Source organism: Babylonia areolata, chromosome 26 (assembly GCF_041734735.1).
Source record: "Babylonia areolata isolate BAREFJ2019XMU chromosome 26, ASM4173473v1, whole genome shotgun sequence".
NCBI classification, from domain to species: domain Eukaryota; kingdom Metazoa; phylum Mollusca; class Gastropoda; order Neogastropoda; family Buccinidae; genus Babylonia; species Babylonia areolata.
The window spans coordinates 32,326,534-32,453,818 of NC_134901.1; the positions used below are offsets into that span (position 1 = coordinate 32,326,534).

A 127,285-nucleotide genomic window follows, 5' to 3' on the forward strand; every position below is an offset into this window, starting at 1 on the left:
GGTTTTAAACGTACTTAGAGTGTTCTGTGATGATTTTACAATTGTTTTCCTCATGAAGCCACACGATTTAGCATCTTAAAGGTAATTGTGAGGCGATTGTGGGGCCAACCTGATGCTTATAAATGTAACAAGATTTTGTCTAACTCTACCGTGCTCAAACAGCAAACAAATCTTCTTTGCTTCCTTCTATCTATCCATGTTGGGTACTGCCTTGTGTCTTCTCAGATTTTTTCAGCTAAAAATTGTTAACCTTAGGAAAGAACTGGATTCAGTCAGTGTGTTGAAAAAGTCTGATCCAAAAACATGTGACTTGGACCCCTTTCCCACACTACTACTGTATGAGTGTTTGGATGTTGCTTTGCCTGCACTAACAAAAAAAATAATTATTCTTTAATTTCTGGTGTCTTCCCTGATGTATACAAAACTTTAACTCTCTCCATACGAACGGCGAAAGAGACGACGTTAACAGCGTTTCACCCCAATTACCACCATCAAAATATTACAAGTGGAAGGCTCTTACACTGAAGAGGTGAATGTTGACAAAGAATACCACAATTCTGACGACGGAAGCTAAAGGTTGGGTCATTCAGACACCCACTGGACATCCGAGGGGTCTGTGTAGAGGAGAAGAGAGGACTGGCCGTACTGAGTGAGTTAAGCCCATGCTAGCGAAGGCCACTCTGGATCACATTGACTTCAAAAGTTTTCGCCTTGTATCAAGCCTTGCTTTTGTGACCACAGTTATTGAAACAAATATTGTCTCCTAACTTTCAGACCATTTAACATTTTCTTCTTTTCAGTCAGCATATAGCTCTGCCCATAACACTGAAACTGCTTTGTTGAAAGTAGTCAATGACTTGTTACTGTCTGTTGATGAAGGCAACGTGTTTGTGTTAACTTTGCTTGATCTGTCGGCTGCGTTTGACACAGTAGTTCACAGTTTACTCCTTTCCAGACTTGAACATGTTTTTTTGGATTCATTCTACAGCTATGAATTGGTTTTCTTCATACCTATCCAACCGCTTCCAGTTTGTCTCTGTTAACAACTTTTAAGTCTGATCCAACCCTGATCTCCTGTGTGCCACAAGGCTCTATCCACAGCCCGTTCTGTTCGTTCTGTACAGGGGCGTGGGGGAGGGAGGGGTTTTGAGAGTTCTCATGAATGATTTATGAAAATTGTATTTTTTCTTTCATGTGAGGTGCCTTGAACTCTTAGAGAGAAAGGGTGCCATATAAATGAACATTCTTCTTCTTATTATTACTATTATTATAACTATCAATCATGTATTGTTTCATATTGTGATGTCAGTACTGCTAAAATTTTAAGTGACTCTCATTTCTACCAGCCTCATAGTTACAGTATGCCTAATCCTGCCTAATACTGTGTGCAGTATTCTTTATTGTGATAGCAAGTTAACATTGAATTAACATCAGTTATTGGTTAACTCACTCAGTACGGCCAGCCCTCTCTTCTCCTCTACACAGACCCCTCGGATGTCCAGTGGGTGTCTCAATGACCCAACCTTTAGCTTCTGTCGTCAGAATTGTGGTATTCTTTGTCAACATTCACCTCTTCAGTATAAGAGCCTTCCGCTTGCAATATTTTGATGGTGGTAATTGGGTTGAAACGCTGTTAACGTCGTCTCTTTCGCCGTTCGTATGGAGAGAGTTAAAACCATCTGATAAATACCAGTCTGGTAATTGTAGTACTGTTATCATTGTTTTTTTCCTATATGGCTTACTCCAGTATAGTGCCACATGGTAACTGATTTATCCGAGTTGCATTTGGATAGAGGATACGCTTTACATCATCTATTCCAGTTGTTAATGAGTGTTCTTTCATTGTTTAAACGTATCAGGAATATCATTTCATGTCAGTGTTTCGTCTTCACACACGCGCTTTATCTGTTATGTTGTTACAAATACCAAACCTAGGACAATCCTTGCATTATGCATGTTCATACACTATCCTGACATGGTGCTTATGACATCTACTTGTTTGTGTCTTTTGAGGCACTGTCTTCTTTTCTCCTTCCTTACCACCTGGTTGGTCACACACACACACACACACACACACACACACACACACACACACACACACACACACTATATATATATATATATATATATATATATAGTGTCAAGGTTACACGCCTCACATGCTGAGTGTTCTGCTCCCCAGTTTATGTCCCGTTTTACCCGTTTTACCCTGTATCTGAGTGTAATTTTTAGTGTACAGATTTAGTGGATCGATCTTTCCAAAGAGGTGTTTATTGTACTCCGCCGATCGTCAGACTTTTCACACTTTGGATTTTTATCTTTCTCCGCTCAACGACAGTGTCAGCATGTGGGCGTTGCCCGGTCACCAGGTGAGCGTGATGGACAGCTTTTTTACTCTCGACGACAACTTTTATCAACGAACGCCGCTTCCTTGACCACCGACCTCGTGTGCTGCCTCGGAGAACCTGGCATTGGTCGGTTTTACCACGAAGGTGCACACGGCGAGGTGGCACAAGAAAGCGGGAAAATATTCCTGTTGTTGCCGAAGATCGTATGTCTATTGCCCACATGTATGGCAGTGAAAGCGACACAGCTGTGTTTCTGGAAACTGGGTCATAGACTGTTGATGTGTGCGTGCCGCACTGCAGGCCTCATGGCGCGACTCTCAAGTAACCTCATACACATTTCCTGCACTCAGCCCACTAAACTTGCAAAGAAATTCATGACCGCTTGATTCAACGCACAGTCACTCGACCCTCATGGCCAAGACAAACGTTTAGCAGTGAATGAATTCATTACTGACAACCTGATTGGACTGACATTTTATTTATATCAGGAAACCTGCTTCAAAGAAAAGGGTGATGAGGGAATGAGCGCTGAACTGGCCCAATCAGGTTTTACTGCCAGGTCATTCCCTCGCTCCCGTCACGATGGGGTCCTTACCGTGGTTTTCAGTAACACTTTGACCAGTTTTATTACTTTTAACACTAACTTCTCCTTTCCCCTTTACGTCTTTTGAAGTAGTGCAAGTAACTGTCACATCACAACACCGTAGAGTCGACTTTTGGAACATCTACCGCGGCGCCAATCCCAGTGATAAAAATAAACTTACTGACAGTGTGTGTTCTTTGGGGAATTCCCTGAATTGCTCGACCTGTGCAGTACAGTCATTCTGGGTGACACAAACTTTCACTTTGATGTTCCAACTCGTTCCAGTATCATGAAAATGAATGACATGCTTGAAATATTTGGTTTTGGTCAGTCTGTTTCTCAGGCAACTCACACACGTGGTCATATTTTAGATTGGGTTATTTTTAGGCCTCATGACAACATCATCAAGTCTACTTTAGTGACTCAGGAGCTTTGTTCTGATAATTTGTGTGTAGTATGTGACCTTTTCATAGACGCTTCTTCACCGGCCATCACCTGTGTACAAAGAGGCCCGTAACTTTCGTTCCATGGACAGAGAGGCCTTTAGGCAGGACTTGTGCGCCAGTGTATCCCCTACTGTCTGCTCTGCTGTAGACAAGCTGGACAGTACTTTGCATGGCCTTGACAGGCATGCCCCCGTCACCCCCTGCAAGGTGACGGCTGGTCGGTCAGCTCCTTGGTACGACAATGTAAAAATGAATTAAAGGAAGCAAAAAGATGCATCGCTGAGAAGAAATGGGTGTCAACTGGCCTTACTGTTCTTAAAGAGATTTTTATCAATACTAAGAAACATGTCACTCGCATTGTCCAGCTTACTATAACTCTCAGATCAGTGGTTGTATATCAGCTAGAAATTTGTTTTATGTTTGTGGAAAGTTCACTGGTAATGTCAAATCATCTCCTCTTCCCGCTTTGTACCCCGTTCATCAGCTTTCTCAAGTGTTTTCAGACTATTTTTCAAAGAAAGTCACTGACATCAGACAAGAACTTCATCATATGACTACTGTTGCATTATCTGTGATCAGTTCAAATCAAGCCACTAATTCAGTTTCTTCTGTTTTTGACTGCTTCCATCCTGTCACAGAACATGAACTAAAAAAAGATAAACTTATAGTCAAAACCAATCACCTGCCAACTAGATCCCATCCCTACCTCTTTGTTAGTTGAAAACAATGACACTCTCTTGCCCACTTTGACACAAACAGTAAATGAGTCTTCTGTCAGGTTCTTTCCCCTCTAATTATAAAACTACAGTTGTAAAACTACTACTTAGAAACCCTTTATGGATCAGAATGTTCTACAAAATTATCGACCAGTCTCAAACTTATCTTTTATGTCGAAGGTCATAGAAAAATTTGTTATGAGTCAGCTATTTGAATACTTAAACTCACATTTCCTGCTGTCACCCAACCAATCAGCATACATACCCTCATATAGTACAGAAACTGCACTTCTCAAGGTCACTAACGATATACTTCTGGCACTAGGTCAAGGTCATGTTTCTGTTCTTGCTTTGTTAGATCTCAGCGCAGCGTTTGACACCATGGACCATACACTTTTCTTGCACATCCTTCATGACTACTATGGAGTTTCAGGATTAGCTCTTTCTTGGGTCAAAAGCTATCTTTCAAGTCGCATACAGACAGTCATAATCAATAATCACTCATCGCAGCCAGCACCTGTTTTGTTATGAGTTCCACAGGGTTCTGTCTTAGGTCCTTTACTCTTCATCATGTGCACCAAACCTCTTCATACACTCATCCAAAATCACTTTGTTTCCAATCAATCTTTTGCAGATGACATACAGCTTTCTAGAACATGTCACCCTACAGAAATAAGCCAAACCATACACTGTTCCAGAAATCAATGGAGGAAGGAAAGCTCCCAGAAGAATGGAAAGAAGCATTTGTGACTCCAATTTTTAAGAAGGGAAGTAAGATCTTGGCAAACAACTACAGACCTGTGAGTCTCACATGCATTCTTTGCAAAGTCCTTGAGACATTGGTAAGGGACCAGCTCATGGACCATCTCAGGACCAACAACCTGATCAACATAGAACAACATGGCTTTGTTCAGGGACGCTCGTGTGCTACGCAATTGTTGGACGTATTGGACAGCTGGACAAGAGCTCTAGATAGAGGTGGCTCCATTGATGCTATTTATATGGATTACCAGAAAGCGTTTGACAGTGTCCCACATCGCAGACTTGTCTCTAAGATCCACGCACATGGAGTATCAGGCAGGGCATTACTCTGGATCCAGGACTTTCTGTCTCAAAGGAAGCAGAGAGTGGTTGTGAATGGGGCAACACAGCAGGCAGACGTCACAAGCGGTATTCCACAAGGTAGTGTTCTAGGACCCCTGCTGTTCCTGTTGTACATCAGCGACCTTCCTAGTAGAGTGAAGAGTAATGTGAAATTGTTTGCCGACGAACCAAAGTTGTTCACACAGAGTGACCAAGTAGGTGCTTCACAAGTCCTCCAAGATGACCTAGACAACCTGCATCAGTGGTCTAGAGAGTGGCTCCTACACTTCCATCCAGAAAAATGCAGTGTAATGAAGCTAGGAAACTGCAAATCGGAAGCGATCTACTACATGAAAGGGAAAGACAACAACGGGACGGAATATAACCTGGCACTTGCTGAGAGTGACGTGGTGAAAGACTTGGGAGTGTACATTGACAACAAGCTGAACTTTAAGACGCATGTGGCAACAGTTACTGCAAAGTCTAACAAGATGGTTGGTATAATCAGGCGTTCCTTCGATTACCTATCTGAAGAGCTGTTTATACAGTTGTTCAAATCCCTGGTGAGACCCATTTTGGAGTATGGGCATTCGGTCTGGAACCCGCAGTCAAAAACATTGTGCAGAGAGGTGGAGGACGTCCAGCGCCGGGCAACGAAACTGATTGGTCATCTGAAGAACAAGCGTATCACGAAAGACTCGCTTTGCTTAAGCTACCCAGTCTAGAGCACAGGAGGCAGTGGGGTGATATGATCGATTGCTACAAATACATACATGGAATCTACAAGACCAACAATCCCGAACTATCACCTGCAGTAAGTAGAGACAGAAGAGGCAACAGCTTAATGTTAAGTAAATCACATTGCAGGTTGTCAGTGCGCAGCTCCTTCTTTACAGAGCGAGTCGTTAATATATGGAATGGTTTGCCAGATAGTGTTGTGACTGCCCCAACCATGTTATCCTTCAATACTAGGTTAGACGCTCAGTGGGCCAACTCTCCAAGCATAATTATATGATCCAGTATGCTATCATTAGGCCACGCATGCTGGTATACTGTATCCAGTTGAACGACGAACAGGCCTTCCAGGCCTAAAACGTCTGATCCAGTTCAAGTTCAAGTTCAAGTTCAAGAGTTTACAGTCATGCATCACAGATGTCAAATCATGGATGGCAGATCACAAACTCAAACTAATTGATAATAAAAGAGAGGCACTTCTCATACACTCAAAGAGCTCATTTTCTGACTTGTCTAAGCCTTCATCTATCCTGGTAGGGACCTAAGACATCCCTTTCTTAGCATTTGCACGCAATTTAGGTTACATGCTTTCTGACGACATGGCACTTGACATACACATCAACCACATTTATAGGTCAGCATATGCAGCACTCCAACAAATCAGTTCCATTCGGCAATACCTAACCACAGAAACCACAAAGACTTTGGTTTGTTATTTTGTTCTATCTAGATTAGATTATGGAAATGCTCTTCTTGCTGGCTGCCCCAAACACTGTGTTGACAAACTTTTAAAAAAAACCCGGTTCACTTTCAAAGCTAAGAAACGTCAGCAAATCACTCCCCTACTCGCTTCCCTTCATTGGCTCCCCATTCAAGCACGAATACAATACAAACTCTCAGTCCATTGTCACAGTTTCTTCACTGATTCTTGTTCTGTCTATCTTTCAGATTTACTTTCTGTGTATTCACCAACCAGACAATCCGTTCTTCAAATGACAAGTGCACAAATGACATTATTCGTACTAAAACTTACGATGAACGTTCCCTTTCTTTTGTTGCACCAAAACAATGGAATTCACTACCCTCACACATCCGTTACACCCCAACACAAGCATTCAAGACAGCACTCAAATCATATCTTTTCAAACGGTACTTTTCTTATTGAAAATTTTCCATCTTCATATGTTTTCTGTGATTTTTGTAGCTGGATATGCTCTTTGTGTTGATCTGTATGCATTTGTGATGTTTTGGTGTGTTTTTCGTGATATCTGGTTCCCTGGGGTTTATCTTTGATAATGGTGAATGTGATGTGCTTTGTTTTGCTGTGATTTGCTCGATGTTCCCTTTTTCTACAGCTTTATCTTTCGCTGTCTCTCTGTCTGTCTATGGCCCACGTGGCGACAAGTTTATTATATTTATGTTAAAAAACATATTCGCTTCAACTTCTCAAAAGCTGACACCGACGGAATAATAGATGAACTGATACCAGTCAACTGGGAATTAGAACTCATAGACAAGACAGCAGAAGAGACTTGGAACCACATTAAGAACATATTGAATGCTATGATAGAGAATCACGTTTCCAATATCACGAGTACAGCTACACAGTTCAAAAAGTGTATGGAAAGGAGAACTCTGGAAAGTGTTTTAAAGAAACACCAACTGTATTGGAAGTGGACTGAAAGAAAAACAACCAGGCAGACAAGAGGATAATCAAAAAGATGATTTGAGATTTGTGATTTGAGACTGTGATGGCGCCTGTGTCGATGTACATATTTTTGTTACTTAGTCTTACATATGTATATTTTAGCCGATGTCATTTGAAACTGTGTTGACTTTGTACATATTTTACGACACCTTGTCTTAAATTTGAATATTTTATTATAAACTGTACGGTGAGCCCAATCAGAGATGAGGGTACATAAGCCTGCATTTTATTCTCTCTCTCTCCGGTTCTCTCTCTCTCTCTCTCCACTATATATATATATATATATATATATATATATATATATTCTCCGATATATATATATATATATATATATATATATATATATATATATATATATATATGTGTGTGTGTGTGTGTGTGTGTGTGTGTGTGTGTAAGAAATGCAAAAGTAACTAATAAGTAGCCCATAAATGATTCATCTTTACAGCTTTGTTGGCTTAGGGAACCAACGCTGATGACTTTTTTTTAGTTTAGTCGATGTTTTCTTTTCCATTCTTTTCCATCGTTTCTACCCTTGTGTTCTGAAATGCGTCGTTGTATTTCACACACACACACACACACACACACACACGCTTTCAACTGTTGCAAACTCAGTCCCATGATGTAGACTAGTCTCTTTCTTTCAATTTTTTGCAAAATAATTATTCTCTTCCTTCCACATGCTGTTGTGTTCTTCAGGTATTACCAACTGTTTCCGAAGGACGAACAACATAATCAGCAAATACCATGCTCATGTTTAACGTCTTCCACTTTAAGTGATATTAGGCCATGCTCTCTCTTTGTCGAGCTGTTTCACGCACGTGAACACACACAGTGTATTTCTTTGACTGTTTTGAAATTAATTGGTGCTTTTGTTCTGGCTGTTTGTCTGTGCCTCTATCTTTCAGACAGTCTGTATGTCTGTCTGTCCCTCCGAGTCTCTTCTGTCCACTTTGTCCGGATGTTTGGCTATATCTGTAAGTCCCGTCTTTGTCTCCCCACACACACCACTGAACGCGATGTATACACAGACAGAGCGTCGAAGGGTAAAGTGGGAGGGGGTGAAACAGCAGCTCACGCAAAACGTGAAAGAGTTTTTTTGGATAACAGGATCAAAACAGCCTGCGTTCAAAATTGCGGATACACACACACCTGCGGCCTGGAGGCCACGAACTGAGTGTGGTTTCGAAAGCAGGCAGCCGGATGTGACCACTCCCTGGCTGTCAATGGTTGATTCGTTCAGCTCTCTTCCTCCTGCACTCGTCGCTCGGCTTTCATGGATCGTAAATGTGAGTGAGTTTTGTTTCTCAGTCTTTCTGTTCTGCATGCTTTTCGTGTAACCTTCCTGTGAGTTACTGGCAAATGTGACCACACTTATCTCACACACGCGGTCGATGGTGAAGGGTGGTGGTGGTACACAGAACACACACACACACACACGGCACACACAAGTTCAACAAAATTACGCTGAAATACGGATACTCCATTTTGCCGCACAATATCTTTACAATTTGATTCTTGTGTGGAGGAATCAGTTTTGAAAACATCCAGGTATTGACACATCTCTGTGAAGCATACAGTCATTACAGTCATGGGATTCGTGGCAAGTTATTTTGGCAACGTTTCGCATCACTTCCTTTCCGCACACGCTTGTGCTTTGGGGGATGTGTGTGTGTGCAGTGCGTGGGCTTGCGCAGGCGCGCGCTGGCGTGAGCCATGTTTATTTAATGGATTATAAGAGTGAAGAAAAGTGTACTAAAACGTATTTGCACACAACACATCGAACACCGTCAACAGGATGTGGGTCAACAGACGGAAGCCTGTAGGCCACGTCACGGGCCTAACACTATCACTGGGCCCGATGGCCCATTAACACTGACGGATGCTGCGCGGTGTTCCCTTTTTCTACAGCTTCATCCTTCACTGTCTCTCTGTCTATGGCCCACGTGGCGACACTTTGATCATATTCATGTTAAATTTTTAAAAAAATAAAAGAAAGATTCCCTACAACTTCTCAAAATATGACACCGACGGAATAATAGATGAACTGATACCAGTCAACTGGGAATTAGAACTCATAGACAAGACAGCAGAAGAGACTTGGAACCACATTAAGAACATATTGAATGCTATGATAGAGAATCACGTTTCCAATATCACGAGTACAGCTACACAGTTCAAAAAGTGTATGGAAAGGAGAACTCTGGAAAGTGTTTTAAAGAAACACCAACTGTATTGGAAGTGGACTGAAAGAAAAACAGACAACCAGGCAGACAAGAGGATAACCAAAAAGGCAGAGACAGCCAGGAGTACCGTGACTATTCTAGATCCCGCAACCAAGCAAAAAGTAACTAGAAAAACCAAGGAAAAAACAACAAAAAACAACAACAAAAACTGTTGCAGCCAAGGCAAAGAAGAATCCCAGATCCTTCTGGCCTTGTGTCAAAAGCAAGACAACTATGAGCGGCCTTGCAGATTTAAGAAAGGATGGTGGCTCACAGACTTCAACTGAACGGCTTTGTTGACACTGTGGAAAAAGATGGCGGCCTGCCTAAACCACCCACTACACCTACTACTCCGGCCGGCCAAGCAAAGGACATTGACATATCAGTTGAAAAGGTTCAGAAACTTCACACAGTTAAATCACCAGGTCCGGACGGGATACACCCTCTGATCTTGGCAAAGGCAGCAGATGAGTTGGCATCTTTTGTCACTCTCCTTCTCCCACCCCTGCAACATTGCCGCCGGCGACGATATGTGCAGACCCTGACTGCATATATTGTCGCCATGCACATATTGTCGCCGGCTTGTGTATGTTGATATGTTGTGGGGAGGGGGGAGGAGGGTGTGACTGCTTTTAAATTCTGCATTTCAAGATGTAGCTTTTCATTGTATTGTGACTTGTGTTACCGGTGCTAAGAGTTGGAAGTGAATGTTCAGTTATCGTGATATGGATTTTGTTTATTGTGATATCGGGAATATTTCTTAGTATTGTGATTGGGTTTTTAAGTATTGTGATATGATATTGCATAAAAAAAGAAGATAATAATAATGTAATAATAGTCTATTTCTATTGCGCCTTTTCTTAAAATACAGTAATGCTCAAGGCAAATTACACGAGTAAAATATAACAAAAATAAAAACTCTACACAAAAATGACGACCACATATAAAAAATCTCCAAAAAACCTAAAAAAAAGAAAAAAAGAGAAAAAACAAACAAACAACAACAAAAAACACATTCCGTGTGAACAAAATAGTCGCCCTAAATCAGCGAACTGGACCAAATATCTCCTACGTGATTAAAAAACAAGCATTAAAGCATATACAGACGAAATGCACACACACCCACACCCACGCACACCCATTCACCCACCCACCCACACACGCACATGCACACAGATGCGCGCGTGTGCGCTCGGTAAGATTCATACTGTAATAGCATGCATGAATTTAAAAGTTTTAAGAGAAAATCAGGGATAAAAAGCACATAATACATATTCATCATAATTGATAAAACAACAACAACAACAACAAAAAACAACCCCAAAACAAACAAACAAACCAACAACAACAACAACAAAAAACCAACAACAACAAAAAAACACTTTCAAATTCACTGTAAAACACCTGGATGGAAACAGAAAAAAGTGGGTAAAAAGACCAGTCGCCGTGGCGAAGTGGTTAGCGTCGCGGACTGACGGCTGGAAGGACGCGGGTTCGATTCCCAGCGGAGGTGGGTTTTTCGGCCCGTGGCCGGCTCCTACCCAGAGTTGAGTGTGCTGTGGGCTTAAATAGGGAGACTTGGACCACACAGTCGAGTGTCATCCACTTCAAGGATGCGTCTTTGGGTGTGTTGCTCTAATTACCTGACCAACACTGCAAGTGTCTGTATCTCTCGGGCCTGGTTAACGCCGGGATATCATGACAGGAAGCGTAGAGTACAACCTTGTCACGCAGTCCCAAACCAAAATGGACCTCCATAGCAACATCGTCATCATCATCGTCATCCTCCTCCTCCTTCATCGTCATCAATATAAACAAACTAGTCTTAAAGTTTGTGGCCTTTCATGTTCTGCTCTCATGGTGACCTTAGTTTCGATGCCCCTCCACTTCCGTGCTTGGAGTGAGTCCTGTCAATGTTGTCAGTGTCGGCAGATTAATGGGGGGCTGTTGTTTGAGGGACGTGGTGGCGGTCTCCACTCTGGGAAGGACGCTCACTCTGTCTGGCTCCACGACTAAGCCATTATTGTCGTTAGTAGGGGGCTTAGTAGGTGGTGTCCTAAGTACGTTAAAACAGAACAGGCACCACTGAACACCACCGAAGTGACTCAGTAGCAGTGCAGGGTCTCCTCTGGTGTGTGGCCTCCTGGCGACCTAACATCGATGGCTCCCTGTGGACTGCTGACGCTGGAACTGCGTCGGACGAACCCGGGTGTGGCCGTGTATGGGGGAATCTAAATGAGCGGCGTGGCAGTAATGCCACTGAAACGGTGCAGATGATGGGGTAGCAAAAAAAAGAAAAAAAAAGGGGGGGTAAAAAGGGAGGGGATTCAGTTATTATGCTGGAACAGATAGGTTTTTATAGCTTTTTTAAAGGCAGGGGCAGTTTCTATATGATGGAATCTCCCGTCGGACCTACGGATGAGTAGGTAGGCAGTTTTATCTGTCAGTGTGTGACCTCACATGGGAGAAGAGGCCGATTTTGGATGTGCAGCACTTCCTACAAGTCTTGCAAGAGAAAACGCCTCCAGAAGTTGAGTCCTGCTTCCTTCGCTCACGCTTCTCCTTAATGGCCAGCGTACTCTTGTTTTCAAACGTCTTTATGCCACCTGACCACAGCATCCTCCAGCGAGAGCGGTCAAGTGCATCAGTTTCCCAAGATGCGATGTCTGTGTCACAGGTTTTGGGGTTTGTCTTCAAGGTGTCCTTGAAGCGCTTGCAGGGTCTTCCAAGTTCGCGGTGGCCTTCCTTCAGCTGGCCATACAGTAGCATCTTCGGGATCCTGCAACGTGTCCTGTCTTGCCACTTTATGCCGAGGATCTTTCATAGGCATCTCTGGTAGAACTGCTCACGTTGTTGAATGTGACGGCAATACGTCGTCCATCTTTCACAGCAGTACAACAAGGTAGTCAGCACAACAGCTCTGTAAGTTTTGATTTTGGTGCTGAGCCTGATGCCTTTGTTGTTCCACAGCCTGTTGTTGAGTTTGCCAGAGGTGGAGTTGTCCATGGCGATGCGCAGCGTCACTTCTTCAAGGGCTCCGTTGCTGCATAGGGTGCTGCCCAGGTAGCAAAACTTGTCGACTGACTTGATCTCTGTGTCATCGATCTTGGTTGCAAGTGGGGGGGAGGGACTGGCGTTCTGTGAGGTAGCTGGTTGGTACATGGACTCGGTCTTGCTGAGGCTGATGGTGAGTCCAAAGCGCCTGCAGGAGGTTGAGAACCTGTCCATAATGAACTGCATGTTCTCATGGCTGTGTGCAGCAAGTGCGCAGTCATCAGTGAAGAGGAACTCTCTCAACAGTGCCTCAAACACCCTGGACCTAGCGTGGAGTCACTGCAAGTTGAAAAGTTTGCCATCTGTGTGAAACTGACTGTAGATGCCCAGGTCACAGTCTTGGAAGGCGTCAATCAGCATGGCAGAGAAAAGAATGGAGAAGAGTGTGGGTGCCAGGATGCAGCCCTGCTTCACTCCATTTACCACAGGGAACGGATCCGACATGTCAGTATTTTCCTGTACTCTCGCCTGCATGCCATCATGGAATGACGCAATCAGCTGGATTAGGCTCTCTGGGCAGCCGAACTTTAGGAAGATCTTTCACAGACCACGGCGGTTCACCATGTCGAAGGCCTTAGTCAGGTCTACAAAGACCACATGGAGCTCCTTGTTCTGCTCACGGCACTTCTCTTGCATCTGGTGTATGGCAAACACCATGTCACCAGTCTGTTCAGTATGATGCGGGTGAAGATCTTGCCGGCGATGCAGAGGAGAGGGATTCCACGGTGGTTATCACAGGATGTTTTGTCTCCCTTCCGTTTGTAAATGTGGACAATTGAAGCATCCTTGAAATCCTGGGGGACCTCCCCTCTCTCCCAGATAGACTGGAACAGGGCGGTCAGCTTGTCTGTCAGCACCTCGCCTCCATACTTGTAGATGTCAGCCTGGATTCCATTCGCTCCTGGTGTTTTACCTGACGTTGTCAGCTTCAGGGCCTTACGGGTCTTGGCCTTGGTGGGAGGGGCAGCTAGCAAGTCATTGACTGGTAGCTGTGGGAGGGCTGCAATTACTTCGTCAGATACAGATGAGTCCCTGTTGAGGAGGGTGGTGAAGTGCTCTGCCCAGCGGGCATGGACGTCATTCTTGTCAGGAGGGTGGTCTGATCCAAGGCTCGGACAGGGGTTGATCCTGTGACTCGGCCCATACACAGCTTGGAGACCATCGTGGAAGGTCTTCATGTCGTGAGTATCAGCAGCGGACTGAAGCTCTTCGGACTTTCTCTCCCACCAGGTGTTCTTCATCTCACGCAGCCTCTTCTGTACGAGTTGCTTGGTTTGCAAGTACTGGCTTTTCTTCCTCTGGCAGTCTTTATCGGAAATGTGATCTTGATGCCGTATATACAGTGTGCCCAGGAGCTTGGAGATTCCAGAGTCGTTCTCGTCAAACCAGTTTTTGTGGCTCCTCTGTACAAAGCCGAGTGTGTCAGCTACTGCTGTGTACACAGCATCTCTAAAGGTGCTCCATACCTCTTCTACGTCAGTCGATGCAGGAATTTCTTGGAGGGCTGCTTTGATTTGCTGCTGCAGCACGTCCTTGGTGATAGGGAGGTGGTGGATGTTCAGCTTCCTAGGGGGTTTCTGCCTGGCTGGTTGGAGCTTGCATGCAAGACTGATGTTCATCTTGCTGCATACCAGGCGATGGTCCGAGCAACAGACTGCTCCTCTCATGCAGCGTGTAATGGAAACATCACCTCTGTCCCTCTGCCGGACAATCACATAGTCCAGCATGTGCCACTGCTTGGAGTGGGGGTGCATCCATGTGTTCTTGTACTTGTCTGCTTGTTGAAAGAAGGTGTTGGTGATGGTCAGTCCATACTACATGCAGAGCGAGAGTAAAGCAGTCCATTGGAGCTGCACTTGCCAGTGCCATGCTGTCCTAGACTTTTGGCCACGAGGATAAGTCCACACCGACGTGGGCATTGAAATCCCCAAGGATGATCAGCCTGTCCTTTCTGTCTACCGCTGAAATGGTGCGGCTGAGCTCCTCCTAGAACGCTTCTTTGATGTCATCAGGGTTGATCATCGTCGGGGCATAGCAGCTGACTGTGGAGAAGTGATCCTCGGACAGCTTCAGACGCAGGGTCATCAGCCTATCGTTTATCCCACGTGGAAGGCTGTCAAGATGTCATGCAAGTTTGGTTTGTATGGCAAAGCCCACGCCTGAGGTTCTTGGGGTGCCATCTGGCTTCCCAATGCAGTAGAAGGTGTAGCGTCCTCCAGCTTCCTCCATCTGGGTTTCACCAGCAAACCTGGTTTCGCTCAGGGCTGCTATGTCCACCTGGTAGCGATCAATCATCCTAGCAATGAGTACCTTTCTGGTCTGTCGTCTCTGTCCAAAAGGGTGCGAGCATTCCAGGCACCCAGAGTCATGGCATGACTCCTGGTTCTTTTCTTCTGCTGTTTTCGACCACTAGTGTTGGATGTCCAAGTAGGTGCGGTTTCCTACTAGGTACTAGGCGGGGCAGGCTTTGTTTAGGGATCCTTTTATCCCCCCTTCCCCGTGTGGGGAGAGCAGTGCTGTCCCTAAAAAGGGCTGCTCTGACGCTGTGGGAGGATACGGGCGCCCATCACCCCACAGCCGCCTGCGTGCAGAGTCGTGACTAGGAACTGCCAGCAGCACCCTCTGTCTGTCCCCGTTACCACTTCTCCATCGCCGCAGGGCTTGGGAAAGCTCGTCGTTCCAACATCAGCCTGGTTGCCTGACCAGCACAGATGACTTTTTTTAGTGAAGAGGAGTTGTGCAGTCCCTTCCCCACTCTCTCTCCTACCGACGCTCAGAGTGCCACAGGTGCAGATACTGCCACGTGTAGAACGGCATCGGCAGGTGTAGGTTTTTCTGAGTTCCGTTGGGAAAGGTTTCTTCCTCCACCTGGTCCGTCGTTGGGAGACTTCACATGCGGCAGGTAGTACTGGGTTACATGGTACCAGTTTCTATATGACGAATAGTCAAAGGGAGAGATTTCCACACTTTTGGAGCATTGTAAGAGAAAGCTTTTTTCATGTGATATGCATGAGTATGATGATTGTGTGTGTGTGTGTGTGTGTGTGTGTGTGTGTGAATCAGAATCAGAATCAGAATCAGAATCAGAACCATATTTATTTGTCATAAAAACCGGAAAGGAAAGGTTTATAGACACAACAATAAAGGGGAAAAAAACCCAACCAAACAAAAAACCCAAACAAGAGAGGCAAGGCCTTCAAGACTCACTTGTGTTACACTAAAAAAAAAAATTTTTTAATCTAATCATTAAATTGTGTTCTGTATTTGTTATTATAATGCTTTGGGTAAAAAAATAAAATAAAATTATAAAAAAGAGAAAAAAAATGTCCTGATGGCAGATTCGAACCCATCGTGTTCGGGTGAGAAGATACGGTCTTACCCAATACACGCCTTAACTGAAGTTAAAAAAATTAACATTTAAACATGATTTTTAAAGGGCAATAAATCGATTGCAGTATTCGCAGTGAGAACGCTGTTTAAATCATATTATTCTGGTGTGTGTTGGGCTTGCAAAAAATCTTTAAGGGCAATTAAAAATTGCTTTTAAGTCCGCGGTAAAGGAGACGTGGCTATCGCCGCAATCACACTGCAACATTAGGCCTTTTTCTCTGGATCTAGATAGATGTACAAGTTTAGGTACACCCGGTAGACACGGTCGATTCATTTTCTCTTTTATGTTCATTCTAGTTTTATAGTTTTAAAGTTGATATGGACATTGCGTATTTTGTTAAACTAATAACATGTAGAGCCAAGTACAAATACTTCTAAACGTCGTATGAAGTGAAAAGGACTTCATTTTGAGAAAAGTCAAGACTGGAAATTTTTACGTTTCATCAAGATATTAACTCTCATGGTTTATTATTTTTTACTGTAAATCTGACTGATTTTGTTGATATTTTTATGGCAGTTTGGGGCATAATCCAGTAAGTGATGCGTTCACAAATCTTTCTCTGAATAAATATTTAATGGTCTCCTTCACCAACTTTTCATCACATGTTATCCTGTATTTTCAGTTGAATATAGGATTCAATGGGCAGGGCAACAACTTGAAACAAAATGGCGTCCTTCGCGCTCACGAAGAATATGAGCACACGCTTTGAATATGTATAAATATGTGTACGCAATTGATTTTTGCCCATGACCTTCAGGGCTCAGCCAATAGACCTATAAAGTCCACTCATAGTATTGGTTTTAGGTGTTTTTTTCGAAAAAGACCACTTGGGTGAATGAACATAGTGAAAGCTCTGTACACTGAGAGTAAAACACACAAGCTTTTTATGTATTGAGTACCATTTCAAAATGTAATGTTTAAGATGAGAAAGATCAGTTTAAAGCAAATTAACCCCCCTAGCATTAATTACAGATTAATTTCCCTTCTTTACTATCTGCAGCAAAGACATGCACCAGAAATATAGCTTCCATGCTTAGCAAAAGAAGTTCCTGTTTGAACAAAAAATGATAAAAATGACTGCTCTTGTTGTTGTGTCAGAATATCAGATCAAAGTGCCAAGTTTAGAGAATTAAAAAACAAAAACAAAAAAACAGTAAATGCAGTTTCCATATCATTTGGCTTCTTTTTTTTATTTTTTTAAATTTTTTTTGGTGCCCATCCCAGAGGTGGAATATTGCTTTAATCAGGATGACTGGAAAGAACTGAATTTTTCCTATTTTTATGCCAAATTTGGTGTCAACTGACAAAGTATTTGCAGAGAAAATGGCAATGTTAAAGTTTACCACGGACACACAGACACACAGAGACAACCGAACACTGGGTTAAAACATAGACTCACTTTGTTTACACAAGTGAGTCAAAAACCACAACTATACTAAATGTAAGGTGTTCTGATTAAAATGTGATGTGTTCTTTGAAACATTTATGTGTGTGTAGCCAAGCGCTCAGCTGACAACAGATGACCGTGTCTCAAATCACAGCACAAGCTGAAAGCTGAGCTATAGCAAACACCTTTTTCAAAACTAACCGCCGGTCTCCAACGGCTCACACAGAATGTCTGTCCTGGTCTGAATGCAAAGCCCATTCTAAACCTATTCTCTAAACATCTGTTAAATCAAGTCTCTGTATCGTTATCTGCAATATTTGTTGTGCTTACGCATACACTTAAATCAGTTAGAAGCATATTTGATTTTAGTTTAATTGTTCGTCAGTGTAAAGATTTCAACTGATGCTAAGCTTACGTCATTTTGTCCTTCTCGTCACACCTAATGCTAAGTTACATTTTTGTATGTGACTGCTGTTGGAAACTAAAACCACACCATTATAGTGTTTGGATGAGAATAGATCAGGTATTTAGAAGATACAAAGCCAATTTTCATTGTCGACACTTAACGACAATCACTCCACAACTAGTGTCGCTCAATGGTATTGGGTGAGTTGAAAACTGTGTTTCTGACACACTGTATTTGATTAAATATCCCCTTTGTAAGATCAGTAGACTACAAGTATTATATACCGGCAGAATTGTCACAATCCCATCTTTAAATCTATTCCATTTGTGTTTGCCTACGTTAAATTGATTTAACGCAGTTTGTAAATTTCTGCATTGAGCTCGCTTAAACTGATCAGTTCATGTGACTTGAATTAAGATGATCAATTCATCTTAAATAATCAACACTTCATTTTATACTCATTAGAAAGTAGGTGTTGGGCTGTTTCTTTTGTGACCTATCCAACGTAAATCAGTTCAGGAATCATTTAGAAATCTATCACTGAACACCTTGTAACAAACACAATTCTAATGAGATTTAGCCTGATTGGGGACCTTTTGTTTCACATGCCATGTGAGCGTCATTGCAGTTTGCTTAACTTGCATAAGTAGCCACAGCAGGTGACCACTGGTCACTTTCAACTGAGCCCGTTTGCAGTGATAGCCAGCTAGCTGACCACTGACTGTGTGTCACCCAAAGTGTGTGTCACAGCCCCAATGGACAGTGTCTCACTACGTATTACTGTAGGTACCCATTGTGCTAGGATGTTTATCTCGCCATTTGATCATGATTACCTTCGAACTTATATGTATTATGGTGATGTGTTAGACTGTGTGTTTCTGATTTAGGTTGTTGCTTCCTCAGTCACAGAATGATGTGGGTATATTAAAGGATTTCTGTTTGACTTGAAGTGCTATCTACTGTTCCATGATATGTTTGCACACAGATTTCATTTTTTTCGAACGTCGGTCAGTGACGTCTTTGCCCACTGATAGTTTATTTGACTATTCCAGAATGTTCTAGTGAATGACGTGTTCTTTCTCATTTGCTGTCACTGGTGGTTAGGTTACTTATCCTGCTTCGGTGGAGGAGATTTAAATGTTGAGCACAAGCATAGCTATGTTGCTTTTTGTCTTTGATGCAATGGATTACTTGTGTAAGTTCAATCACCATTTAATGGTTAAGCCATGACAGTTCTTCCCATCTTTGTGTTGTGCACTGACTTGGTATTTGGTCTCTCAGCGTGCCAGTATTTAATATCAAAGCCACTGATTCCATCTTTTTCTACATGCTGATATCAGTTGTACTGCTACAGCGTGCTTAGTCAGGACTCTAAGATGTGTGTAGTATTTTGTTGTGGTGATTACAAGATAGTGTTGGATTAATGTCAATTATTGGTTAAAACCATCTGATATGTATCAGTCTGTTAATGGAATTCGGTTATCATGTTCTCTCCGGTAGGTTGCTACATAATAACTGATTCATTTGAGTCGCTTTGAAACAGTATGAGCTTTACTTAAATCTATACTGTCGGTGTACTTTCACTAAATCAGCTTAGCTTTAACCATTTTATCTACACTATTCAAATGTATTAGAAATGTCATTTGATGTCAGTGTTTGGTCTTCACACATATGCATGATCTTATCTTATGTTGTTGCTTATCCCAAACTGAGTGGTAGTCTTTCCATGTAATATGTATGCATGTGCTTTACTGTTCACATACATTCCTGACATGTTGTATTTAATGACATTTGTTTGTTGTGTCTTATTCAGTGCATTGTCTTCTCATCTTCTTTATTCTTCTTATCTCTTCTTCTTCTTTACTTACTTAACTATTGTAAATAAAACAATAGAAAAACCCTTTTGTGACTGGCCTGCTATATGTCCCTGGGCCAGTGCATGCATCTTTTCTATTCTTTAATACAGTAAATCATCAGTAATTCTTTTGTACCGTCCACTTTATATAAATATACCACTCGGGACCACGGCTACATATGAATTAAGTGTGTGTGTGTGTGTGTAAATTTTGTGCTTGAGTGTTTGGTTGGCTGACTGTAAAGGGCTATGCTCGTAAGTTTTTCTTTTTTTCATTTTAGTGTTCAAATACATATTTTAAACGTCAGTATTTACATTGTACAGCGCAGTTGAGTATATTCTACATGGAAAGGCATTGATGAGTTAAACTAGATCTTCAGACAACCCCGAATGGCTGCATATAAAAGAGACAAGAACCTTGGAGACCACTTCGTAGGATCTGCCTTCCACCCAACATACCCTTCAACCCCACCAGGCAACACCATATATAATCAACCCAAATGCAAAACTTGTACATTCATCAACCCAACCACAGTAGTTCAGGTCCGTTCGGGTAATAAATTCCACATCAAATCACACTTAAATTGCCAAACCCCAAATGTTGTTTATGCCCTATTCTTCAGCCGCTGCCTCAAAATATACATAGGTGAGACTTTCAGAACACCCAACGACCACTTCAAAGAACACAAGGACAACATATTTGCTAGAACAGACACACCAGTAGGAAACCACTTTAACTCCAGGCAACACAACCTTTCGCATATATCAGTGGCAGCACTTTGATGCAACAGCCGTGGTGACTGCCTACACAGGAAATTTATGGAAAGCCAGATCATCTCCCGCCTTGGCACAGTGCAACCTCATGGAATCAATGTCAGAGAGTGACACTAGTTATCGTCCCTTCTTTTCCCTTCCATTCCCCTTCCCTTCCCTCCCATTCCCCCCTCCCCACAGACAACCCCCCCCCTCGCCCCCCCACTCCCTCTCTCCTCCTTCCCATCCACCCTCCTCTCCTGTCGCTCCACCCTCATCTTCCTCCCACCACCCCCTCTCCTCCAACAACACAGTGAGCAGAGCAGAAGTTTCCAGCCATTGAGATGTACTCATCTGTTCAATATAGGCTGCTGATACCTGTCAACACTTCTTCACCTCTTCACTTGACAAAGAGTTTATGACTCGAAACGTCGTTTTTATCTTCATCTTAAGGTACCTTTGATTTGAAACCATTTTTTACCATTCTAACTTCGTTTTAAGAGGTCCAGCAGACACCATTTGTTCATCTGTGATACTTTTTTTTAGATGCAGATGCCGCCATGGGGTGGGGACTGTCTTCGATGCCTCCGTCTTCAAAGAGAAATATATCAGGGTTCTCAGTGAAGACTTTCTTCTCATTCCGTCCACGGTAAAGAAGAAGTCCTGTTTGGTTTTGACCTACAAGACAGGACATACACGCTTGAATCATTAAAAATGATAATGCTAAAGCCAGAAATGGAAGTTATGTTGGAAAACTTCCCACTTTGGTTTTGCCATTCCTACAAGTGTGTTTGTTACTCTTGACTGTATAATGCTGGTTTTTCTGCTTGACTTTTGCATTTTGTCAGTGTTTTCAAGAAGATTAGGCACAACACATTGGCATCTTTCTCTATGTGTAAGTTTGCTGTTATCCACCCGAATAAAAAATGTTTTGTGCTTATGGATTGCGACAATATATAATGCAGTGTGTGTCTGCGCATTAATGTCACCGGCGACAGTATGTGCAGCGAGGGTCTACACATATTCAACAAGATTCCCGGACGACTGGTGTCATGCAATTTCCTGAAACTTGCATATCAGAAGCAATTACTTTGCAGAACGTGTCATCAACACCTGGAATAACCTTCCAGACCAGGTAGTTCACCAACTGAAAACAATTTCAAGTCCAAACTCGATGCCCACTGAGCTTATAGACGTTGTATAATCTCGTTTGCCATTAATGGGTAGGAAAATAAGACTTGAGCCACCATGCATGTAGAAATTAAGAAGTCCTGAAGGACGGTGAACAGGCCTTAAACTGCAAGCATCACAAGTAATTGGAAAGGTAATTTTCTCCCGTTATTGTTATGTGTATCTCTGTCAGTATATTTGAGCGTAGGGTTATTCACAGTACTCAGTTGATTAATGATATATACATTATGTCCGTTTTATACAAAAATATATAATTTTTGACTCACTTGTGTAAACAAAGTGAGTCTATGTTTTAACCCGGTGTTCGGTTGTCTGTGTGTGTGTGTGTGTGTGTGTGTGTCCGTGTGTCTGTGTGTCCGTGGTAAACTTTAACATTGACATTTTCTCTGCAAATACTTTGTCAGTTGACACCAAATTTGGCATAAAAATAGGAAAAATTCAGTTCTTTCCAGTCATCTTGTTTAAAACAATATTGCTGGGATGGGCACAAATTAAAAAAAGAAGCCTAATTATATGCAAACTGCATTTACTGTTATATTTATATTTTTTGTATTCTCTAAACTTGGCACTTTGACCTCTTATTCTGACACAACAACAAGAGGAGACAGTATTGTCATTTTTTTGTTCAAACAGGAACTTCTTTTGCTAAGCATGGATTTCTTTCAAACGTTTTGGTGCAGATAGTAAAAAAAGGGAAATTACTCTGTAATTAATGCTAGGGGACTTAATTTATCACAAGTGAGTCTTGAAGGCCTTGCCTCTCTTGTTACACATGTTCTAATAGTATATTTACATATGCTCCTTCCGTCTTTCTTTCCATCCCTTTGTTCTCTCCAGCCTTTCTTATTGCATTCCTACCTAAGACCACAACATTCTTATATTATGATGTGTTCAGACACACACACACACACACACACAATATATATATATATATGTAGAGAGAGAGAGAGAGAGAGAGAGAGAGATCAACCTGTCAGTTATTTCAAATTTTCGAAACGATCACGTTTCTTCCTCAAGGGATAAGTTGTTTACATGTTACCAGGGTCACTCAGAGAGAGAGAGAGAGAGTCAGGTCCCTACTGTGTGTGTGTTTGTGTGTGTGTTCGACATTGTAATGCCCACTGACTACCCCTCAGCCACCAAACAGACCACCGCAAAAGACTACCCTTCTGCCACCTGAAGAAAGACGATCGTCGGACACATGTCCGGAACAACGTGACCAGAAGAGCGCAATGCCAATATGTTTTCTCAACACTACCACCACAAGGCATACTCTGCCAAAGAATATTAAAAGTAAAAGCAGTATATTCGAAACTCCAAATCAGTTTACAAAACGGTTCTATTTCGGGCACTAAAATCTTCTGTGAACACAATTATATGTAGTGGGGGTAAGAGGGAGAAGGTTGTTGAGGGGGAAGATAAATCAAGTCATCATGTATTCACAATGACGATAGCCCTGACGAATCCCTTTTGCCATTTGCAGGAGGCCCCTTCAGCAGTTGTGCCGATTTGTCTTCACTCCTTTACGTACGAGAATGACGTGGTATGCAGTTCCAGTTGTCGGAATTTGTCTCCTCGCCTCTATTACCTGCCACTCCACTTCAGTATCAAACGCATCCTCCACTGCATCCAACAGTTTTGACCTGCTCACGTACCTTCCTTCTGCATGGAACAGATTTTGCAGCGTTCAGTATGACGTTGATCCTGACGTCAACGCTACCGTCAGCTGTCGCGTTACTCCCCAGTTTCCTGTACTTTGGCGATTGGCGGATCTAAGAAACTCTCTGAACGTGACATTTGTAGAGTCTGCAAAATTGGAGGTAAGTTTTGACTGTCGTATAATGCATTGCGCAAAATACACGTGTGCGTGTATTTCGCTTTGAGCGTGTGTTTAAAGTGTGCATGGAGGGAAGTTATAAGTAAGGAGGTAGGCGGTGAAGGGGGCGGGGTTACGGAGTGGGAGGCTGGGGGGCGAAGGATGGCACGCATGCCCTCATGTAGATTACGTTCCGACAACTTCATTCGTGTCGGCAGCTGACAATTGGGATCTGAACTGCAATGTGCGAAGTACGTGTTGTGCGATTGGAATACGTATTATTATTGGGGAAGGATTCCTTCACTGGGCACATTTTTCAGATTTTTTAAGTTAGGTGCATGAAGAGATTAAGCAGATTTGCTGATTTTATTTTTTCTCAATAAAATAGCGAAGGATCGACGTTTCCTTTGTTAGTCTGTTGTAAATGTCCAGTGATAGTAATAGGTGTAACGCTTTCAAACAAATCAAAGCCCTTTACAATTACGAAACATACTACAGTCAGACATAAACCACACAAAAACATTTACCTAGACACACGCCCCCCCCCCCCCCACACACACACACACCCACACACACACTCATACGCACGCATGCATGCACGCAAAACACTTGAGCAAGCAAGTTTTCCAAGCAATTCACTGGCTACTTCAGGCATTACTGGCGTTAAAGGTGTTGGCCATTGCTCCAGCATCCTCATCAAGCGCTAGCAGTGGTGCAAACTTTCCGCGATTTGTTGCTTTGAAGGATTCACAGATGGCAGGATCTTTCAGTTTGACTAGGATAATTTCAGTCTGGTGTTTCTGGGTTTGTGGATCTTCTTAAGCTTACTCTGAAGTTCATGATAACAAGATCATGATCACTTCCAGTGTCTGCACCACGGAACGTCCTGGTCTTTGCTCTGTTAGTGCCTGACTGGTATCGGTTTTGTACCAGGATGTAGCCGATTTGGGGCCTGTCATGTCAAGCACTGTGAAGCCGTGTATTCCCCAAAAGTGTTGGCCAATATCATGTTGTTATAGCTGGCGGAGTCGCAATCTTCGCTCCTTGATGGTGTTACAGGAGCGGCCACAGAGCTCCTTCAGTGCCGACCTTTGCATTAAGAGTCTTCTTCTGTCAATAACGTCTTGGAGCTGTGTGTAGAATTCTTCCACTTGTTCGTCATCATAGTCTTCGGTTCGAGCAGTCTTGTGTAATGGTGATGTTGAAGGGTGCTGCCCGCAGTCTGATGGTAATAATCCTGCTGGATGGTGGGCAGCATCCGAGGGCAGAATTATTGATGTTCTTGTTGAAAAGGAAGCCTTCTCCATTGATGTGTTTGTTCAGGTCTATCTATCTGACTTAACAGAGTCTACAATGTGTCAGGTATACTGCTTGACTTTATGTAAACGTTCTTGCACTTTTCCGTTTTTGACCAGTGTTCTTAAGTTCCAGGAAGCCATCATGATCTTATCTCTTCCACGGATCTTCCTTCTAGATTTTCCACCAGTCACACACTTGTCATCTCCGCCCTGGTGGCTGACGGTGGACGCGTTCCTTGTTAGTCTGGGCGACAACCGAGCCAGCTTGGTTATTGGTGTTTTGTTCTTCATGTACTGTGTCTTGGGCAGATCGGATTTTCTTGTTGGATTTACAAACCATATACGGCAGGTAGTACTGGGTTTCATGGTTTACTAGTAGCAGAAGAGATCCACTGACTTGACTCTCAGTGTTATTCACCTCCGTTAAAATCAGTTTGACAGAAGAATTTGTTTTAACATTGAAAGTTTTGAAGAGTTTCATAACCCTCTTTGTGTGTATACACACACAGAATAACAAGTACGCACATTAATAAAGATCAGGCAATCCATTTCAGCGTTCTGTGGGTTATAGAGACAATAATAATGATAACAGAAAATTGTATAGCGCCTTCCAACGCTGAAGGCGCTTTACAGTAACATAAATAAGTAATACAAAAGAAACAGTATTATGGTATGGTGTATAACACAAAAAGGTAGCAAGTAACAACGCATCATATACATACACACACACACATACACACACAAATGGGCGCATGCACGCACTTACACACATACATAACACATACACGCACATGCACACACATAACACGCACACACACGTACGCACACGCACGCACACACACATACGATATATGTCGTCCAAATGCAAAGCCTAGTGAATTGATCCTTCTAACAGAAATACAGCCAAGGCTGGCGAAATTTGTTCATGAATGTTTCTCTTCTTAATATGCTCATGTTTATGTTTCATTGTGTCTTATAAACTTTTAAGGTTTTATGACAATACAAAGTATTCTGTTCTATTCTATTCACATGCACATGGTGGCAACCGCACCCACACTCCCTTCTCTGTCCTCATGCACATACATCAGAATCAAGTAATCAGTCTGGATGGAGAAAGCACGTTCTTAAATAGTATGGAAGGATAAGCCGTATTCATAGTAATGGGTAACGGACTCCAGGGGCTGACTGCATTGGAAAGAGTGGGTTCCAGAGCTTAGCTGCTGAGTATGTGGATTACCAGCAAGAAGAAAATTGTAGTAATCTAATCTTGTAGAAAATGGTTTCTTTGTTGCATTTTGTGTGAGATTCCGCTGTATGAGGGCTGTTTGAGTTGTCAGGTCAGATAGATATATCTGCTACTGGTAACCATGATCCCAGTACTACCTGTCACAGGGTCGAATTGCTGGCGACTAAACCAGCACCCCCACCAGTCTTCTCAGGAGGATGGTGAGGAGGGCGGCCAGACACCCTGGTGGAAATAAATGACCCATCAAAGGGCGCCAGCTCTGGAGAGCTGCCCGCGGCCACATAGCTAAGGGAGTAAACCCTGACAGAAAATCCAGTGTGGGGCCTCAAAAGCGGTTGGATGGCAAACTTTGTCACTTTCCGGCAGCTCCTGCGGCCGCGTGGGCACCAAAACGTAACAGCCTTGCTGTTCCTTTGGATCTGTCAGCAAGGTGGAGAGGGGGGACAAGCTGCATGGGCAACAGCCTGTCTTCCATATTACATTGCCCAGGCTTATATTTGTCCATCCATCCACAATTACCTTGCACCTACAACCTGGAGAGGACACTCCAGTTGGCTACTTGCACTAGCGTCGGAACAACACATGAAGCAAGGGTTACCAGTTATAAGTTAGCGCTCAGTTGGCGTAGAGCTGACGCCAGGGGTTGCTTTTGACGGTGGGAGGGACCCGCGCGTCCCACTGGACAGCTACCGCCCGCCCAAGCTGGGCAGCCCGCAGCCAATTAGGTGCTGTCCCGCCACGACCTGCCTTCTTCTATGGGTGTATGAAGATTTGGAGAATATCCGATAAGCAGGTCGTTAATTTCTGCACCAGGCAAAAAGAAAACTTCAAGAAACGGATCAACAATGAAACTGACCTGTTGAAATGTCCAGACAATGATGCCTGGGCTCTCCCAAGATCTGCAAGACATTAGTGACGCCAGAAAGACGGCCGTCATAAACAGCGAGCTGAAGACGCTAAATGTGGACATTGCCACTCTGCAGGAAACACGGCTGGCTGACTCAGAAACAGTAAAGGAGAGGGACTACACCTTCTTCTGGCAAGGGAGAGCTCTGATGCCCCAAGAGAGTACGGAGTAGGCTTTGCAGTCAGGAACAGCCTGCTGAACATGATCGAGCCAGACAGCAGCAGATTCCTGCCTCAACACCTCCGAAGGCTATGTCACTCTCGTCAGCGCATATGCTCCTACTCTGTCTGCCTCTCCAGACGCCAAGGATGAGTTTTATGATGTTCTCGCATCAACCATAAGGAACATCCCCGGGACAGAACAACTTGTTCTCCTGGGCGACTCCAATGCCAGAGTGGGTGCAGACAACGATTCGTGGCCTTCCTGTCTTGGTTCCTTTGGAGTGGGGAAAATGAATGAGAATGGACAGCGACTACTTGAGTTTTGTACCTGCCATGAACTGTGCGTTGCCAACTCCTTCTTCAAGACGAAGCCCCAACACAGTCTCCTGAAGGCACCCGCGCTCAAAACATTGGCACCAACTGGATCTGATCCTAGTAAGAGGAGCTGCCATCAAAAACCTTCTCCACACTCGCTCTTACCACAGTGCAGACTGCGACACAGACCACTCTCTGGTATGCTGTAAGATCAGACTGCAACCAAAGAAGTTCCACTGCTCAAAGAAACAAGGGAACTCTCACATTGACGTCATCAAGATCTCTCAGCCAGACCTTGTAGAACAGTTTGCAGAGGCATTTGAGAGAGAATTCGATGCATTGCAGCCCAGAGACTCTGCCACAGAAAGATGGGAAACGCTACGAGACACCATGTACCGCATTGCTGTGGCCACCTTTGGGAAGAAAACCACGAAGTCCCACGGGACTGGTTTGAGGCCAAATCATCAGAGATGACTCCCAGTATTGAGGCCAAGTGCGCTACACTCACTGAGTACAAATGGTCACCCAGTGAGAAGAACCTGCAAATCCTCAGGGCCGCCAGGAGTAAGGTTCAGCTTAACGCCAGGCGATGTGCAAATGCGTACTGGACAGAGCTCAGCGAAGAGATACAGAATGCTGCTGAAAGAGGCAACATCCGAGGGATGTATGATGGCATCAAGAAAGCACTGGGACCAACACAGAGCAAGACTGCCCCCCTCAAATCCTCTACTGGGGAAGTAATCAACGATCCTAAACAGCAGATAGAGAGATGGGCGGAACACTACTCCGACCTCTACTCCACAGAAAACATGGCAGAGCCAACGGAGGACGAACTCAGCAAGGCCATTAACAGCCTGACATCAGGCAAGGCACCAGGCAGTGACGGAATTCCCCCAGACCTCATTAAACACTGCAAGATTACTCTTCTGCATCCTCTGCACACAGTTCTCCATCAGTGCTGGAATGAGGGAGCTGTACCGCAGGACATGAGGGATGCCAAGATCATCATCCTGTACAAAAACAAGGGCGAAAGGAGCGACTGCAACAACTACCGAGGCATCTCGCTTCTCAGCATTGTAGGCAAAGTCTACGCTCGGGTCCTCTTAATTTGCCTGCAGAAACTGGCCGAACGCGTTTATCCGGACTCACAGTGCGGTTTCCGAGCAGAGAGATCCACGGTAGACATGATCTTCTTCCTTCGCCAAAGCCAGAAGTGCAGAGAGCAGAGGGTGCCCCTGTATGTCGCATTCATTGACCTCACCAAGGCCTTTGACCTAGTCAGCAGAGACGGCCTTTTCAGGGCTCTTCGAAAGATCGGCTGTCCCCCCAAACTGCGCAGCTTGATTCAGTCCTTGAACTCCAACATGAAAGGGATGGTGCAGTTTAATGGTAGCCTCTCCAAGCCCTTCGACGTATGCAGCGGTGTCATACAAGGCTGTGTCCTCGCCCCCACCCTATTTGGAATCTTATTTGCTCTTCTCCTGAGGCATGCGTTCAGCACAGCGCGAGAAGGGATCTACCTGCGGACCAGATCAGATGGCAGGCTCTTCAATCTGGCCCGCCTCAGAACAAGGACTAAAGTCCGCGAAGCCCTCATCAGAGACATGCTCGTTGCCGACAATGCCACAGTTGTGACCCACACCCAGTGGGACTTGCGGTCACTAATGGACCACTTCTCCCAGGCGTGCGAAGGTTTCGGTCTGACCATCAGTCTCAAGAAGAGGAACGTCCTAGGCCAAGACACGCCATCTCCACCAGCCATCACCATTGATGACAACGAGCTTGAAGTCATCCATCCATTCACTTACCTTGGGTCCACCATCACCGACAACCTCTCCCTTGACACCGAGATCGACAAGAGGATCGGGAAGGCAGCCACAACGCTAGCCCGCCTCACACAAAGAGTGTGGACAAATCCCAAGCTGACCATGAAGACAAAGATGGCTTTATACAACGCCTGCGTCCTCAGCACCTTGCTGTATGGCAGTGAGGCGTGGACCACACATGCTCGTCAGGAGAAAAGGCTCAATACCTTCCACCTGAGAAGCCTACAGCGCATACTTGGCGTCTCCTGGCAAGACAAGGTGACAAACACCGAAGTCTTGACTCGCGCTGGCCTCCCGACCATGTATACCATGCTGAGACAATGTTGGCTCCACTGGCTGGGCCACGTTCGCCACATGGAAGATGGTCGCATCCCAAAAGACATCCTTTATGGAGAGCTCGCCACGGGGCAGAGAAGCATCGGCCACCCACAGCTGAGATACAAAGACGTTTGCAAACGTGACATGAAGGCACTTGAGATCAACACTGAGTCCTGGGAGGACCTTGCAGATGACCACAACAGATGGAGAAGCACCCTCAAGAATCAGCTACGGATTGGTGAGGACAAACTGTTAGCTGATGGCAGCCAACAGACCAGCATCAGCTTACACATGTGACCGCTGCGTCAGAGACTGCCTCTCTTGCATCGGTCTCTACAGTCACAGGCGACGCTGCATGGTCCAAGCACACAGCCCAATTAGACATTAGGTCGGATATACTCTATCCATGGTCAGCCATTAGGTCGGATATACTCTATCCATGGTCAGCCATGACCGAAGGAGGCCTACCTATGTCCGCTGTATGGAGCTAAAGTTTCTGAGTTCAGGGTATGCGACCTTGATTGTTTTTATTATATGTTGGTTCACATCTTACATCTATTTCACATCTATTTGAGAATTTCACAGTCTTTCAAAGGAATGAAGGAAGAGGAGTAGCAATCATACTGAACAAAAACCTAAAAAACAAAGTTTCCACCATAAATCTAGAGAAATGGTGTAGCAACTCATGTGAACTAGTGGGGGTGCGTCTCGAAAAACCTGACGGAATTCACAAAAGCATCGTGCTCATCAATGCCTATGTTCACCCAGGAACCTGCACAACAAAAGAGGATTGGGCCTTTTTAGAGGAAATAGAGAACGAACTTGGAGACTCAGTCATTATCTGTGGAGACCACAATGCAAGACCGAAGCTATGGGACCAGCTGAACACCAACCCACAAGGACTCGCACTTGAAGGAATGATAGGGGAAATTCTTCTTAGCCCATTAACAACCACATCCCCAACTGGCCTTGAACAAGACAAGAGGACAGTGACAGTGTGATCGACATCGCTCTAACATCTCCAAAATTCAGAGCAGAAATGAATGCAGAGACGCTTCCACACCAAGGCAGTGACCACCTCCCGGTAGTGTTCAGTCTACAGAAACTGTCAGATAAACCCTGTTTGAAACCACGTGATCCATTTCAGTATGAAACCAAAGAGACAACCGTCATCGAAAAATTAAGACGCAGAAGAAACAAAAGAACGGCACCGAACAGGATGCAAACTATTCAGCCCCCATGGTGGAATACCGACACAGAGAGAGCCTGGATAGAAAAACATGCGGCTGTCAAACTTTGGCAAAAAGAAAGAACAAAACCATCTCCGGACAAAGACATTGAAACAAAAATGAAAGAAAAAACTAAACAGTTTGAAATCATTGCTCAAGAGGCCAAAAATGACAAGTGGAAACAGTTTTGCGAGGCACTCAGTTATGACTCAACATTGACAGAGTTCTGGCAATTTTATCGTCGCATGGAAGGGAAAACGTGCACAACAACAACCCCAGACATGGTAGACACTGACGGAACCAAGCTTAAGACAAACGAAGAAAAAGGATCCGCCCTGCTCAAACGTTTCATACAACAGAGTGATCAAAGAAACTTAGATGAGAAAAAGAAATATGTTGAGGAGTTAAACCAAACCCTTATGCAGACTGGAACTGATGATGACTTGACAATAGATGATCTAAACGAAGCAGTAGCTAAATGCAAGAAAGAATCGGCTCCTGGCCCAGACAAAGTTCGCTACTCGGACATCAAGGAACTATCGGAAGAAGACAGAAGCAACCTTTTCAATCTATATCAAAACAGTTTCCACAACGGACATGTGCCGGAGGACTGGAAACACAGCTTCTTAAAACCCATACCAAAACCAGGAAAGGACCATCATCAGGTAAGCGGCTACCGGATCCTAACCATGCAAAACATTGCCGGAAAGCTCATGGAACGCATGATAGCCAGGAAACTTGCAAGGGATCTTGAACACAGGCACATTCTCCCTTCAAATCAAGGTGGTTACAGAACAGGCAAGTCCACATGGGAAAACGCAGGTGCTTTTGCATATGAGGTGTATGAAGGATTTCAAAGAAAAGAAGAAACACTAGCAGTAGCAATTGATCTTGAAGATGCCTACAATAAAGTCCAGTTTGCGCACCTCATGGAGCTGCTACTAAGGTATGGAGTAAGTTTGACACTGACAAGATGAATAGCAGCAGCGCTTCAGGAAAGAACCGTCGTCCTACGCCTCAGAGATTGGATGTCTGCACCTTCTAAACTATCCATGGGACTGCCACAAGGGTCTCCGCTTTCTCCTGTCCTCTACAATGTCTACACGAAGGGCCTTGCAGACTTAAACAACAATGGAATAGCTCGGGTGCTTACTCTTGCGGATGATGGCCTGGTCTTCAAAACTTCGAAAGATGCTCAGGAAAGAACTAAAGCCGTCCAGAAACAACTAAACAATATTGCTCAGTGGTGCAAAGACACAGGATCTTCCATCAATCCAGCGAAAGCCCAAACGTTGCTGTGCACCCTCAACAACAGAACCGCGAGCAAATCACCACCTTCTGTGTCACTCGATGGGATTCAGATCGAGAAAACTGAATGCCTACGCTACCTAGGAATACACTTCGACAGGATGCTGACCTTCAGAAAACATACGGAAAATACTGTTCTCAAATGCAAAAAGGGCCTTTCAGTCTTAAAAGCAATGGCAACCAAAGGTATTGAACAACGCCGTCTCTTCCTGCTATACCAATCACTCGTCCTCAGTGTGATCGACTACGGATTTGGGCTAACAACACCGTCTCAAAGCAACCTCCTAAAATTAGAAAGAGTTCAAAATGAAGCTATGAGGCTGATCCTTGGAACAGCAAAAGACACGCCCACAGAAACCATGCGATACCTGCTTGACCTTCCTTCAGTGCAGGCCAGAAACAAGTCAGAACAGGTCAAGATCTACTTCAAAGCATTAGAAAACCCTCAAAACCCACTGCATGACGCAGTCAAAGAACCAAAAGGCAGCCGTCTTGGACGAGGAAGAGCATGGATGGGGCAAGCAGAAGACACAATCCAGCTAGTATGCCGACTACAAGACCTGAAAGAAACAAAAGAATGGGAGAAAAACCCCGAAAACCTCAACCATCTATTCAACACAGCCATTTCACCCACTCTAGGAAGACATTGTCGGGAATGGCCAGAGGGCAAAACTGATGCGGAAGTGAAGCTACTCATAGAAGAAAACAGTAAAGAAGAGGACATCATCATATACACGGATGGCTCAGTCACCAAAGACCAATCCGGTTGGGGATTCACTGCGAAACAAAATGGAAAAACAGTTAGGGAAGAGAATGCTGCCTACAAAGTCACAACCTCCAGCCTTACGATAGAAGTTGAAGCTGTGACACATGTCCTCCAGTGGCTATCGTCCATCCATACGCCCGGAAACCAGCATGCCATGATTCTAACAGACTCAATGAACCTCATACAGAAAATTGAAAACGGAATGGGAAGCCCAGAGTGGCATAAGGCAATGCGCAACTTTCAGATTAAAAAACTCACATGGTCATACTGCCCGGGATATGCAGGTGTTAAGGGAAATGAGCGAGCTGACAGACTTGCTGGTAACGCAACACCAACGAGCGGCCTACCTCTAGGAAAATCGGAAATCCTCAGAAAAGTCAAAGAATATAAAAAAGAACAGGTACAAGGCCATCACACCATCGATCGCCTCAAAGAAATAAAAGCAGAGAGAGGGAGTGGCCATAAGTCTAACATGAAGGTAGAGCACGATGCTTTGCAAATCAAACAAATATCGGCATCATTTCCAAACCAACATTGCGCAAATTTCTTCAAAACGGAACAGAGTCTCTGTGGGCTTTTCCAAATACAATAGACTGAGCAACACACTAGACGCCACGCTCTTGGCATCAGAGATCTTTTCCCATCCCACTTGCGGCCAATCAGTGGCAGCCTCTGTGCGTGTGTGTATGTGTGTGTTTGTGTTCATGTGTGGGTCTGTATTTTTGAGTGCGTTTGTGCATGCGCGAGAGTGTAAGTGTACACAAGTGTCAGTAGAGTTCTGCGCACGCGCACGCGCGCGCGCGCGCGTGTGTGTGTGTGTGTGTGTGTGAGGGGGAAGTGGGGGTGCGGGGGGAGATGGGGTAGAGGATGAGGTATGTGAGTGTATGCATGCCTACACTGTGGGAGCAACAGGATATCGGAACGTATATATATATATATATATATATATATATATATATATATATATATATATATATATCTTTGTATATATGTGTGTGGAGATATGGGCATATGTGTGTGTGCTTGTACAAGTAAGTGTTATCTCTGTGTGTGTGTGTGTGTGTGTGTGTGCCGTGGAAGCTGCGATAAGTAGACTAGAAATGAGTGTGTGGAGGAGGGGGGTAGAGGAGGTGCAGGGTAATGTGTGTGGTGTGTATGTGTGTTGGAGCTCATGTACGTTTACATGTATTTAACTGTGCTTTCATATCTGTGAAACTGCATGTTCGGTGCATATCTGTTATATGTTACACACACACACACACACACACACACACACACACACAAAAGATAGGAAATAAAGTTAAGTTACATGTATAAATATGTACAATGTAACTGAACTTTTTTTTATACTATTAAGTAATGCATTATAAGCTTAATAAAGAAAAAATAATAATACAGTGTGAAAACCTCAATATGGGTATCAACAATGTGCCTGTCTGCTTTATGATTACAATTAGTATTAGAAAAAAATGACATTCACAATACATTTTCATCATATTACAGATTTTTGTGATAACCTTGATTCAGTAAGTCCCAACATATATACATAATGACTTCATAATTTAGACTTTTATTTATTTATTTATTTTTTTAAGTCACTCTTTTTCTAGTGTAAACTTCAAAGTCATACATACATCTATTTGAGAAGACAGCCAATACTCAGTTTCATACCCTATCTGAGTAGGTTTATCTGTTAAAATTGATTGAAAGCGAATCAAGCATGATAATGATTGCTAATGATAAACTTCCTTCTTATGTGAAAAAAAAAGTAATCAAGAAGCAGCACACTTCAATTCATCTGTGATGGTATTTTGCTCCTGCATTACATGCTCACACATGAAAGTGAAATTCAAATGATGAATACAGTTTAGTTACATTTAATAAATGTATTTATATAAATACATAAGCTGTAGCAGAACAGTGAGCTTTTTACTATGTATGAAAAACAAAAACTGTTAATTACTGAATTATAAACTTAATTGTTGAGAAACATTTTAATACAGTGGGAAAAAATAAATATAGATATTAACAATGTGCATGCCAATTTCATATAATAAAATAATGTTTCAAATAATTTTTCAAACTCACATTTGCTTTTTGTTTAAGTGAAAAAGGATTCAGTTTCATATAAGAAATAAAGTACAGTTACATTCCATACACAATATGGTTCAACCCCCAGGAGTGGATCAGTCAGGCCAGGGTCTGTTTCCCAGCAGTCTGAAATCAGTTACATAGACTGCTATTAGTATCAGACATACTATATTATTGTTACAGAACCTAACACACACATACAGACACACACAGATACTCACACATATGAACACAACAAACAACTCTTTCATTTAATAAATATCTATGTATCCTCATGTATAAAGATTTTTTTCTTGTAATCTCTCTCTCTCTCTCTCACTCTCTCTCTCTCTCTCTCTCTCTCTCTCTCTCACACACACACACACACACACACACACACACACACACACACACACACACACACACACGCACGCACATACACCTCTAATTTAGTGAATATATTCCACATTGGAGACTATTTTGTGTTCAAAACATGTGTACAGAAATACATAATATTACAAATTGTATTACTGTAATGTCACTATACTGGAACAAATCCCACTTCTCACCCACCTCACACTAGCACGTACACCAACGTATTTTGCAATACTTTGGAAAATGATGTGATTTTTGTTCGGTTGAAAAAGATACGGTTGATCACTACCTTTGGTTCTGTCAGTGCTCACAGAGTTTCTGGGATGACTTTGAAAAAATGTTAAGGAAAAATGTCAACACTGTGCTGAACTGAAGTTAAATCCAGAACTTGTGCTGTTTGCCACAGACACAAAAACAAAAACAGACGACATATTTGATCTTGTATTGCTCTTTGCTAAGTTTTATATCTATAAATGTAGATTCATTAAATCCAAACCTACTATTAAAGCATACCATGAGGAACTTAAGAAACAATATAAACTGGAAAAGTATGCACATTGTTTAGAATTAAGACTAAATAACTTTGAAAGGAAGTCGATTAATTATTTGTCATTGGTCGAATGATCTAAACAAAAACAAATGTGTGTGTGTGAGCATGTGTACATGCATATACATGCACATGCATGTGTGTATATATACATGCAAAAAATTATAAGTGTACATGTGCGTATGTATATGTATGTTTATGATTGTTGATGTTTATTCATGAGTCCTGGACTCAACATTCTGCATGTATCAACGCCTTTTTCTTTTTGTATCATCCTCCAACCAAAAACTTAATGTGCTCTTCTCTTCCTTTCACGTCTGTGTCACGTCTTTTTTCTTTCTTTTTTTTTTCTTTCTCCTTTCTTCATCTTCTTCAGTTCTCATCAATATTATAAGTTTAATATTTCTGGGGTTTGAACCATCTCATGTTTGAAATGTAGCTGAACTTCACTTATGTGAATTTGACTCCTCTTTCATTTAAGCAAAAGCAATTATGAGTTTGAAACCTTATTTCAAGCTGTTCAGGCCTTTCTGTGAGCATGTAATGCGGACACAGACACACATTTAAGACACTAATTACTAACATTGTCTTTAATTACTGCATTATACTTTATAGATTTTCCCCGCAATTTAAACAATCACTTATAGTTCTACTTGTTGGCAATAATATTAATTGCCGTTAAAAAAAGTTCAGTATTGTGCAAAATATTTTTTTGGGGGGTGGGGGTGAATTTTTTCCTATTTTTATGCCAAATTTGGTGTCAATTGACAAAGTATTTGCAGAGAAAATGACAGTGTTAAAGTTTACCATGGACACACACAGACAACTGAACACCAGGTTATAACATAGACACTTTGTTTACACAAGTGAGTAAAAAATGACAGGTCATTGCACTACTGGTAAAGCGTGTGAACGACCTGGACAAAACAATCACTAATCTCATGGATGTTTTTCAGATTGCTGTGCGGATAGAATGTGAAGCAGAAGGGGCCATCAGTTTACCCTTTCCTTACAGATCACCAGGACTGGTCAAACTGACCATCCTCAACTGTCGTCTCCTGGACAAATGGGCAGACATAAACACAACAGCTGAACACTTAGGGGACTGGCTAAGAGTGATGGACATTCAGAGCTGTATATGGCTGAATGATCCAACCAAACTGCAGCATCTACTGAGAAACATTAAAACCATATCCAGTCATTATGACTGTGCACAAGACAGTACCTTGGTCTCCCACATCTACAGGAACATCAGCAACGCAGATCTTTGTGAAACAGTGTATCCTCCCATATTTCAGCTCCTTAATCTCACTTACCCCATGGACATTGGTCGTCTTTTGGGCAGCGAAGAACTCTTTGACATGTTTCTGGAACATTCCAAAGAGAAAGGAGGCTTTTCTGAAGAGTGTGCTCTGCAACTGGAGCCCTTAAGATCCATTCATTTTGATTTAAGTGAATCGGTACCAGATCCACCCACGTCCATTCCAGCTGACAGTTCATCTGACAAGCCTGGCAGGGATGTCCTGGATACGTTTATTCAGCTCATCAGGGTGCACTCAGAATGTCGGTTTGAGCGTCTTCAGGTAATCCATACGTCATCATCCATAAATAATATCGTAGTTTTGTGCAGCTTGGTCAAGGTGGACACATTTTCATTTTGTGTAGATATCAGTGCAATTTTTTAACATGTAATAGAAATTATACTTATCATAGAATTAAGGACACTTTGCTTAGCTAATGTACTGTGAAAAGAACACAATCCATATATTGTTTTCTGGAGAAAAACAAACAAACAAACAAACATGTGGAGTATCTTGTATATGAACACATTTCCTCTAATTTTCCATTGATGAATACATAAAATACCCATTATATAGTCATAACATTATTACTACAGACACATAAGTGGACATAAATACACATGCACATTTACATACGTGCATATGTACACACTAACATATATCTGCACTTCAAGTATAATAGTATATCATTGAGCCATCATTATTGTGCATTTTGATCTTTCATCATGTTTTGTTATGGGTTATTGTTTTCAAGAAGTTTTATATATGGACACAATTTTCTCGTAAATACCATGCTTAACATTTCCATTGAAGGCATATATCTTTCTAATTTATAACTATTTCTTAAATCATTCAGAAAGTGCTTTATACATGGTTTAATTTTATTTATTCTGCATTTATAAACAAAATATTTTGCAAAAAGAATAATATAGTTTCATCTGTTTTTTGCAATTTCATTAATTCTATGTTTATCTTAACGTTTTGGCAATTATCACATCTTTCCTTAAAAAAAATTATCTAGTTCTTTCCAAAACATTTGAGAGAACTTGCAAAACCATAGATGATGTTGTACTGAATCTATTTAATTTTTACAGAAATTGCACATGTCACTGTTTGTAATGCCCATTTTCTTCAGAATTTTGTTTGTAACTATAATGTTGTGACAAATTCTAATTTGAAACCATTTCAGTTTGATCTCTTTTACTTTTTTTTATTTGCTTCATGGTGGTTTCCCAATTAACGATAATATATAATTTTTGCTCACACTTAACAAAGGAATTCATATTGCAAATAAAGAGTGTAGTGGCTCAAGAAGTATAGCATGATATATTTGCAAACCTTTCTTAGTGGAGGATATTAAGTACAGCGCTTTCGGTTGTTCATTGCAGGTTTTATCACTAAGATAAATATTGTGCGTAATTAAATAACTTTATCGAACATATCAATCACATGTGCACGAAATGATTTACAGTAATTTTTTTTTCTGTAAAGCATGTGTAACTGAGAAAGCACCCATTCTCATCGACATCTCCAACCAGAAATATATTTTTGTTTGTCCAGTATTTGTAGTGAATTGTGTTGTTGCCAATTCTTGTCCTTGTAAAAGAGGGGCTCTGCAAGTACCTTGTACCTTGTGTGGCTCTTTTAATTCTTCTTGTTTCGTAAAAATCGTGTATGCCTGATATACATCTTTCCAAAATTTGTTACATTTGGTATTTAGAAACTTTCTTGGACCATACAGATGTAGTGAGTTAATTTCGTGGCATTCCACAAGTAGGATTCTCTTCCGCTTTGGTGTTCCTGTGTTTAATTTTCTAATCCATAACATCTTCAGAGCATGTATAACCTTTTCTGTCTTGTATACATATTCCTCCATTTGCAACATTATTTATCGAGTATTTTATTTCAATAAAATCTGGTTTCTTATCCCATACGAATTCCTAGCATAGTCTCTGTAATTTTTTTACTTTTTTGTCTGGAGGGTTTGGAAGAAGGATCCATAAGTATATAAGCTTTGAAAGTATGAGAGATTTGAGAATAGCAATTCTACCAAGGGTTGTGCATATATGCTTTGACCAAATCTTTGATAAGTTAGTTTCTTCTGTTAATTTGTCCCTTCACTTCAGTTATTTTTGATCGTCTGAAAAACATACCTAATTTTTTTTTAATTTGGTGGGGTTCCATTTCGTACTCTTTTCTGGCAGATATTGCCTTCTCGAATTTTTTATACACCCTAACCAAACATTTAGCGTTTTGTCGTAATTTAACTTTAGACCCGAGAATTCTTCAGATATATTTAATGTTTTGAACATTTTTTCATACGATTCTTTATCTCCATCTAACGTAAATGTTGTATCGTCAGCAAACTGACTAATTTTGAATACAGTGTTCAGTATGCTAATGTCTTTAATACCCTCATCTTCCATAATCTTGCATGCCAGAATTTCAGACCACAATACAAATAAGTATGGTGAAATCGGGTCTCTGTGATGGCACCCCCTTTGTATTTCAAAACTTTGGGATACCTTCCGTTTACTATAACATATGATTTTATATTTCTGTAAAAAGTGCATACCCATTTACATATATCTTCTCGAAATCGAAAAGCATTGAAGACATTGTTCATATGCACCCAACTTACCGATTCGAATGCCTTTTCAAAGTCTGTTGAAACTAGTGGAGTGTTGGCCTAGAGGTAACGCGTCCACCTCGGAAGGAAGAGAATCTGATTGCGCTGGTTGGAATCATAGTTCAGCCACTGATATTTTTTCCCCCTCCACTATACCTGTAGTGGTGGTTTGGACGCTAGTCATTCGGATGAGACGATAAACCGAGGTCCCATGTGCAGCATGCACTTAGCGCACGTAAAAGAACCCAACAAAAGGGGTGTTCCTGGCAAAATTCTGTCGAAAAATCCACTTCGATTGGAAAAGCAAATAAAACTGCACACAGGAAAAAATACAACCAAAAAAAAAAAAAGAAAAAAAAAAAAGGGTGGCGCTGTAGTGCAGCGACGTGCTCTCCCTGGGGAGAGCAGCCCGAATTTCACACAGAGAAATCTGTTGTGATAAAAAGAAATATAAATACAAATACAAATATAAGCCTGAAAGGTCTTCATTTTCTTAAGTAATGCATATTATTGTATAGTACTATTAAGTTATCACCAATGTATCTAGAATAAAACCGGTCTGATCTTTATTTATCAACCAAGGCAGGACTGACTTAATTTTACTAGCAAAACATGCTGATCCTATCTTATAAATAACGTTTTACAAGGATACAGGCCTCAGTTTTGTAAGTATTCTCTTGGTTTATCCCCTTTTGGCAGACATGTAATTAATCTTTTTTTCTGCGTTATTGACATTTCTTCCCTTAAAAACCCTTCAATCATGTCTCATCAAGTCTTGGTGAGTTGTTTACATAATCACTAATATCAATATATTTTAAATTCTGTTCTTTGTATAGGTTTTCATGATAATGTCTTGTCACCTCTAGTATTTCGTCTCTTTTTGTCAGTGTGTTTCCTTGATCTGTAACTAATTTTAACATGTGTCTACTGATAAAGTGACGTTTTTCAAGATTACAAAAATATTTACTTACTTTTTCACCCAAAGATGCCCATCTTCCTTTAGATCTTAACGCTATCCCTTCAATTTTCAAATTTCCTTAATTGTATGAGCTCTTCTGTTTTCTCATGCAGTTCTCTAGTTATACGACCGAAATTCTTTTTCAAGTTGTTGTGTTTCTTTTTCTAACATTTCCTCTTTTTTCTGTCTGTTGTTTTTTCTTGCTTTTCCAAACGTTATTGTTTTTGTTCTTATCTCCATTATTAACACATCTAAAAAGAGCTGGTTGTATATAGTGAACTCACTTTCATCATTCAGAATATTACGTATGTTTTTACGTGCATAAGGTAACGCTGCATACTGTTCCTTTATTTTCTCCATCGTTTCCTTCACTAATTTAATATAATCACTGTCTCAACGTAAAGATGAGTTAAATTTCCAAAAAGTATTTCTTTTGGGTTCTGTATTAAATACCAGGTCAACTCTGACTAAAGACTGGTCACTTCTGTAGCCATACCAAATATCAGCGTCTTTAACATTAGTAACCAGGTTATCTGAAATCAAGAAGTCAAGACAGCTTTGTTGTACGGGGGTTGGTTTCCTCGAAGTGTATCTTAAAACTTCAATATTGAGTTCTCACCATACGTCTACCAACTGTAAATCATCTTTCATCTTTAAAACTGTTTCTTGTGTTCCCTGATTATTTACATGCTTGTAATTATGATCGTCTTAGTTGTGATTCGTTACTAAAATCCAAACCCATCCCATTATTACGTTAGAAATTTCTTACTCTTCAACCTTTTTCTGAATTTCTTCAAAAAGATATAGGGTCATGTCTGTTAGGGACACACACACACACACACACACACACACACACACACACACACACACACACGCAAAGCAACCCAACAAAAATCCGAGACGAATGGCATATGTTTTTGGATACATTATTTCAGCCTTTGGCGTACAATTTCAAATGTATTATAATTTCCATACGCAAACAGTGTATAGTGGGGAGGGGGGGGGAGTCTTGGGTGAAAAAAAAAGATTAAAAATTTATATATATATATATATAAAAGGGCCGGGATCAAAACAGGCAAACACAAAGAAAAACTCCAAAGGGGTTACAAATCAGGGATGGTAAGGGCACATAATAATGACGCTGGCATACTTTTAATTTATGTCTGAAGATGAAAGGGTGAGTATGTGTGCGGGGACATGCGTGTGTGTGCGTGTATGTGCGTGCGTGTGTAGGTGTTTTGGTTTGCATTCCGTCCAAGCATGTGAACAAATGTATCATTGTGTTTTTGTCAATTTTTCACAAACGTATTTACAAAGTAGATCACCATGACATTAAATGCTTTGTCAGTTCGAGTTGACAAAAAGGGTAAGGAAACAAGTATTTACAAATAACAAAGAGATCTGTCGATCAATCCGTCAGGTCACCAGTCGATTAATAGACAAGCTAACACGCGTACTTTATTCCTTTATTTCCCCCCACACGCTTCTCTTTTCTTTTTTCCTCTTCCCCACCCCATTTTATCCTTTTTATCTTCCCTCCTTCATTCCTCCTCTCCCCCTTTTGCTCTTCCCCAGGTTTTCAGAAGGTAGTGATAGGTTACACATCAGTGGGAATGTGGAGGACTGTTGGGAGGGGGGGAGGGGGGGCAGGGGGGGGAGAAGTGAACGAATAGACATTTCTTTTAACAAAACGGTCATTCATTACTTCCGCTGGGACAGAATCAACTCTGGTGTGTGTGTGTGTGTGTGTGTGTTTCTGAATGTGTCTTCGTGTGTGCAAAGGATTGTGTTTTGTTATTCAAACAAAACAAACGGTAATAATGATGATGATAATAATAAATAACTAAATAAAACAATGCACCAGTCAGTACTAAAATCCAACAAAAAAGAACACTTGAAGTTGAACCAGCCAATCAATGATCAATAAAACTTTCAGTGTGTAAATCGACATGTTGATACTCACGAATGCAAAATAACGAGACGCATGGTACATGTTTTTGAATACATCATTCCAACCATAGGCGTACGTACAGTTTCAAATGTATCATAATTTCCATCTTTTATCTTCGGTCCACATCATACAAAATCACCCCCTCCCCACACCTCCCCCTTCCTCTCCCCACCCCTACCTTTCCCCAAATATTTCAGTTCCTTCCCCGATAATCTTTTACCCACACAAGTCTGTCTTTACACATGAACACACACGCGTGAGTGCGCGCGCGTTCGTGCAAATATACTAGCTTGTTTACAATTCACCACCACCTGTGTCATTCGACGGGAGTCAGATCGAGAAAACCGAATGCGAACGCTACCTAGGAATACAGTTCGACAGTATGCTGACCTTTAGAAAACATACGGAAAATACTGTTCTCAAACGCAAAAAAAGGGCCTTTCAGTCATAAAGGCAATGGCAACCAAAGGTATTGAACAACGCCACCTCTTCCTGCTATACCAATCACTCGTCCTCAGTGTGATCGACTACGGACTTGGACTAACAACACCATCTCAAAGCAACCTCCTAAAATTAGAAAGAGTTCTAAATGAAGCTATGAGGCTGATCCTTGGAACAACAAAAGACACGCTCACGGAAACCATGCGATACCTGCTTGTCCTTCCTTTTGTGCAGGCCAGAAACAAATCAGAACAGGTTAAGACCTACTTCAAAGCATTGGAAAACCCTCAAAACCCACTGCATGACGCAGTCAAAGAACCAAAAGACAGCCGTCTAGGACGAGGAAGATCATGGATGGGGCAAGCAGAAGACACAATCCAGCTAGTATGCCGACTACAAGACCTGAAAGAAACAAAAGAATGGGAGAAAAACTCTGAAAACCTCAACCATCTGTTCAACACACCATTTCACCCACTCTAGGAAGACATTGTCGGGAATGGCCAGAGGACAAAACTGATGCGGAAGTGAAGCTACTCATAGAAGAAAACAGTAAAGAAGAGGACATCGTCATATACACGGATGGCTCAGTCACCAAAGACCAATCCGGTTGGGGATTCACTGCGAAACAAAATGGAAAAAAAATTAGGGAAGAGAATGCTGCCTACAAAGTCACAACCTCCAGCCTAACGATGGAAGTTGAAGCTGTGACACATGCCCTCCAGTGGCTATCGTCCATCCAGATGCCTGGAAACCAACATGCCATGATTCTAACCGACTCAATGAACCTCATACAGAAAATTGAAAATGTAATGGGAAGCCCAGAGTGGCATAAGGCAATGCGCAACTTTCAGATTAAAAAAGCTTACATGGTCATACTGCCCGGGACATGCAGGTGTTAAGGGAAATGAGCGAGCTGACAGACTTGCTGGTAACGCAACAACAACGAGTGGCCTACATCTAGGAAAATCGGAAATCCTCAGAAAAGTCAAAGAATATCAACAAGAACAGGTACAAGGCCATCACACCATCGATCGCCTCAAAGAAATAAAGGCAGAGAGAGGGAGCGGTCAAAAGTCTAGCATGAAAGGTAATAATAATAATGGATACTTATATAACACACTATCCAGAAATCTGCTCTAGGTGCTTTACAAAAACGCTTTTGTTAACATAAAACATCATATCTATGTTACATACACACACCAAAATGTGACTACACACGCACACGCACACGCACACGCTGCATACATACATTTCAACATACATGTGTGTCTAACAGCTACCCTAACACATACGCACATATAGGCAGGCACAAACTTGCATAAACACACGCACACACAATACACATTCATATACATTTATGTAGTTATGTACACATAACACATGTGTGTGAGTGGGGGGTTGGGGGTGGGTAGATGATGAGGTATATGTGTGTATGCATGCCTACACTGTGGGAGCAACGGAATATTGGAACGTGCAGGTGTGCATATATATATATATATATATATATATATATATATATATATATATATGGGGGTGGGAGATATGGGCGTATGTGTGTGTGCTTGTACAAGTAAGGGTTCATCTGTATGTGCGTGAGTGTGTGTGTGTGTGTGTGTGGCATGGAAGCTGCGATACGTAGCCTAGAAATGAGTGTGTGGAGAAGGGGGGTAGAGGAAGTGCAGGGTAACGTGTGTGTGTTGGGGCTCATGTACGTTTATGTGTATTTGACTGTGCTTTCGTATCTGTGAAACTGCATGTTTGGTGCATATCTGTTATGCATATGTGGGTGTATGTGTGAATGTGTGTCTCCATGTTTTACATTTATTTGCTTATTTATCATAATTGTTGTCTTATTTATTTATTTATTTTTAATATTATTATTATTACTACTACTTTTTTTTTTTCTCAAGGCCTAAGCGCGTTGGGTTACGCTGCTGGTCAGGCATCTGCTTGGCAGATGTGGCGTAGCGTATATGGATTTGTCCGAACGCAGTGACTGAAACTGAAACTTACAACTCCATTTGGGAGGGAGACGGGTCGGAGGGGGGAGGTGTTGCAGGGGGAGAGGTGAATGGGAAGCGGGGGTGTTTGTTTTTGTTTTTGTTATTTTGGGGGGGGGGGGGGGGTTCCAACCCTTCTCCACCTCCGCACCCCTCCTTTCGCTTCAATGAGCACATTTAGTGTATATTTTTCAGGTGAATGTTTATTCTAAATTGTTGACTTTCGCCTGGCAAGAGCAGAACAGTTGTCGAGTACTGAGTGTACGTGCGAAGCAAGTTTATTCTTGGTTCATGATATTTATTTTCTTTTTCTCTTTTTTCCTTAGTTTTTGTTATTTTTGTTCTCATTGGATTCGCATTGTGTGTGTGTGTAGGCGGGACCCAAGAAGTTAATCTCATGTCATGAAATTTGCAACTGCTGTGTTTGGATGTATTGGTGTTCTGGAGTGCAAAAGGATTATGTGAAGAATTATCAGGATCAGGATCAGGATTTGGGGCGTTGTTATATACAACTTAAACATTTTTGGCTTTTTATGCCCCTTCAGATTTTACTCCTTTTCATTTGTTGGTCAGGTCGTTGACTGGCTCAGTCATTTTATCCATCAAACTTGTATTTCGTTTTTGTCAATAACTCATGTTTATCTGTGAGGTTCTTAAAAGTATTTATACTTGGTGCACGTTTAATATTGTTTGTTAATTTGTTCCATACCAAGGCAGCGACCTTCCATACCAAGGCAGCGACCACCTCCCGGTAGCTTTCAGTCTACAGAAACTGTCAGATAAACCCTGTATGAAACTGCGTGATCCATTTCAGTATGAAACCAAAGAGACAACCGTCATCGAAAAATTAAGACGCAGAAGAAACAAAAGAACGGCACTGAACAGGATGCAAACTATTCAGCCCCCATGGTGGAATACCGACACAGAGAGAGCCTGGATAGAAAAACATGCGGCTGTCAAACTTTGGCAAAAAGAAAGAACAAAACCATCTCCGGACAAAGATATTGAAACAAAAATGAAAAAAAACCCAACTAAACAGTTTGAAGTCATTGCTCGAGAGGCCAAAAATGACAAGTGGAAACAGTTTTGCGAGGCACTCAGTTATGACACAACATTGACAGAGTTCTGGCAATTTTATCGTCGCATGGAAGGGAAAACGTGCACAACAGCAACCCCAGACATGTTAGACACTGACGGAACCAAGCTTAAGACAAATGAAGAAAAAGGATCTGCCTTGCTCAAACGTTTCATACAACAGAGTGATCAAAGAAACTCAGATGAGAAAAAGAAATATGTTGAGGAGTTAAACCAAACCCTTATGCAGACTGGACCTGATGATGACTTGACAATGGATGATCTAAACGAGGCAATAGCTAAATGCAAGAAAGAATCGGCTCCTGGCCCAGACAAAGTTCGTTACTCAGACATCAAGGAGCTAACGGAAGAAGACAGAAGCAAACTTTTCAATCTATATCAAAACAGTTTCCACAATGGACAGGTGCCGGAGGACTGAACACACAGCTTCTTAAAACCCATACCAAAACCAGGAAAGGACCATCGTCAGGTAAGCGGCTACCGGATCCTAACCATGCAAAACATTGCTGGAAAGCTCATGTTACGCATGATAGCCAGGAAACTTGCAAGGTGGTAAAATGGGGAGTCATTTACCCCGAGACTGATGTCAGCCCTGCTTGTAGCAGAGGATGCTTGTTACACACTGTGTTCCACAACACATGAAGGCGTTAGAGAAGGGAAAGAAAAACAACAACAACGGCAGAGACAGCAGCCACCGATGAAGTCAGTCAGCCATCCACCCTCGAAACTGACCAGTCTGACAACTCCCCACTGGCTCAGTTTCTACCCCAGGCCTGCACTACGAAAACGACACCAGGCTAGACAACACAGTGTCACACGCCTTTGAAACACAGCCATCCTGAACAACAGATCCTGACAACTTGATATCATCTTTATAATCAAGATCAGACATGTGTGGGTTGAATCAATATTATTCATATCATACAATTTAATATAGATCTGAATACTATGACATGTCTTGTGAATTTGAACTTTGATGTTGAATTTCTTCAAACTCGCTCACACACACACACACACACACACACACACACACACACATGAGAGAGAGAGAGAGATCTTTATACATTAAATGAAAGAGTTGTTTGTTGTGCTCACATATATATATTATGTACTTGTGTACACATGTTTTGAGCTCAAAATAGATTCAAATGTGGAATGTATTTACTGAATTAGAGGTGCATGACAGAGAGACAGAGAGAGAGAGAGAGATTACAAGAAAACAATCTTTATACATGAGGATACATAGATATTTATTAAATGGAAGAGTTGTTTGTTGTGTTCACATGTGTGTGAGTCTGTGTGTGTGTGTGTGTGTGTGCGTGAGAGAGATTCTGTAACAAAATAGATTCAAATGTGGAATGTATTTACCGAATTAGATGTGTATGAGAAAGAGACAGAGAGAGATTACAGATGAAATTCTTTATTCATGAGGATGATAGATATATGATAAATGAAAGTTTGTTGTGTTGATATATATATATATATATATATATATATATATATATATATATATATATATATATATTATGTATTTGTGTACACATGTTTCGAGCTGAAAATAGATTTGAATGTGGAATGTATTTACTGAATTAGAGGTGCATGACAGAGAGAGAGAGAGAGAGAGAGAGAGAGATTACCCCTCCACCCCCACCCCCACCCCCCCCCCCCCAAAAAAAAAAAAATCTTTATACATGAGGATACATAGTTATTTATTAAATGAAAGAGTTGTTTGTTGTGTTCACATGTGTGTGTGTGTGTGTGTGTGTGTGTGTGTGAGGTTCTGTAACAATAATATAGTAGGACTGATAGCAGTTTACATAAATGATATCAGACTGCTGGGAAACAGACCCTGGCCTGACTGATCCATTCCGGGAGTTGAACCTTGCATCTTGTGTATGGAATGTAACTGAACTTTATTTCTTATATGAAGTTGAATCCTTTTTCACTTCAACAAAAAGCAAATTTGAGTCCGAACAATCATTTGAAACAAATAGCCATGCACATTGTTAATATCTATCATTATTTTTAAAGCAAATTTGAGTTTGAACAGTTTCAGTTTCAGTTTCAGTAGCTGAAGGAGGCGTCACTGCGTTCGGACAAATCTATAATTATACGCTACACCACATCTGCCAAGCAGATAATATGTATAAGGCGCAAAAACTATAAGCGTACAAAACAACAACAACAACAAAAATAACAACTAAGTAACTAACTAAATAATATAATTTTTAAAAAATCAAATATTATAGTTTGAACAATCATTTGAAACACATAGGCATGCACATTGTTATTATCTATATTTATTTTTTCTCACCATATTACACTTTTTCTCAACAATTATAAGCTTATAATTATGTAATTAACAGTTTTTGTTTTTCATACATAGTAAAAAGCTCACTGTTCAGTTACATCTTATGTATTTATATAAATACATGTATAAAATGTAACTCATCTATATTTATCATTTGAATTTTTATTTTCATGTGTGAACATGAAATGCAGCTGCATACTCAAATAGAAGTATGTATGACTTTGAAGTTTACACCAGAAAAAGAGTGACTGTTTTAAAAAAATGGTCTAGATTATGAAGTAATTATATATATATATATATATATATTGTGTCTGTGTTTGTGTGTGTGTGTGTGTTTGTTGGGTCTTACTGAATCAGGGTTATCACAAAAATCTGTAATATGATGAAAATGTGTTGTGAATGTCATTTTTTCTAATACTAATTGTAATTATAAAGCAGACAGGCACATTGTTAATACCCATATTGAGTTTTTTCACATTGTATTTATTGTTTTCTCTATGATTAAGCTTATAATGCATTACGTAATAGTTTAACAAAAAGTTCAGTTACATCTTATATATTTATACAAGTATACTTAACTTTATTACCTATCTTGTGTGTGTCTGTGTGTGTCTGTATGTTGGTCACACTTAGGTGCATTTCCTCTTTCATTTAAACAAAAGCAAGTGCGAGTTAGAAATGATTTTTTTTTTCCTTTGTGACTTTAATTTTGAAAAAAAAGGGGGAAAAAATCAAATAAAATAAACAATGTGAAATCCAACACAACTTTGTGTGATCTGTATTTCTATGTTGGGAGATGCACATGACTTTTGTTTTGCAATTGATTTTTTTATGTGTTTTGATTGAATTGTTATAGTAAGTGCATGTCACAAGTGAGTCTTGAAGGCCTTGCCTCTCTTGTTTTTCCTTTTTCTCATTTCATTTATTGTTGTCCTTTTAATCAAATACAAAATATAAATTCGGGAAGCGTGTGAAGAGGATGGGGCTGAATTAACTGTCCTGGTTTACAGAAGGCAGCCATGAAGGTTTTTTTTTGTTTGGTTGGTTGGTTGGTTTGTTTGGTTTTTTTTGTTTTTTGTTGTTGTTGTTTTTGTGTGTGTGTGTGCTTTTGTTTTTAGTTGTTATTTTTTCTTTGTTTGCACATGATCGAGTGATGGATTGGCATATATGTGGACACATACATATGTAATTGAGGAAAGAAGGGAATAACCCCAAAAGATATTATGTCCATTCATAATGGCGGAGGGGGGGGGGGGGAGGAGACGTGGAAAAAGAGCCAATTTATACGTGTTCCATTTGGCAACAACAGTTATCATAAAAAATATCATAAAAAAGAATAAATGAATAATAATAATAAACCAACAAAAAGTGCGAATAAATTGCCGTGATCAAAACAGCTGTACACACAATGAAGATTCCAAAAGGGCCATAGTTCGGAGCACATAGTAATAACGTTGGCTAACTTTGAATGTCTGAATATGAAAGCGTGTGTGTGTGTGTGTTGGGGTGTGCGTGCGTGTGTGTGTGTGTGTGTGTGTGCGTGCGTGTGTGTGTGTTGGTGGGCGGATGTGTGAATAGTTGTTTTCGTTTGCCCTCCGCCCAAGTATGTGTACGGACGTATGGTTGTGTGTATATTCATCTTTCACGAAAACATTTACAAAGTAGTACATCATGGCATACCATCCTTTATCGGTTCGAAGTGACAAGAATGGTAAGGAAACAAACATTAGTAAATAACAAATAGATCAATCAATCAAGACAACACTGAATCAACCAGCAAAATATGACCCAGTCGAATACTGGACAAGCTAACACACGTACTTTATTCCTTTACTTTACCCCACACCCTTCCTTTTTTTCTCTTTCTTTCTTCTTCCTCCCTCCCTCTCTCTCTCCCCTTTTCCTTTTCCCCTCATTCTTCATAAGGCAGTGACATGCTGCACGTCAGTGGGAAGGGGGGAGGGCTGTGGGGAGGGAGCAGAGGGGAACGAGGAGACATTTGTTAACAAAACAACAATTCATAACTTCCGTGGAACAGAATCGACCTTTTATCTTTTCTCCCCCTTCTCTTTCCTTCTTCCTCTCTCTCTCCCTCTCCCTCTCTCTCTCTCTCTCTGTGGGAAGGGGGAGATTACGATGATACATCGGAGCACGTTACTGTGACAAGTAAATGTAAATCACACAACAATCTTTTCAGACATGTTTTACATTAATTGCCAAGAAACAGAAGATATCAAAAGAAAGGACGAAAAAGCGGTGCATTACAGGATATAAAACTGCATGTTTGTTGCGAGTTTTTCTTTTTATGTCCAAGTTGTGGTAAGTTCATTATCAATGTTCAGATCAGTGTCAAGCTTCAGAGTCCTACCATTTTTTTAGCATTGCCAGAATTTTTTCCATTTGACGACCATGCTGATAGGGTTGCTGAGTGTTTACTGGCTTTCTGAAGCAGTTTGTAGTTGGCCTGTGTCAGGTCTTCTCCCACTGACACTCCGCTTTGCTTCAGTTCCCGTCGCTCTGCGAGCACCGAGCTGCGAAGTCTCCTGGAGTATAACCTCACAATGATGGGCCGAGGTCTGGGTCCACCTGGCTTGTCAGTTCGGTGGGAGATTTCCAGGTCGTCTTTGATGACCGGCACCCCATTTTTGTGTGTGCACACACATGCTCATGCAATGAGCGACAGTCTTCTACCGTCTCTACCCCCTCTCTTCCCCCGCCCCCTCCGCGCTTCTGGCACCATGTAAACCCGCACGTTGAACTGGCGTCCGTGTTGCTCGTTGTCATTTGTTTCTTTTTATGTTACTGTTCTCCTTCACACATTGGTCCAGTTTGTTTTTCAGTTCTTTGTTTTCATTTTTCAGTGTCTGTACTTCGGTCGTCAGAATGTTCTCCTCATATCTGAAATAGAATTCGGTAGTTCCAAGCTGTTCAGTGCGGATATCTAACCTCGCTGTTATTTTGTTCATATCATCTCTGAGTTCTCGGATATCATCTTTTATTGTTGCTAAGTTAATCAGTTGGTTTTTAATGTCTTCAAATGTCTCTTGTATGTCCATCTTGTCAGTTTCGCTGTCAGTACTGTCTTGTCTCTGTTTTTTCTTGTCTTGTTTTTGACTATTCTGGTTTTGGCAAGGACTAACACACGAGTCACTGACAGATGATGTTGATGATTGTTTTCTCTTTGTGGATTTTCCCGAGATAAACCCCGAGGTAGTACTCGTCATGTCACAATTTCATTACTTGACTGTTGTAAACAATGCTTTTAACTCAGTCGGCACACATATTTGAATGTCTGTTCACAATACAGTACAATGCCAAATTTATGCCACGAATATACCAAATGATATTTGTAGTATGTATTTAGATAATACACGGAACGGCTTATCGTACACTTACTGTGCCCTGGTCGCCATCTGTGGAATATTCATACACATATTTCACAGCGAAAAATGCTCGAGTCCAAAATGACCTCCGAACGCTCAAAACATCTTGATAGCAAGTAAGAAAATTTATAAATCACTTTTTGAAACACGGTCGAAAATATCTGATTGACGCCAGCCCCCAACAGAAGTGACAGAAAAACGTAATGCCTTATATAATGTCAGCACTTATTGTGTTTTTGCTCATCCCTCTTCACTACCATTCCCATGTCTTTCTCGCTACTCATCCGTTCTTTTTCGTTTTTCCCTTTATGTTCTTTTTTTAGCATGTTCATCTTAATATATGCAGCAGATAAAGGACATCGTTAAGTTCTAGATGGGATTTCTAGAAAATTGCTTGTTCTTGAAATTGTTCTAACATATCTGTGGCTTGCGTTTCGCTGGATCAATTTACGTTGCTGCAATGATTATACGCATAATGGAAGTTACTGTAATGCAGCATTTGAAGAAGATAAAACGAGAAGAATGAATTTACAAATATATATACATTATCGTTGTCATTATTTTAATTACATAGACTTGCCTCGTTGACAAATTATTTTGAATTTGACTTGACGTGAATAACACTAAAGTGTTATTGCATTAATGTGCGAAGTTCCTAACAAACTATATCCCTATTTTTTCGCTCAGCAGCTTCTGGACGAAAGCCACAGTTCCTTGCTCAACAGGAAATACTTCGAATATCTAGTAAAGAACACAGTGTTTCCTCAGCTACGGGTTCTGAACTTCAGTTACACTGGCCTCACCGAAGTACCTCTGGAAATAAGGGAATGGAGACGATACTTTAAAGGCTCTAAACTGGAAATCATTGATCTGTCCAATAACTATATACAGGATATTGGTTACATACCCCCAGACATCAATACACATGGCGTTTCCACCGTACTTAATGTGAACTTTAACCGCATTTCAAAGCTGTCCCTGGAGATGCTGGAGACCTGGGCGTTGGTTCCAGACTTCCAGCTAGACATCCGAAACAATCCTATCGACTGTGTTTGTGACATCAAAGACCTCATTAAGCAACTGCGGAATGAGACTAGGTTTGCAGACCCCACCATGAGACGTTACAAACAGCAGATATTAAACCTGATTTGCGCAAGTCCCTTGGAGCTCGCAGGGCGGAGTGTGAGCATGCTGACCGTTGGCGATCTTCAGTGCCCTGTGGTGGAACGTGGGTCGGCAGACACGAAAACAACGATAGGGGTTCTGGTGGTGGTGGTGGCTGTTCTGTTAGTGCTGTTGGCGTTGGCTGTCAGGTACCGCAAAGAGGTGAGTCAATTATACACTTCCTTTTTTTGCTCGCCTGTGTTTACACACAATGTGAGTCTATTTACTTACCCTGTGTTTAAGTTGTGTGTGTGTGTGTGTGTGTGTGCGCGCGCGCGCGCGTGCATACATGTTATGTGTATATGTATGTATGTGTTTGCTAAACTTTAACAGATTCATTTTCTCAGGAAATACTTTGTTTCGGCACCAAATTAGGCCTAAAAAGAATCAGTTATTTCCATGTATTCTGTTTATAATGACCTTTGACCATGTGTGTATCTAAGTTATCAACTGAACATCATGGATCCAGCGCGACCAGTTCTTTGCTGTCGCTGTTCAAAGTTCACAACTTTTCAGGCTGCGGTTTAACTTTAACAGATTCCTTTTCTCAGGAAATACTTTGTTTGGGCACCAGATTAGGCCTAAAAAGAATCAGTTATTTCCATGTATTCTATTCATAATGACAATGTTTTGGGGCACATAAATTGTAAAGAAACGAAAATGTTTCCATGTCATTTTACAGTTACATTTTAAAATTTAATTTTCACAAAGCTTTAGTATCTAAATCGTACACATCGACACGTTCATTAATCACAGTCAAACAGTAGTTTATTTTGCTGAGTGTGGAAGATCCATCGATGAATAAACCAAGCCGTGTAAAGGTGTACAGTAGATTTGCGCCGAGTAGTGTGCAGTCATTAATCACACTTTCGACGCAGGCGACAGAGGCAGGCACATGTACGAAAACGACTTTCTATTGCTTTTCTTGTGAAGATACTGATAAAGATTGGCATGTAGCGAGTGCTAGAGACCTTTGACCATGTGTGCATCTAAGTTATCAACTGTGAATTTAGTTTTTTGGGAAGTGGGGATGGATTTGTTTGGACATGTGTTTAGGCCCTACACACGGAGAAAAATGCGGTTATTTTCGTTTCCTTGCGAACAAAGGATCACTTCAGTTTTTGCATCCATAATAATCTAAAATATGTCAGTGACAGTTTGCTGTGCATTGCCTCAGTGCAGTGACATAAAGTTGTTTTTGCACAAGACCCTGAAAATTTCAGTGTACGTTTCGAACACCAGTCTAGAACAACAGGTGTACGCATTTAAGACCAGTTGGTATACGTAGTGGATACCATGAGAATCAACAGGTGTACGCATCTAACACCAGTTGGTGTACGTAGTGGATACCATGAAAATCAACAGGAGAACGCATTTAACACCAGTTGGTGTACGAAGTGGATACTATGAAATAATTCTTCTCGTAGTAATTACATGGAAATGACACTATGCCTAAGGATCAGAGCTAGCAAAACCTTTAAGTCGGGAATGCCCAATGTCAGAAAACACCGTTTTCACTCCCCTGACATTTCTGTTCTCCTGGGTCAAGATACAAAATGAAAACATTTTTGCAGAATCATTTGGTAAATATATGTCTGCAGATTTGTTTTTGGCAGACAGAGGAGCTGCTTACCCTTACAGCTTCATCTTGCTTCGTACTATATATAGGATATCAATGTTAATGTTTTGTGTTGTTCTCTCCTGTGCACTATAGTTGGATGGCAGCCCCCTGAACATCATGGATCCAGCGCGACCAGTTCTTTGCTGTCGCTGTTCAAAGTTCACAACTTTTCAGGCTGCGGTTGAGCATACGGCTGATTCCAATACGTCACAAAAAGTGAAAGCTCTGTCATAAAAATATTTATATAGGTATCTTTATTATGATGTGACCTTCTACATTAACAGCTGAGGAAAATCAAACTGTTGCACACCTAGATGAAACTGTAACAGCTGAGCGCAAGAGTGAAGAACAATTTTCATGTTTGTCGGAACCGCTGGAAGTCTGACGATAATGATTCTGAATACGAGTGTGAGGAGTAATCTGAAATACAACGTGTACAAAATTTTGCTCCTGCTGTCACAATAGGCATGAGATTACGTGGGCACCGTTCAGCGTGGGTCAGATTCCACGAAATGGTTAACGATAATACCTTCCCGAAGGATGATATATGTTTTTAGTTGTTTCTTGGTCGGACGGTTCCACGATTTTCTGGGAAATCTTAACACTGCACAAATGCGATACAGTGAAGATAGGAAATCTTTTTGGTCAGCCGGTTACAAACTTTGCTTCATGGCCGATTTTTACGCTTCGTGAGTGGACTAATTGTTGATGGCTCTTCACAACAAGGGACTTTGATCCTCGACAGGCAAAAGTCAGCTTTGCTGTACCCTCTCAGCAGTCCCTCCAAACTACATCAGCACTGGAACAGTTTGTTGTTCATCCAGGCATTCTTGAAGATTGCTTTGCAATTGCCAAGAAAAAAAAAAGTTTCGTAAGTGGCTAAGAAAACTAACAGCATTCAAAACAGAAGGTGTCCAAACGTTGAAAGCTTTAGGGTCACCAGACTGGAGGAAATCCAAGTGCGTGTTTATTATCAGTACTATGCGGAATTATAGTTTTGTTGTTATCAGTACTGTGCGGAGTTATATATTTGTTGATATCAGTACTATGCGGAGTTATTTATTTGTTGTTATCAGTACCGTTCGGAGTTATCTATTTGTTGTTTTCAGTACTATGTGGAGTTATATATTTGTTGTTATCAGTACTATGCGGGGTTATATGTTTGTTGTTATCAGTACTATGCGGAGTTATATATTTGTTGTTATCAGTACTATGTGGAGTTATATGTTTGTTGTTATCAGTACTATGCGGAGTTATATATTTGTTGTTATTAGTACTATGCGGAGTTATTTATTTGTTATTATCAGTACCGTTAGGAGTTATACATTTGTTGTCAGTACCGTTCGGTGTTATTTATTTGTTGTTATCAGTACTGTGCGGAGTATTTCATTTGAAATGAAGGAAGCAATCGTCAGCAGTTTGAATACTACAGGCCGGCTATGCAGAATATGTGCAGGACAGCATTACAGTGACTCTGTAATCATCTTAGACGTTTTTGAACTCAAAACAGCAAGAGAATTATGTCTGTCTGACAATCAAATGCAGCAGTGAATCTGAAATGATGAGAAGCAACAAGTCAGAAAGACATGTCTTGAAGCTAAGATCGAGAGCATGATACGATGTGTGGAAGAAAGCAAACAGGCAGTACCACACACAAGGCGCTGGGACTCCAAACCTTCAGAAAGCATGTGAATGGTTTTGACGAGAATTTTCACAGCAAGCATCAATAAGACCTTATGCATGTGACGGAAATGTACTTACATCATGGGGTGCAAAATGCTTGGAAAAGTTATGTCAACGCACTTTCCCAGTTTGAAGTACATCGAAGAAAGCTACACTGCATTCAAGAATGGCAGAGAACATTTTACTCATTGTCAGTCCTGATGGATCTGGTCGGACGGTTCCAAGATCTCTGGACTCACTTGCATTTGAGTTAAAATGCCCTTTTCATGAGAAGCGCTTCACTCCAAAACTGCACTCTAAAATCTCCATTTATCATGTCATTCACTCTTCGTCAGCTTTAACATACAGGTCATGCATGTGGTGCTGCTTTGCTTCGACTTTATTTATTGATCAGGTGATGTGTGTACGATCCAAAAGACTTGCGGGAGCACATTCTTTGGCGGGGTTTAATCCCTTCTTGGCTGGTGTTGAGGTCATTTGAGGTCGCGGTGGTGAGGTCAGTGGTCGTTCACGGGGCTCATCCGAGGTACATGAAGTAGATCCCACTTCTACAGTCGCACTCACATCCAGGAAGCTTTCCAGTGTTATTGCCAATACGTCCATCTGGAAAAAGAACACACTCTATTCCTGTTTGTGATGGTCAGTGCATCCGCCTTTTATAGAAATGATTGTCTTGTGCCCTTATCTTTCAGTGGCAGCTGCGAACAATTGACAGTAAAGCTGTGAAACTGGCTTTAGGGGTACCTGTGCATACTAAGACCTCAGAAGCCTATAAGCTTGCGGGTATTCTACCACTAGATGAAATCAGAAAATTAAGTTCTGCTAAATACATTGTGAGATGTACAGCAGTGGATGATTTTGAGGCATTGAATATTAGGTCTGATATTGATTTTCCAAACAGTGTACAAAATAATTCCAATCTACATTCGCACATATTTGTCAGATATTTAAAATTCTTCAGACATTGATTTACATGATATGGCACCTCGTGTTCTGGTGCCACCTGTCCCTCCCTGGGAGCTAACAAAAGCAAACGTCAGCATATGTGCTTCTGACACAACAAAAGGAGAATCTCCACATATAATAGCAGCGTCTGTTAGAATTGACAGAAGAAAATTTTGATTATCATTTAAAAGTTTACACTGATGGCTCGGTCCTGGATGACAGCAGTGCAGAATCTGCTTTTGTCATTCCTGGCCTAAAAACAGAAAAATCATGTTTTTTAGGCCAGGGACATTCACTTTTTACAGCTGAATTGGTGACCATCCTTATGGCTTTAAATCAGCTTGTTGACATACCTATAAGTAAGTAAATATTATCCTATTTTGTGTGTTCATTCTCAGTCTGTTTTAAAACGTTTGCTCCTTTTTGAGAATAATAAAAGAGAAGATTTATTGTTTGAAATTAGGTATTTATTGTACAGCCTATTTGCGAAGGGTACACATGTTGATTTTTGTTGGATACCATCCCATACTTGATTCCTTTATAACGACCAAGGAGACAGGGCAGCAAAAAGGGGAGCAAACAATCATACAGATAGTAGTATAAAAGTATATTGCCCATTGTCATACAAGGAAATAAGCAATATACTAGAAAGGGACTTTTATAGGTGCTTGAATTCAAGTCTAAAACCTCGTCAGTTGACTCTCTCAGACTTCGCAGGCCAATTCTGAGTTTAGCTCTCAGACTATTATCAAATTCATTACGGACCAAATATTGTTCTAATGTCAAGTGCATATGCTTTAGTAACCTGACAATTAAGCATATAATTTGTGACTGTAGCTTGATGAAGCCTTATGTACACGAAAGTGTGTCTTCACAAGTGACTGAGAACGTTGATGTTTTTGACTTTTTGCATTCATTATCAGTTGTTTCGCTTGTCAGTTTAACGACTTCTCTTTTACGAAGTCCTTTAAGTAATTTCCTGTAATTGTATTCAGATTTTTTTTTTCACATTTCACCCTCATTTCACCCTCATTTGCTCAGTTTTCCCCAACCCTCCATTCATTCACATCTCCCACCCCTTCTAACTGATAATACTCAAATGTATTCATAAATACTTTAACAAAATGTCTTCAATCACCGATATGTGTGTGACGGGACATTAAACAAAATTCCTCCTCCTTTCAGTGGCAGGTAAGCAGCGCCGAGATATTTGCATTATTTCCATCGTGTAACAGTGTTCGTCGCGTACACCGTTCAACAGCAAATGGTAATCGGATGCGTACACCAGTAGGTGTTCACGATGTTCAGTTATTTTTCCATCAAGCTGATTTTGGAATAAATATTAGTGTATGTAATGATTGCGAGCGCACGCAAATCAGCGTAAAGCAGCAGAGTACATTGAAGAATATGGCTACAAGGTCATGGTTTTGATACGTTGATTTATTTTACACAGCTCGGCTAAAATTATTATCGCATTTTGGGTGCCTCTTTGGAGTTCCCAGGTTAAACAATCGTTTGAAAATGGAATATAACAGTGAACGAAGTCGTTGCCATCATTGCATCTCATGAAGGAGTGTGTCTTGCACTTGCCACATAAAATCAATAACTTGCAGTTTACCTGTAGCAGAGAAAATTATAAAAACAGTATTCTCAGTTTTGTTCGCAGTTTCATCAATTTATCCGGCCCGTACACTACTCGGCGCAAACCTGCTGACACCTTTACACGGCGTGAAAACTGCAAGGAGCAGTAAAAGTCTGCTGAATAAAGCTTCACTCCAATGGGCCATAACACTCCTTTTCTCAAAATTGATGTCGTCTGGCACAATCACTCCACTGAAGCCTACAGAAAGACCATGGAGTCGGCGCGTCATCAGCTGTCTTGGAATGCTGAAGCGACTGAGATGTCCAGCAATATACATAACTACTGGACAAGTCGAACTTGGCAGAAAGCAACAGTCCATCGGTAAAAACGGGTCACCAAAGTTTTCACAACGTAAAGAAGCCAAGGAATAACTGTGTCAACCCAACTATCTCCCCCTTTCTTTTCGTCTTTAAAGATACGTGTTGTTGAATGTCCAGTTCAATTTATTATTCTTTCGTTGTTTGGTATGTCATTATCAGGTCAGGGGCATAGCCCTTGCTACTGGTACCATGTAACCCAGTATTACCTGCCGCATGTGAAGTCTCCCAACCACGGACCAGACGGAGGAGGAAACCTTTCCCAACGGCTGTGAAGGCGGAAGAGGATGACCAAAGGGCAGGGGGAGCTCTTATCCTTGGCTAGAAGTCCTCATAGGAGACGGAGCTCCGAAGAAAAAAACCTGCACCTGCATCGGCAGGCGAGAGAGTTGGGAAGGGACTGCACAACTCCTCCTCACTAAGAAAAAGTCACCTGTGCTGGTCAGGCAACCAGAATAATGTCGGAACAACGAGCTAGCCCTTCAACACCCAGCTTTCCCAAGCCCTGTGGCAATGGAGAAGTGGTAACGGGGATAGGCAGAGGATGCTGCTGGCAGTTCCTAGTCACGACACTGCACGCAGGCGGCTGTGGGGTGATGGTCGTCCGCCGTAGACTGGGGCAGAGCAGCCCTTTTTAGGGACAGCACTGCTCTCCCCACATGCGGAAGGGGAGATAAAAGGATCCCTAAACAAATCCTGCCCCGCCTAGTACCTAGTAGGAAACCGCACCTACGTGGACATCCAACACTTGCGGTCGAAAACAACAGAAGAAAAGAACCAGGAGTCATGCCCTGACTCTGGGTGCCTGGAATGTTCGCACCCTTTTAGACAGAGAAGACAAACCAGAAAGGCGCACAGCGCTCATTGCTAGAATGCTTGATCACTACCAGGTGGACATAGCAGCCCTGAGTGAAACCAGGTTTGCCAGTGAAACCCAGCTGAAGGAAGTTGGAGGGGGCTACACCTTCTACTGCATTGGGAAGCCAGATGGCACCCCAAGAACCTCAGGCGTGGGCTTTGCCATACGAACCAAACTTAGATGACAGCTTGACAGCCTTCCACGTGGGATAAACGATAGGCTGATGACCCTGCGTCAGAAGCTGTCCAAGGATCGCTTCTCCACAGTCATCAACTGCTATGCCCCAACGATGACCAACCCTGATGACACCAAAGAATCTTTCTACGAGGAATTCAGCCGCACCATTTCAGCGGTAGACAGAAAGGACAGGCTGATCATCCTTCGGGATTTCAATACCCGCGTCGGCGTGGACTTCTGCTCGCGGCCAAAAGTCCTAGGACAGCACGGCACTGGCAAATGGAACTCCAGTGGACTGCTTTTGCTCTCGCTGTGCGCGCAGCATGGACTGACCATCACCAACACCCTCTTCCAACAAGCGGACAAGTACAAGAACACATGGATGCACCCCCACTCCAAGCAATGGCACATGCTGGACTATGTGATTGTCCGGCAGAAGGACAGAGGTGATGTTTCCATTACACGCTGCATGAGAGGAGCAGTTTGTTGGTCGGACCATCGCCTGGTACACAGCAAGATGAACATCAGACTTGCACGCAAGCTCCAACCAGCCAGGCAGAAACCCCTTAGGAAGCTGAACATCCACCGCCTCCCTATCACCAAGGACGTGCTGCAGCAGCAAATCCAAGCAGCTCTCCAAGAAATTCCTGCATTGACTGATGTAGAAGAGGTGTGGAGCACTTTTAGAGATGCTGTGTACACAGCAGCAGCTGACACACTCGGCTTTGTACAGAGAAGCCACGAAGACTGGTTTGACGAGAACGACTCTGGAATCTCTAAGCTCCTGAACACACTGCATATACGGCATCAGGATCACATTTCCGATAAAGACGGCCAGAGGAAGGAGAACCAGTTCTTGCAAACCAGGCAACTCGCACAGAAGAGGCTGCGTGGGATGAAGAACACCTGGTGGGAGAGAAAGTCCGAAGAGCTTCAGTCCACTGCTGATGCTCACGACCAGGCCACCTTCCTGACAGTTTCAGTTTCAGTAGCTCAAGGAGGCGTCACTGTGTTCGGACAAAACCATATACGCTACACCACATCTGCCAAGCAGATGCCTGACCAGCAGCGTGACCCAACGCGCTTAGTTAGGCCTTGACAGACAAGAAAAACATCCTTGCCCGCTGGGCAGGGCACTTCAACACCCTCCTCAACAGGGACTCGTCCGTATCTGATGAGGCAATTACAGCCCTCCCACAGCTACCAGTCAATGACTCACTAGCTGCCCCTCCCACTAAGGCCGAGACCCGGAAGGCCCTGAAGCTGACAACGTCAGGAAAAGCACCAGGAGCAGATGGAACCCAGTCTGACATCTACAGGTATGGAGCTGACAAGTATGAGGTGCTGACAGACAAGCTGACCACCCTGTTCCAGCATATCTGGGAGAGAGGGGAGGTCCTCCAGGATTTCAAGGATGCTTCAATTGTCCACATTTACAAACGGAAGGGAGACAAAACATCCTGCAATAACCACTGTGGAATCTCTCTCCTCTGCATCGCTGGCAAGATCTTCGCCCGCATCATACTGAACAGACTAGTTGACCATGTCTCCAACACAGTCATCCCGGAAGGAAAATGCGGCTGCCGCTCAGGCAGGGGAACATGTGACATGGTGTTTGCCATACGCCAGATGCAAGAGAAGTGCCGTGAGCAGAACAAGGAGCTCTACATGGTCTTTGTAGACCTGACTAAGGCCTTCGACACGGTGAGCCGCCATGGTCTGTGGAAGATCCTCCTAAAGTTCGGCTGCCCAGAGAGCCTAATCCAGCTGATTGCGTCATTCCACGATGGCATGCAGGCGAGAATACAGGAAAATACTGACATGTCGGATCCGTTCCCTGTGGTAAATGGAGTGAAGCAGGGCTGCGTCCTGGCACTTTTCTACATTCTCTTCTCTGCCATGCTGATTGACGCCTTCCAAGACTGTCACCAGGGCATCTACATTCAGTTTCGCTGATGACTGCGCACTTGGTGCACACACCCATGAGGACATGTAGTTCATTATGGTCCGTCGGGAGACTCCATTATGGTATTAAGACATTTTTATCATTTGAATCTAATTCTGGAGTGTACACCAGAAGTTTGATGATGAAATAGATTGTTTACTGCTACTGTCACCATGTTAACAGAACGTCAATTACATTAGAGCGTTGCTGTCAGATATGTCAGGGCTTAAACAACGCTGACTACACGTGGACACGACGCAGCGCATCATTATCATCGGCAGATCAAAAGACAAAGAGAGGAACCAGAGCGGGCAGACTTTGTGGGGCTCTGTCCCCTGCACTGATTGTCCTGCTGTTGCTGTGACTGTCACTGACAACCACAACATTCATGTTCAAGCTGACTCCATTACTTCCCGTGACATTGTCCTCTCTGACACTTTTTCAAACTGTGGTGTATCCCCCTTGATTGGCTCTGCTCTTCTTCCTGCTCCTCCGACACCTGTTTCAACCCCTGGACATTTCTCTTCCTTCCCACTGATCTCCACTGCTCAGTCACCATCGTCTCCTTCCGTTGCCTGTCTGTCTGACTCACCTGATTCACAATTAAATTCCTCTCAGCCTGCATCTGATCTCTTTCATGCCTGTCTGTTCAGTGCTCAGTCTGTCTGTCCTGATCAAAAGACAGACTATATTTATGATTATATTTTTGAAAATAACTTTGATTTCGTATTTCTTACTGAAACCTATTATATTCACAAAGTCACGAACCCAAACTGAAACAACTGATACCCCCCCACCCCTCCTGGATACAAAACCAAGTCACTTCCTCGACTGTCTCGTGGAGGTCGCATTGCCATCGTCTACAGAGACATCTTGAGTCTTCCCTTTTCTTCTCCCATAACCACGCCTTTCCGCATGATACTTTTGAAATGCTCGAAGTCACGTTCAATGTTCCCGGTCACTCAGTCATCTTCTGTTGTCTCTATCGTCCTCCACCTAGTCGTACAAACAACCTAACGTCTTCTCTGTTTCACGATGAGTTCCGAAAACTACTTCATAACCACAACATTTGTTCTGGCAAACTTATCGACCTCGGAGATTTCAATTTTCATTTCGACAACCAAACTTCCACTGATGTCAAACGCCTATGTTTATCTCTGTCCAATCATTCTCTCTCTCAGCTCGTCACAGAACCAACACAGAGATCTGGCCACAAGTTGAACTGGCTCATCACACGTGACTCTGATGCCATAATTTCGTCAGTGACTGTAACTGACGAACTTTCCTCCGACCATTCTGCTGTCATATTCTCGCTTAATATTTCAGAACCAACCAGAACCAAATAATCCGTTACTCGTCGCAACCTCAAATCCATCAACATTAACACTTTTTCTTCTCATGCTGCTGAATGCCTTTCCAAAATTTCTTCCCGTACCGCCGTCTCTACACATTACAACACTGTCCTCTCTCAACTGCTGAATGAACATGCACCCCCCACTACCCGCATGCTTCCTGATAGGCCTTCCGCCCCATGGCACACACAAGACATTCAACTTGCAAAACTCAAACGTTGCCAATTGGAACAGCGATGGCGATCAACAAAACTGAAAGTCCACAATCAAATCTTCCGAAAACAAATAAAGTCAAACATATCATCTCATCAGCGAAGACAAACTTCTTTTCTTCTCGAGTTCTCGATGTCACATCCACCAAATCTCTCTACTCTATTATGTCAAATCTTCTCGTTACTGCAAAAAAAGACTTCTCTTCCTTTTGCCTACACTTTATCTGAACTCCCCAATGTCTTCTCCTCTTTCTTTTTTGACAAAGTCCAAAATATTCGTACCAAATGCCTTTCCAGTCTGCTTATCCAGATCCTCAGTTCAACGGCACTCCTCTCCATTCCTTTAATCCATTGACTGAAACAGAAGGCCATGAAATCCTGAAAGAAATGACAATAAATGACAAATGACAATGTGTGGAGTTGATGGCCTAAAGGTAACGCGTCCGTCTAGGAAGCGAGAGAATCTGAGTACGCTGGTTCGAATCACGGCTCAGCCGCCGATATTTTCTCCCCCTCCACTAGACCTTGAGTGGTGGTCTGGACGCTAGTCATTCGGATGAGACGATAAACCGAGGTCCCGTGTGCAGCATGCACTTAGCGCACGTAAAAGAACCCATGGCAACAAAAGGGTTGTCCCTGGCAAAATTCTGTAGAAAAATCCACTTCCATAGCGACGCGCTCTCCCTGGGGAGAGCAGCCCCAATTTCACACAGAGAAATCTGTTGTGATAAAAAGAAATACAAATACAAAATACAAATAAAATCCTGTTAGCTCGATCCTATACCAATCTCTGGCTTTTGCCAGTGTGTCTCACAGCTACTCCCCACAATCACCAATATTGTCAACTCATCCCTTCTCACTGGAACATTTCCATCCACTTTCAAAACTGCAATCGTCCGGCCCATTCTGAAGAAATCCAACCTTGACGCAAACATTTTGAAAAAACTATCGACCAGTTTCTAACCTTCCATTCCTGTCCAAACTCCTGAAAAAGCTCAACAACCACCTTTGTTTCAACAATCTCATTCACCCCTTTCAGTCTGCCTATCCTGCAAACCATAGCACCGAAACCACTCTCCTCCACATCCTGAATAATCTACTAATAGCTTCCGACTCAGGACAAATTTCCCTTCTCACTCTTTTTGACTTGTCAGCCGCTTTTGACACGATAGACCATTCAGTCCTTTCCCGTCTTCATTTTACATTTGGTATCAACGGCATTGTTCTCAACTGGTTCAAATCGTATCTCGCTGATCGATTCCAGTCTATCATTGTTGATAATTTCCAGTCTGAACCTGTTAAAATCGAACATGGAGTCCCGCAGGGATCTGTTTTAGGGCCAGTGTTCTTCACACTATACACTGCTCCTCTTGCTGAAATTATCAACCACTACAGTGTCAGTCATCATTCTTATCCTGATGACACTCAACTCAAGAGGAGTGATACCCCTGAAAAATTCCTCCTGGGGGGTCACTACCTTGTCGTGGTCAGGAGGCTTAGTGGCCAGTGATCGAGCGAGCTATGTCGGCAGGGGCATCAGTGCTTCTGAGGGTTTACTGCTCTAGTCCCAGGTCTTTATTGACAGCCTACATAGCCATTGTCGTGAGTGAGGCTCAAACTAAAAGTGACCCACTGTCCCTTTCGCTATTCTCTATTCTTCTTTTTACCGCCTCTTTTCTGTCTTCAGCTCCCCATCAAGCCATGCAGCGCGACCTGTGATAGAGGGGAATGAGATCCTGGGCATTGAGAGAGCACACTGCTCTCAACGCGTCCCTTTGGCTCGGACCTCTCCTAAGACAGGCGGCACACATTGACCCGTGTGTGTCAATCGGCTACCCCTACGTGGGGCTGGGTCAAGACTGGCAGTTTAGAGGCTAACGATGATAACCCCCGTAGTGCTCAGTTCTCTGTCCCCGGGAGCTGGGCATGATCGGGGGGGAGGGGTGGGGGGGGGAACGTGTTGGAGCTAGACTGTTGGTCGTATGTCCCTCCCGAAACCTGGAAGGGGTCAAGCTGGTGTTCCCTTGACCCTGGCCCCTAAGTTGGACCCCATGGTGGGTGGGTAAAGGAGGGATGAATTAAAGAAAAAAAACATGGCTTCCATCCAATTGCAACCCCTAAACTTGCAAAAAGGAGGAGACAAGGAACGGATAATGACTTGGACTCCAATTCAAAGGTCAGAGAGACCTCTGGATATTGGCCATCGTGGCTTGTGGTGGAGGGCACTGATGATGACAAGCCCTTGTCGGCTCTCAGCACCTTCGCCATCCAGAAAGGCTTCCAGTGTTTGGCAGGCGCATTGAAGTCTATCAAGAGGCTGAGGAACGGAACGTTTCTGGTGGAGACGACATCGAAAAGGCAGACACAGCTTCTGCTTAAAGCGGCCACTTTTGTGGATAGGACGGTGAACGTCTCCCCTCGCAAAGGACTGAACTGCTCGAAGGGGGTCATCAGATGACCTGAGTTGAGAGGAGTGTCTGAGGCAGAGATTAAGTGCGAGCTGTCCTCTCAGGGAGTGACAGATGTTTACAGGGTGACAGTAAGGAAGGGTCCCGACCAACACATTCTTCCTCACCTTCTGCTGCCCGAATGTCCCCAAGGACATAAGAGTTGGGTACCTGCAGGTGAATGTAAGTCTGTATGTGCCGTCCCCTCTACGGTGCTCCAAGTGCCAGAAATTCGGACACATGCGGGACCGCTGCAAGGAGGAAGAGGCGTGTGGCACCTGTTCAAAGGCGGCGCACCAGGGCGAGTGCATCAATCCATCCCGTTGTGTGAACTGCACTACGGAGGCAGCCACCTGTCTTCATCTAAAGACTGCCCCACCTGGAAAAAAGAAAAGGAAATCCAGAAGGTGAAGACGGAGAAGAAAATATTCTTTGAAGCCGGTCATTATCTGTGGAGACCTCAATGCAAGATCGAAGTTATGGGACCAGCGGAACACCAACCCACAAGGACTCGCACTTGAAGGAATGATAGGGGAAATTCTTCTTAGCCCTTTAACAACCACATCCCCAACCCGCCTTGGAACAAGACAAGGGGACAGTGACAGTGTGATCGACATCGCTCTAACATCTCCAAAATTCAGAGCAGAAATGAATGCAGAGACGCTTCCATACCAAGGCAGCGACCACCTCCCGGTAGCTTTCAGTCTACAGAAACTGTCCGATAAACCCTGTATGAAACTGCGTGATCCATTTCAGTATGAAACCAAAGAGACAACCGTCATCGAAAAATTAAGACGCAGAAGAAACAAAAGAACGGCACTGAACAGGATGCAAACTATTCAGCCCTCATGGTGGAATACCGACACAGAGAGAGCCTGGATAGAAAAACATGCGGCTGTCAAACTTTGGCAAAAAGAAAGAATAAAACCATCTCCGGACAAAGATATTGAAACAAAAATGAAAGAGAAAACTAAACAGTTTGAAGTCATTGCTCAAGAGGCCAAAAATGACAAGTGGAAACAGTTTTGCGAGGAACTCAGTTATGACACAACATTGACAGAGTTCTGGCAATTTTATCGTCGCATGGAAGGGAAAACGTGCACAACAACAACCCCACACATGTTAGACACTGACGGAACCAAGCTTAAGACAAACAAAGAAAAAGGATCTGCCTTGCTCAAACGTTTCATACAACAGAGTGATCAAAGAAACTTAGATGAGAAAAAGAAATATGTTGAGGAGTTAAACCAAACCCTTATGCAGACTGGACCTGATGATGACTTGACAATGGATGATCTAAACGAGGCAATAGCTAAATGCAAGAAAGAATCGGCTCCTGGCCCAGACAAAGTTCGTTACTCAGACATCAAGGAGCTATCGGAAGAAGACAGAAGCAAACTTTTCAATCTATATCAAAACAGTTTCCACAATGGACAGGTGCCGGAGGACTGGACACACAGCTTCTTAAAACCCATACCAAAACCAGGAAAGGACCATCGTCAGGTAAGCGGCTACCGGATCCTAACCATGCAAAACATTGTTGGAAAGCTCATGGAACGCATGATAGCCAGGAAACTTGCAAGGGATCTTGAACACAGGCACATTCTCCCTTCAAATCAAGGTGGTTACAGAACAGGTAAGTCCACATGGGAAAATGCAGCTGCTTTTGCATATGAGGTGTATGAAGGATTTCAAAGAAAAGAAGAAACACTAGCAGTAGCAATTGACCTTGAAGATGCCTACAATAAAGTCCAGTTTGTGCACCTCATGGAGCTGCTACTAAGGTATGGAGTAAGTTTGACACTGACAAGATGGATAGCAGCAGCGCTTCAGGAAAGAACCGTTGTCCTACGCCTCGGAGATTGGATGTCTGCACCTTCTAAACTATCCATGGGACTGCCACAAGGGTCTCCGCTCTCTCCTGTCCTCTACAATGTCTACACGAAGGGCCTTGCAGACTTAAACAACAATGGAATTGCTCGGGTGCTTACCCTTGCGGATGACGGCCTGGTCTTCAAAACTTCGAAAAATGCTCAGGAAAGAACTGAAGCCGTCCAGAAACAACTAAACAATATTGCTCAATGGTGCAAAGACACAGGATCTTCCATCAATCCAGGGAAAGCCCAAACGTTGCTGTGCACCCTCAACAACAAAACCGCGAGCAAATCACCACCTTCTGTGTCATTCGATGGGATTCAAATTGAGAAAACTGAATGCCTACGCTACCTAGGAATACACTTCGACAGGATGCTGACCTTCAGAAAACATACGGAAAATACTGTTCTCAAATGCAAAAAGGGCCTTTCAGTCTTAAAAGCAATGGCAACCAAAGGAATTGAACAACGCCACCTCTTCCTGCTATACCAATCACTCGTCCTCAGTGTGATCGACTACGGACTTGGGCTAACAACACCGTCTCAAAGCAACCTCCTAAAATTAGAAAGAGTCCAAAATGAAGCTATGAGGCTGATCCTTGGAACAACAAAAGACACGCCCACAGAAACCATGCGATACCTGCTTGACCTTCCTTCAGTGCAGGCCAGAAACAAGTTAGAACAGGTCAAGACCTACTTCAAAGCATTAGAAAATCCTCAAAACCCACTGCATGACGCAGTCAAAGAACCAAAAGGCAGCCGTCTAGGACGAGGAAGATCATGGATGGGGCAAGCAGAAGGCACAATCCAGCTAGTATGCCGACTACAAGACCTGAAAGAAACAAAAGAATGGGAGAAAAACCCCGAAAACCTCAACCATCTATTCAACACAGTCATTTCACTCTAGGAAGACATTGTCGGGAATGGCCAGAGGGCAAAACTGATGCGGAAGTGAAGCTGCTTATAGAAGAAAACAGTAAAGAAGAGGACATCATCATATACACAGATGGCTCAGTCACCAAAGACCAGTCTGGTTGGGGATTCACTGCGAAACAAAATGGAAAAACAATTTGGGAAGAGAATGCTGCCTACAAAGTCACAACCTCCAGCCTAACGATGGAAGTTGAAGCTGTGACACATGCCCTCCAGTGGCTATCGTCCATCCATACGCCGGGAAACCAACATGCCATGATTCTAACCGACTCAATGAACCTCATACAGAAAATTGAAAACGGAAGGGGAAGCCCAGAGTGGCATAACGCAATGCGCAACTTTCAGATTAAAAAACTCACATGGTCATACTGCCCGGGACATGCAGGTGTTAAGGGAAATGAGCGAGCTGACAGACTTGCTGGTAACGCAACACCAACGAGCGGCCTACATCTAGGAAAATCGGAAATCCTCAGAAAAGTCAAAGAATACCAAAAAGAACAGGTACAAGGCCATCACACCATCGATCGCCTCAAAGAAATAGAAGCAGAGAGAGGGAGCGGCCGCAAGTCTAACATGAAAGGTAGAGCACGATGCTTTGCAAATCAAACAAATATCGGCATCATTTCCAAACCAACATTGCGCAAATTTCTTCAAAACGGAACAGAGTCTCTGTGGGCCTTTCCAAATACAATAGACTGAGCAACACACTAGACGCCACGCTCTTGGCATCAGAGATCTTTTCCCATCCCACTTGCGGCCAATCAGTGGCAGCCTCTGTGCGTGTGTGTATGTGTGTGTTTGTGTTCATGTGTGGGTCTGTATTTTTGAGTGCGTTTGTGCATGCGCGAGAGTGTAAGTGTACACAAGTGTCTTTGTATGTACGTGTGTGGGGTTGGGGGTGGGAGATATGGGCGTATGTGTGTGTGCTTGTACAAGTAAGTGTTCATCTCTGTGAGTGTGTGTTTGTGTGTGTGTGTGTGTGTGTGTGTGTGTGCCGTGGAAGCTGCGATACGTAGACTAGAAATGAGTGTGTGGAGGAGGGGGTAGAGGAGGTGCAAGGTAATGTGTGTGTGTGTGTTGGAGCTCATGTACGTTTATATGTATTTGACTGTGCTTTCATATGTGCTTGTACAAGTAAGTGTTCATCTCTGTGAGTGTGTGTTTGTGTGTGTGTGTGTGTGCCGTGGAAGCTGCGATACTTAGACTAGAAATGAGTGTGTGGAGGAGGGGGCTAGAGGAGGTGCACGGTAATGCGTGTGTGTGTTTGTGTGTGTGTGTGTGTTGGAGCTCATGTACGTTTATACGCATTTGACTGTGCTTTCATATATGTGAAACTGCATGTTTGGTGCATTTCTGTTATGCATGTGTGGGTGTATGTGTGAGTGTGTGTCTTCATATTTTACATTTATTCGCTTATTTATCACCATTGTTTTATTTATTTATTTATGTTTTATTATTATCATTTTATTAGTATTACTAATATTATAACTACTACCTTTTTCTATATTATAATTATTTATTTATTTATTTATTTATGCAAGCTTATCTATTATTTATTCCCCCGTTTTTTTTGTTTTTTTTTGTTTTTGTTTTTTTTTCTCAAGGCCTGACTAAGCGCGTTGGGTTACGCTGCTGGTCAGGCATCTGCTTGGCAGATGTGGTGTAGCGTATATGGTTTTGTCCGAACGCAGTGACGCCTCCTTGAGCTACTGAAACTGAAACTGAAACTGAAGCCCGTAAGCTAGTGGAGGCTACATTGCCTAAGGCAGGACTGTCATACGCTTCTGTCATCAGACCCAGGATGCTGGACGTTGCGATCTAGACGACGTCCACAGGGACGCAGACAGACGACATACCGACTTTGGTAAAACCATTGGCCTTGGGTGGAGGTGCTGTATCCACCCCGCCTTGGGCGGAGGCATGGTGTCCACCTCCTGTCCCCTCCCCCCTCATCCCGCCTCTCGTCTGCCTGCCACTTGGGCTGGTGGGAGTGCCCAGAAATCCCCCGCACCTCCAAAACCCAAGGAGGGGAGGGTTGCGGCCTCGGCGGGGTCGGTGAAAGCCGAGGTGGTGGATATTTCGGCTTGGCGAGAATCGGACAGGACTTTGATGAATACAAAAAACAGATAAGCGGTCTTGGCCAACCTTGATCCACCGCAAGCAGAGGAGCAGGAGGTAGCGATGGATTAGGCTGCTGCTTTACTCTTTTTTTTTAACCTTTTTAATGGCGGTCATTCATTGGAACATCCGTGGTTTTTATGCCAGTCTCCAGGAACTCCAGTTGCTTTGTCATTCTTTGAAACCTTCAGTGGTGGCGCTCCAAGAGACTCTGCAAAGAGATGGCAAGTTTTTATCTCTCTCAGGTTTTAACTCCATTTTTAAACCTGCTCAACCAAAGCAAGAGGGACTGACAAGAGGTGTCGCTCTTTTTGTACATAAGTCCCTTTTATATAGTACAGTTCCTTTAACTCACTCAGTACGGCCAGTCCTCTCTTCTCCTCTACACATCCCCCTCACATGTCCAGTGGGTGTCTGAATGACCCAACCTTTAGCTTCCGTCGTCAGAATTGTGGTATTCTTTGTCAATATTCACCTCTTCAGTATAAGAGGCTTCCGCTTGCAATATTTTGATGATGATAATTGGGGTGAAACGCTGTTAACGTCGTCTCTTTCGCCGTTCGTATGGAGAGAGTTAAACACCCCTTTACAGGCAGTGGCAGTCAGAGTCACACTTAATAAAACCATCACTGTCTGTTCTCTGTATCTTCCTCCCGTCCGTGTTCTGAGGCTGGACCTCATGAACCTTGTTGACCAGCTCCCACGACCGTTCTTACTGTTGGGCGACTTCAATGGCCACTCCCCGCTCTGGGGAAGTGAGGTGACATCAGCCCGAGGTCTTCTTTTGGAAAACCTTCTTTCCGATATGGACATGTGTTGTCTTAACGACAAGTCACCCACTTACCTACATCTGTCTTCTGGGAAGCTGTCGTGTTTAGATCTGTCGGTCTGCGATCCATCATTGTCCTGGACAACGAGTGGAAAGTGCACGACGATCTGCACGGGAGTGACCACTTTCCTGTCGTCCTTCGCTTCACAGATGGGGAAGGTGACTCTCTGCCTGACCGCCTGAACTATGACAAAGGTGACTGGGGAATTTTTACCACAAAATTAAGAGCGGAGCTGCAGGAAGAAAGAGTCTTGCAAAGCAAGGATACTGCTGACACTCTGACACAAATCATTTTAGAATGCGCCAAAGCAGTGATCCCATCGTCTACCTCCAAGCTTCAGATGCCAAGAACGCCCTGGTTCAACGCTGAATGTCGGGATGCCCGTAAGTCTCGGAAGAGAGCGCAACAGCGCGTCTTTCAGAGACTGGAGACTCATAGCATTCGAACCCATCAACAGCTGAGGGCGAAAGCCAGATATGTTTTTAGAAAGAGCCAGAGAAAATCATGGAGAGATGTTTGCTCTTCCTTAACCTCCAACACACACCCAAGAAGAAAGTGTGGATGGTTTTAAGAAAAATTAAGGGCAAAAACGTGTGCCCAACTTTTCACCATCTCAAGCTCTCAGACACTCTGATCACAAAGAAGAAAGCAGTTGCTAATTTGCTAACCTCCACAATTGAACTGAACTCTAGATCTGCCAACAAATATGCTCTGTTTCTCAAAACCAAAAACCTGAAAGAAAAAACACCTGCAACTTCTCTTCTGGCAACACAGAGAGCTACAACCTTCCTTTCACACTGAATGAATTAAAATCTGCCTTTCAGACCTGCACGTATTCCTCTCCAGGAATGGACGAGGTTCATTGTAAACTTTTAAAACATCTTCCCGAAACCTGTCTGGACACCCTGCTCAAAGTTTACAACCACATCTGGATCACAGGCTTTTTTCCACCCTCCTGGCGGAAAGCCCTCATAATCCCAGTGCCAAGGCCGGGAAAAGACCCCTCGAACTCTTCCAACTACCGCCCAATAGCACTGACTGATGCAAACTGATGGAGAAGATGGCCAATGGTAGACTGATGTGGAAACTAGAGACGGACGGCCTTCTGGCGAAAGAACAGTGCGGTTTCCACAAGCACAGATCTACCATTGACCATCTGGTTCGTCTATAAACCACAGTAAAGAATGCCTTCGTCAACAAACAGCATGTGGTGGCCATATTTTTTGACTTAGGATAAGCTTACAATACCACCTGGAAATTTGGAATCCTCTCAGACCTGCACAAGCTCAGCTTCTGAGGACACCTGCTCCAGTTTATCCACAACTTCTTGCAAGACAGACAATTCCAGGTTAGGGTCGGCACCACCTTGTCCGACATTCACGAGCAGGAGCTGGGTGTTCCACAAGGGAGCATTCTGTCGCCAGCTCTCTTCAGCATCAAAATAAACGACATCGTCCAGTCTGTTCAGAATGGATCAAACAGCTCGCTGTTTGTGGACGATTTCACCCAGTATGCAACTGGCAGCACGTATGCCAGCATCCAGCGACGGCTTCAGCTCTGCGTAGACAAAATTCAGTGTTGGGCAGAGGAGAATGGTTTCACCTTTTCGTCCTCTAAAACTGAGTGTATTCATTTTCATAACTTTCGCCAATTCTATCTGGACCCTAAAATCCGTCTGGTAAAATCCACCATCCCGGCGGTCAAGGAAGCCAAATTTTTAGGGGTCGTTTTTGATCAGAAGCTGAACTTCCTCAGCCATATCAAACAGCTGAAAATATCTTGTCAAAAAGCCCTGAACATCATCCGAGTTGTGGCACACACGGACTGGGGTGCTGATAAGAGAACTTGCTTGCACCTCTACAGAGCCCTGGTCTGGTCCAAACTGGATTACGGATGTGTAGTATACGGCTCGGCCAGACCGTCTTACCTGAAACTGTTGGACCCTGTACACCACCAAGGGCTCCGTCTCAGCTTAGGTGCATTCCACACCACCCCTGTGCACAGCCTGTATGCAGAGGCGGGGGAACCGCCTCTCTCCAACCGCAGATTGAAGCTGGCCCTAAACTATTACTTCAAACTGTTTTCTGAATCCAAAAACCCTGCTTACGACGTTGTATTCAACAACTGCTTCAACAAGAAATTTAAAGACAACCCAAACTGCATCCCTCCTCTTGGACTCTGCATTCAGCCGCACATAGAAAATGGCAGTCTGGATGTCGGTGACATCTCAGACTTCTCCAAGTTCCCCGACAGCCCTCCATGGACCTTTAGAACACCTGAGGTCCGATTCGATCTGGCCTCGTACCGTAAAGACTCCACCAGTTCACTGGCCTACAGAACTTACTTTTCAGAACTCTGCCACAAATTTCCCACTTTCTAAAAAATCTTCACTGACGGTTCCAAGTCAGAGGACGGAGTCGCTGCATCTGCGTTCTGTCCCGCCTTTCCTGACCAGCCCTCAACGGAACACATCCTATCTGACAGCTCAGTGTACACTGCGGAACTGACTGCACTGGTTCTGGCGGTAAAAATGGTTCTCTCTTCGAAACAAAAGAGATTCATGATCCCTTCCGACTCCTTGTCAGCCCTGGAGGCGATCGCCTGCAGGAATCTGACTCATCCCAAACTGCTGGAATTCTACGAAGCTTTTACTCTCGTAACGAAGAAAGGATACAAGGTTGTGTTGGCCTGGGTTACTGGACATGCTGGCATTCGTGGTAACGAAAGGGCAGACCAGCTGGCCAAGAACGCTGTAAAGACAGAATTATCGAGATCCTTCGTACCATACACAGCCGAAGGTGAATACTTATGTTAAGAATCTTTGGCAAGAGGAGTGGAACACCCAGACGGACATCAAGCTGTTTCAAATCCGTCCATACCTAAAAGAGACCCTCCTATTGGGGGTGAAGAACAGAAAGGAGGAGTCTGTGCTGTGCAGACTGCATGCGGGGCACACTTTTTAATTTTTTTTATTTATTTATTTTTTTTTTTACTCATTCTTACTTGTTGAAGGGGGAAGAGGCCCCTCGATGTATTCTCTGTGATGAATCTCTCACCGTGAAACACGTGCTCCTTGACTGTTGGGATCTGCATGACGTTAGACACAGACATTACACGGCGGTTTCTTTGAAGACCTTGTTTCGTGATGTCCCTCAGTGGGTGCTGATGGACTTCTTGAAAGAAGTGAACATTTTTAATCAGATTTGAAGGTTTTAAACTATGGAAGGTTTTTTAAACTTTGAGTGGAAAGCTTAAAGTGGTGACTAGTCTTTATTGTTTGTTTTCTTTTTACCCTTGTAGTAGGTATTAACGTGGCGATAGTGGTCGGCGAGGCTGTAAGCACCATAATTTCATTTCATTTCCCTCAAAAATTGTTGTCACTCTTGCAAGAAACATCCGACTGCTGCCTGGACATTCAAAATTGGATGACTCTAAATAAGTTACAACTGAACGCAGACAAAACTGAAGCAATGATCATAGGAACTAAACAAAAACTATTTTCCATCACAACGGACACAATCAAACTTGGCACTACATCCACCCCTCTTTCCAGTTAAGTCAGGAACCTCGGCGTTGTCCTTGACAACACTGTCCATGCAAAAATTTATCAGTCAGACATGTCAATACTACTTCTGTCATTTGCGGCCCATCAGTTCCATTCGGAAATATTTGTCCATTGACGCAACATCTAGACTTGTCGTTCCTCTCATTCTCTCTTGCCTTGACTACTGTAACTCTATTGTCTGGTTTGCCTGCTTCATCCATTCAGTCCATTCAGCGCATACTGCTGCCCGACTCTTCTTCAGAAAGAAAAGATCTGAGCACACCACTCCTCTTTTGCAACATCTCCATTGGCTCTCCGTCTCACACAGAATAAAGTACAAGATCAGCACTCTATGTTATAAATGTATTCACAAATCTGCCCCTTCCTATCTTTGTGGCTGCCTCCACCTGTACACTCCATCTCGCTCTCTACGATCAGCTTCGGATCCACTCTGTTTACGTATACCCAGATTCAAACACTCCACTGTTGGCCGCCGTTCTTTCTCTGTCTCGGGACCTTACAATTGGAATGAACTTCTTCTTCGTCAGGTCTCCACACTCAGCTCTTTCGAGTATGGCCTTAAAACCCACCTCTTCCAAAAATAGCCTCCCTTCCCTGCCTCTTCCTTGTCTTCAGTTTCTCTAGTTTTAGTGTTATGCATGCGTGTGAGTGACTGGTGTGAAAGCGATTTGATTTGTCTCTGCACAAGATTCAGCGCTATATAAATATCATCAGTATTATTATTATTGATGACAACACGCCTGGCCTCTAATTTATTTCCGCTTGACACAACAATAATTGGTGCTGATGATAGGATAGCGACCTTCGGTACAATCGAACCGCACTCATACACACCAGGAACTGACTGGTTAGTGTCTTTTCAGGCTGTTGGTGAGCCCAAAGTCTCGGTAAGCCTCGCTGAAGTGGTTCATGAGGTGCTGAACTGCTGTGCTGTATGCGAAGAGGAAGCCCTGATGGCATTCCATCTGAACTTCAGACTTTGCACTTAGTCTGATCTGGATATGTTGAAAAACATTCCATCTCATTTAATCCGGAGATGGGTGCCTTCTTTTGCAGATCCGAAGGCATGCTTCAGCAAAACATAGAATGCTTCAAACAGGGTTAGTGCGAGGACTCGGCCCAGTTGCGCTCCACTTCAGATGTCGTCTGGTGCTGACCGCCAAATACCACAGTGGCCTTTATGTTTTCATGGAAAGATTTAATGATGATGATGAGCCTGAGTGGGCAGTTTCCTTTGGAGTCAGCGTTGTAGATAGCGTTCCTGAAGTGCTCCCATCTATCACGGGCATTAGCACTGGGTGGATCCGGAAGAGATTCCCCCAGCGCACGTGCAGATTCCTACAATTTCTCCTGGTCATATGGTGTCAATGCTAGGTCTGTCTTCCTTTCTCGTTCGGTACGATTTCTTTGCTCGCAATTTTGCTTTGCTGGCACTAAGGAGTGTTAGGTGTCACAGTGAGCGCCCAGGTAGCAGTATGTGAGCTCGACACTGGGTAGGCTAGAGCACTTGGTGAGAATCAGGTCGAGCTGGTGTCCAAAGGAAACTGTGTTGAAGCTTCATGTTGAAGAATGTATCGCTGACCATGATGACAGGCAGGGTTTCCCAAACTGACGATGCAAACAGAGAAGCCAGGAGTTGTGACTGGCACCTATGCTGTTGTTGAAGTCACAAAGGATGAAAAGTGGCTCTTTTTTTCTCCCCCCGCTTTTTTTTTTTTTTTTTTTTTTTTTTACAACAGTGCCAAAGTTATTGTAAAAAGCTGTCCTTAGCTCCTTTTGAAGAAGTCGGTGTTAGAACATAGGGACTCATTAAGCTTACCACTGAGGAATTCAAATGTTTAGACGAGATTCACTGGGTTCAGTCTGTAAGCTGACATTAAGTGGGAAAACATAACCGATGACCCTCATCACAGGGTATAGATTGAAAAACGGGATAAAGCGAGCCAGAATGGAGAAAGTTGCATGTTGTTGCAGAGGACATAAAGTCTTTAAAAAAATGTGCATCTTTTTCAGTCACCATTGGACTGACCTAGCTGACATGCGGATGTAACACCAAATTATCTTTATCAAGTGACATGTTTTTATCATTTTATCATTCTTCTGCAAAGAATCAACGGACTTTGATCAAATCTGAGTTTATGACAGTCATCGATAACTTCCCCTAATTCAGTAGGTATGGTCGTTCCAAGTCCCAGTTCCTGAAGGTCAAACGCAGTGAAACAATATCATACATATTCTGTTATTTGCATGACATGAACCGAAATTAAACCATTAGTTTGAATCAGTCATTTTGTTTTGATAATAAACAACGTTTGTCATTAAAAAAAAAAAAAAAAAAAAAAAAAAAAAAAAATGGACAGGAGATGAATTGGGGATAAATTTGAGATTATGGCTGAGATTTGATTAGATTTGACTGACATATTCACCTGAATTTTGTTCCTTCTTGTTCTTACATCAAATTTGCATGGTACATATCCTTCAAAGACGCTGTTACCAGCAGATGATGATGATGGTGATTGTGCAAGAATGTAAATGATAAGAGAAACAACCAGAGAATTGGTTACTATGATTTTGCTAAAGATGATGAAAATGTTTTATGATGACTGCTATGTCACAATGATTTTTTACTTGTCTCCCCCTCTTCCCCGCCCACGCCCCCTGCCCACTCCATATTTATCTATATTTCTTTCTCGCACAAGGTACGCATCTTAATGTACACACGAGTGCACATCCTCATACCTTGCGGATTTCCAAAATCACCGTTGGCCTCTGTTCCGGAGAAGACCTACGACGCCTTTGTGGCTTACGCTCATCAGGACAGTGAGTGGGTTCTGGGCTCGCTTCTCAAACGGCTGGAACATCCTAGTGGGAACCCCAAGGGCAGACGACCCTGCAAGCTGTGCATCCATCAGCGAGACTTTGTTGTGGGCAAACCCATCATTGACAACATCGTCGACTCCATCGCTGCCAGCAGACACACGATCGTCGTTCTGACCAACAGCTTTGTCAAGTGAGTTTGAAGTAACTTTCACTAACTTTTTACCCTTTCAAGGAAGAAGTGAAACTGTCGTTTCCTTTCTTTTCTCAAACACACACACACACACACACAAACACACACACACTGCCTGTCAGACAGAGGCACTCGTACGATGAGCCGATATACGTAGTATTTGATGTTTTTAGCATGTTCACAGATTATCACCATCTCAGATGGTGTCGGCAAGTGACGGGTTGTGTTCGCTGCTGTACGGGTCTCACTGAAGCCTCCTTGGTTACTTGGCTTTTCTGATTGTTCCGGCTGGGTTGATCTTGTCCTCTTTCTCTTCCGTTAACCGTTTCTCCAGCTATCGACTGCTTCTTCAACAAGTTTGTTGGACATCACTCTCATTGCGCATGGTGTCTATCACGAATGATGAGCGCCCAGTGGCAGCTGTCAGTCGGCTTTATCCAGGTAAGCAGCGTGTTGTGCAAATGACTGTTTGTAAAGCGCTATGAGCTTGGTCTGTGACCGAGGATAGGCGCTATGTAGGTATCCATGTCATCACGAAAAACTTCCTCTTCTTCCGGTGTCAAAATAGATAAGCGCAATCGTGAAGAAAAGAGAGAGAAAAAATAATATTTTTTTGATAACGCGTTTCCTCATATACTTCGACAGTAACTAGCCATTATTTTGGTATTTGTGCTGAAGCTATTGTGATTAGATAGGTTTGAACAGACTTAGATATCACAATGACTTGAAACTGATGAGTCAGGCGGACAAGACACGATCGACATAATTGGCAATGTTCGGAGCTGGAAGACGGCGCAATCCGACAAGATTTTGTCGAAGGAACTGAACTTATCCAATACTATTAACGTGTATATTACGCCCGAAAATGTGTTTGGTAATTTCCTTATGATTTATCGCAGTCGGAAAATGGTGATGAAGACAGGAAACGTTTTAAACTTTGACAGTTCTGTTTTGTAATCAAAAGACATTGAAATGCCGATCAGTTGCTCAGGACAACATTTTCCCGTTTCCACCACAAAATTTACGGTTCGACAAACATTTGTTTCTGGTGGTGAACTGAAATGTGATTGGGACTGTGGCTGTGACACTGCCTGGTTGACTCACTTGCGTAATCAAAGTGAGTCTGTTTTTGTTTTTTTTAACCCGGTGTTCAGTTGTCTGTGTCTGTGTGTGCGTGGTAAACTTTAACATTGCCATTTTCTCTAAAAACACTTTGTCTGCCAATACCAAATTTGGCTTAAACATAGTATGAAAAAAAATATCTTCACAGTCATGCCAATTACAGGTTGTAAGTCTCCCGAATTAAGCCGTTTTTCCGAATCATTAACGGTTTATTTTGTTGAGATTCGTTCCGAAATCCGAAAATTCTAAAAACCGCTTCCCACTGACTTTGGCCTACTACAGGGTGGTTTGTGTTCGAAGACGACATGACTTCGTTTTTCTTGTTCACAATTAAAAGGAAAGAAATACAAATTCTGGACAGAACACATATAATGATACTAACTACACTATCGACGTGTTCGCTGCAAATAAATATTCTAAAGTGGACACTTAATTAACTGGAATGAACATAAAAGCAAAATTTAATGGATCGTTTCTTTCAGTCCTTCGAAGACTGGTTCATGGAGATCTAGATATCTGCCATGTGTTGTCGTGTGTTTGAAGGGATGACAACGTCTCCTTTACCGTGGAAATAAAAGAATGATCGAGAACTGAAAACACACACAAAAAAACATGATTTAAACGGCGTTATTACGTCCACTGCAAACACATCTCATTATTACACAAAGAAGAAAACGTCAACATTGCTTTAAGTATTACATTTAGTGAAATGACGTCAGATGCGCCACAGCAGTGGGGATTAGTATGCTTGCTTCGGAACTGAACATGCATAGCTCAGTACCGCTTGCATGCGTTTTTTCTTTTTCAATATTTTTTTTCCTCCCAATCTTATTTTATATATCATATTCAATACAGAGCACTTTTCAGCGATTTTTTTAAATCTATTATTTTTTTCTCCACATGATTCCTTTACTGGATAAAGCACAAAGCACAAGTGAGTCTTGAAGGCTTTCCTCTTTTTTTTTCCTTGCAGTCATCTCCCCAGCAGTCTGGCGCTGGAGGTGGCCTTGCATTTTTTTAATTTTATTTTTATTTTTTTACATTGCAAGTCTTTTAAAAACATTCCATTTTTTCTGAAGATTTTGCTTTTACATCTTTTGAATTGTGTAAAGTGCGTCTATTTTATGATGGTCAGACTGTGGTGTTATCAAGTGTCTACCCCCCCCCCCTCCCCCCCCCCGACCAAGTCAGAAAAGCAGACTGCCAAATGTAATGTTTTTAGACCAGGTCTGTGATCTGCTTGAGTAATATGTTTCATGTGACATGCTATATGTTCTGGATGATATAAATGATCCCAGTACTGTTGCTCTCAATACTGTTTTCGAAAAGCTTGGTTTGCAGCAATTAATCAACGTGTCTGCTTATTGTCGTGGCCACATCTTACAAATCGTGCATCTGATGTACTTGATCGTATGTTGTTGACATGTTAACCTAATTGTTTGAGACACCACGGTCCAGTTTCTGGTCTACCTTTCTTGTCAAAGGTGTTAGAGCGCATTCTGTTGAAACAGTTGCTGCAACATCACATGACCTTCTGGAGCCGTTTCAGTCAGCCTACCGTTAATGCCATTGTACCGAAACCACCATGTTGCGAGTGGTTTGACATCTTTCAGGCCTCTGACAGTGGTCTTGTGTCATATTTTGTCACTGCTCGACATGTCAGCAGAGTTTGACATGACATCCTCAGTATCCTGTTGCTCTGGAATGGTCCTGGTTTGGTTCGTATCGTGCTTAACTTGCCGTACCAATCTCTCCTTGTTGGTTATGAATCTACTCCATCTGTGCTGAAGTATGGGGTGCCACAGGGTTCAGTCTTGGGTCCTTTATTTACTATGTACACACTAACCCTAACCACAGCCTCTTAGCATTGTCATTCGTCGGTCAGGTCACTAATGCCATTTCTTTGCAGATTGTACTGTTCCCCAAGATTTTCCAGCTCTTGTGTGTAGTTTGAAAAATTGTATTGATGATGTGACTGAGTGGATGATTGAAGTTGGTGATAAGTGAGGAAAAAGTTGAGTTAATTGCCATCGGCACCAAATCAAAGATAAAGCAGGTCACTTCTACCATCTCTGGCCGTGACATGCCTTTCTTCTCCCAATCTGTTAGAAACCTTGGCATCTACATAGATGAAACACTGTCCATGGATGCACATGTCAAACACTTGTGCTGCACTCTGTTCTGTCACCAACGTAGGTTAGGCAAAGTTAGCTTCTTCCTTTCCACTGCTGCTGCCAACAGACTTGATGTTTCATTCATACTGTCTCGATTAGACTACTTCAACTCTTTCCTAGCTAGTCTTCCCGATAACAAACTAAATAAACTTCAACTCATTCACAATCATACAGCCCAACTCGTACTCCGTAATGAGGCATGAGATTGCAACGTCATTGCTCAGAACACTTCACTGGCTTCCTGTTAATGCAAGAATTCAATACAAAATTGTTTGTTTCTGCTTTCACAACAATAATATTTTGCCAGCATATCTTTCAGATTTTCTCCATCTATACCATCCTCAGGTCGCTGCGCTCATCTGACACCTCTCTGCTGACAGTTCTTTGGTTCTTTATTGAGTCTTTTGGCAATAAATCTTGCTCTGTCTTTGTCCAACTGTCCGGATGCCCCCACCTCTAAGCCTTACAAAAACTCAGTGTTATTTTCAACTTTTCTAAAGAATTTTAAAACACACCTATTTCAACTTCATCTCGCATGATGCGTACGAATGAGTACTTCTTTCGTTTTTCTGTGTATGTTGATGTGTTGTGGGGAGAGGTGTGTGACAGCTTTTAAATTTTGTGTTTTAGAATGTACATTTTAGTGTTTTGTGATGTATGGGACTGACTTTTAGAGTTGGAAATAGATTTTCAGTATTGTTATATTTTATTTTAGTAATGTGATAGCGGCAGACGTTTTAGGGTTTTTAAATTGTGATATGATATGTGCAGTGTTCAGATATTTTGATGTGATCTGTATGACGGGCGTTTATAGTCTGTGATGACTGTGTGTGTGTGTGTGTGTGTGTGTGTGTGTGTGTGTGTGTGTGTGTGTGTGTGTAACATAAATTAGTGCTTTAGTGCTTGGTTGACTGTCTGTAAAGTAAGTTTTTCATTTTGGTAATTCTTAATAGTCGGGTTTTACATTGTACAGCGTGTGTTACATGGAAAGGCGCTTTATGAATTAAATTATTCTTATTCTTATTATCATTATTACCATTATTTTTGTTGTTGTTATTGTTCTTCTTCTTCTGTTACTACTACTGCTACTTTTTCTTCTTTCTTACTATTATCATTATAATCATCGCCAGCAGCTGCATCATTATCATCATCATCATCATCAGCAGCAGCAGCAGCAGCAGCAGCATTACCATTTCTATTACTGGAAATCCCACCTGCCCCCTCCCCTTCACCCCGCATTTTCCGGACTGGTTTGAATTAAATTGAATGTAAGCCATGAACTTGCTTTCCCTGTTGTTTATCTTTAAAAACAGAGAGAAGATGAAAAGTAATGAGGAATGCTCGTTTTATTTCCTTGAGGCTTCCCCACTTCATTATTCTGAACTAAAAGTGTTGCTTGTGGTGTTGCAGAAGTGGCTGGGCCATGGAGGAGCTTCAACAAGCCTATCACCAGTCCTTGGAAGAGCGAAGGCGCCACCTGGTTATGGTGGTACTTGAGAACATAGAGCACTCCAGTATGGGGGCGGTGTTACGTCGTTGTTGTAAAACGTTTACCTACCTCCATGTCTCAGACCCCTTGTTCTGGGACAGGTGAGTGATGTGTTGCACCACTTTTGTAAAGTATTCCAGTACGTAGTGACAAAAACAAAAGCAGGTCTTGAACTCATTAGGCATAACGTATAATTGGAACATCGCATTTAAACACACACACCCACACCACACACAAACACACCAATTTGAGAGCGTTTGGTAAGTGTGCAGCATCGTTCGCAAATACACTCGTGTCAAAATAAGCTATGGTCTGACTTTCTTATTCAGTTCTCCAGGTAACATTAATTGTCTGCGTGACAGCTTATTCATAGACACACTCTTGTACGTTTTAATGTTCGATAATTGTGATGAAATATCTGGGTTTTACATTGATCTACTGTATATGTTTGTGCGGTGTGACACGTACAAAAGATGTTGGCATAACATGCACATATTCATCGTTCCTTATGCAAAATAGTAAAATAAATAATTTGTGAAAGCTTGCATGTGTTTTGCATGCTTGGCGTATAAACGCGCGCGCCCGCGCACACACACACACACACACACACACACACACACACACACACACACACACACACACACACACACACACACTTCGGTAAAGAAGGAGTTTGTGCCATTCATTGTGAGAATATATGTCGAATTTGACAACATTATTGTGGTAAAGTTGTCGCGTGTACTTCTGGGTACTGCATCTGACTGCCTCCTTATTGGAGCATACATTCCACCCGAAAGTTCCAAATACTATGAAGAGACAGATATATATAATGGTATTTCGATGTTAGAAGATTGTTTGTCAGAGTTGTTTAAGGAATTTGGTGATTGTCCTGTAATTGTATGCGGTGATCTGAATGCTCGCACGGGTACCCTGAACTACAGAAATGTTGATCCAATTAGTGATCTATGTACTCCGAGTGGTCGTGATACGTTGGAAACATCATCTGTGCAGAATGATTATTTATGCAGAATTTCTAAAGACAGTCACGTGAATTCTTTTGGTCGTTACCTGCTTAATGTATGCGAGGATTTCGACATGGTTATTCTTAATGGTTTAAAATTGTTGTTGAGCTATTCTGATAAATATACATACATTGCTACTAATGGCTGTAGTGTTATTGATTATTTTTTGGTATCCAGCTCAATGCTTACTCGTTGTAAAAGTTTGAATGTTAAGCACATGGTAGAGTCAAAGCATTCCCTTGTCGAGTTTTGTCTGGCTGTGAATTCGAATTCAAACGTTTTGCTACAGCAGACTAGAACACGTATGCCCATGTCCACGCTGATTAAGTATAAATGGGATGATGCAATGAGGGAGACTTTCTACAGTAATATGTCATCTGACAAGATGAAACAAATAATTCAGGATGCAATTTCACTTGTAGATGTTGATGTTAACGCTGCACTGTCAAAATTTAATGAATGTTTTGCTTTCTCGGGTGAATGTATGAAGAAAACAGTTGTGTTTGGGAATGAGAGAAGGAAAGTATGGTTTGATCTTGAGTGCCGTGAGAGCAGAAAAGTTCTTCGTAATCAATTACATAGGGCCTCTAGAACTAACCTGGACACTGACCGTCTGGCTTATGTCCAAAAACGTAGAGAGTATAAAGAGTTATTGCGTAAAAAGAGAAAACTGCATAGAGAGGATGTGATTCAGTCTCTACGATGCCACTCGACCAATCCAAAGCAATTCTGGGACACAGTTCGTTCTGTTAGGCCTAGATCAGGTGGTACCGACAATATTTCTTGCAATGATTGGTTCTCCCACTTTCAAAATGTTTTCAATGATTTTTCTGTGGATAACAGTAGTGATGATAACTTTTGTATGTATTATGACAACCGGCATGCTGCTCGTTTATGCGAGAGAAATGATTCATTAGATCAAGAAATTTCTGTATCAGAAATCGAAGCTGCTGTCAGGGCACTCAAGAGTCAGAAAGCTGCTGGGCCTGATAGGCTAATTGGAGAATTTTACAAACATAGTGCATTTCACATCATGCCTTTTTTGTTGAAGTTTTTTAATTTCATATTTGATCACGGCATTTTTCCAGATGATTGGTGTTTGTCAGTGTTGCAACCACTCCATAAGAAGGGCGATTTGAATGTGCCTGATAATTACCGTGGTATCTCCCTGTTAAACATTTGTAGCAAGCTTTACACTTTTGTGCTGAATAGACGTCTTACTAAATGGATTGAAGAAAATGGGGTTATTGGGGAAGAACAAGCTGGGTTTAGGGAAGGTCATTGCACAACTGATCACATTTTTACACTGCTTGCATTAATACAAAGACAACTACTCAGACATAGAAAATTATATGTTGCATTTATTGATTTTCGAAAAGCTTTCGATACTGTTAGAAGAGATAAGCTCTGGAGAATTCTGAGTGTCAATGGTATCAATGGAAAATTTTTAAATGCACTGAAAAGTATTTACACAGTTGTTAAGGCGCGTGTTCGCGTCGGAGGTGACCTCACAGATACTTTTCTATGTCCTCGCGGGCTGAAACAAGGCGAAGTATGTTCTCCTGCATTGTTTTCATTGTTCATTAATGAGTTAACAAAAGAAATTATTAATCATGGTAGGCACGGCATTCAGCTTTCACCAGAGTTTATCCAAATTTTGATCTTGTTATTCGCCGATGATGTTGCCTTGTTATCTGACAGCATAATTGGTCTTCAAACCCAACTGAATGTTTTGTTCGAAACCGCCAGACGCCTTGACTTAGTTGTAAACCTTGATAAATCAAATATTGTTGTCTTTAGAAATGGAGGTTTTCTTGCACAGAACGAGGCATGGATGTTCGGTGATGCACAACTGAAAACTGTTAGCATGTACAAGTATCTTGGTGTTATCCTTACTACCCGACTTTCTTTCCAACCCACTATGCGTGAGTTGTCCGAACGTGCGAGAAAGGGATGTGCAGCTATCTTTAAAATGCTTTGGTCTATTGGTGAACACTCCCCTAGTATTTTTTTCAAACTATTTGACATGCAAATCAAACCAATTTTGACATACGGAGCAGAAGTTTGGGGTTTGACTGGAAATCAAGAGTGCATTGAAAGGGTGCACTTGTCTGCAATGAAGCGTCTTTTGGGCGTGAGTCAGAGAGCACCAAGACACTTGATTTACGGTGAACTTGGTCGCTATCCCCTGTATGTGACCACCTACTCCAAGTGTCTTAAATTTTGGCTTCGTATTGTCTTTATGGATAATGACCGTTTCCCTAAGAAAGCTTATAATATGATGTTATCATTGCAAAGTCATAATTATTGTACTTGGGCTTGCTCTGTGAGAAATGTTTTGTATAAATTTGGATTTGGTGTTGTTTGGGAGGCTCAGTCAGTTGGTAATGTCAAAATGTTTATGACTGAATTTAAGCAGCGTCTGGTTGATTGCTTTACTCAAGACTGGCGTTCAGTTCTCCAGTCTCACGATTTTTATGATGTGTATTCAGCTTACAACCAGTCCTTGTCACTTAAACCTTACTTGAATAATGTCAAATGTATAAATATGCGCCGTGTTTTTTCGCAGTTTAGAATTGGAATGTCCAACTTACGCTCACACTTTTTGCAGTTTAACTATGATGGGCAAAGTAGGAATTGTCCTTTTTGTGATGACACTCCGGAAACCGAAATGCATTTTCTTTTGGTCTGCCCTCAGTACTGTTCCCTGCGCTCTCAGTTTATTCCTGCTAAATTTCACAAACATCCAAGTGCATCTAAGATGTCCATGTTGTTATCTTGTGCGAGCGAGAGATTGAGTGTTAGTATATGCAAGTTTGTATTCAAAGCGTTTTCATTACGAGCAAATGCTCTAGAATCGTTATCGATGCCCATGTAGTTCAATGGTTGTCCTAATATTCATTTCCCTGTATTAATTCTGTTTGTCCTTGTGAACTCCATTGTTATGGATCTGTGGTCTGACAATTAAAATATTTCGACTTCGACACACACACACTTCATCACTTTTTCACCAACTAACTTTATGGAAATTTCAAACATATATAAATATGACAGTTTTAAGGCTATGATGATTGTGCGATGCAAATGTTTCTTACGTCAGTTACCAATTGAGATACCTGTAGGAATAATACTAAACATGCTTGAAAAATAGGTAACCCTGAAAAAAAGAAAACCAAAAAGATCTACAATTAAACATATACAGACACAAAATCCCCACAGTTTATGTTTTTAAGTTTATTAACCGGAAGACTTGTCCAAATTTTTAATAATCGGACACTCTTCTTCAATAATGGTTTTCGATATATGTGTTTTCTAACCGAAGCAAGTTTTGAAGCAGTTATGGTCAATAACACAACTCTGGAACACTCGGGTTTGTCTGGAAGAGTGGTTCCTCGAGGCGACATCAGAATGGGTCTTCTCCCCTCTTCTGGCACAGGGTGTGCCCATAGACTTACACTTCGTTGGGGCTGAGAGCTCACATGGACTCACTCCTTGCGGTGGGGACTTTGTCCCCAGAGGAGGGCCTGTGGCACATCAATGTTTTGGAAGTTGAAGCAGTCTTCAGGGCTCTCCCGCACTTCTTGGGAGAGGCCGTCGGCAAACCCATCCGGTTGTTCACGAACAACACGACAGTGGTGTGTTATGTCAACAAAGGGGGCTGCGTGGGTGCACTCTTTGGACCTCTCCCTGCGGACTGAGGCTCTCCTCAGTCGATGCCACAACAAGAGCATTGCACTTTCAGCAGACACATTTTGGCTGCAGCTCTCAGCAGGTTCAGATGTTTTCTCCACACAGAGTGGTCCCAGACAAAAACATTCTTCAAGAGGTGTGGGAGTTGTGGTTTCAACCGATGGTGGACTTCTTTGCCACAAAATTCAAGAGACTCCCCATTTTATGTCTCATCGGTCTCAGACCCAGAAGCGTGCGCAGTGGATGCTGTCTCTAGACAGAAGCAGCCTGATCGCCTGCACGTTTCCTGCCTTTCCAATCCTGTCCAAGGTGTTCCGGAAAGCCAGATTGGAACGCACACAGCTCATTCTCATTGTGCCCGAATGGCCGGCTCAACCGTGGTACCCGAACCTCCGGGCTATGCCGCATATTCCTCCTCTGGAATCAAATTCAAACCTCATCTGAGACAGCCCCGCTCAGGGATCCCTCATTCGAACCCACAGTTACTTCATCAACATGCGTGGCTGCTCTGCGGTTCGAATTGCCTTCATTGAAATTGAAGCCATCGGCCCCCTGGTCAGCTTCTGTGTCAGAGGCTTTTTCTGGGGTGGGCGCCTGCTCTGACCTCCTGTCCTTAGTCTCAAAAGCACACAGGGCACACTTTTCTTACTCATTCTTACTTGTTAAACGGGGAGGAGGCCATTCGATGTATTCCCTGTGACGAGCCTCTCACTGTGAAACACATGTTCATTGACTGCTGGGATCTGCATGACTTTAGACACATACATTACACGGCGGATTCTTTGGAACTTTGTTTCGTGATGTCCTTCCGTGGACGCTAATGGACTTCTTGAAAGAAGTGAACAATCAATTTTGAATGTTTTAAACTAGGAGTTAAAAAGGAAACTTTTTGAGTGAAAAGCTTGAAGCAGTGACTGGTTTTTATTGTAATTAAAAAAAAAAAAATCCTTGACTTGAAGTAGTTGCTAGAGTGGCGATAGTGGTCGGCGAGGCTCTGAGCACCATAATTTGATTTTGAATTTTATCCTATTTTGGCATGCTTTGTAAGATTTCTGTTTTTCTAGGATGGCTGCCATTGGAAATAAAAGTACTTTTCTTGCTCATGATTGGCATTGCAGAATGAAGTGGCGACAGTCCGATAGTCTGACATGTCAATAGTCCGACGTAGCGATAGGCCGACATGTCGACTCTCCGACGTAGCAATGGGCCGACGTAGCAATAGTCCGAAAACCTGCTGTACTGAAACATTTAGTCCAACGTGATAATGATAATGATAAAATGGAGGCTTATATAGCACCTACCCCCATCTCAAATGGGGCTCACCACGCTTTACAATAAGATATACAAATTTCAGACTTAGTGACATAAGAATATGTATAAAAGATAAAATAAAATAAAAATGAAATGAAATAAAATAGAATAAAATAAATGAATAGACATTGTCTCACATCACATTTGCTAAAATAAATATTTCAGACTATCTCACATCACGCTGGCTAAATCTACTTCAAACTAAGTGACATACATATATATTTATACATACACATACACATACACACACACACACACACACACACATATATATATATATATATATATATATATATATATATGTATACATATTATGTATAATATAATATAGATATATATATATATATATATATATATATATATATACACACATAAATATACATACACACACACGCACACACACACACACGCACACACACACACACACATATATATATATATGTATATGTATGCACACATGCACACACACACACACATACATACATACACACACACACACACACACACACACACACACACACACACACACACACACACACACACACACACACACAGAGATATGTATATATGTGTGGTTCTTCTGTCGGAATCGACGAGGACCATCTAGTCATCCTGGGGGTGGGTGGGTTGGTCTCTGTGGGTGCGCAGATGACTGGTCAGGCCAATCCGCGCCCGGAAGGTTCTGACGCAGTGTGGACAGGGGACGGTGGCGGCTGTCAGGGACTTGCTGGCACTGCTTTTCCTGGCCTGTCTGCGTTGCTCTGCTGCAGCGATTCTGTTGGCCTCACAGGATTTGGCGCTTTTGTGGACAGCTGAACGCCACTTTGGTCTGTCCATTGCATTCAGCTCCCATGTGTCGTGGCTGATGTTGAAGGCCTTCAGAGAAGCTTTCAGAGTGTCTTTGAAGCGCTTCTTTTGGCCTCCATGGGAGCGCTTGCCATGTTGGAGTTCGCCGGACAGCAGTTTCTTGGGGAGCCGGTGGTCTGGCATGCGAACTACATGGCCTGCCCAGTGCAGCTGGGCCTGCATCAAGATGGTGTAGATGCTGGGCAAGTTTGCACGAGTGAGCACCTCTGTGTCAGGGATCTTCTCTTGCCACTTTATGCCGAGAAGTTTTCTGAGGCTGGTGGTGTGGAAGTGGTTCAGCTTTTTGGCGTGGCGTTTGTAGACCGTCCATGACTCACATCCATAGAGCAGTGTGGTGAGAACTATGGCCTTGTATACTTTGAGCTTCGTCTCCAGGGTGATGCCTCTCCTGTTCCAAACGTTCTTATGGAGTCTGCCGAAGGCAGCGCTGGCTTTGGCGAGTCTGGCATTCACCTCGTCGTCGATGACAACTGTGCGAGAGAGTGTACTGCCCAGGTATGTGAACTTGTCCACTGCGTTCAGTCGTTGCCCGTTGATAAAGATGTTTGGTTCAACGTAAGGCTTTCCTGGAGCTGGCTGGTGCATCACCTCAGTCTTCTTTGTGCTGATTGTGAGGCCAAAGTTGTCACAGGCAGCAGAGAATTTGTCGACGCTGTGTTGCATGCCAGCTTCGGAGGCAGCGTTGAGAGTGCAGTCATCAGCAAACAGGAAGTCGTTAACGGTGTCTGTCCTCACCTTGGGTTTTGCTTGAAGCCTCCTGAGGTTGAAGAGTGAGCCATCTGTGCGCTACATGATGCCAATGCCTACATCAGCGTCTCTGAAGGCATCTGTCAGCATGGCTGAAAACATGAGACTGAACAGGGTGGGGGCAAGAACACACCCTTGCTTGACTCCGTTGGAGACAGGGAATGGTTCTGAAGTCTCTCCGTTGTCTTGGACTCGGGCCAGCATCCCATCGTGTAGTTGCCGTATGATGGTGATGAACTTTCTGGGACATCCGTACTTCGGCATGATTCTCCAAAGGCCATCTCTGCTAACAGTATCGAAGGCCTTGGTCAGATCGACATAGGTGGAGTAAAGGTCGGCGTTCTGTTCCTGACACTACTCCTGGAGCTGCCTGGCAGCAAACACCATGTCGATAGTCCAGCGTTCTTTCTGGAAGCCACACTGGCTCTCTGGTAGGAGACCTTGCTCAAGGTGCGCTATGAGACGGTTGAGTAGCACTCTGGCCAGAGTCTTGCCTGCGACGGACAGCAGGGATATTCCACGATGGTTGTCACAGGCCTGACGATTTCCTTTGCGCTTGTACAGGTGTATGATGGCAGCGTCTTTGAAGTCCTGTGGAACTGCCTCATGCTGCCAGATGAGCTGGAACAGCTGATGAAGCTTCTCAGTCAGCGCCATACCACCTTCTTTGTAGACCTCAGCTGGAATGGAGTCTGAGCCAGGGGCTTTGCAATTGGTTAGCAGACGGATAGCTTTCTGGATCTCTCCAAAGTTGGAATGACATCCAACGACTCACTGACTGGCACCTGGGGGAGTCGGTCGATGGCTTCATCACTGATGGTGGAAGGGCGGTTCAGTACGCTGTCAAAGTGTTCAGCCCATCTCTCAAGGATCCCGTCCTTGTCAGTGATTAGGGTAGATCCATCAGCACTGAGGAGTGGAGCAGATCCGGAGGTGGTGGGACGGTAGACTTCTTTCAGGCCGCTATAGAAGTTCTTCATGTCGTTCCTGTCTGCAAAGCCCTGGATCTCATCAGCTTTGTTGCTCAACCAGGAATCCTGCATCTGCCGCAGCTTCAGCTGGATGGTGCTGCGTGCGCTCTTCAGTATGTCCTTCTTTGACTGTGACTTGGGATCAGCAATGTGGGCTCTGTAGGCTTGGAGTTTGTTTTCCAGCAGCTGCTTGATCTCAGTGCAGTTCTCATCAAACCAGTCTTTGTGCTTCCTGGCAGAAGGCCCCAGGCACTCCATGGCAGTGTTGTACACCGTCTCATGCAGTGTGCCCCATGCTGCCTCCACATTCTGGTTGTCCAGCACGGTGGACTCAAGGCGTTCCTCCAAGGTGTCAGCAAAGCTCTGCTTTCTGCTTGATGTTGCCTTGCTCCAGCTTGTTGACATTCAGGCGTTTGGGTGCGTTCATGCCCTGAGGCCGTCTCTTGGGCTGGATGCGGAGGTTGAGTTTGGAGACGATAAGGCGGTGGTCTGTCCAGCACTCGGCGCCGCACATGGCCGTCTTGACTCGTACGTCCTGCCTGTCCCTCTTCCTGACGATGACAGAGTCGATCAGATGCCAATGCCCAGAGCGAGGATGCATCCATGACGTCCTGTTACGGGTAGGGAGGCAGAAGACGGTGTTTGTGATAAGAAGGTCGTGCTCGGCATATGTCTGGAGAAGTAGTTTTTGACCATTGCTGTTACAGTTGCCAACCCCAAGCTTCCCAATCACGCCTTCCCAGGAGGTGCTGTCACAGCCAACTCTCGCGTTAAAGTCACCAAGAATGATGAGCTTGTCTGCGTTGGGAACAGTGGTGATGACAGCGTTCAGGTCCTCGTAGAACTTGTCCTTGATCTCATCTGGGTTGGTCATGGTGGGTGCGTAGGCGCTGACAATGGTGGTAAACTTCTTCCCGTTGCATAAAGGTAGTTTCGTCGTCATCAGGCGATCGTTCACTCCTTTCGGGGGGCCAGCCAGCTTGCCAACGAGATTTGTCTTCACTGCAAAGCCAACTCCAGCCTCACGTCTCTCTTCAGGTCCGCGACCACTCCAAAAGAAGGTGTAGCCTGCGCCTCGCTCACAGAGTTCGCCTTCTTCTGCCAGTCTGGTCTCACTTAAGGCAGTGATGTCGATGTTGTACCTGGCTAATTCACTCGCAATGAGTGCTCTGCGTCTCTGTGGTCTGGCTGAGTCGCCTCTGTCTAGAAACGTACGCACGTTCCATGTGGCAATGGTCAATGGGGTGCTCCTTGTTTTCTTCTTTCTTTCCTTTGTGTGTCGACCGCTTGAGTAGGGTCCCCGTCAGCCGCGGTATGCTGACTAGGGTGGTGTGGAGCAGGCAATGTTTAGGGCACCTTTTCTAGCCCCTTCCTCATGCCATGGAGGTGAGCAGTGCTGTCCTGAAGAGGGCTGCTCAGTCGCTCAGGCGGCTGCTGAACTCCACCGCTGCTCCAGTCGGTGAAAAACGACCCTATGGCATGAGCCGCCTGTGTGCAGGTCCGCGGCTACGACTGCCAGTGTACCCACACCTGTCGCTTCGTCGCTCGCCTGTTGCCACAGGGCTTGGGGAAAATGATGGTATGGGATAAAGGATGACTGAAGACTTGCGCGATGACTTTGTTTATAGTGAGGAGGAGTTGCGCACCGTCGACCTCACTCTCTTGTCCGAGACCGTCTGTATCCAGTGGCAAGACGAGGTCAAGACGACTGGAGATGGAAACGGATGCAGTGGATGACCAGGATGTCCTATGTGCCTCATCCTGCCCTCAGCACTCCACAGTGCTCTGCTGCAACCGCCTTCCTCTCCGTTGAACCATGACGGTTTCTTCCGCAGAGTCCACCGGATCCAGTCTTCACATGCTTGGGTAGACAAGCCCTAACTCACTGAGGGTTTGAGACCCGTCGGCTACCCTCACCTAGTTTAGCCAACCTATCAAAGCCTTTCTCGGGGGTTGGGCGCTGCCACATGCTAGCAGCTTCTAGGACCCATAGGTGAGCGCTGGGTGCCGGTGGGGACCAATAGAGGACGAACCATTCCCGGAAGAGCTGACCTACAAATATGGTTGATGTGTATGTCAAGTGTCATGTCATCTGAAAGCATGTACCCAAAATTGCGTGCGGATGCTGAGAAAGGTATGTCTGAGGTTCCTACCAGGATAGATGAAGGCTTAGGCAAGTCAGAAAATGAGCACTTTTAGTGAATGAGAATCACTTCTGTTTTGTTATCATTTAGTTTGAGATTGTGATCTGTCATCCATGATTTGATCTGTCATCACTGATCGATTCCAGTCTGTCATTGTTGATAATTTCCAATCTGAACACGTTAAAATGGAACATGGAGTCCCACAGGGATCTGTTTTAGGCTCAGTGCTCTTCACACTGTACACTGCTCCTCTCGCTGAAATTATCAACCGCCATAATGTCAGTCATCATTCTTATGCTGATGACACTCAACTCCAGAAGAGTGATACCCCTGAAAAATTGCCGTCGCTCTTGCAAGAAACATCCAACTGCTTCCTTGATTTGTCTCTGCACAAGATTCAGCGCTATATAAATATAACAATAATAATTATTATTATTTGACAACTGTGATGCATGACTAAACTGTGTATGGTTTGACCTATTTCTGTAGGTTGACATATTCTATAGAGCTGTGTGTCATCTGCATAAGATTAGTTGCAATGGTCGGACGTGGCAATAATTCGAACGTTCATTGTTTTCGTGAAGAAATGAAAAAATTGTTGTACCACACGTTTGTTTCTCCTTTAGAAGTTTATTTCCATGGGATGTCATTTGTTTGTTTTCAAACTGTTATTTCAATAGTAACAACGAAACTACACACGTGTCTGTCAGTCTGTCTGTCTCTCTGTCTGTCTTTGTTTTGTAATATAGCCAGCTCTACATTAAAATCCAATAAAACCAACGTTAATCAGTTAGATGTTCTAGAAGATTTCTGTTTGTCCAAAAATATCACGTCCACTCTTGTTCACTTAAAACAGACGGGTACAAGAGACCTTGATGATCTAGATGGAAAAAAAGGCTTCTCCTGTTATCGCTGAAACACCGACTTACGTTTACAATTTATGTATATATAAAAATCAGGTTCCAAAGGCATTTAAAGCTGCGGAAGTTGTACCCATATTTAAGAATGCTAACTGTTGGATCCCTCTAATCTAATTATAGGCTATTTTCTATACTGTCTATGCTATCTTAACCGTTTGAGTATCATTTAAAGAAACATACACTCAGCCATTTCAATGAATTTAGTCTGTTTCACCCAAATCAATCGGGATTTAGGCCGAACCACATCTGTCATACAGCACTAACCATCCTCGTTGATCAGTGGCTTACTAATATTAACAACAACGAAATAACAGGTGTTCTGTTTGTAGATTTTACAAAGGCATTCGATGTTATTGATCACACTCTTATCAGAAAACTGAAAGCATATTGGTTATTTAACAATACTTTAAAGCTAATATCTTCGTTTTTGTCTGACAGAAAGCAAATGGTTTCAGTTGATAGAGTGAAATCCTAATTTTTACCCATAAGTTACGGTGTTCCCCAAGGTTCTGTTCTAGGGCCTATTTTATTTTTAATTTACATTAACGATTTACCCCTATTTGTTGAACCATCTTGTGAGTTATTTGCAGGTGACACAACGATACATACTAAGCATCATAGAATAGAAAGAGTATCACACTCTTTGCAACAAAATATTAATGATATAGTAACATGGTCTGAACTTAATCATATGTGCATACACCCGAAAAAGACGAAATACATTGTCATTAACACAAGACAAAAGCGCCAAAACCTTCTGCCCACCCGTTCTTCATTGTATATCAATGGCGTAATGATTGAAGAAGTCAGTCATCACAAAGTACTTGGTCTTATTATTGACAATAACCTGTCATGGTCTCAACATGTGGAGTGATGGCCTTGAGGTAACGCGTCCGCCAATGAAGCGAGAGAATCTGAGCACGCTGGTTCGAATCACGGCTCAGCCGCCGATATTTTCTCCCCCTCCACTAGACCTTGAGTGGTGGTCTGGACGCTAGTCATTCGGATGAGACGATAAACCGAGGTCCCGTGTGCAGCATGCACTTAGCGCACGTAAAAGAACCCACGGCAACAAAAGGGTTGTTCCTGGCAAAATTCTGTAGAAATATCCACTTCAGTAAGAAAAACAAAACTGCACGTAGGGGGAAAAAAAGAAGAAAAAAAGGGTGGCGCTGTAGTGCAGCGACGCGCTCTCCCAGGGGAGAGCACCCGAATTTCATACAGAGAAATATGTTGTGATGAAAAAGAATATAAATACAAATACATAATTATTATGATGACTTTTAAACTTTATCCAAAAAGATTCATCAACTTTCCAGAATCAAGATTTCTTAAACAAGCATTGCCTTATATTATTTTTCCATGCTTATATCGAACGGCATGTAATATTATGCCTCAACAATATGGGATTCTTCCAGTGAAATGTTTTAAAACAACTTATTAGTCTACATAGAAGAGCCCTAAAGCTGATACATTTACAAAGACTTAGGTATTCTGCCACTGAAATGGAAACTCATTCATAATAAGGCGTTTTTATATTTAAGATAATGTCTGGTTTTGCTTCTCCGTATCTAAAACAGCGATTCGTTACAAGTACAATACGTAACAACAACAAGATCATGGTACCACTGCCTAGAACTGATTTATTTAATTCGAGTCTTACTTACTGTGGCGGTTGCCTCTGGAACAACATCTAGCTAGTTTTAATGTTCATACAAGTTTCACTGTGTTCAAGAAAAGATATGGATACCTGATGGAAAAATTTGCAAACTCTGCTTAGCATACCATATTATGTTATGTCGTATGATATTACTGTATTTCACCACATGTCTCTTTATCTCATCCTCTCTATAAATATAATCTCCTCTCCTCTTCTGTTGCGCTCTCTCTCTCTCTCTTTCTCTCTCTCTCTCCGCATTTTTTGAAATACGCGTTGTTTCTTATAAATATGATGCTTGTTATAATGTTATTTATTTTCTCGTCGTTCTATGAATTTGTTAACATTTACTAATTTCTTTTGGTCTTTAGACATTTTTCCCTTTCGAGGGCTGGAAAAAGCAATTGTTTGCTTACTCTGCCCTCAGAAATAAAATTCATTCATTCATTTTTGACTCACTTGTGTAAACAAAGTGAGTCTATGTTTTAACCCGGTGTTCGGTTGTGTGTGTGTGTGTGTGTGTCTGTGTCTGTGTGTCCGTGGTAAACTTTAACATTGACATTTTCTCTGCAAATACTTTGTCAGTTGACACCAAGTTAGGCATAAAAAAAGGAAAAAATTCAGTTCTTTCCAGTCATCTTGTTTAAAACAATATTGCACCTCTGGGATGGGCACAAAAAAACAAACAAAAAAACCCCCCAAAAAATGAAGCCTAATTATATGCAAACTGCATTTACTGTTATATTTATATTTTTTGTATTCTCTAAACTTAGCACTTTGATCTGATATTCTGACCCAACAACAAGAGCAGTCATTATTATCATTTTTTGTTCAAACAGGAACTTCGTTTGCTAAGCATGGAAGTTTTATTTATTTTGCAAACGTTTTGGTGCAGATAGTAAAAAAAGGGAAATTACTCTGTAATTAATGCTAGGGGACTTAATTTGCTTTAAACTGGTCTTTCTCATCTTAAACATTACATTTTGAAATTATACTCAATACATAAAAAGCTTGGATTTTTTTTTAAGTGTATCACAAGTGAGTCTTGAAGGCCTTGCTTCTTGTTCATTCATTCATTTATTCATTGGTTCAGTCATTCATTCTCTCTCTTTCTCTCTCTCTGTCTCTCTCTCTCACCCACTTATCTCTCTCTCATTACTATATTTATATACATTATTGTCATGTATGTAGGTGTCATGATTATGTACCTGTAAATGTTTACTGTGCAGTTGAGTGTATTTGAATGTCATGCATGCATTTCTATAATCTTTTGTTATCTTCTGAACATTTTGATTTCATTTCTCATTGCCCTGAGGGCTGGATGTAAAAAAGCATATGCATGCTTATTCCACTTCCCTCATTAAAAAATATTCGTTTGTTCGTTCGTTCGTTCGTTCTGTCTCTTTCTGTCTGTCCCTGTCTCTCTGTCTCTCTCTCTGTCCAATGTATCTTACTGTGTCTGTATCCGTCTGTCTGTCTGTCCGTATCGTTTTTGACATTGTCTGCTATTTTCAGCACTCAGTCATCTTCTCTGTCTCTGTCTCTTCTGTCAGTCACTGTCTCTCTATCATTCCAGTATTATTTTCTGTCCGTCTGTCGCCTTCACTCACTCACTCACTCACTCTCTCAGTAATCTTACCTATCTGTCTGTCTGTCAGTCTGCCAAGATCATTTAAGTAAATTGTAATTACTTTCTCATGATGGAGTCTCCCGTCGGACCGACGGATGAGTAGGCAGGCAGGCTTATCTGTCGGTGTGTGCCCTCATATGGGAGAGGAGGCCGATTCTGGAAGCGCAGCACTTCCCACAGGTGTTGCAAGGGAAAACATCTTCAGAAGTTGAGCCGTGCTTCCTTCGCTCACGCTTCTCCTTAATGGCCAGCGTTCTCTTGTTTTCAAACGTCTTTATGCCACTAGAGCACAGCATCCACCAGCGAGAGCGGTCAAGGGCATCAGTTTCCCAGGAAGCGATGTCTATGTCACAGGCTTTGAGGTTTGTCTTCAGGGTGTCCTTGAAGCGCTTGCAGGGTCTTCCAAGTTCGCGGTGGCCTTCCTCCAGCTGGCCATACAAGAGCATCTTCGGGATCCTGCTGTCTGTCATGCGGACAACATGTCCTGTCCAGCGTAGCTGGCACTGGGTCAGCAGGCTTTCGATGCTGGGCAGGCCGCTCCTCTCTAGGACCTGGAGGTTGGAGACCCTGTCTTGCGATACGTCGTCCATGTTTCACAGCAGTACAAGGTGGTCAGCACAACAGCTCTGTAGGTTTTGATTTTGGTGCTGAGCCTGATGCCTTTGTTGTTCCACAGCCTGTTGTTGAGTCTGCCAAAGGCGGAGCTGGCCTTGGCGATGTGCAGCGTCACTTCTGCATCAAGGGCTCCGTTGCCGCATAGGGTGTTGCCCAGGTAGCAAAACTTGTCGACTGACTTGATCTCTGTGTCATCGATCTTGATTGCAGGTGGGTGGGGAGGCACACTCATTCTGTGAGGTAGCTGGTTGGTACATGGACTCGGTCTTGCTGAGGCTGATGGTGAGTCCATAAATAACTGTATGTCCTCATGGGTGTGTGCAGCAAGCGCGCACTCATCAGCGAAGAGGAATTCTCTCAACAGTACTTCAAACACCCTGGACCTGGCGTGGAGTCGCCGCAAGTTGAAAAGTTTGCCATATGTGCGAAACTGAATGTAGATGCCCCGGTCACAGTCTTGGAAGGCGTCAATCAGCATGGCAGAGAAGAGAATGGAGAACAGTGTGGGTGCCAGGACGCAGCCTTGCTTCATTCCGTTTACCACAGGGAACGAATCCGACATGTCAGTATTTTCCTGTACTCTCGCCTGCATGCCATCGTGGAATGACGCAGTCATCTGTGTCCGGCTCTCTGGGCAGCTGAACTTCAGGAGGATCTTCCACAGACCACAGCGTCTGCATCTAGCGTACGGCAAACACCATGTCACATGTTCCCCTGCCTGAGCGGAAGCCGTACTGTGCTTCAGGGATGACTGTGTTGGAGACATGGTCAACCAGTCTCTTCAGTATGATGCGGGCGATGATCTTGCTGGCGATGCAGAGGAGAGAGATTCCACGGTGGTTATCGCAGGATGTTTTGTCTTCCTTCCGTTTGTAAATGTGGACAATTGAAGCATCTTTGAAATCCTGGGGGACCTCCCCTCTCTCCCAGATAGACTGGAACAGGGCGGTCAGCTTGTCTGTCAGCACCTCGCCTCCATACTTGTAGATGTCAGCCTGGATTCCATCCGCTCCTGGTGCTTTTCCTGACCTTGTCAGCTTCAGGGTCTTCCGGGTCTCGGCCTTGGTGGGAGGGGCAGCTAGTGAGTCATTGGTAGCTGTGGGAGGGCTGCAATTACCTCGTCAGATACGGACGAGTCCCTGTTGAGGAGGGTGTTGAAGTGCTATGCCCAGCGGGCAAGGATGTCTTTCTTGTCTGTCAGGAGGGTGGTCTAGTCTAAGGCTCGGACAGGGGTTGATCCTGTGACTCTCGGCCCATACACAGCTCGGAGACCATCATGGAAGGTCTTCATGTCGTGAGTATCAGCAGCGGACTGAAGCTCTTCGGACTTTCTCTCCCACCAGGTGTTCTTCATCTCACGCAGCCTCTTCTGTATGAGTTGCTTGGTTTGCAAGAACTGGTCCTTCTTCCTCTGGCAGTCTTTATCGGACATGTAATCCTGATGCCGTATATGCAGTGTGCTCAGGAGCTTGGAGATTCCGGAGTCGTTCTCGTCAAACCAGTCTTTGTGGCTCCTCTGTACAAAGCCGAGTGTGTCAGCTGCTGCTGTGGACACAGCATCTGTAAAAGTGCTCCATACCTCTTCTATCTACATCAGTCGATGCAGAAATTTCTTGGAGAGCTGCTTGGATTTGCTGCTGCAGCGCGTCCTTGGTGATAGGGAGGCGGTGGGTGTTCAGCTTCTTAGGAGGGTTATGTCTGGCTGGTTGGAGTTTGCGTGCAAGTCTGATGTTCATCTTGCTGCGTACCAGGCGATGGTCCGACCAACAGACTGCTCCTCTCATGCAGCGTGTAAAGGAAACATCACCTTTGTCCCTCTGCTGGACAGTCACATAGTCCAGCATGTGCCATTGCTTGGAGCGGGGGTGCATCCATGTGTTCTTGTACTTGTCTGCTTGTTGGAAGAGGGTGTTGGTGATGGTCAGTCCATTCTGCGTGCAGAGCGAGAGCAAAAGCAGTCCGTTGGAGTTGCACTTGCCAGTGCCGTGCTTTTGGCCACGAGGGGAAGTCCACGCCGACGCGGGCATTGAAATCCCCAATGATGATCAGCCTGTCCTTTCTCTCTACTGCTGAAATGGTGCGGCTGAGCTCCTCGTAGAAAGCTTATTTGATGTCATCAGGGTTGGTCATCGTCGGGGCATAGCAGCTGACTGTGGAGAAGTGATCCTCGGACAGCTTCAGACGCAGGGTCATCAACCTATCGTTTATCCCATGTGGAAGGCTGTCAAGCTGTCGTGCAAGTTTGGTTCGTATGGCAAAGCCCACGCCAGAGGTTCTTGGGGTGCCATCTGGCTTCCCAATGCAGTAGGTGTAGCCCCCTCCAATTTCCTCCAGCTGGGTTTCACCGGAAACCTGGTTTCGCTCAGGGCTGCTGTGTCCACCTGGTAAAGATCAAGCATTCTAGCAATTCTAGCGCCTTTCTGGTCTGTCGTCTCTGTCTAAAGGGGTGCGAACATTCCAGGCACCTGGTTCTTTTCTTCTGTTGTTTTCGACCGCTAATGTTGGATGTCCAAGTAGGTGCGATTTCCTACTAGGTACTAGGCGAGGCAGGCATTGTTTAGGGATCCTTTTATCTCCCCTTCCCCATGTGGGGAGAACAGTCCTGTCTCTAAAAAGGGCTGCTCTGACACTGTGGGAGGATACGGGTCCCGCATCTGCCCCAGTCTACGGCGGACGACCATCACCCCAAAGCCGCCTGTTTTTTCCTTCGGAGTTCCGTCTCCTAGGAAGACTTTCAGCCAAGGATAAGAGCTCCCCCCTGCCCTTTGGTCATCCTCTTCCGCCTTCACAGCCGTTGGGAAAGGTTTACTCCTCCGCCTGGCCCGTCGTTGGGAGACTTCACATGCGGCAGGTAGTACTGGGTTACATGGTACCAGTAGCAAGGGCTGTGCCCTTGACCTCATAATGCCATACCTGACCATAGACCATAGACATATGGTAAAATCATTTTTATAACTGCTTTTCACCTGTTCTGAAGAGGCCATGGTATACGAATTGTCGGGAATCTGCTCTCTGTCTCTGTCTCTGTCTCTCTACGTTTGTATATCCATATATAGCCCTATATAGATACTCTCTCCCCTATCACTCTATGTATCTTATGATATTATATATATATATGTATATATGCATATATATGTGTATATATATGTATATATATATATATTTCTCTCTCTCTCTCTCTCTCTCTCTCTCTCTATATATATATATATATATATATATATATATATATATATGTGTGTGTGTGTGTGTGTGTGTGTGTGTGTGTGTGTGTGTGTGTGTGTGTAGCATCTGTTCTGTTTTGTCATCAGAAGCCTGTCCCAAATTTTTGCCCAGTGGCATGATTACACTGACAGAAAGACGGGAAAAACTTTAAAAAGAGTGAAAATACACCAGTGAAATAGCACTGAAAAATATTTTAACACTTCAGTAGACTCTCCATACACCTGCACGTGCGCGCATAATAGGTAATCACATACATAGACACACACTCCCCTTCCCACTCATGTACACACGCACGCAAGCACTCACGTAAATACACACGCACGCACGTGCCTAAATGTAAAGTACATATGAAGTATAAACCCAGTGTACAGGATACAGCTGGTTGTGTACACCTATACAGAGGCGAACGGAAGGATTCATGGATTTAAACAAGAAAACAGACACAGAAACATAGAGACACGCACACACAGAGATACACACATAGACACTGGCAAAGAATGAACGAATGAATGATACGGATACTTCCATAGCGCCTATCCTCGGTCGGAGACCACGCTGCAAGCGCTTTACAAATTCGGGGTCATTTGCACAACAGTTTGCCTACCTGGGTAAAGCCGACTGACGGCTGCCATTGGGCGCTCATCATTCGTTTCCTGTGTCATTCAATCAAATTTCGGGCACGCTCAGACAGACATGTAACATTTATGTAACATTTAACGTGTATGACCGTTTTGTTTATTTACCCCGCCATATACGCAGCCATAATCTGTTTGGGGGGCTGGGGTGGGGGTGGGGGGTGGGGGCGGGAGTAGGAGAGAGAGTGCATGGTGGATATTTTCTTGTGTCCATAACCCACCGACCGCTGGCATGGATTACAGGATCTTTAACGTGCGTATATGATCTTCTGCGCGAGTGTACAAACGAAGGGGGTTCAGGCTCTAGCATGTCTGCACATATACTGATCTGGCAGATCGGAAAAATCTCCACCCTTTACCCACCAGGCGCCGTTACCGAAATTCGAACCCGGGACCCTCAGATTGAAAGTACAAACACACATTAAGGGAGAGAGAGAGAGAGAGAGAGAGGGGGGGGGGGGGGTGAGAGAGAAGAGAGAAGCAATGAGAGAGAGAGAGATGCATATGCACATAATGGCAGGTACTGTGTGATCAAGATCTATGTACACATTTTCACCAGACATTTGGCTATGGTCCATATATTTGTTCACATTTGTAATGGTGGTCCATTTACCTGGATTTTGATATGAAGAATCTATTCACAGGCAGTTAAATCTGTTATCAGCCATACTCTCAGGTTGAATTTTGGCAGAATCCAAACGATTTCAGTATGACAAATAGCATATACCTCATGTTACAATTTTTCCTACCACGCTGGTTAATCCCCCCCCCACCCCCCACGCCCCCTGTTGAAATAATAATAGACCATATCCCATATCGTAAATTTATCTAAGATTGTCTACCGTGTGTCTGTTGGATCTGACTGCTTCTCACTTTCTACCTTCTGAGAGATGACAGTACAACGTCTAGTCGAGTATCAGCACAGGAATACAATACAATACAATACATCTTTATTAATCCGATTGGAAATTACATGTGCATTCACAGGCTCGTCACTCACACCAATCAGTCTCTCAGCCCGAAGTCGAGTCTATCATGTATATGAACATAGCAAAATTTTAACTTAAAAGTGAAAAGATTGAATTAGACATGAAAGTGATCAAAAGTTAACAGCTTGCTTTGTAACAAAGTAAGAGAAATGCTAACATGTATTTTAAAGAAAACTAAGAAGCGCTCTTTCGGGTAAAAGGAATTATAGCATGTGTCTTAAAGAAAAACTAAGAAGGGCTATTTCCGAATAAGAGACACCGTGGTAAAAATTATCGTTTATAAACTCGGGAGACAACTATCAGCAAATACATTTAACTCGAAAAACACGCCCACGCCCGCACTCACAAAATGGAAAGATCAATGTCATAAACGTTTAACAGTGATATATGCTGAAACCATTATCTAGTCTGCAAGAAGTGGCAGTATTTATTTTGTAGTTACAGTGAACTTTTTTATTTTCCAGGTTGTTATATTCCATTCAGGTCGGTGACCACAGGAATGGCAAAGGCAGTAATCAGTCCCAGGATAGTGCGCCGTCAACGGAAGACAGTCCAGATGCCGACAGCAACGCCGATAATCAACAGCAGAATAAAGAAAGCGATGCCATTGAAACTGAACAGTTTGCAGGGGAAAGCAAAAGGAACACAGAAATCAACAAATTGGTATTGTTTACAGAATCATTGCGAACTGTGTCCGTTGACGGCGAGTAGAGTGCATCTTCCCATGAAAGTCAAGAAGTACCCGTAACCTGGGACAGTGAGATCAATATTACCCTGCCGTCTTGTTAATGTTACCGCTGATAAGTAGTCACACTGATATCAGACTATGTTCCGTGCAACAGTCTATTTCACTCAGATTTGTATAGTTCACTTGGTATTCAGATTTTTTTATGTGTTGGGAGTTATGGATGAGTTATAGATTTGCTGCCTTAGTTTATATAAAACACTCGCACACTTTTATTGAACAAATAATCACATTGATTTCAAGGGGGTGGACTGGGCTTGGTCCGGTTAGGTGGGAGGACAGTGTTCAGCTGACTTTATCAAAACCGTATTTTCAAACGATTGCGACTGAATCAGCTGTTTGCTTATTTTGCAAAACCTTCCATAACTTACCATGTTGTTCAACGTTCACATCTTATCGTTTTTAAATACAATACCTTGCTTAGAGAGCGGGACGAAGAAGTAACATAAACTTTATCGTTTATATTATCGTATATAACATTAATATCCACTCACTCACTTCAGCCTGGTGATCAGGTCTTGGTTCTCCTATCTGAAGAACATAATAAACTGAAAAATAAATGGAAAGGTCTATTCACTGTCCTTGAAATATGTTCAGATTGACATGAAGGGACAGAAGAAATTATTTCACATCAACCTCAGAAAGTACACTGAACGTACAAGTGTGTCCATCAATGTCTCTACTATGCATATGTCAGTACCAAAAGTGTGCTCAGCGACGATACTGTTACTTTCCCTACTGTTTCTATCCAGAGATACACAAAGAGATGAAATCCTTATCAAATGTCTTTGCAGATATATAGACGAACAAACCTGGTGATCCTCACAGAATAATCCTGAATACTAATATTCTTCAGGCACAGGAGACCTGAAAACTTCTTTTGACTCTTGCATAAACATTTTTTTCTGCGTCTGATCACTCTCGGTCTCACTGCACGCCCATCCAAAGTTCTCACTGGTTTTCAGGAACTAGAGTTCCTTGGCCAAACAACTTCAATGGGCAAAATCAAGCCAGAAAAAAGAAAGCATAGGAAATTCTAATATTGCAAAACCCCACTATCCCTTTGACAAAAGGAGGGAGCAAATGTCCCATTAAGTGGACGGCCAGAAGACTGCCAGAATAGTGTTAAGAAAATACAGGACGTTCTGAACATGTTTCCTGTATTGGTTCTACCTGATCTTTTACAGGACGTTCTGAACATGTTTCCGGTATTGGTTCTACCTGATCTTTTACAGGACGTTCTGAACATGTTTCCTGTATTGGTTCTACCTGATCTTTTACAGGACGTTCTGAACATGTTTCCTGTATTGGTTCTACCTGATCTTTTACAGGACGTTCTGAACATGTTTCCTGTATTGGTTCTACCTGATCTTTTACAGGACGTTCTGAACATGTTTCCTGTATTGGTTCTACCTGATCTTTTACAGGACGTTCTGAACATGTTTCTTGTATTGGTTCTACCTGATCTTTTACAGAAATTTGTCCTGTGCACAGATGCCAGCAGCGTTGGCATGGGAGGTGTATTCCTCCAGAAAAGACGTGACGTGCTGCATCCAGTGCAGTTCACTTGCATGCAATTCACAATAGCTCAGTAAAATTACTGAACTATTGAGTGTGAGCACCTACTATTGTGTGGGCTTTTGACAAATTCGCTCGCTTTCTGTCTGGACATTTCACTCTTCAAACCGACCACAGACCTTTGACCTTCATCAGAGCGTCAATGTCCAAGAACAGTTGCCCGTTGCGCTGGTCTCTGGCGATTCAAGAGAGCAGTTTCCATCCAGGTCGAGTCCATTTCTGGCACCAAAAACACAATCGCTTATCTATTGTCACGAGAGAGAGAGAGAAAAAAAATGTTGACAGTTCGGAATTTACATTCCATAAGTGATATTGTGTGTTTGGGGTGTGGTTTGTTTTCTTCTTTCGAATATGTATGCATGTATGTATGCCACAAGACTGATTTTGCTTTCTTTTTTCATGTTTGAAATGGTTGGTATTTGCATTTGTCATGCTCTGTTTTGTCCATTTCAGGTGCCACAAATCTACTTGATTTTTGTTATGGTTTGACTCACCATTTCATTGCTTGTCATGTTATAATGCGTACTATATTTTAATTGGTAACTATGATTTCTTGACAAGAAGGTGTTGACAGTAGGAACATACAAATCGTTTTCGCTACATTGTTTAAATAATAAACAAGGCTTGTACATAGTAATCTGATGATTGTCAGTGACTGTTGTAGGTACCAATCAGGTTATATTGTGTGTGTATATTCACTGAAGTAAAATCATTGTAAAATGTTGCTGCACGGTCACCAGTGCTTGTGTACAATGGTGATGAATGTACGCTAATTAAAAAAGAATTGTTTGATGTCTCCCGAAAAATGTTACCCCAGGATCGAGGTGTAATGACATCGAGTTTTGCCTGCGTGTGAAGGGAAAATTTTTGTGTGGTGTATTTTCCTTAGGCGCTGAAGTGAATGTTTGTTCACGAATTATGTGTTTAGAAGTGCAACAAAAAATATTGTCATTCCACTCTGGGCGCACATTCGTGTTGGTCACAGGTGGACTGTTGAATAGTCCTTGCGGTCCTAAGTCATGGGATACTTGACATTCTTGTCAGAGATAATGTAAGTCCTGGATGCTGGACTGTCAAGCTGTAGGAAAGCTTGGCTTGAAACAGTCATCCTCAGCGCCTGTTTTGGGACCACGTTTTTCGGTCAATATAATACCCAGCAAAGAATGCTCTGATGTGCCGATTGACAACTCAAGGAAACACATTGAATTGTATAACAAACAAATATGACGATTGTTAAAGCCTAACCAGAGAGTGTAAAGGAGAATGGAAAATGAATGATTATGTTTCCCTAGAGTGAGCTATTGATGTGATTTATCCCTGGAAATGGTATATTTATCCTGTTGCTTATCCCTGGGTTAGAGTGAAGTCAGACAGCTTTCCGTTTATTCTGTGAATAGCTGGATGCAATAGCAGCACTCATGAAACAACATGATGTTCAAATTGTTTAAACTGAACATGTACCGATATGTTACTCGAAAACATAAGTATTTTGTTTTACACATACTGTTCAGGGTAACGAAAAGATGTTGAGGTCTTTCTGAAATCGCCATCAAGTGGCACTGTCCCATTTTCCAAGATACACACACTGCAGAATGGCAGAATTTCTCCTTTGATCGAAAAGGGAATTCCGAGAAGCAAATTCAATGAATAGCATTTTCCATATTTAACTTCTTTTTTTTTATTGTTCACACAAAAATTACAAAGTTATTGGTAAATGACGACTTATGTGCAAGCAACGGCATATTCCAACATCGGAGAAAGCCGAAGCCAGGATCCGTCTCAGACCTGAGTTTGGTCAGACTGCCAGTCTTGGTGTTCTCTTTTCAGCCATATTGTTTTGTTTTTTTTCTACCTGTCAAGATTTAATGAACAGAGTAAAAAGACATGCATTAATTGTTATCCACGTCATGAATATGTTTGTAATTCATCTGTACAAAGCTATCTGACTGTCAAATACAACCGATGTTGCAGTATGGTGCCGAACGTTGGACATTAAAGAATGGTTATTATGTTGAATTTTTTTTTTTTTTTTTTTTTTTTTTTTTTTGTCATGAAACGTTTTTAGGATGTTATTGAACATCTACTCACTTCATGGTGAACTTGGAAGACACCCTTATTATCAAACACGCCGAAGAAAAAGTAAACAAACATTTACACTGAAACTGCTATTAGGGATAAATCATGTTATCAGGAGACACAATCAAAAATGTTCTATTCTCCATTTTCAGAATGATCATGAAGTTTGGAATACATCTTTGCATTTGAAAAATTGTTTTTCTCATGGCCTCCTGTCAGTTCCTCCCGAAAATGATTTCTTGTAGGTCTTCTCATATGTTGAAGAGCCGAATGACAAGGTCCCAAAGCAGGCGCTGAGGATCCTGTAACATCCTCAGAACACAGCTTTAGTTAACTGGCAAAAACTGACAATGTACAAAAAGCTTATGACCGCATTTGACATGCCATATTACTGTTTAAGCCAAAGAACAGTGGGATAATTGGCAAAGTTTACAGGTATATGAAATTTATTTTGACATATGCATCACTACTGAAGTTGGGCAATCATTGTCGTCTTCAAGATCAATTAACATGGGTATTCCGCAAAGATCTTTAATTTCCCCATTTTTCTTCAACTTAATGTTGTATGATTTGCCAAAAAATTTGTCTAAATCTATAAATCTCACTCAATACGCTGATAATATAGCAGTTTGGTTGAATGTACCTATGCGAAAGAAAACAGGCTTGCGTTATATCGATCACATTCACAATTTATATCAATCAAAACTTGACAGACAAATAGTCACATGAGAGATAATGGATCACAGTTTTCAACTGAAAAGACACACACGATACTTTTTGATATTGTTGCTCCAAATTGCAAAGCATAGATAGCAGATCCATAAAGTTAGCTTTAGGTGTTCCTTTTCATACGAACATATTACAGTCGTATAGAGCTGCAGAATATTACCTCTTAGCATCGGCCAAAAATTGGTAATTATAGCAAATGCTACAGAAAATTTTGTCAAAGCTGAGTGTCACGGACGACATAATGGTTCCGCTATTTTTTCTTTTCTTTTACGTTTATGGAGGGGGTTCGAGTCCATCTCATTCCATTTTTCTTCTATCATGACAAGCGAAGTTGGCGGATGCTGGTGGGTCGCTGGATTATTTTTTAGAGGCGGGTGTGTTTCTTATGCGCGTGCACGATGTTTTCCATCGTGTGTGTTCCCCGTGGTGGTTGGGCGTTCGAGCGTAGAGGGAGATCGTGTTGTTGTGTCATGTTTTCTATGTTTTGTAAGTGTTTCGTGCAACTGAACGGAAAACATATATATAGGAAGCTGAATGAACAGAGTGAGCGGAGTTCTAGTGCTTCAAATGCTCCTCGTCTGTTTGTCCGTATCTTCACTCGAAGGGAGTCAGTCCTTGGAGAAGGACGGTGGTAGAACCAGCGCTTAGTGGCTGATGTTCGTTGTTTTTTTTTCCTCTGTAAACGACTTTATGTCCGCCAGTGGATCTGTTCTTCATTTCTGTGTTTCGGTGCAGCACCCATTGTTCGTTTACAGAACACTGTGCGGTGGCCAGTGGGCGGCTTTTGTCTTGTCCCGTCAGTGTTTCTCCAGTTGCCTGGCGCGCGTCTTGAGGTGGTGTGCCTCCGTTCTAATCGTGGGGCAACGTCACGTCGCTCTAGGTAGGAGCTTGTGTTCCAGACCTGTTTATGTATTGTTTTTCTTCGTCGTGGTTCATGGTTACGTTTGTATTTTCTGTCTCCTGTTTGTTGTGACCTTTCTCTTGTCACGGTTTATTATTGTGAAAGTTATGAGCCTGTGAAGGGGCGATGAGTTGTCACATGTTGCTCAAATGTTATAGTGGAAATGTAAGGAATAAATATTGAAATTTAAGAATTGGGGAGGAGCTACATTTTTGACATGTCTGCCCGATTAGGAGTTTTCAATGCAAGGGGGTAATTTTAGATATCTTGCTTTTTACATGCTCAAGACAATTTTATTGGATATTTTTGTTAAGGTTTAAGGAGCTCGTCCAACTAGAGGCCACGGGTTAACATCGGGAGTAAATTTATGCTTGTAGAAAACAGTACTGTTGTATATGGTAAATGATGATTTGTTTTGACATGTGAAATACTGGAAGAAAGGGAGATAATTGTTAGTCTATTTTTACGGCGGCGAGGCGTGCGGCAAAAGATGCCGGCAACCATTGATAATGTCATTCACTTAAAAAAACAAAACAAAAACAACCAGCTATAAACGTATGTTTTCCATAATGTTTGAAAAAATGATAACTCTCGAAATAATTATTCATCAATGGTTTTGGGCTGCCAGTGCGTCTTCCTGTGCGCTCCTCGCTGGGTGCCGCCAGTTTTGTAGATGTTTTAGTTGTAACATGGTGGTTCCAGACCACCCGCCTCTCGGAGCCGGCGACGGACCCGCTGAGGGCTCCGCTGACGTTTTCCATACTGGGGGTCTGTCTTCCGTCCGCCAGCGTCAGCAACACTCCTATGTTCATGTGTTTAATATATATATATATATTTTTTTTTTTTTTTTTTTTATCGTGGAAAACAAAAGACCATCCTGTGCTTCTAGTGATGGTTTGACATCTCACTTACCAGTGCCCTTGTGATAAAATGTGACAAGACTAAAGCTGTAGTTCTGCCGGGTTTTTTTTTTTTTTTTTTTTTTTTTTTTTTGGGGGGGGGGGGGGGGGGGGTGTTGTTGTTGTTTTTTTGTATGCTTTTGATTTTTTTTTTTTATTTGTTTTATTTACATACATCTAAAGACATACACACACAATCATTAAATGCATTACATAATTTCATTTCTGTGTGGGCTTGTTGTGTTGTGGCGTCTGTAGTGGGGTATCTTGGGGAGGGTGCACGTCCGCTTTAGCACGCGTGAGAAATGGAGATGCGGGGTAACTTTTAGCTAGGTTGTGTTGGGATCCGTCTTAGCTGGGTTAGGATTTAGGTTAGGGGGACAGGTGGTAGGGTGTCTTGTGGTGTTATGTGATTGTTTTCAAAATGGTTCATGTTACCCTACGGTGATATTGCTGCACTGGTAAGTGCTTCAGGTAGCTGATGTTGGTCTGTATGCGCAGGGATTCAAAGTGTACATGTTTTGATGCATTGTAGGCAGCTGATAATCATTGTTGGTTTTGAGCGCTCTACGGTTCACGCGTCATTGGTCTGAAGGGTTTTCTCTGGTGGTTGAGGGTTCAATTGTTAGTGACAGCAGTAGTTTCGTTGGGTTCGACACTGGGATCATGCCACCGCGTAAACAGCCTGCGAAGCAAGGTACGCCAGGCACTCCTGTGAGGACTCCAGAGCAGACTGACGAGCTGGCACGTTGGGTCAGAGATGAGCTGGATAGACCAAAGGTGAGCGAGGAGGTGAAGGGGGAGATAGCGGAAGAACAATCGGTTTATGAGAAGTATGCTGCAATCGCTAGTAAGTTAGGCTTGACTGGAGAGGCCCTCTCCAGATTCATAACAGATTCTGTGAAGGGAGAGAGGGAGGAGCTTAGACTCAAGTGTAAAGAGGAGGAGGAGTTGAGACTCAGGAAAGAGGAATTACAACTGAAGTGCCAAGAGAAAGATGAGGAACAGGCTTTCAGAAGAGAAGAGCTTAAACTTCGGGGGAGAGAGGTAGAAGCCAGCGAGAACAGGAATATTAACTTAGATCCTCTGGGTGATAAGGACGACGTAGACGCTTGTCTATCACACTTTGAGCGAGTGGCTACCCTGTGTCACTGGAGAGAGTCGTCGTGGCCTACCGGACTTATCGCGCTGTTGAGGGGCAAGGCTAGGGAGGCAGTGTTGCGACTGGATCTGGATGATCTTACCAGCTATGCTAAAGAAGAAGCGGCTCTGCTTAGGCATTTCCGTCTGGATGCCGACGCTTACAGGAAGAAATTCCGGGCACTGAGGAAGGATGCTGCTGAAACATTTGAACAGCTTCTCATTAGGATGCGCGCTTGTTTATCTCTGTGGTGCGTAGCTGCTGGCAAGGATGAAAATAATGTTGAGGAGGTGAAAGATCTGTTCATGCAGGAGCAGCTCTACAATATTCTGTCTCCAGAGTTGATAATGGAGGTAAGGAAGGTCAGCCCAAAGAACGCTGATGACTTGGCTAAGGAGGCCACTGTGTTGGCCGAGGCCAAACGAATGAGCCGGGAGGCTAAACATGAGCGGGGCGCTCAAGAGCGGCCATTGCAGACACGGCACACTGCGTCCTTGCCAACAAATACAGTTAAGACCAACCTAGAGCAGAGTAAGGTTTGACCCCGGTTAGTCAGGGGCAACCTAGGTCATTTATCCTATGTTTTAATTGTAAGAAGGAAGGGCACATTGCACGGAACTGTCCGCAGTTACAGGTCACGGCGGCAGTGGCTTGTCCTGTGCAGGTTCCCCAGGGAGATACACCGACTCTGTGTGTCCCCTGTGCACGGAAGCCATACACTCCACGCTGCATTGTCACTATTGAGGGAATGCCTGCAAATGGCCTGCATGACACAGGAGCAGGCTACACAGTGGTGGCAGAGCGCTTGGTGCCTGCTGATGCATACACAGGTGATACGATGCCAGTCGTGTTGGCTGAGTCGAGGTGCCAGAATTTGTTGCCTGTGGCTGTTGTGGACATTGCTTCCCCTTTCATTTGTGGGAGGATTCGGGTTCTGATTATGAAGCGACCGGTAGAAGTCCTCATTGGCAACTTGGCTCAGCGGGAGGGTAGTGATAAGCTAGAACACATACCAGTATACGCCAACCCATTGCTTGTAGGTGCAGTAAAGACCAGGGTGCAGGCAAGGAGGGAGGGATCGGTCCCAGAGGCCCTCTCCATAAAGGAGCAAATGATAGGGACATCCCGTGCTGATCTGATCAGGTTACAAGAGTGTGACCCCTCTCTAGCGGCAGCACGCGAGTCGTGTAACCAGAGTGTCAGCCACCAGACCAGGGGAGGAAAAGTGTCATACTGTAGGAAGGAGGGTGTTTTGTTGCGGAAGTTCGAGGGTCGTCATGAGGTCATTGACCAGGTGTGTGTCCCTCAGACTCTATGGAAGGCGGTTATGACGCTAGGTCACGATAGTCCGATGTCAGAGCATCTCGGGACCAAGAAGACCAAGGAACGTGTATTTGCTTCATTCTGCTGGCCAGGAATGTGTGCAGTCCATTCCTGGAGGAGGCGGGATTGCTGCTAGGTTCCTCGGGTACTTGCAAGGCAAGTAAGGATTATGCTGAGTACTCCTCTGATATGTATATAGGTAGGTGGGGTACATTATTAGTCCGTGACTTATTTGTTTTTGTTTTGATTTAAACCAGGGGTTTAATCTTGGGAGGGGGGTATTGTCACGGACGATATAATGGTTCCGCTATTTTTTCTTTTCTTTTACGTTTATGGAGGGGGTTCGAGTCCATCTCATTCCCTTTTTCTTCTATCATGACAAGCGAAATTGGCGGAGGCTGGTGGGTCGCTGGATTATTTTTTAGAGGCGGGTGTGTTTCTTATGCGCGTGCACGATGTTTTCCATCGTGTGTGTTCCCCGTGGTGGTTGGGCGTTCGAGCGTAGAGGGAGATCGTGTTGTTGTGTCATGTTTTCTATGTTTTGTGTTTCGTGCAACTGAACGGGAAAAAAAATATATAGGAAGCTGAATGAACAGACTGAGCAGAGTTCTAGTGCTTCAAATGCTCCTCGTCTGTTTGTCCGTATCTTCACTCGAAGGGAGTCAGTCCTTGGAGAAGGACGGTGGTAGAACCAGCGCTTAGCGGCTGATGTTCGTTTTTTTTTTTCCTCTGTAAACGACTTTATGTCCGCCAGTGGAACTGTCCTTCATTTCTGTGTTTCGGTGTAGCACCCGTTGTTCACAGAACACTGTGCGGTGGCCAGTGGGTGGCTTTTGTCTTGTCCCGTCAGTGTTTCTCCAGTTGCCTGGCGCGCGTCTTGAGGTGGTGTGCCTCCGTTCTAATCGTGGGGCAACGTCACGTCGCTCTAGGTAGGAGCTTGTGTTCCAGACCTGTTTATGTAGTTTTTCTCCGTTGTGGTTCATGGTTACGTTTGTATTTTCTGTTTCCTGTTTGTTGTGACATCTCTCTTGTCACGGTTTATTATTGTGAAAGTTATGAGCCTGTGAAGGGGCGATGAGTTGTCACATGTTGCTCAAATGTTATAGTGGAAACGTAAGGAATAAATATTGAAATTTAAGAATTGGGGAGGAGCTACATTTTTGTCATGTCTGCCCAAGTAGGAGTTTTCAATGCAAGGGGGTAATTTTAGATATCTTGCTTTTTACATGCTCAAGACAATTTTATTGGATATTTTTGTTAAGGTTTAAGCAGCTCGTCCAACTAGAGGCCACGAGTTAACATCGGGAGTAAATTTATGCTTGTAGAAAACAGTACTGTTGTATATGGTAAATGATAATTTGTTTTATGACATGTGAAATACTGAAAGAAAGGGAGATAATTGTTAGTCTATTTTTACGGCGGCGAGGCGTGCGGCAAAAGATGCCGGCAACCATTGATAATGTTATTCATTTAAAAAAAAACAACAACCACCAACCAACTATAAACGTATGTTTTCCATAATATTTGAAAAAATGGTATCTCTCGAAATAATTATTCATCAATGGTTTTGGGCTGCCAATGCGTCTTCCTGTGCGCTCCTCGCTGGGTGCCGCCAGTTTTGTAGATGTTTTAGTTGTAACATGGTGGTTCCAGACCACCCGCCTCTCGGAGCCGGCGACGGACCCGCTGAGGGCTCCGCTGACGTTTTCCATACTGGGGGTCTGTCTTCCGTCCGCCAGCGTCAGCAACACTCCTATGTTCATGTGTTTATTTTATTTTATTTTTTTCGTGGAAAACAGACCATCCTGTGCTTCTAATGATGGTCGTTTGACATCTCACTTACCAGTCAGTGCCCTTGTGATAAAATGTGAGAAGACTAAAGCTGTAGTTCTGCTGCCGTTTTTTTTTTTTTGGTTTGGTTTTTTTTTGGGGGGAGGGGGGGGGGGGTGTTGTTGTTGTTGTTGTTGTTTGTTTGTTTTTTTGTATGCTCTTGATAATTTAAATTTTTAAAATTTTTTTTTATTTACATACATCTATAGATATATATTATACACACAATCATTAAATGCATTACATAATTTCGTTTCTGTGTGGGCTTGTTTTGTGGCGTCTGTAGTGGGCTATCTTGGGGAGGGTGCACGTCCGCTTTAGCACGCGTGACACTGAGGTAAATATGCGGTCTGACAAACATTTTTCGAAACGAGCGAAACAGAATAGAAATCTAGAAACTATTTCTTCATACCTGTCTGATACTATTAATCAAATATAGATCCACAAACTGGTGCCCCGATTATGAGCACTTCACTAGTTCCGTTATGGGAAATAACTGGAGCAGCTTTTGACATTCAAAATTGTGACATGAAGAAAGGTAAAAATCCCAATATTTTAACTTCTTCGGTCAATTCACACTTGTCTGAAACATACCCCCATCACTTAAAAAAAATATATACAGACGGTTCTGTTTTAGAAAATCAATTTGCTGGTGCTGGATATACAATTCCTGCTTTGAAAATTGAAAAGTCATATCATATTGGATCAATTTTTACAGCTGAATTAATTGCCATTCTTATGGCATTAACATATCAAATTGATCTGCCCATCAACTTGATTGTTTTATTTTGTGTCGATTCAAATCAGGTTGTACAAACATTAATTATAACATCATTTTTGAAGTAAGATTTTTGATTCATTGTATTCAAATGAGAGGAACTAAAATGTGTTGATTCCCTCACACTGTGGGCTTATTTCTAATGAACGTGTATATCATCTTGCAAACCTTGGAGCTCAAAACGCTTTAAATGCAATTGAACTTCCTCTTCGTTTATCATCTGAAATTTGTGATTAGAAACTCTAGGGAGAGGTGGACAGTACAAGGTCTTCAGAGAAGAAGCCCCTCTCAGTCAAGTGTTTCGGCCAACAGGTCCTTACACTCTAAGGGGTCCGGACCACACCCAGGTCATGACTCCTGGATGCCCTTATATTGCCGCCTTAAAAAAAATCCCCTGGTCCTCAACAGGTTCGAACCCGCGCCTTCACGGTGATCGCCACTTCAGGAATGAGTCACCTTTTCTGGCAGACTTTCTAACCACTGAGCCATCGTACGCCTAGCTTGAGTTGGGAAATGTAATCATTCCTCCTCGACCAGATCCAGCTGGAACTCTTCTGCTGCTTCTGCCATTGCCTTGAGAGCCATTGTCCTATCTCTGCCAGAAATCGACAGCTGTTTCACGAGGCTGTAGGCAGATGCGCTCACAAACCCTCTTGCACCAGTCGGCACCATCAAACAGCCCACGTTTCCATGCTTTGGATGTTGCAGCTGTTCCTGGCCAGAATTTATTGCCTTCTGCAGAGAGGAATCTACCGGAACTTCTGGTGGTGTGGGTGCTCCTTGGACAGTGCTCACCACGTGTGAAAATTCTTTTAGCACTTGGTTGTGCCTCCATGTATACCGTCCTTGGCTCAACGCCGCTTTGCACGAGCTGAGAACATGTCCTCTGCTTTCCCCCATTTCACCAAGTTTGTATTCGAGGGAAAGAGGTCGTACGCAGATCTTAGGATGATGATCCTGAGAGGGGCCATGTTCCACATGTCGCTCCAGCTGAGGCTTCTTTGGAGCGCATTTTCCCATGTTATCCACTGCCCCTGCTAGCCTTGGACTGCCCTCTGGACTCTTTCATCATCCTCTTCCTTCTTGATCTCCTGTGTGATCATGTCTCTTGTAATATTGTTGAAAGAAATATGCTAAATCCCTTTCTGTCTTATGAAGTTAACACTTCTCCCTTATGAAATGCTAAAAAACCCACAAAAACACAACTGGCAGGGCTGTTAGGAGCATGGCATTTATGTTATTACTAAATGCCCCATAAAAAAAAAAATAAAAAATAAAAAAATTGCGAAAACATTGAATGCATTTTCAAGGGTTTTACAGTAGAGCACGTTTTAACGCGCTGTTTAGAAATGAAACCTCCAGAAATTATTGAACACCTGGTACCAGTTTCCCATGTTAATTTTCTTTGTGTGTGGAAAGGTTGTGTATTTCAAAATGATCTTTATCAAAGTTAGCTAGTTAAGTATTAGAAAGTCCAGTTGGTTTATGGTAGGTCCCTACATCGTCCTCTTTTCAAATAACAATCTATAGAAGTATTGATTGAATATTTGATTATTGATTAATCTTTATTTCGAATCCTGCTTCCAGCATACCCCCTCTCACACACACCCTTCCAATATTATGGGTTTCTTGCTCTAATCACTGACACTCACCCTCTCCATTTTTACATTTTGTGCTCTATATTTTCCACATTCTGTACTCTCTCTCTCTCTTCCTTCCTCAGTCCCCCCTGCCCCCGCCACCACAACCGCCCCATTTTCAGTTGAATAGTTCTTCCCCTGGCATTGATTTTCAGAAATGAGTATTTCTAAGTAATAATCGTAATTATGATAGAAATGATAATGATAATAATAGTATCATCATCTTAGTTGAACAGACAACAAATAAATAAACGAACGAACATCAGTGACAGAAATTGTCGAGATGTCACCATCGTTTGCTTTGATCCAGAATGTTGCATACAGTTCCATTTCTCAATCGTTTTTCTGATCAGCCAGATCTGTTGCTTGTCACTATGGCGTGTCCCGCCGCACTCAGTAGGAGAAGCTGTTAACACACAACAACGCGTCATACTTGGCTGTATTCGGCGCCGGTTTTTTTTATTTTTTTTTATTTTTTAATTTTTATTTTTTTAATATACTACTCCAAGAAAGTTAAGGGCCACGAAGACAATTTCGATTGTTTAAGATATCTTTCTTTAGAAAGAAGGAAGACTTTTAATATCAATTTAAGATTGAATCATTACACAGTCAACATTTACACTGATTGACCCCGGTTATACTCTATCCTGACCTTTGAGCTAAGGCGTGCAAATGCGCTGGAAAGTTGCGTGTTTTGAAAGATTTTTTTTTTTTTTTTTTTTCCGAAGAAAGGCAGTTTGTCAGCTTCAAAACCGCTGATTCATTTTAAAATTTGCAAAACGCACTGGCATAAGGTGTGTATTGTGAAGACATTTCAGATGAACAGGGATAAATTTGGGGATAAAATCTGGGCTAAAATCGAGGTGAAACAACTATGCCAGCAAGACAGCAACTTACAGCAGAAGATCGCGGCAGAGCCCTGGCATGACTGCAAGATGGAATTTCTGGACGAGAAGTGGGCAGACGTCTTGGAGTGAGCCACTCTGTAATTCAGCGGCTAAACGAGAGGTTCCAAACAACTGGATCCACCGAACCCCGTCCTCGTACAGGCAGACCAAGAGCGACAGGCCCACGTGACGATCCTTTCATTGTTCTCTCAGCTCTGCTCGACAGTACCAGTATTGCCAATGACCTTAGGATGCGGCTCAGGCAGATTACTAACATTAACATTAAATAAGAGGCTGTTCGTTCTCGTCTTGTTGAAGCAGGGTTGCGTTCCAGGAGGGCAGCTGTTAGAGTTCCACTGACTCAGGCGCACATACGAGCGTGTCTGGCCTGGAGCCGGCAGCATCATCGCTGGACGAGACAGGGTACTGTTTACAGGAGTCTCGGTTCACCCTGTCCCACAACGATGCCCGCGTTTGTGTTTGGAGACGCCCAGTTGAGCGCTGTGCAGATGGCTGTGTCCGTGAGCACTATCGGTATGGAGGAGGCTCTCTGATAGTGTGGGGAGGCATCCACTTGAGGGGCAGAACTCCCCTACACCTTGTGCAAGGGATCCTCACTGGCGTGAGGTACAGAGACACGATCGTTCAGCCACTTATTAAGCCTGCCCTCCAGGCCATGGGTCCTGGAGCCATCCTTATGGATGACAACGCCACTTCCCACCGTGCTAGGGTGGTCAGGGACTACCTCCAGGTAAGGAACATCCAATGTCCTGACCGGCCGGCTCATTCACCGGACCTAAACCACATCGAGCACTTGTGGGACCTGTTTGGACGAAGGGTGTGCCAGAATCACCTACCTGCTGCAGACCTTCATGACCTGTTTTGTTTTCTGCAGTAGGAGTGGGCTGTTTTGCATCAGAACATCGTTAGAACACTTGTTCAGTCCATGAGGCAGAGATGTGGAGAGTGCCAGGCTGCAAATGGAGGACACACACACTACTAAAGTGACATTTGTGAATCAAATGACATTTAATTTTTTTTTTTTTAATTGTTTGTGACTTTTGTTTCGGGGGTAGGGTAATTCAGTTGTTGATTTCTCTAAAAAGAAATTATGTTTTGATGAATTTTCACTCGTATACTGTTGTCAGATAATAGAAATAAACTTTTGTGAAATTTGCTACATTTGGTATTCTTTGCCTAATTTTCCTGACAGTTTTTCTGCCTGGCTCTGAACTTTCTTGGAGTAGTATGGCTTTAAAAAAAAATTAGTAGTAGTAGTAGTAGTTGTGTTTTTTTAACGGATAACTTTTTGCAGGTCCGTTGAGCTGGTCTCACCACTGCAGTAGTAAAATGGTAACACCAAATGTTAGTCTCCTTCCATTCTCATTCAGGTTGCCACTATATTAAATATCCGCCGTAAGCAGTAAGGAGGATGATTTGATAACTGTTAGTATCAATCATGAGTGCGGACTAGTCGCCTGACAGGCAGGCTCTTTTGCTCTCTGAAGGTAATAGTGTTATTCCCTGCGTTTTAAATCGTGTTTATAGCTGACATACTTTTAATATGGTGGTTTTATCCTGTTCCATGTGCTTTTTAACTGTTTGTTTGGACATTTTTGCTCTGGGTTTCAGTTTCCTATCGCCGTCCGCCATTGCTGGAGTATGGCCAACGCGCACAGTGTTTAGTGCAAAACATCAACACTGCACGCGCCTCGCCATGCAAGTACACTCGGCACCATTTGCTTACACTGGGACAGCACACACACACTCTTTTATCTCATGATGTGATACGACGTCTCAAAGATTTGAACATTGGCTACAACCTCCCCCGTAAAAAAACGATCTTGATTCATAAGGTGAGAGCAAACTCTTTTATTCAAATAATCCCCGTGAAGAATCTACATTCAACTGATTTACCCTCTCACCCGTCATGTCTAAAACTGATGTGTGTGAACGTCCAGTCATACAGACAGTAGGCCGCTTTTATTCGCAGTGTGATTGTTGACCATGCTTTTGACATCGCCATACTGACTGAGACCTGGTTGTATGAGCAGGGAGATGAATCATATATAGCGCAGCTTACGCCGCAAGGGTACAAACTGAAATCATTCCCTAGACAAGTTAGGGAGGCGGTATTGCAACCATTATGAGAAGCCGTATTCAGGATATTTGTACATTCAAACCCCTCGATTATACATCATTTGAGGGTGTAGCATTAAGGGTTGAGTGCGATAGTTCTGTGTGCTATATTATATGCATATGTAGACCCCCACCTAGTCGACACAATAAATGTAACACCCAGACTTTTATTACTGAGTTTTCTGATCTCCTGATAAATACAACCTAGAAGCAGGAGACTTAGTTTTAACTGGCGATTTTAACCTTCATTATGAACCAACCATGTGAACCAGCCCATAAACATGGTCACACTCTCGACTGGCTTGTGGTTCGAGAGAACATTCACACCCCCCAGTTTAAGGTCATAGACTTGGCTCTTGATGATCACATGGCAATTCTTTATGACATCCCTTTTAGGAGACTGAAGCGTCAAAACGTTTTGTTACATCACGGAACACAAAGATGATTAACCTTGAGGTATTCCAGGCTGACATCAAATCATTCATGGATGGAAGTGACTCAAGCTCATCTCCTCTGACAACATACAACACTGGCCTCCGTCAGATACTGGACAGGCATGCCCCTCTCTCCACTCGCCTTGTTACTGACCGTCCCTCTGCTCCCTGGATGACTGAACTGAGGGCCGCCAAGCGTCGAGAACGACAGGCCGAGCACGTCTGGCGCTCCAACAAACTGACTGTCTCCAGACAGATTTATGTTAAGGAGCGAAAAAAAACTGAATGACATGCAGACAGCTGCAAAGCATCAACATTTCAGCGCCTCCATCAGTCAGTGTTCCACGTCCAAACAGCTCTATGCTGTATCAAACCAGCTCATTGGCAAAAACAGAACTGTTGCTGCCAAAAAATACTCCTCCTCAGGATCTCCCTGATGCTTTTAGTAATTTATTTTACTGACAGAATTGTAAACATCCGACAAGAACTGGATGCTAGCCCACCAGAGGACAAATTTAATGAATTTAAAGGAAATTTGATGACATATTTTAGACCTGTCTCTGAAAAAGCTGTAAGAGATTTTATTCTTAAATCTCCAAGTAAGAACTGTGACCTTGATCCATTGCCCACTAACCTTTTGAAATTGTCTTGGTGACCTTCTCCCCTTGATCACCAGAATTATTAATCATTCTCAAGAATCAGGCATTGTTGATGATTGTCTTCAATTGGCCATTGTCACCCCTCTTTCGAAAAGCACAATTGGACACAAATCAGCTAAAGTTGTTACATCAGCTCCAGGAACATCTTGATGAAAACGGTCTGCTCGAAACTTATCAGTCAGTTTATCGGAAAAGCCATAGCACAGAAACAGTCCTTCTTTCGGTCACAAATAGTCTCCTCTCAAACACAGACAAAAAACTTACATCTGCAGTGGCATTTTTAGATCTGTCAGCGGCATTTGATACAATTGACCACCAAATTCTTATCAATCGTCATAGCACTACCTTTGGCATTAAATCTACTGCTTTAAAATGGTTTTCTTCATATCTTTCAGATCGTCAACTCAAGGTTTAAGTAAAACATAGCACCTCTAAAGTCATTCCTCTTGTGTTTGGTGTCCCTCAGGGTTCAGTCTTAGGGCCTATCTTGTTCACTTTGTACACTTAACCTTTGTCTGACATCTTCAAAAGGCACTCATTTTGTTACCATAAATATGCAGTTGACACAGAAAGCCGCTCCACCATCTGATTTTAAAACAGTCATTACTGAATTGGAAGCTTGCGTAGCTGATGTAAAAACATGGATGGACAGAAACAAGCTAAAGCTCAATGAAGACAAAACCGAAATCTTAGCCGTAGGAAACCTAAGTCAGATCTGAAAACTTACCTTTTCCGTAAGCATTTTTGTTCTGGGCGGAATGGTTAAACCAAGATATGCTTGTTGGCAAGTATCTTTGTGCTAGTATTTTGTAGTCCTGTTTTAATCCATTGTGTATTTTATGTAGTTTCGGTCTTAGATGTGATGTCATTTTTTTTCTATCTAGTTATTTTTGATGGGCGCGCGCGCGCGCGCGCGCGTGTGTGTGTGTGTGTGTGTGCGTGCGTGCGTGCGTGTGTGTGTGTGTGTGTGCGCGTGTGTGTGTGTGTGCGTGCGTGCGTGCATGTGTTTGTGAGGTTACAGTGCTCTGGTACGCGTGTGTAAGTGTGTAGGCATGTTAGTATGTCCGAACATAATTCTATGTTAGAAAATAAGAAATATTTTAATGCTTATGCAATTTTGTTTTTAGTGCAGTATATAATATATATGTGTGGGTGTGGGTATGGGTGTGTGTGAAGGACATTGTACGTACTATGTTTATTTGTGTCTTTCAGGCATTGTCTTCCTCTTCTTTTTCTTTTTCAGTTGAACTTTTGTAAATAAAACAACAGAAAACTGACTTGCCCCATTCTGTTCCTGCCTGCGTTGGTCCACAGTTTAGTCTACCCCTACATTCTACTACCCACTTATCTGTACTTCCTTCTGCCTTATCCTACCCTAAGCCCCCAGTCCTTTACAGATAAGATTTTTTTGTTTTTTTGTTTCGCTTATGCAAAATGTCTGAAGAAAATGAAATCGATATTATGTTGTCGCATTTTTCGTTACCTGAGGATAAAACAGATTGAACGGAAGTATTAACAAAATTTTCATATCCTAGTTACTTATTGCATCTGGAATGAAAATGTCTTGTCTAGTGTGTATTTATTTTGCATATAAAGCATGAAGTGACCACATAGTTTCTTAGTACAAGTAAGGTTTTAGTGTATATCACGTGTTTCGTGTTTTTTTTTTCTAATCTTCTATACATACGTTTATAATCTACGCTGGTAATATAACTGGTCCATATATGAATATAATATCAACTTCCATTTAGTGTTTTCAGCGTACAGGTATATTTTATAATCAATTTTCAACGGAAGTTTGTATATACTTTGATATTTGCTACACATCTGTAACTCTGTTTCGTAGACTTTGTACCGAGACTGACTCATAATTATTCTTCTTCTCCTTCTCCTTATGTTTTTGTTTTTTTTTAACTTGTTCGTCTTCTACTGCTTCTTCATGGATGATGTAACAAGAAGCGCAATGTATCGCAGAGTATAATGATCAGACAATCTGAACATATTTACTTACATAGTAAGTTCAAGGTAAAAAGAAAAAAAGAAAGAAAAGAAAAAAAACAAAAAACAATTTGCAACAATTACCCGAATAGCTATATATTGTAAACCGCACACCTGAAATGGGAAATGCCTCATTCTATTCAGTATATCTAATAATCAGTTTGCGGACATTGAGAAAACACATCAGAGTATTTCGACTTCGTTTTTCTAGAAAACGTGTCTCAAAAAGAGACCAGTAAACATTTTTATTTTCACGTATCGTTCATTCATAAAGTGTTATTTTTGGATAACATCTCAAAACAGAAACGTTAACATATGAAGAAGAATTAGAGCAACAAAAAGTACAATCGACAAAGAACAGGAAAAAAGTCGAAAACGAAGAAAAAACCCCACAAAAAACAGCAACAGAAATATAAGAAAAACCAGAAAATAGATACGAAAATTGATAACAATAATGATGGTAATGATAGTAACAACGACAATAATAATAATAATAATGATAAAAGGGAACAATAACAAGAAGAAAAGGACTAAGAACATGAGCATGGAGATCTGGGCAAGGAACACACACACACACACACACACACACACACACACACACACACACACACACCGCGGAGATATATGAGATTCGTTTTTGGACTATCACTTGAGGGGATGAATTGGAGAAGGATTGCGAACAAAAACAGAGGAGGATTGAGAAGTTTTTGTTCGCAGCTGCTGTGTGTTCTCAGTATGTGTGGGCGAAGAGCGAATCAGTGCACTCAAGCGAGGCCTTTCTATCAGGTATTTAGCTGTTCATACTGCTTGAGGTTGCAGTTACTGAGACAGTGATTTGTCCCAGGTCACAATAACAATTGGAAACAAATATCTAAATACAATTATAGAAAATTACTTAATGGACTTCGTAAAAGAGAAGTCGCCAATCTAAAAAGTGAAACAACTGATAACGAATGCAAAAAGTCAAAAACATCAACGTTTTCAGCCACTCACGTTTAGGTATTGATATGTTTTTTATATGGATACAGGTAAGGCTTCATCAAACCACAGTAAAAAAAATTATATGCTTAATTGTCACATTACTGAAGCATATACACTTGACTTTAGAGCAATACTAAGTCCGAAATGTATTAGATAATAGTCTGAAAATTAAACTTAGAATTGGTCTGCGAATCGGACCAAAGTCTGAGTCCATTGACGAGGCTATAGAGCTGAATGAAAGCACCTTTAGAAGTTTCTTTCTAGCATTTCACTTATTTCCTTGTATGACGCAATATACTTTTATACTATCTGTATAATTCTTTGCTTCCCTTTTTGTACTGTCTACTTGGTCGTTATAAAGGAATCCAGTATGGGATGGTATTCAACAGAAAACAACATTTGCACCTTTCATAATAAATAGGGCGTGTAATGAATACCTAATTTCAAACAATAAATCTTCTCTCTGATTATTCTCAAACGGAGCAAACTTTTTAAAACTGATTGAGAATGAACACAAAATAGGATATTACTTTTCATCATTGGTATTTGAACAAGATGATTTAGGGCCATAAGGACAGCCACAAACTCAGCTGTAAAAACTGATTGTCCCTTACCTAAGTAATGTGATTCTGAGGAATGTAAAATATCTGACATATATGTGTGAATGGTTTGTAGATTTAAATTTTGTGCATAAATAAAAAAAAATCTTACCTATTTCTAATTCCTCAAAACTGTCCACTGCAGTACATCTCACCATGTATTTAGCAGAACTTACTTTTCTGATTTCATCTTGTGATAACATACTCGCAAACTTAAGACTTAGTATGCATTACCTAAAGTCTACCCCTAAAACCAGTTTCATAGCTCTGATGTCAATGATTAGGAGCTTCTTTAGAAAAGTCGCCGGAGCGGAAAAGATGATTTCATCTTGATCTTATGAGAGAGGTCACTAAATATAAAAGAATGACGGAATCTTGTCCCCAAGGAGAGTGACTTACAATTCTTAAGAAATTTGAATATTTAACTGCTTCAGTCACAATTGAATCAATGTGTATCTTCCTGTTTAGTTTTGAATTAAGTAGGATCCCAAGAAATGTTATTTCCGACTTGAAAAATATTTCATGCATTTAAATAGTCATTAACATGACCAGACAGACCAGTTTGTTTTAGCTTATATAACAGTCTGCTATGCCATACTCGGTCAGAAGCTTTTCGTAAGATCGGTATGTATGAGCAAAACAAATAAAACAAATCTTTTTTGCCATGAACGCATTCATATCCAAACTCAAAATGGAAACAATGTTTTCGTCATGTACATCTGTTGACAACACCTCACAATACTGAATTAAAATGTCTGAATCGATCCGCCCAGAGACATCATCTGACACATCGCAACGTGAGCTGTTCGCCACATTAGCCACGCTGTTTACTCATCCTTGGACTGGGTCACTGCCACTGACAAACTGGGCTCCTGGGCCAATGATTCCCACGATTTCTCTCACTTTACGTGAAAGCGTGGGATTGCGAGAAAATATGGTCGTTCCCTTGCCACGTTTTCGGTCAATTGCAGTGTGTGAGAAAGCGTGGGAATTCCCCCTTATTTTTATCAAAAAATGTCCTTCATCATCGGAGTTGGTTTCTTGTTATATCCCAATGCAAATCTTAGAGAAAAATGACAGAGAGAAAAAGAAAAGAGAAAGAGGGGGGCGACCACGACGACGACCACGATAAGGTGTAGACACTTAAACTGACATCTATCTATTGTATTTCACATAATGTGGATCGTTGCAATACATCGATCTGAATTTCAAGATTGAAATCAATAGCAAGAAACAAAATTCAGGCATTGCGTATAACTCAAACAGAAATATAATATACAAAGACTTGAACGGAATCTTTCCCGAGGGATGTTGGGAATAACATCGAAATGATTCAACTTTCTACATAAATGTGACAGAAAAAAGGTGTTTCACAATGCCTATACACTCGCGTAGAGAGCGTGAAAACGGGACCAAATTAAGTTTTGATGTTTGTTGTGATACACAGTTTTCTGTTAGATTTATGTAGAATGTTCCTTCATTTCATGCTTGTTTATATGTAGAATGTTCCTTCATTTCATGCTTGTTTATATGTTTCTTTCAGCATCCTTTCACATGCAAGGTTGCACTGAAAATAGATCAGTTTCAGAGAAGACACCTAGGACACGAAAATATCATTTCATAAAACAAAGTGAAAGAAGAAGAAATCAACAAGGCAAGCAGACAGACAAAAGAGGAAACACACACACACACACACACACACACACACACACACTCACTCACTCTCACTTACTCATTCACTCACTCACTCACAAACACATACATGCACACATTTCTTTTTAAACCAATACTTTGCCATTACCATCACCGTCTTCACTGACGTCACCATCATCATCATCATTGTCGTCGTCATCCCCTCTTTCTCTTTTCCTTTGCTCTTTTTTTTCTCAAAGGTTTGTGTTACTATAAGAAAAAAAA

General features: G+C 42.6%; 1 protein-coding gene across 2 annotated transcripts; it reads left to right on the plus strand.

Moving 5' to 3' along the window:
* Nucleotides 1–8,558: 8,558 nt before the first annotated feature.
* LOC143300794 (uncharacterized) lies at nt 8,559–108,612 on the plus strand. 2 transcript variants are annotated; one of them, XM_076614723.1, is made up of 7 exons: nt 8,559–8,912; nt 23,365–23,701; nt 37,020–37,646; nt 52,823–53,458; nt 78,516–78,826; nt 83,533–83,712; nt 104,496–108,612. In XM_076614723.1, the coding sequence occupies exons 1-7, from the start codon at nt 8,896–8,898 to the stop codon at nt 104,740–104,742; spliced, it is 2,355 nt and encodes a 784-aa protein (XP_076470838.1). In that variant the 5' UTR covers nt 8,559–8,895; the 3' UTR covers nt 104,743–108,612. The 2 variants fall into 2 exon arrangements, with proteins under 2 accessions (XP_076470838.1, XP_076470839.1); XM_076614724.1 differs by having other exon boundaries at nt 8,560–8,908.
* The last annotated feature ends 18,673 nt before the right edge of the window (nt 108,613–127,285 follow it).

What these genes read in the sequence shown, in the direction of transcription:
- LOC143300794 (XM_076614723.1), top strand. An exon ending in TAGAGTCTGCAAAATTGGAG is followed by an intron (nt 23,702 to 37,019) that starts GTAAGTTTTGAC and finishes GATGTTTTTCAG; the next exon opens with ATTGCTGTGCGGATAGAATG. An exon ending in GACCCCTTGTTCTGGGACAG is followed by an intron (nt 83,713 to 104,495) that starts GTGAGTGATGTG and finishes TTTATTTTCCAG; the next exon opens with GTTGTTATATTCCATTCAGG.